At 46.1% G+C, this 143,694-nt stretch overlaps 7 protein-coding genes and 1 pseudogene across 7 annotated transcripts in view; 5 read left to right on the forward strand and 3 right to left on the reverse strand.

Moving 5' to 3' along the window:
* The first annotated feature begins 10,041 nt into the window (after positions 1-10,041).
* LOC8027381 lies at positions 10,042-17,463 on the forward strand. The gene is made up of 6 exons (XM_029969216.4): positions 10,042-10,244; positions 11,279-11,328; positions 11,426-11,467; positions 12,193-12,222; positions 15,472-15,534; positions 16,913-17,463. The coding sequence occupies exons 1-6, from the start codon at positions 10,133-10,135 to the stop codon at positions 16,958-16,960; spliced, it is 345 nt and encodes a 114-aa protein (XP_029825076.1). The 5' UTR covers positions 10,042-10,132; the 3' UTR covers positions 16,961-17,463.
* A 15,559-nt stretch (positions 17,464-33,022) lies between these two features.
* Positions 33,023-45,012, forward strand: LOC8027382. The gene is made up of 6 exons (XM_002407963.5): positions 33,023-33,205; positions 36,859-36,908; positions 37,022-37,069; positions 39,713-39,742; positions 41,938-42,000; positions 44,925-45,012. Exons 1-6 carry the CDS (start codon positions 33,094-33,096, stop codon positions 44,964-44,966), a joined length of 345 nt encoding a protein of 114 aa, XP_002408007.3. The 5' UTR covers positions 33,023-33,093; the 3' UTR covers positions 44,967-45,012.
* An 18,258-nt stretch (positions 45,013-63,270) lies between these two features.
* Positions 63,271-63,905, reverse strand: LOC120847039. Its single transcript, XM_040218977.3, has one exon. It carries the CDS (start codon positions 63,903-63,905, stop codon positions 63,369-63,371), a length of 537 nt encoding a protein of 178 aa, XP_040074911.2. The 3' UTR covers positions 63,271-63,368.
* An 11,238-nt stretch (positions 63,906-75,143) lies between these two features.
* LOC115310733 lies at positions 75,144-79,772 on the forward strand. The gene is made up of 6 exons (XM_029969215.4): positions 75,144-75,401; positions 76,559-76,608; positions 76,695-76,739; positions 77,323-77,352; positions 78,435-78,497; positions 79,636-79,772. The coding sequence occupies exons 1-6, from the start codon at positions 75,290-75,292 to the stop codon at positions 79,687-79,689; spliced, it is 354 nt and encodes a 117-aa protein (XP_029825075.1). The 5' UTR covers positions 75,144-75,289; the 3' UTR covers positions 79,690-79,772.
* Positions 79,773-87,373: 7,601 nt separating this feature from the next.
* On the forward strand, positions 87,374-93,537 carry LOC115310734. Its single transcript, XM_040220585.3, has 6 exons — positions 87,374-87,584; positions 88,745-88,794; positions 88,880-88,924; positions 90,552-90,581; positions 91,658-91,720; positions 93,401-93,537. The coding sequence occupies exons 1-6, from the start codon at positions 87,473-87,475 to the stop codon at positions 93,452-93,454; spliced, it is 354 nt and encodes a 117-aa protein (XP_040076519.2). The 5' UTR covers positions 87,374-87,472; the 3' UTR covers positions 93,455-93,537.
* Positions 93,538-121,995: 28,458 nt separating this feature from the next.
* Positions 121,996-124,579, forward strand: LOC120850415 (annotated as a pseudogene).
* A 2,345-nt stretch (positions 124,580-126,924) lies between these two features.
* On the reverse strand, positions 126,925-128,267 carry LOC121835856 (putative nuclease HARBI1). The gene is made up of 3 exons (XM_042290389.1): positions 127,853-128,267; positions 127,071-127,340; positions 126,925-126,929 (listed from the first exon to the last, which is right to left on the reverse strand). Exons 1-3 carry the CDS (start codon positions 128,265-128,267, stop codon positions 126,925-126,927), a joined length of 690 nt encoding a protein of 229 aa, XP_042146323.1.
* Positions 128,268-133,590: 5,323 nt separating this feature from the next.
* LOC8034847 overlaps positions 133,591-143,694 on the reverse strand; it is an 11,773-nt gene continuing 1,669 nt past the window's right edge. The window contains exons 4-6 of the mRNA XM_029994905.3: positions 142,564-142,593; positions 134,714-134,770; positions 133,591-133,726 (exon numbers count right to left, since the gene is read on the reverse strand). Of these exons, the coding sequence (XP_029850765.1) occupies positions 133,679-133,726; positions 134,714-134,770; positions 142,564-142,593 (135 nt within the window). The 3' untranslated portion in view covers positions 133,591-133,678. The remainder of the gene's footprint in view (positions 133,727-134,713; positions 134,771-142,563; positions 142,594-143,694) is intronic.

Genomic DNA, 143,694 nt, shown 5'->3' on the forward strand with positions numbered 1-143,694 from the left:
CGAGCGCTGACTAACAACTGAAATTTTTATTATCAGGAAACCACGAAGAAAAAAGTGAAAGCCGTTTACAACTCCCTGTAATGCCGAATTAGAGCGCAGCTCTTGAGGAGGAGCAGGGAAGGGCACTGGGGGGGTCAAGTGACCTTGAGTGGGGGTCACGTGATCTAGGGGGGTCACGTGACGATGCCGATGACGTCATCAGTAACGATGACGATGCGGATACCGATGACTTCATCAGTGACGTCACTGATGACGTCATCAGTGATGATGACGATGCGGATGCCGGTGACGTCATCAGTGATGATGACGATGACGATGCGGATGCCGGTGACGTCATCAGTGACGTCACTGATGACGTCATCAGGGATGATGACGATGACGATGCGGATGCCGGTGACGTCATCAGTGACGTCACCGATGACGTCATCGGGGGTCACGTGACCCCCGGGGTCACGTGACCTGGGGAGCCACGTGACTGGGTGTGACGTGACCTTGGGGGTCACGTGACCCAGGGGGAGGGGTCACGTGACCTTGGGGAGTCACGTGACCTCTGGGGGCCACGTGACTCTGGGGTAACCTTGGGGTCACGTGACCTTGGGATGACCTTGGGGGTCAAGTGACCTTGGGATGACCTTGGTTACGCCGACGGCGACGGCGACGCCGACGGCGACGCCGCTCAAGCCGGGAACGGGCCCCTAAGAGCTGCGCTCTAAAAATACAACACGACTCTCTAATCACGATGGAAATGTGCATGCGCCTCATAAAATTAGGTGCTATCTGTTACACAATTCTATATCCCTCATCCCCGATCTAAAAATTCGGCCTCACTGTCCAGCAAATTCAAGGAAGCCTGACTCACGCAGGCTGGCCCCTCCTTCCTTATTCTATTAGCTTCAACAATCTCACGAGCTTTTTGGTTCCTGTGTTTATACAACACAATGACCTTGTCTCGTAACGGTGTACAGGCGCAGTCCCTGCAGTGTAACGCCAAGTGGGAGCTTGCTGTTCCTGTTAAAGAACTACGGTGTTCCCGCAGACGAATGTTAAGGCACCGCCCCGTCTGTCCGATGTAAACCTTCCCGCACGTGAAGGGTGTCTGGTATACTACACCCAAGGTGCAAGGCACGAACTCAATGCGGTGTTTTATGCCGCACGGCCTCTCCCACTGTTTTTCTTTCTTGTTCACGCGCTTTTCTACTACAGAGCAAATACCGCTTAACTTGTTGCGTGCCGAGAACACCACGTCTACCCCGTACTTCGAGGCGGCTCTTTTAAAGCTGTGTGACATGAGGTGCACATAAGAGATGACTGTGACCTGCTTTTTTACTTTTTTTTTGTTACTTTTTCCCGCGCCTCACCCTTAATGCTTTTCACTATTGCTTCTGCGGCCGGGGCGATTACCGATCCGGGAAACCGGCGTCTTTTAGTCTCCCGACCTGGGCGGCAAGGCTTTTTCCCACTCTGTGGTAGCAGGACTTTGTTACCGCCGAACGAATCGATAATTCAGCAATGCCTCTTGACGAGTTTAGAATGCCCCGATCTAAAATCAAGAAGTCTTGGTAATTCTGGGATGATGCAACCATCAAACGTGGCTCTGGCTCACATCCACGCTGAGATCCAAAAACTGGATTGTCTGGTCTTTTGAGGTTTCAAAGGTGACCCTCAGGCCCAAACCTTGCTCTTTGAACGTTTTTAGCACGAAATCGAGGGTCCGAATAAAGTTACCTTTGTCGACGAAAGCCAAATAATCGTCTACATACCTAAAAAATTTTTTTGGCGGGGGCCTTCAACAGACTGTCAACTGTCCTGTCAACCTTTGCAAAGAAGATACTACTCAGTACAGGTGCAACCCTGGACCCTATGCACACCCCAGACTTTTGCACATACACGTTGTCATGCCACCCGATAAAGGTAGACCTCAAATAAAGTGACAACACTTCTAGAGACCCTTCGACGAAAAACTTGGCTACTTCCACAGCGGTTCCCGATGGAAGCTTTTTTATATCAGCGTACCTTGTGAGCTAATAGGTCGCGACGATGGTCTACCGTTTTTCTTGCGTCAATCGGGGGAACGGTCCAAGCATGTTCATTCCGATCTGCTGGAACGGCGTAGTCAAGGGAGTGATCGGCTGAGGAGTCCTGCCAGCTTCGTCAGTGATTTCTTGCGTCGTTGGCATTCGAGGCACGATCAGACGTAGACGTGGATAGTCTTCGGCAGCTTGAGCCAGTAGTATTTTTCTCAAATCCGTGCAAGTGTTCTACTGTAGCCCAGGTGACCAGTAATGCCGCGTGCATGATCGAGAAGATACGCTTCTCCGCTCATTTAGAAGATCCGCGTACACTCTTACCCCGAGCGTAAATGATAAGGAGGCCAGAAGGACCTTGTGTAGTCAGCCTCGCCCTAGCTCTTTCCTGAATATTCTAGGTCTAATGTGACGAGCATACTAGACAAATAGCCCAACGTCGTTTCACCGATTCATTCACTTACTCTTTCTCGCGATAGCCCACTGTTACGCCGACAGACCATCGTTTGCTGCTGCCGCCACCGACGCTCGCTACTGCTTTCTCGACGTGTGTTCTCCTTTTTTTCATTTCTGGCACAAGTTCGCCAGCTTTAGTTCATTCCGTCTTCCTCTGCCTCATCGTCTCATTTGTGACAATATGTAAAGCAGTATATGTATAAATTTACTTCACCAAAGAATCTCACAAAAGATGTAAAGGAACCCATTTGTGCATATCATAGTGATCACAAAGCAATCATCACTACCGTTTAAAAATGATGTATATATACTTTAAATAAACCTGGGGTGAAGTGATTTTGTATGTCTCTTGGTCAATCATTTGTGGTGGTGTTCTACAGCTTTCCAGGCCAACCGTCTTCACAGAGTGAAATGGCTCACAACTTTTTCTTTTTTATGAAATGCTGCGCTTAGCCCATCCGGTCCCGGCGACTTGCCGTTGGCGAGTTCATCTATCTCTCTCTTGATCGCAGTCACTCTGATTGGCTCTTACGAAAACTTCGCGGGTGTCGCTGTCTAGCTTTGGTAAAGTCTACAAAAAATTCTTCATCAAAGCCTTTTTCTTTTGGTGTTCTTTTTTGTTTTTATGAACAAGGTGTTTTAATATTTAACAAATGCTTGCTGTATAAGATCGCGATTACGAGTCACCGTGCCTCGGTGATCTATTTCCGCGATTTGGTTACAACTAGCGTCTTTATTTTCTATCACGAAGGTCCGCTTCGTGGGCGTTTCTCCGACCAGCAACCTCTCGGCCCGTGCTCGGACAATCGCCCCTTTATATTTCTCTTCATCTATTCTTTCAAGATTGGCCTTAAGAGTCCTGATGTCATCTCTAAGGACTCCCGGTATCTTTCCTTCTTCGGTGAGAACCCTTTGCACATCAAGGCGTAGTCCGTTTTCTACTTTTCGCTCTTCCCGCTTTATTTTACATGCCCTTTCTATGGCGTCTATTTTTATTTATTTTTTAAACCATTCCCACTCCCTACGAATTTTTTCTCCTGCATTTTTTCATTTTTTTCTGTTCTACATTCCACCTTGTCAACCAATTCTGTATCGTCCAGCAGCTTCGCGTTGACCTTCCATAACTATCAGGAAAAACTGCCACTCTTCTGGCGCTGACCCACGGCAAACGTCACCTAACTATGGTCACTGAACGATGCAAAATGAACGGCATAATCTCTACAATAGGGAACGATTTCTCCTGCGACATAGGCCCCATCAAGCCTCGCATGGCTGCTCATGCTTTTTTGATAATGAGTGAAGACTACACGGAGCCAAATGAACAAGCATTCTGCTACTTTTCGGGCTCATTATCTTTAATTAATTGGTTTAGTAATTTTCCTGTTTCAACCATAGTTCGCGTTTGACCTGAGCGATCTTCATTTGTACAAACACAATTAAACTCCCCGAGTAGTGTAAGTAGTCAGCCCGTCTCGAGGTGCTTCGAAAAAAATTTCAAAGAACATTCGCCGCTCACTTTTCACATTCGGTGCGTAAATACATAATAACCTTCACTTTAAATTGAAAAAGAAAAGTCGAAGAGGTCGAGTCGTCCTGATTCGCACGACCATAACGCGTTCCTCGCTGACTTCGATTGCCTGCATCAATATCAACAACACCTCCCCCCCCCCCCCCCCCCCTCCGACAGAATGGCTCACGCACACGTTGTGCCGCGAAGAGGTTTCACCACCAGGTCGGTTTGACTATCACTTTCCACTTTGATCTCCTCAACTGCTAGAACATCTAAATCGCTCTCTGTAAGAATGCGCTAAAGCGGACACTGTCTGCGACGCGCCGCGAGACCGCGAACGTTCAGAGTTCCTTTGCGAAGGCCAGGCGCTAGCAATACTATGGAGTTGGTGTCGTCAGTGCCGCCTGTCGGGGCTTACCTGTCATTCTTTCATGCGGAAGCACTAATCACGGGCAGGGGCTCACTGTGGTTGGCACCCATCGCGGGTCAGCCACGAGGACCGCAGCTGGCCGGCTTAGCGCCCCTTTTTCCGGGCAGCTGCCATTGCAGACTTCGGTCTTGTAGCCCCTGTTCCTTAGAAGCTTCTGCATCCTCACCTAATTTTCTTTTCACAATTGCAGGATATTGTTCCGTGGTCGACACGTCTTCGTTGACCTGGACACCGGCGTCGGGGCCTCTAACAGTCTCCGCCGAGGTTGCCGGCGTGGGTGCGTCCGTTGACATTCCCTGTTCGTCCTTTTCGGTTCCCACAGAAATTGCTGCAGGAGTCAAAGGTCCTTCGCAGCCGCATCCGCTGCCCTAGTGCCCTCCGCTTAAGCGAAGGGCACTAGTGCAGCGCCATCGACGGTTTGGACGACTGGGTGGCGGTCTCCTCCGCTTCTGCCTCGTCCATAATAAGGTCTTGACCTTCGTCGCTGGCTCGGCTGATTACTGCGCTGGCATACGACCCCACACAATCCTGAGCGACATGGCCAAAACCACGGAACTACGTGCAGTCTCGCCAAATGTGCCCTACCCGATGGCCCCGCAGATGTAGCGGTGCACGTCCGGGTATGACGTCGAGGATAATGCCCCCATTGATTCTAAGCTGGTGAGGTAGGTCTTTGAGCGTCAGTCGGGCTATTCGCGTGGTTGACTCGATGCCCTCGAAGCCGTCTACTCGCCATTTTTATCTGGTCACCTCGCCGAGAGACCCAAACTCTTCCAAGGCTTTGCAGAGCACATCGTTGGGCACTTCAAAAGGCACCCTGTGGAGCTCCACCCGAACTTCTTGCCCGTTGAGGTCCACAAAAATGCACAGCTTGCCTTCTACAGACAGCCAGCCCAATTTGAGCAAACGTTGTTTTGCGGCCACGCTCTTCAGGCTGCGCAGGCACACGTGACCCATCTGACAAACGCCGAGCCCTGCGATCTCCTTGAGTAAGTCAACCATTTCCAAAGGCTCCCTGAAGTCTGCAATCTTCAATAGCCTGGCGTTTATATCGCCGTGCAGGTAAGTACACCTGGTTTTTCGCTTTATCGCCAGCCGACAGCGTCGGGAGCAGAATCCGACAGTCCGCGGGTACGTAAAATGCCCGGTCACCACGGCCGACAACGGCCGTTATCAAAGCTCGATCGAAGCTCGCCATCCTTGCGTCCGCACAGCTTGGCAGCCGAGCAAGGAATCGGCTGAGCTATCCAGGGTCGGGAGCCCGACCACGAAAAGGCGAATTCATTGGCACGGATAAAAAAGGCATCTGCGCGTTAGCGCAGATGCCTTTTTCTTTCCATCTAAACGGCCTATTACACATTTTGTGCTCACCAGTCTTCGTCACCAGTCACAAGCTTCTCTTTTTTACTTTAAATAGAACAGAAATCTATCAGCCGAGTAAACAAACAAATGGTACTAATATTTTTGTCAAGTAAAAGCACCGAGCATTTTGTAAACCAGACGTTCACTCACCGTCATCACCAGAGATTACTTTCGAGAGTACCTTGCCCAGGCCAGATTTTCGGCGCTTCGATTCTGTCAGAGCAACAGCTAGGGCCAAAAGGATGAGGATACTTAAAGTTATTTTCATTTTCTAGCGTCTGGATAAGTAGAGTTTTTCGAAACAGCTGTATAACTCAGATGGCCACGCCTGGTAGAAGCACTGAGATGGAGGCTTTTTTATAATCGCTTAAATGCACCCCTCTTTAGATATCTTAATTCCCTCAGCCTGAAATAGAAAACAGGATTGGCGGAAAAACAGTACTTATCTTTTTGCTTCAGGCGTCTTTGGACAGGATGGTAACGGCCACCACTTCGATGCCAATTAGAGGCCGGAAAAATTGCTATATTTAAGAGATTCAATATCTCACGTCGGTCGCACACCACGGTATCAAGATCCCGTTTTTTTGTTTTTTTTTCTTTTGACAGTGTTCTTGAGTTTAAAAAAAAATATCCAGAGAGGAAGTTTTTAATGGTTCGTTAAACATAACAGCGCACAAAGGACGAATACAAAGGAAAGGAGAGCATGACACACAAGCGTTGTTGTGTGTTCCTTTCTTTTGTCCTCTATGTACGCGTGTATTCCTTCGTACTTTGTATTTCTCTGTATGTGTGTGTTTCCTCCTTTGTCCTCGTCCTTTGTGCGTTGTTATTGTCCACATATCTTCATACCAACTAGCACAGATTTCAGAAACGTCCTTTTCGGGGCGTTGCGGCGTTATCGCTCATTCACATTGGAAGCGGATCCGCGTTCGCAAAGCGGTTGCAAACGCGGTTCTTTAAAGATCCAGTACAGTTGCACGCGCACTTGATGTCATCGAGTGCGCGTGCAATTGTACTGGATCTTTATAAAATCGCGTTCGCAACCGCTTTGCCAACGCGAATCCGCTTCCAGTGTGAATGAGCGGTTACCGCTCATTCACACTGGAAGCGGATCTGCGTTCGCAAAGCGGTTGCGAACGCGGTTGTATAAGGATTCGGTACAATTGCACGCGCTCTTGATGTCATCGAGTGCGCGTGCAATTGTACTGGATCTTTATACAACCGCATTCGCAACCGCTTTGCGAACGCGGATCCGCTTCCAGTGTGAATGAGCGGTTAGAGTGGGAGTGCTCCGACGATCTTGGAGGATCTTGGCATCGTACGTCTTCGGCAACACCACCTCCCGGCATTGCCGCGCCTAGTTATCCATACGGGAAGCGATGGGTGACAGGCTGTCTCGGCGAGACCGGCGGAAGGGCAATGGCGAGCGTCGTGAGGACGGTGAACGGAATCCTCGGCGGGGAGTTGACTCAGGAGATGAAGAGTGGCGGAGGTAGTCCTCGATGTCCCGAGGTCGCTCTCCGAGACGTGGTCGAGGGTCGTTGGGTTCAAACCCTCGTAAGCCTAGCTGGCGGTAGGGGCATCGTCGGTAGATGTGGTCCGCTTCACCGCAGTGGTAACACAGCGGGCGTCGGTAGGCCGTCCTCCAGACGTCGGTCTTTCTCGGCGCAACTTGTTCTGGACGAACGTGCGCCCGATCTTCCTGGCGTCGGGAATGCTGCGGCTCTGGAAGTACACTTCAGGGGGGGAGGTGCGGCATGTACGGACGCGGGACTGGGGGGGGTGTCGCCGTGTTGATGGGAACTTTAGGATGGACCGCCCGTAGTACTTCCTCGCGCACGGCCTCGGTGATGGAGAGTGTCGCTGGACGGCTTGCGGCTGGCAGCAACTGGCGGATTCCCTTCCGGACGACCTCCCGGATAATTTCTCGGATGTCCGTACCAGGAGCGTTTTCGCCGAGGGGTATTCACACGAGGGAGAAATCCCGAGGATTTCTCCCCGGCACGCGCGCATCACGAGATGAAAACGCGAGGCTTTTGCACATCGCAAAGCCTGACGTTTTCGTCGTGGGATGCGCTTGCCGGGGAGAAATCCCCGGGATTTCGCCCTCGTGTGAATACCCCGCAGAGCGGTTGCAGTGACGCTTGGACGCCGCTGGTAGTGGGAAGCGCGCGCTTGGAAAGCGCGCTCGATGTTTGTTGCCTCGGTGACGAAGGCGTCGACGGTTGCCGGCGGGTTGCGGACGAGGCCTCCAAAGATGTCGTCTCTCACCCCTCGCATGAGGATTCGTAGCTTCTTCTTTTCTGTAGCCCGAGGGTCGGCGCGGGCGCTCAGGCGCAGAACGTAATCTACGAAGCCGGTGACGCTCTCGTTGGGGCCCCGGGTCCTGGTTCGCAGTAGGTCCTTGGCTCTCTCTCGGCGGTGGTGGCTGATGAATGTAGCCTTCAGATCGGTCCTGAAAATGTCCCACGACGTCAAAAAGGACTCACGGTTCTCGTACCAGGGCTTGGCGATCCCCTCAAGCGAAAAAATATACGTTGTGCAGGCGCTGCTCGTCGGTCCAGCCATTTTGGCGGGCAACGCGTTCATACTGGTCAATCCAGTCCTCGACGTCTTCGTATTGCTCGCCGTAGAACGGAGCAGCCGTCCGCGGTACGACGGGCAGGTAAACGACGGCTGAAGCGGCCGAGGTCTGCGGCTCGTTGGCCATCGTCGCCTTCTTCGGCTTGAGCTTGGCCGGCAGCAAACCCAATTCAGCAGCCTGTCCCTGGATGCGGCGGCTGGCCCGAGTTTCACGTTCCTCGTAGAGCGGTCTTCTCGACGGGCTTGGAATCGGACTTGCGCTGCAGGCCCTCGTAGGGGTACGCTTGAAGGACATGCACTACCCAGCACCTCCGCCAAAATGTCACTAATGACAATTGATGAGGCGATGATAACTGAAGAAACTAAACGCTTAATGGGGCGAACTTGTGCCCAAAACAAACAAAACAAAAAGGGAACAGAAGGGGCGTCGATGTCGGCGAAACCGCAGGATCGCGCGCTGGGGCGAGACCGAGTCCGGCTGGCGACGCGGAGCCCCTTTTGTACACGCGTGGGCTTCTGGAACAATCGGCATGAAAATTTTGGCGTGTAGAACATTCTAACCTCGAATCAGCCCCCCAACACGGTTCCCGAATTTACCAGAACACTACATTAGAGTCAACAAAAATGCGTACCCGCGGCCAGGAATCGAACCCTGGCTTTCGGCGTGGAAGGCACGCGCAATAATCGTTAGGCCACGAGCGCGCTGCCTACTTAGGCAGCTGCGCTCGCGGCATATGACGCTCGGATGCGTTGTTAATACGAGATCGAGTATGTTTGATGAAAGGTTTATAACCCTAGTGGGCTTTGAGACAAGTTGAGAAAAGGTAAAATCAAAACAGAGCTCAATAAATTAGTTAGCTTCAGATGGGAAGGGGGTTCAAACAGAACATACATCAGACCAGATAATGTTGGGGTAATTAAAATCGCCCATTAATATGATCGGCACTCCTGGATATTGGACGGTGATTTCGTTAATGCAATTATGTAACAAATTCACAAATGAACAACTACTAGTGGGTGGTCGATAACATACACCCATTATCGTTTGTTTATGTTTAAAGGAAACGCAAACCCAAACATTCTCTAGTTCACAGGCTACAATGACAGGGCGAGAAACCAATGAGTCAGCAACCCCCAATAAAACACCACCGCCACTTCTGACGCACCTATCGCAGCGAAATGTAATGAAACGTTTTTTTTTTTTTTTTTTTACAATGAATCAGCTCGCTATCAGACACTTTGTTAGAAAACCATGTCTCTCTGAGAGCAATGACGTCGGCGTCGCATGAGTCAGCAACTGAGCACAATTAATCTCGTTAACGATCAAATTGTTTTCTTAATTATTTGGAAAATTTACTTGCTGCTCTGGGCACAGCTTCTTTTGCTTTTTCAAAAAAAATATATGTTGAGTTGAAAACGTTCAAATTGACGCCGGCTGGCAGGGACTCTACAAAATACGCGCAACCTAAAGCTTCACCAAATGCACTTAGAGATACGAACCACTTTCAAGGACACAGCCACCACTGCCAATTTTATCGAGCTGTCCTAATTGGCAGCGAGCGAATCGATACAGTACCAACTTGTTGACATCCCGTCGAGGCACCCTTGTGCTCGCAAAGATAAGAATGCACACGACTCCATTCTAATTACATTGGCTATATAAAATGTCGCTGCTTCTCACTCCTGGCCACTCTCCGCATTTCGTACTGGAAGGCTAGGCACTCGTGTATCTCATATTGCTGTTTTTTGCCAGGTTGGACGGAAACAATGAATACCGCTCTCATTTTACTTCCATTGGCCGCTCTGCTCGCGATTGCAGAGTCGTCGGTTCTCAGGCGTCGGGAGTTATCTGAAGAGGAGCAGTTTGTGAACTTAATTCGTGAGTTTTCATGACTCTTTTTTTTATTTGTAACTTTATTTCAGAAAAGAATAATAATTATATGAACGCTCGATGCTGCCCATCTCTCGAAATTACGAAGCAAGAAGCGTGAACATAGTAATAAGTTAATACCTGCTCCTTTGACGTTCACCTGTATGCAACGTCCCATTCAGTGCCCTTGAATAAGTTTCTATTTGCGGGCCAGACCTTTATCTTAGCATCGTCTTTGTATATATTCAACTTTCTTTTATATAGATATACTTTTAGGCGTCTATGTTGCGTGCGTAGAGAATATGTACAGCGGTGAGCACATGTCGCGAATGTTTTTTAGTCATACTAGCCAGGAAAAAGTGCAAGCGGTAACCCTCCGCTCCAATTGTCATGCAAACTCAGTGGCAACAAAGCTGCCTGACAATGTTAACACAAGAACTGAAGCCCTACTCGAGGGTTATGACCTCATTAAAACTATCACGAGTGCACCGCTACTTGCCAGGCGATGTGCAGTCGTTTCTGGAGGTCGTTTTCAAAGCTAGTTTGTTTTCAACAACTTCAAAACCCGACTTAGAAACAAAAAAGGGGACAAACACGCACAGGTTAATTGAGACTTGTGTGTGTTTTCCCCTTTCTCGTTTATAAGTTTCGGATTTCTAAGTTGCTCAAAGTTCACCAGCTCGCCTGCATGTTCTTTGTTATTTTTATTTTTGTGTTTAAGTTGAGCATGCAGCACAGTGCACAAAAGAGCGTGCGCAAATTGTTCATTGGGCATATCATAGACGTTCCGTAACGCACCACTCGTCGTGTTATGCCGGGCCCTCAAGATATAATAAATAAGAATGAATGTAAAGAAAAACAAGCAAACGCTAAAACATATAATGGAACCTTGCAATGGCATTCATACGCCGAATGTCAAATCTTGATGTAAAATAAGGTCACTGTAGAGTGTAGTTCTTCACTTAGCTGTATGGGCTGTTCAGATGGCTTAGTCTGGAAAATAAGAATTTTAGATTGCTATGATTTGTTTTAATTGTTTTCAGAAACCACCTGCATTGACCCCCTGAACCTAACGGAAGAAGAATCGGCTGCAGTAAGTAAATTGCGCACGTCATGGCGAATAAGCATAATCCCCAATCTCAATCAGAAAAGTGCCACCGTAACAAAAGAAAACTTAAAACATGTTTTAGGTTGAAAAGCTTATGGACATGGACGACGACGACATGACTATGGTAAGTCGGCCTGGTACAGGTGTTTAAGCATTACTGTATCATTAAGCTAACGTAGACTCCCGTCTAAGCCTTTCTCGCTATATCTATGGACGATTACAAGCAAGGCGCAGGCTGCACGTGTTTGCACTCATAGGGCACAACTCGAAGCGCCATGCTTGCAATCGTCTATATGTGGCCATGACAACCACACTTTCCGCCGCTCGGCGAACTTTTTAATGATCGAGAGCAACCCTTTTCAGTTTCAAAAAGCTGCATTGTAAAATTAAAACACAGTGCGTGCCTACTAAGAAAATTATTAAAACATTTAAAAAATGGAATCAAAGAAGGACGTCATGATGGCAAAAATTTGAGTTGGACTTGCAGACTTTTACAAAGAGCATGACGGCCGATTGTCAGCCACGCCACTGCTCTATCCTTATTGCCTTTCTTCCAGGCACATGGTGTGTGAATTACGCCTTTTATACAAAACTTCCGCCTGTTTATCATCATAACTATTTGCTGTCTGAGTTACCTGTGGAACAGTAGGCACGTTTTCCCTGCTTGTTCAGTCGCTTCACTCAACCATGTTCTCCTTGGGCACATCTTGAAAGTAGGGCGATGTTGAACCTTGTAAGGGCATGAGCGACTACCCGTTTCTCTCCGTTCTGAGAAGGCATGACTAGATAAAACCTACATTTGTCATGTTGTGTTATTAATAATTTTTATATATTTTATTTTTTTTTCAGGAAAGCGCGGAAGACCTCGAGAGATTGATCGTAAGTCCAAAAAAAAGATTGTTTAATAGATGTCCATTAATCTGTGGTCGCACTGCTAATTTTCGGTGTCTGAAATGACAAGGCCCGATCTAAAATGGGCCGTAAATTCGGCGCCCGCACGTAGCAATCATCTAAACTTTTATTCAGGTGTATTTCGCAGGTCGGTTTTAATCGGCAAAAATACGAAGTTTCTGTAAAAGATAGGAGCGAAGAACTTGCCAGGGTCATGGGCGGACGGCGACGCAGACGACCGAGTCGAGTAACGGGGCGCGTTTTGCGCACGTATTAATAGATGGCGCTCGCGACGACAATGGTCTATTAAAATGAACATAATCTTGATGCCGACGTATTTCGTCTGCATGCCGTCTGCTTTCTTTCGATGGTCGGCCACACCTCCCGACGCTGTTCCCGGCGCCATCTATCAATATGTGCATCAAACGCGCCCAGCCACTCGACTCGGCCGTCTGCGTCGCCCGTCCGCCGTTGACCCTAACAACATTCTTGGCCCCCGTCTTTTTTTTTTTTTACAGAAAGGCAGTTTTTTTGTTTTTTTTTACAAGATAAAACCGACCTGTGAAATACACCTGTGACGAAAAGTGTAGATTGCTACGAGCAGGCGCCGATTTTTGCGGCCCATTTTAGATCGTGTCTCGTTACTTGAAACACCCTTACGATTCCATCACACAAAAGGCAGTCTGCAGACACTACCTGAGGCACGCTTCTTCCTTGTGTAATATTATCCCGTCACATTGGTTATAAAAAAGACTGTCCGCATATATGTTGGAAGCACGGTATACACATGTACGAAGCAAATATACTTCGAACATCCTTGAAGAGTGTTCGCTGATAATGCTATCATCGTGTCTACAGCGAACACCCTGTCTTTTGTACGACGTATGATCAGTATTATTGCGGCTTAAAAATTCATTATTCTCGGCAAATTATTATTTTTTATGCATGCGCCGTAAAAGTGGTATTGATTCAGTAAAAGTACGAAATAACTATAGTCACTGACCAACACCTCCTACAGATAAGAAAGTCTCGGTGGTTTCCTGCGTCACTAAACAACTAGGCCATCGTAGGCCTGAGAATAGACTCGAGCGCTGCGTCAGTGTTCGGCCGGAACACGTGTCCAATCACTGAGAGCCCGAGTCCCAGCCGAACGCCGACGCCGTAGTCGTGTCCAATCTGTGGCCAACAGTGGCCTTCTTTCGTGACGGAGGGAAGCACTTAGACTTTCTCTTATCTAGAAGGTGTTGCACTGACTAGCTTAAGAAATGTACGGTGCGGCGTATTCCCATAAACCTTAGTATCGTCACGCAGCCAAGGAGATTGAGGCATGAGCCAATAAGAAGGCCGAAAGACGACTCGCGAAGAAAGAAGAGCGAACATAAGAAGCTACAAGCTTTGATTTTTTTGAAGGTCTTAGTGACTATATCTGTACAGGGTGTCCCAAAAGTAATAGCGCAGTGTTTTCTTGTTCTTGTTGTTGTCGTTGTTTTTTCCCGCAAAAATAACCTAGTCATCGCCCAACGCTCATTCTCCGTTCAAAGGTAGCACTAGCGGGCTGAAGCAGATGCCAACGTTTCAGAACTAACTCTTATCTCATTCGAAAGTTACGAGGGATTTTCTGAAAAAATTTTAATGGTAAAATGGAAACGGCCGAAAACGGGACTTCGCTCGTTTTCGGTCGCTGGCTCCATTGAGCTCTATGTATTGGAGAGCGCTCCGTCGGTTCGCCTTCTGTTGTTTGATTCATGTGGCAACGTTGCGCAGTATTTGTATGTACTTTTTCTTCCGGTGACTTTATCCCACAGTAAAAAATCCGAGGCGAAAGCGGTCTAATGTGAAATTGCAAGCCCTGATCTGTATTGTGTTGTGCGGGTAGTCAGTCAGGCCTCAGTGGGCGGCTGTTGTCTCTGTTGTAGACTAGATATTTTGGCAGTGCAGTAACCCTGCTAGCCTGGGGTCTTTAAAGGGGTCACGAAACGATATCGGGTTGGAACGTTCATCACTTTGCAGAGGCGTACTGGCCCTTCTGGCCCAAGCATACTCGCACAAACCGTCCCTGATTCAGAAGCTTCTTTGTCGCGGTAAAATTGCGAGGATAAGAGGCAACTATTTCTTTCAGTCTTGCCTTCGCAAAGCTTGATGACGTAATTGTGGGACCGAAACCACCCGCCTAACAATTGTCGAGCGCGGCTCATGGATTGGACGCGCGACTTGCGTGGGCACTCGAGTTCAAGCTGGTAACAATGAATGTCTCGGCGAACACTCGGGTAGTTGCTCGTGTCTCCCAACCACTGCGGTGATGAGGATAGCCGAACTCTAACAATGCCCGAAGCTCAGCGCGCGTTTTCTAGGTTGCCAACCCCAGCGCATCGCTATGATTGACGTTGGCGGCATAGGAGAGGCACCGGGCCACGTGGCCGCTTTTTCTGGCTCCGAGTTGAGGGGATGAACGACGCCACAGTCCTTCCCTAAAAGATAAATTAAGGCAAGTTTATTCGGTAAATAACGTTAGAGAGTGATTTTGAGTTGTGCTTAACGAATGTAAAAAAATTTGTTTCATGGCCCCTTTAGTGCACACCACGCATTAGTGATACGCGGCCGCACGCCGGCACGCACGCTCTTTCCGATTAAAGGCAGAGGTGAGAGTTTGAGCCCAGGAGGTCTCGGTTATACTGCGCGAGCTTTTGCTCCACGTGCCCCGAGCTGCGCTGTGTTAACGCTCTCGATCGCGGCAAAGGCCACGATTATATATCTAAAGCCGGGGTCACCCTACTCATGCATCATACAAAAAACTCGGAGGTCAGTGAAAACATGATGAAAATAATTATCTGCCGACAGGACCCTAGAATGTTTAAAGCATACACATGCTTCATTCATGTGTATGCTTCGCAAATATCTGCAGACAGTCTTTGTATGCCCACTGTGACCCGAATACATAGAAGACAACTCGCCTCGTACAGTGTATGCAGACTGTCTTTATATATATATATATATATATATATGATGTATTAGCAGTGTGAGCGTCGCCTAATGAGCTTCTTGGCGTCACTGGCTGGGTTGCACAACCACCGGTACTTCGCGTACTCTGTAGGATAAAAGTGGGCACAGTGGCATTATGTCGAATGTGTGAAGAGAAGCGTGTCCTTTACCCGGAAGGGAACAAATAAATGACGCGCAAAAATGGTCGTTTGTTTTTACGGCATCTGAATCGCGGCTAACCTGTCCTTCTCGCCACAGGAGCAAGTGGCACCCAACGAAGCCGTGGCGAATTCCCTCAAACCGAAAGTCGCCACAGTCATTGTAAGTGCATTTTACTGAGCTTAGGCAACTTAAATAGTAGTGATAATATTTAATAATGCTTAATATTCAAAATGTTATATTGATATGGTAATACTTAACATTATTTATTATTTAAAAAATAGTATTATAATGATAATATTGAATAATATTTAATATTGAAAATTTAATATAAATAATATTTATTAGTATCGAATGATATTTAAATATTATTGAGAAATAACCATTGTTGCATCGACTACTATAATAACGCAACTTTAAATTTAAGGGGTTTGCATTTGGATTCAACGCAGAGATTGTTGGATGCGTGAGCGTATGTGTCACGAATATTTTAGGTAACCCTGGGACCTTAATATGAAACCAAACCTTCAATTACATGACATCTGCACAATAATAATTTTTCGCCATTGGCCTTTTTTAGGTTGAAAATATAGCTTTAACTGTATAAGTGTCAGATTGCCGCATTTTTCATTGTCCCCGCACTCCCCCAGCAGATTGTATGCCTATTTACTATGGGTGCTCCATGAACTCTGTTCATCCTACACGCAACCCGAAATTTTATTCCATCTCGTCTAACTCTTCACTAATATAACGGATTATTTTTTTCGCTTATGTGCACAATAAATTTCAATCAATATATAACACCACGCAAAGCAAAAAGAAAAAAAAAACCTTTTGTTTGTGTGCAGAAATTATCAAGTGTCACTTGTACGAAACGCTCGCAGTCTCACATAGTATTCCTTGGTATATTATGTAGACTTCAAGGTACCTTGGCCAAGTTATTTCTGCAAAAAGTAGGCATCGCTGAAACAAAAAAATGTCGCATTGATATTTATCAACTGAGATATTCAGGAAATTTAATAACGTTTGGTAAAATTAGTTTATTCGTTACTTTTTAGTTATTAGTTTTTATTAGTAGGTATGATTTTAATTACAAACGTTCTTGATATCACTATGAACCGCTATGAGATGCGTACTCTTTGCAGCAACGACTTGACCGGCATACTGAGAAACACTGTATGAACAATACCACCCGAGACCAGGGAACATAGAAATAAGACAAAATGCACAGGGTTCTAACTCAAACCATTTGCTTGTTTCGCTCATTTTTTTTTCAATTCTCTATTCGTGTTTTACTTTATTGTCAATTCACCACCTCCCCCGTCACTTCACTCTCATTTATTTCAGTCTAAGTTTATCGTATACACCGTCAAGTAAAAACAGCTCCTAACTCTATCGCGATAGCCTCCTCCTCTTGTAAACGTCACCCCCTCTCAGTCGATAACAATATATGTCATCTCCTTTATGATTAGGCCATTATTTCGCCGAGAGAAAAATTGTGAAATTGAAAGGACCGTGATGCCACTTTTCACTCTTACAGGCATGCGTGGCAGGGGAACTCCTGAAGATTCTCGGACTTCAGCGTTAGGGGTGGCCACCGCTACCATACGCTGGTTCGCAGGACACAAGGTTTCTGCAGCCTGGGGAAAATAAGGAACAAATAAACCGGATAGTTATATTAGTGCCATAGTATACTCGAAAGAGATTTGTATGTCGTTTGGGCAACGTATAAAGTTGTCATTTTGCTTTCATATTAATGAGTTTGAGGATAGAAGTAAGCTGGTTACGTATTAGTGTTTGTTGTTGTATGTGTTCAACACAGGTGCAACGCGTCCGCGATATCTAAACGGGTTTTTGGTAGAGGACTCCCCGAATGTGACGTATCCTCACACAAAGTTAAGGTACCTATATAGTATATTCATTCCTTGGTAGGCCGTGTTACCATCCCGCCATGCAGGTCTCGACTAGCTAAGAATGAGTGGTTTCGCCCCCAGCGTGAGAGCCCCAACGAATGAGGCATTAAAGAGGGTATCCATGGCTTTGGTCTTTACGCAGTTTCATCAAATAAATATTTATACATTTGTATATTCATTTGACTGGCTGCTTTTTTTTTTTTTTTAATCTTTGGTTGGTTGTCTGGTTGCATGAATGCTTTTTTTTTCTTTTTAGGACGGAAATTTTTTGAGGGTATTTATTGAATGAAACAGATATATTCCAGGTATATTTATTTGTTTGTATATTTTTGTCGTTGTTAAAGGAATACTGAACCGAAATTTCGAGCTCAAAAAACAAGCTGCACGAATAGGCGAGACGCTGCAAAATACACAAAAACACCACTCATACAGCGATATCTTAAACGGATCGCCGTACTTTTAGAAAGAAATGCGGGATTGAAAACTGCCGACGAGGCCGACGAGACAAGTCACGTTACGATTCTCATTCCTTCTCCTCTTCGCTTCGTCCCGTCGAACTGGTGAGCCGAAGCGAGGAAGAAAGAATCGAGGCCGCTTCTCCTCGTTCTCGAATGTTCCAGGAGGACAATGACGTCACAGCCCTCGCTTGTTCGCGCCCTTCCTTTCCAAAAGTAAGGCCATCTGTTTAATATATAGATGTATGAGTGATGTTTTTGGAGTTCGTAGCGTCCCGTTCAATGCTTCTGCGGCCTTATTCTGCGAAATCCAGATCTCGGTTCAGTATCTTAAAGGCTCTACGGCTATTGCATTGTATAACAGCGGCTAAATGTTTTAAACGTTGATTCGATTGGTTCTCGCATCTTGAACGAGTGGCTCGTGCCAACCTCGTATATTTGCACCACGGTAAACATTTCGCGCTGCTGTCTTTCTTTGGAAAGCTAGGGAACGCATTCTGCGCATGCGCACTAGCTCTCTTCAGCGGAATATCTAACAGCGTGCATCCGTCCAAGTGACTCGGCACTTTTCGAGTGGGCGATAATCAATGGAAACGTGTCTGTAAGGTTAAGAAAGCGTTGTACCTCGTAAAAATGTAAAAGTATCTCACGAATGTTTGTCATGACCAGGATAAGAGCCTACGTTAATTCACATAAAATTTGTTTGTAGCACCTTTGCTTCGCCACGGTAAACAAGCTATGATCTGGAAAAACATTTTTTTTTTAATTTTTATATAAATAAATCGGCTTTGGTTTATAAGCACTAATTATTTTTTTAGTCGGATTTATTTACCTTGCAAGAAGATACGTCGATTCACGCTTTGATACTTGGACACTATTTACATATATTTACCTAATATACAAACGTTGTGTGTATGAGTGAGAGTGCACTCATTTACTCACTCACTTACAGAGGCACGCGGAGAGAGAGAGGAAGAGAGAACCGGAAATGGTTGATTTGAAGTTGTCATAGGCGTGCGTCATACAGCATCGCTCGTGGAGAGCTAAAGCAAAAAAACTGCTGCGGTTAATGGGTCATATATACCCGCTCTCAGAAAAAAAGGAAGCTGCTCTTTGGCGGTTACAGTCGCCCATGAAGAAGAAACCGAGTTAATTCTAAAACGTTGCCTGCCCCCCCCCCCCCCCCCCCACACACACACACATACACACACAAAGACATGCATTTGAAGCAGCCACGAAGCCCTGCCTCATCAGAAAAGCCCGGCAATAAAAGTCGTGTTTTTTCAGAACGAGAAGAAAAGTTCCAGCTTTTGGACTAGTTTTCCTGTGTGTGTGTCAACAAGAGAATTCAATTTCACACTAGCCCTTAGTCATATCAATTTATTAAATCATTACTACATTTAAACTATACCTTTTCCCTCCCTTCACCACGAACGGGGTTCTCCATCATCTCCGACGATCCACGAGGGGTCCGCGAAACATCGATGGTTGAGAACCACTGATTTAGAGTAGAAGAACCTGAACTTATAATTGGGCTAGTGTGTGAACGTTATCAAGCACAAAGCAAGGCGCACAAAACAACGTTGTTCTTTGAGCCTTGCACCAAGGTTCATACATACTTAGAGGTTCATTGGTACCCATGTACCGCAGCTGTTTTAACCAAAGTTGTTTTGTCTGGCTTTTTAGCGCCTTTTTACCTCGTGTAAAAAGGCGCTAAAAATCGCCCACAAAAACAACTTTTTTGTGGCCGATAAAACGCGCGGTACTTAGCGCCACCTAGCTTAGGATTTTGCAATTAGTCTGCCTGTGCATACCATGTGGTGGCTAGCGATATAACCTTTCACACTTCGCGAAATTCTTTGGAACGTGCAATGATTCAAGTGCTGCTTTGAATTCGCTCTTTCGGTAACGACTTTGGTTTCGCGAACGGTTTACCACTCTTTTGGCGTGCGGTGCTAACGAAGGAAATGTGCCGCGGGGTATTGCAAAAGTGATGTGTGGGCAGTGGCCGGGTTTGGTTTGTTTCCGTCTAACGTTAAATTGTTGAAAACGAGGGTACATATCACATGAGCGAATGACGCTCTAGCGAACAGCGCCATTTGAGCGGATCGACGTATTAGCGAATAACGGGGGCGCGTAATAACCCCCCCCCCCCTCTCTCTGCGCTGCGCTTACGCCGCATCGCGGTGGCAGTCTGCGGCGGCTTATTATAACAATTTTAAACCACTTGGCCCTCCCGTAAATGCTGCTTCGTGGCGGCCTACTATTTGCTAAAGGGTCTTTTCATGAAAAGTCGGCGTTCGGTAAACTGCCCTTCGACCAACTGGGTGCCACCCTTGTAAACGAGAACACTCAGTGACAGCGTTCAAAGCGCATTTTTTTTACCGGCGCGGGGAGCCGGCTTCGGCAATATAGTTGATGAAAAGCTCGTGTTACGTTTCCATTATTAGAGCCCTTGCTCCAATAATTGACTTGTTTAGATGGGAAAAAAATTGAGGTGTGGGTATCTTTGTACAGCCTGCACTTAGTCTGCCTCAACGGACGACCTGTCTCAGCCGTTGATGAGAAACATAGCCAGTGCAGTACAACCGCTAGCTTGGAGTCTTTAACGTACATCACACAGAAGTAATACACGTTCGCGAACCGGTATACAATGCTCATCCACATTGAAACAGGCAGGAATGGAGACTAAACCCTAGATCCAACATGAGCTCTCGATCCACGTTTTCCGAGCTGGTGTGCGCTAGCCCACTCGTCCACTGATCCCCCCCTTTTTTTTTCTTTTTTTTTTTATGTGTGCGAAGCGGTTGACTGTGTTTCTCGCAATAGCTGTTTAGCAAGCCTGGTGGGCCGCCACTGGTGCGAGGTAATTGCCAGTCCGAAAACTAAGCTATTTTCGGTTAAATTGCGGCAGCGTTCCGCATAAAAAAAGACGCTATGCGTAGCGTCCTGGCGTCCTTATTAAGCCCTACTGAGCTCGATTCACTCGATTTGGAGCCTCCATATCGCTACGGAGACGAGGGAGGAGCTCTGCTCCCCCGTTTGTAGAGACGTACGTTGCTTCGTTTCTAAAGGAACATAAAGGACAAGATTATTCCTCCCTTTATGGAGTATATACTATACACCCTCTTCTTAAGAATGATATGGTTCAACGGCAGGAAGGCACTGAGCAAATCACCCCGTACGAAAGTCGGACACAGTCTAAGGCGGAGGGCAGCTACTCAACGACAGAAAGAGAGTGTTTTGCTGTCGTCTAGGCTATAACGAAGTTCCGTCCCTGTCTGTATGAAAGCCCCTTCCGCGTGGTCACAGACCACCACTCGCTCTGCTGGCTCGCAAACTTAAAGGACCCCTCAGGACGCCTAGCAACGCTGGAGTCTCCGACTGCAGGAACTGGACATGACCGTCGTTTACAAGTCCGACCTCATGGCACATTGACGCCGATTGTCTCTTGAGAGCAACCGTCGAGTCAGACTCTACGTCTACCAAGGACAATGAAGACGATGTATTTATCGGCGCACTCAATGTCCAGGACATGGCAACACTTCAGCGGAACAACGTGGAATTTCTTGCAGTGATTGAGCACATGGAAGGTAATGGCAATGCACTCCCTTGTGTCCTTGCTTGCCCGCGTGCGACTTCGGGGCCAGAATCAGCACTGCCTATGGTTCTTTTAAAAAATCTCAGTGGAAAGGTCTTTCAAGCATGCCTCAATGACCCGACAGCTGGACACCTCGGCAACAGTAGGACGCTGGCCAGAATTCGCCAAAAATAACTACTGGCCTATGCTCTCTAAGACTATCCACAATTCCGCGAGGCCGTGCCATGAGTGCCAACGACGCAAGAAACCGCAGACGAAACCGGCAGGACTCCTGCAGCCGAACACCTCCCCAAAGCTTGCTATTTCACACCATCGGCACAACATTGACATCAAACTATCGACACAACGAAACCGGTGGATCATCGTTGCGACCAACTACCTCACACGGTAGGCCGAGACCAAATCCCTGTCGGGAACTGCAGTGGAAGACGCAAAGTTCTTCGTTGAATTGATCGTTCACAGGCACAGTGCCCCCGAAGTACTGATCACAGGCCGATTGTCGTCGTTTTTGGCACCGCTAACTCAATAGATCCACCGGCTCAGTCACACCAGGCATCGTCGAACGACGGCGTACCATCCGCAGACGAACGGGCTGACAAAACAGCTAAGCAAACCCATCACCGACATTATCTCCGTATGTACGTCGACGTGGAGCACAAGACGTGGGATGAGGACCGTACGTCACGCTTGCCTACAACACGGCGGTTCAAGAGACCCCTGAAGTTGCACCTTTTCAGCTGGTACATGATCGGAAGGTAACGACCATGCTCGACGCGATGCTACCTCACGTGCAAGCTGACGATGGAAACAACGACGCTCATGGTGGTTGCTCAACGGGCCGAAGAAGTCTGTCAGGTCGTCTGACTCCGGATTCAAGACCAGCAACGCATCAACGCAGGCCGCACCTTCGTCGTAGAGACGTTCACTTCCAGCCCGGAGACAAGGTGCGGGTTTGGACACCCATTCGTCGCCTTGGCCTCAGCGAGGAACTGTTGAAACGGTACTTCGAACAGTACAAGGTATTTCGTCGCCTCAGGGAACTCGACTACGAAGTGCTGCCCGGCGGAATGCAAATATCATGACGCTGACCATGACCCGAGGTGGTTAACGTCGTTCGACACAAATGGAGTAATCCCTCAATAGTGACAGATGGGCCAGTTGGTACACGATTTCTTTTGAAAAAATGCGCCGCAAGACAAAGACGTGTTGTCGCCCTTACTCTGTCCATGTCTTGCGGCGCATTTCGTCAAAAAAGGAGTAATGCCGCATGCGCAGCTAGCCAAGTAGGCAGCGCACATGACTCCCACAGTGATGGCCGGAATTCGAATCCCGCCACCTTGTCGTTTTTTTTTTCTATTCTTTTTTATGCAAGTAGAAGATTCTAGAACGCTGGGGAGTCGTTTAGCTTCCTCTTGCATACTTACGGAACGAACGAGGTAGGAACGGAGTCAATCTCGCCCCAGCGCTCGATCCCTGCTTTTTCGCCGACATCGATGCCTGCGACGCTAGCCTTCTTCTATTTTGTTTAGGACACATGTTCGTGCCATTAAACGTTTAGTTTTCTTCAGTCATTCGTCGCCTCATCAATTGTCATTCGTGACAATATCGCATTGTTATTAAGCCCTTCGTGAAATTTTGGGCCGTCAGTTCAACGTCAGTACGCTGTATACGTCGAACTGAAGTTTTGGGGTGTATTAAATATAACAAAAAGTGTTATATCCTATTTACACTAGCGCCCTTAACTGTCATCAAGCCAACTACACTTGATTTAATTGCGATCGGTCGGAGCTTCACGGCGGCGCCAACTGTCCCGCTAACGATCATCGAGTTTAACTGAGCCGGCCTACCTCAGTTAACTGATGGGGGTTCGCCCCAATGGAGCTAAAGCTGTTGGCGTCCGCCGCATCGCCACCAATGAGCAGCGCCAGCGAAGCCCTTACTGTTGTGGAAGATTGGGGCAGGTATTTAGCACAGTTTGTCATACACGGTCTGCCCACTGTGGTAATCGCAAACTACGTGATCAAGGGCCTCGTGTCAATAAAAATACATTGTACAACTAAACTCATAATGTATTATTCACACAATGTAAATTATATTGAACAACCAAACAATTTAAAGAGCCAGAGTTTCTCAAATAATTACTTACACTCCTAAAAGCGCCCTCTCACAACGGATGGAGTAACTAACCACTTTTTTATGTTTTGTTTTTGTTGTTTCGTTTTTAAAGATGACGGCTTCAGTGGTATTTTGTTTATTGGCTTCTCGCGTCTGCTTGCATTGCGCCTTCGTTTAACATAGGGTGCCTAGATGTCTGTCTGTCTCAGGGTGAAGACATCCATTGTTGTCCGGAATGTGCCAGCGCGTGACGCTCTCGCGCACTCGGTGCGTGGCTTGGGCGGTAAGATGGCGTCTATGCATAAGCCAAAGCTACGCGCTCGAGCTGAGTGACACCGGATTGCGCGCACTTCAAAATGCATAAAAAAAAACGATTGGGCGGAAAAATGGCTGAGATGTCACCACTCAAGCAAACGCGCGCATGTGTATGAAGGCACTCTAGTTTAACAGTGAAGTGCGCGCCACTAGACGGCGATCGCAGTTAGTTTAATCAAACAAGAGTTATTTCAAGCAGTCAACTGTTTGTTATAACTCTACAGTTCAATTGATACGAAAAAGTTACAAACAGCACATGTAATGATGCGGTTGTTGAGGGGTATCAGTGAACAGATACGGTAGTACAAACAGTTTGTATGTTAGCCTTCAAATTATGTACATAAAGAGATAAACCGACGATCAATCATCACAGTCTAAACAGGTAAAGGTGAAGTCGTAGTAAAGGTAAAGTCAATGTAACGGCATTTCAAGACAGCTATTCGAAAAACCATTTTTCTTTTTACGATCGCTTTATATAATGAGGGTTGTTAGAAACCAGTTGATTTAACAGTAGTTACAGGCAGATGTGGTTAAAAATAAATTTGTGTTTGGAGGAGTATCAGACCTACCTGTCATTTTTCCTTGTATAAACGTTCAAAATACCTGGTCAGAAAAAACAAAAGCACTGCTCTTTATTGGTCATCGCAACACTCACCCCAGGAAACCTAGGTCAGTCATTTACATGTTCGTTTTAAAAGGTCACGAAAGTGACGCATTGGCGTCTGATTGGTGGAGGCCCCAGGAGAGCAGAGTAGACAGCGAAACGTAGGGTTCCCAATTAAGGCTTGGTCTTCCAATTTTAATTATTCCACCCAACCAGACTCACCTCAGTCAAATTTTCCCGTTCAAGTCTTTACACCTTGACTTCGGAGAGGAGACAGCACAACTTGCAAAACGGTATGTGAACGTCGTTCGCAGCATTCCTACGTTTAAAAATCATGTACTGGGTGATTCAAGGAGCGGCCAGGCTTTTTAAATCGACCGCAAAATTCGGTTTCTTAACCTATCGCGTTACGATTTTGTGCACCGTTGCCCACAGATGGTGCTTTTTTTTTTTTGGTAAAGTTTGCAAAGAGCAAATTTACTCGAGGAAAATGTAAAGAAAGAAAAAGGCTTAGCTTCTCTGGAAATGCAGCGAAGCCACCGGCCTTCAAACAATACGGCGCCGTTTCGCACGGGAAACAAGAGCTGGCGCAAGCGGTCGCGATGCCAACTGCCGCCAACGAACGAGCATAAGTCGCCGAGAGCCGGCGTCTTTAGCAGACAATCGTTCCGACTCAAAAGCGGCGCGCGTTCACTAGGCGGTGACAATCGCAGAAACAAAAACAGGCGCGATAACAACAAGGAACTGCAAAGCAGACGACATCAGTTCCCCGAAAAAAACAGTCAAAATATCCTGACAAAACATTTTTTAATCGATTATCTCTCCATTCACTATGTTTAATTAGTAAAGATGGTAAAATTATGCATTGGAAAGTGATACCAGAAAAGCTCGCGCCGCTATTGAGTCGGAACGATCGTCCGCTAAAGAGGCCGGCTCTCGGCGCCCTATGTTCGTTCGTTGGCGGCTGCACCTCCCGTGCGAAGCGGCGCAGTATTGTTTGAAGACCGGTGGCGTCGCTGCGTTTCCGTAGGAGCTAAGCTTTTTTCTCTCTTTACTTTGTCCTCAGGTAAACTCGCTCTTTGCAAATTTTACAAAAAGAAAATGCACCATCTGGGACAGCGCTGCACAAAATCGTAGCGCGATAGGTTAAGAAACATAATTTTGAGCTCGATTTAAAAAGTCTAGCCACTCCTTGAATCACCCAGTAGGGTTTACAAAGGCCTGCGGGGACACGCACGTGGTTCACCGAAGACATTTTCTGAAACGTCTTGTTCATACACCAGAGGGACACAAAAATATCGAACAAGCAGAACACGTTTGGTTGAATCCTGAATTCACGGGTGCCAAGACCACTATAAAGAAAAAAGAACTGGGACATTAAGAACATTTGCATTCTCGACGTTGAAACCAACTACTGATAGCGACTTTTCTTGGAGTCGTCGCACATACAAAGTACGCCAGAAAACAGAAATATATATTTCTGCACTTTACCGTCTGCGTATGTCCACGGGCTTTGAGACATGGCTCACCCAAAAAAAAAAATGCACCGCCGTAGGAGAAGCCAAAAAAGAAAGCACTGGTCCTTAACAGTCATCGCCACGGTCCCCCCTGAAGAAGAGCCGAGTAGGCATCGAAACGTAGAGTTCCCAATTAAGGCTTGGTTGGACGTCCCCCATTGGTAATTATTCCACCCAACCAGACTGATCTCAGTCAAATGTTGACGTTCAAGTTATCTAAAAGATACGTTAGACCTAACGATTTGATTTTTTTTTAACACAACGTTTAGATGCTTGTCGGATATGTTTGGTCAATTACCTCAGAGAAAGCCTTTGGCCGGACAATACAAACTGTAACACACGGCCTTTTGTTACTTCTGTAGTCCCGGAAGCTCAATTCTGTATAGATATTCATCAGAGTTCAGAGGCTGGGACCTAAACGTTGTGCTCCAGCCGTGCTCTTGCCCAGAGTTTCATCGATAGCTGGCTGGTATCTCAAAAAATCGTTGGGAACTTTTTATAGACCGTCGGAAGTATAGCGTGTGGCATTATGAGCTGGCCCAGCAAACGTTGAGGCCGAGGTGGCACAAAAACATTAACGTTCGTTAAGCTGTTCAAAGATAAATTGGAAAAGATTGTCACATGTCCTATTGTTGCAGTGTGGCAGTCATTTTTACAGCTTAGCATGCCGGAGGCGCCACAGTCAGCATGCCTCTTTTGGCCAGTACTATACTGGTCCAGCCCATATTGCCGCAAATTGTGCCTGCTCAGTTTTACTTTTAAAAGAAGTACTGACCCAACATAGCTTGACCAATACGTAGGAGCCAGTAAGGTAAGGAATATAAATACAGTGACGTCTCGTTTATATGGACGTCATTAATATCAATACTCCGCTGTACAGACACCATTGTCGCAAACGAATTGGATAAATACATAACTACTGCATGGTATCGTTATTACAGACAACTCATATTACGGACAATTTTTGGCAGGAACGAAGTGTCCATATTAACAAGACATGACTGTATAAGCACTTAAGAATATACTCTACAAGAATATAATTTTCCATATACTTCTGCTAGGGGCTCTTTTTGCAATTTAGCTCGAACTGGTAACACTCTATTATTATATAGGGTGTTCAATTAGCTCCGTTATGCATCCCACTGCGTGCCAAGGGGGCTTTGAGAAGACGAAAAATAAAGAACAGTTTGTCCAAGCTCAGGAGAGGGATAGTTGTTCTTTTTCACTGGCTAACAAAACCTGACGGCGGCTGGCAGCAGCTGGTTATCGTTATTATCTTTCAGGGGAGTTCAGAACGAGGTTCTACTGGCACAGAACGAGGTTACTGGCAACAACTTCAATATTCAGGAGCCTAAAGTTTTAATTGTCATAACAGCTCCACGCTTTGCATCCCACATGCTGAGAGACCACTTGTACAAAGCAGAACTTGATCTAAGTCCTCCTCACAGTTTGCCACCTCGTTCAAGCATAAGGTTGTCCTTATCGAGTGTCTCATAGATGCCGGAAATTACTATGGGTCAAAGGTATCCTAGAAATTCCCCTTCTGACTTAGGACATTAAAGGAATTTTCAAGACAGCCCTGTCTGAGACATATGCCCATAAGAAAGGAGAGCCCTCCAAGCCATTGTTTTTCCCAGATAGGCAACACTGCCGCTACTGCGCTTACACAACCATTTATACAGTTTGTTATATGACGAGTAGCGGATTATTGTGAAGTAATCACTTATGGCTGCGACATTCTTAAATGCATAAGAAATAAAAGGATAGATGCCAGAACGCTCATGAGGAATGTTATGCTTCAATCTCAATTTTAGTGGCCACACTACAGCTGCACTCTCTTTCAGCGTAACTTGAAAAAGAGAAAACGCTGCGGCCCCTTCGAGCTAATCAGAGCAACCTCTCCGCAGGATGATCGTGCCCCGACAATATAAATTTTCACACCCCTTACCCAAATGTTTTTATTGGCTTTTGCTGTTTGGCAAGTTATGGTGAAATGCAGTATAATTATGGTGAAATCCAATATAGTACTTTTTTTAATGCCCTGTAAGGTGCAGAGCTCCAAGGGTATAGAATGAGCCGACCTAGTTCCAGTAAAAGTTCACCTCATGTACAAATATGACCAGAAAATGCTCGTGCCACCCAAGGATGAAGCTGTGTGACGACAAATTTCCCAGCAAACAGTCTCCGATTTTCCTCTTGTGGCCCAGATGATAAGCACCTCTTGAGTTTTCTCACCTTACCCCCTGGTTACTGATGGTCTTTGCCTTAAACGTTGGGCCCCTGCGGCTTGCCTCTATGCTTCCGTCGCCCTTGAAGTATTATGTTTCATACTCCGAGAAACCGCCATAATGGAACAATAAAGTAACAGCATATAGTGAATGAACGAAGTCAGACACACTTTATACTTCTAAATTATAGTAATGTGAATCTTACTGCTTGAAGTGTCCAGCAGAGATAAATGACGTCTGGAGCTTGACGACGGAGGGGCTCGATGCATGTTAAACCACAGCTGCGAGATTCTGCCATACCCACAAGGTACGCGAGTCACAGAAACTATCATGTTCGAGCAACGCTGCTTTTAGAGGCACCTTTCCGTTAATTCCCCTCGAGGTACACCCGTCCGACTAGTCAGTTCAGAGGTGCGTTTAATGTACCCAGTCAACTTGCTTAGCCTGTTTGTAGACATACCAAATATTAAATTCACTTTTTTAGAGTGGTGCAAAATTTTTAAAATTTATCTTTTTCTTAAAATATGTTTATACTTTGATGCCAACTTTTTTTTGATGATTTCACAGGTTGGCAAACCCGAGGCTCGTTTTTGATTAGCATCATTTCGCACGATACTTTTGATTTTCTCAGTAAAGTGGTGTGAAACCTTCGATGCGTGAAAGTTGCACAGAAATCATTAAGCGTGAACAAGCAATTATTTGCGTTCGGCCGTTTTACAAGTCACGTTCGACGTTTATACACGTAAGAAAGTAGCCGGGTTACGTACACTGCGTTCGAAAAAAGACGATCGTGTTCTGGCTGATGCGGAAAAAAGCACGAACACATCAAGAAATGTTTGCACACACCTGGAACAAATTTGAAGTGGAACCCCGAACGGCCAAGCGAGTCCCCGGCTTCTTGGCTTCTTGCCTGAGGAGGCCCATTTAAAACGCATCCATAGCGTGATTTGGTAACTCACATGACATTAAAACTCCAAGCTAGGATACAACCGAAAAGGGAAATATACTTAGAAAGAGACTTTCACAGAACAGCAACGCCGGCAACGAGACCAACGAAGTTTAAAACCATGGCTTGGCTTAAGGGCAATGATCTTGTGGAGCTTATTCTGTTTCCTAAAGTAATAATAAACTCAATTTATTTTATTACGATTTTTACCTTGTTTTTGATTTTCCTTTGTTTTAAACGTCCAGTTGTCGCCATCTGACTTGAGGGACGCTGTCTATGTGCAATTCCTGGAAATGTCCTTGAGTGGGATTACTGGATATGATTTCACTGTGGCATCTGGAAAGTATCGTTGCAGCAAATATTGCCGGAAGAGGGTATAACTTGGGGACAGAGCTGCCGCTAGATCGATCACAGCACGCTGCGGCAGCCAAAGTATGGTGCCTGAAGCGAGCCTCCTCCCACACATCAAAACTCAAAAGTGGTCCCCAGGTGGCAACAAATGACGTCACAGAAACCGGAGTGTCACGCTGTTGCACGTCGCGATCCTGGCGGTTGGTGGTATAAATGATGGCGAAAGGTGCAAGCGAACACGAATGTCGCCGTCGTCACGGCGTCCCAACTTCTGGCCGCCGAAGCTTTCGCGGTCTGTCACATTGGAGAGCGACCTGCAGCGGTACAGGCGTCTGTTACATTCATCACCGCTGCTGGAACACGCAAGGATCGCGACCGGCGACAGCATGAAACTTCTATGACGTCATCAGGCGGAAATCGACGCACAAATTTTTTTGGACGCGGTAAACACACCAGTCGGAGACGCGTTCCAGGCACCATATATATGGTGCCTGGAGCGCCTCCTCGACTGGTGTGTTTAGCGTCCTACATGCTACCCATACATCAAAATTGGTCCCGAAGTGGCCACAAATGATGTTGAAGTGTCATGCTTTTGCATGTCGCCATCCTATCGGTTGGACGTAGAAATGATAACGAGAAGCTGCAAGAACCAGAACCGAACGCGAGTGCCGCTGTCGTCACGGCGTCCCAACATCTGGCTGCCAGAGATTCCGTGGACTGCCACACGGCACTGCGACCTGCAGCAAAACAGGCGTCTGCCACATACGCCACAGCTGTTGGGACACCGCCAGGGTCCCGACTGGCGACAGATGACACTTCTATGACGTCATCAGGTGGAAATCGAGGGGGTCCACTTTTTTGGACGCGGCAAATACACCAGTCGGAGAGGTGGTGCACGAAAGCACCTGATGTCAAAAGCCCCGTGTCAAATGAACCGCGGCAAACGCCCCGTCCTTTTTGCCCCGCTTTCAAAAGCCCCAGTTTCAGAAGCCCATGACGCGAAAATCCCGTGTCAGGTGGCCAAGTCCTCAACGTAACAACGAAGCATTCCGCTTGTAACTAAGACACAGTAAGTGTTCACGCGAGCTTGTGTAACGTAATCATGCTGTAGCCGGGACTCAAGTAAGGAGTAACTGGATAAAACTTGCCGCTCTTCGGGCAAAAATATTTACGTCTTGCGACGTCAGAGGTAAAAATAAGCAAAAAAAAAATACTGGCAAAACATTTGAAGTTACAGCTATTGTCAATAAGCATTGAACCGAAGTTTTCGTTAACATTGAAGCACGCGCGGATTCCCAGTTCCGTCGAAGTGGGTAATCATCGGCGGGAAGCAATGGCGATGAGCAGCACAGCGGACAGTGGTCCCGGAGTGATTACGACGGGGTTTAAGGCGGTTACGAATCCAGAAAGCTTCTTCTGTGGTACCAATATGAAGAAGGGAAAACTCCTTCGTGAATCTGGCCGCGTGTACGACGTGAAGGAGGTCCGTTTCGACGGACAAGTGGATGTCACGGAGCGCCGTACTCCGCTAACAAAATTAAGCGTGCCCGCAAAAAATGTAGTTGGCGTTGAGTGGGCTGCGGTAATTATGTACGTTTATTTCTGAATCAGCTTGACAATAACTGGGCGAATATTTTCGCGCCGTTCCGCGATTCCCACTACAATCTTCCTGTAGGCTGATCGAAACATCCAAGGGTAGGCTTAGGTGGGCGACCGCATTCCGCTTCTCGATTGCGGTGAAGTATTTGCTGCATACTTTAGAGTTTGCCGTCGGTGTCGATGCTATTCCATCGGCGCTAGAATAGAAAAAGAAGTTAATTGTATTATTCGTCACCAGCTTAAACAAAGCGTGAACTGGAGGGTAAGAAACGCCAATAATCTGTATGGGCGCACAAGTCGCACCCAGGTCGCGCAGTACTCCGCCTCGTACGGCTTCGAAGGGACGATGTAGTACTTCGTGCCGTGCGCGAACTTCGACTTACTGTTGCAGCCGACCACGCAGCAATTGTTGCGGCTTTCTTGGTGCGGAATAGCCATCTCAGAAATTACAGCGCTAACACACTACAACGCACAACCAACGCAGCGACTAGCAGAGGCTCCCCGATGCAATGGACCCGTTTGCCGCTAGGGGCGCCCTGGTCGGGGCTCGAATTAGATCCGCACGGTTCCTATGCCTCTATGACAGAGGAGCGCATCGCTGGTGATGCAGATTTATCTAATTGGTCGCTTGTATATCATCCTAAGTTTTTTGGCAGTCCAAGTCAACCTTGTTTTGTTGTTTTTCACTTAAAAAACATTTAGTAGACCTTGACATGAAGCATAGAACAATGCTGGTTGAAGCGCGAAGAGGGTGGGACGGGGCTTTTGGGACGTGGGGAATACGGGACGGGGTAATTGAACGCGGAATTTTTAAACTTGGGGCTAATGACGTGGGGCTTTTGCGACAGGGATTCTGCACGCGGGGCCCCAATCGTGCTACACCCAGTCGGAGACGCGTTTCAGCCGCCCCTAGCATTGCCAAAGCTCGGCGATGGCGGCCATTGTGATGTCGGTGCTGATAATACTTTCCTTATTTTCTCTTGCTTGAATTGGTGTGGAACGTTTTAATCGTTTTTGAGACTTTTTTTGGAGACGTCGTCCTGTCTATTTTCTGTCCCTTCTACGTTTTGATGTTTTTTCTCTACCCCAGTCTCAGGTTAATTGAACATGGTTAATATTCACCAGCTCGCCTGCACCCTTACGATTTTTTTCTACGATTGTTTTAATCGTGTTTTTTTAACTGTAAAACAAATGATAAGTTAAATTTATTTCATTTTAAACACTCATATTGAATGAAAATTGTGTATATATTTCATTTGCATCCCTTCAAAAAAAAAAGGTAATGCGACATCAGTTTTGGTTTCGTTTCGGATTCAACTGTGCCCCTTGACGCGCATTTCAACTGGGGTTGTTAGGCGTATGCGCAGTGTAACACCGGACGACTTAGTTACGCTCAATGACCGTTAAGATTTGTCAACGATGGTTAGCTTAATGACAGTTGTGAGCGATAATGTAATTAGTGTAAAAAACTATACTTTGTTTTTTCTGAAACTGTATGTTCATATGTATTATGTTTGTTCAGACTATAGCATGCAGTCAAACATCGGAACAAGACGAAAATTTTTTTATGCAGAAAAAAAAAACTTACGAATAATAATACCGAACATATTTATGTGAATCAAATGTGCGGAGTAGGTTTAGGATTTGCTCCGATATTGTTTAATTTAAAAAAAAAAAATTTATATGCCCCTTCTAATCTTAGCACATAATCAGGAAAAAACAACAGGGGATACGATGGCCTTCAGCACACCATCAAGCGCATCAATTAGCTTGAAAAAAAAAGAGTGACAGGAAGCTATGTACCCTATCGTATCTCGACATTCAAGGGAAAACTCGCCGCGGCCAAAGTCGAGAAGGTTCCTAATTGGCAGTGAACGTATCGATATATGCCCTATTTGATGGCATCCCACTGGGGCTCCATGTGCCGGGCAAAGATAAGCATGCTTACATTTCAGTAGCATGATATAAAGGGGCGCTGTCTTTCATGCCCAGACACTTCTTGCCCTCTACGACCAAAGGCCAGCTCTGTTTTAGACTCTTCGTTATTTACTACGTATAAAGTTCAACGATAGTAAAGATGAAGGTCACTTTTGTTGTAATTGCCCTGGTGGCCATGCTGGCCATTACTGAATCACTGACTTTCAGACGTCGGTCGCTCTCTGAAGAAGATGAGATGGAAGAGGTCATTCGTGAGTTTTTACAATTCCCTATTTTTCGGGTGTTTGTAAGTGGAGAAAAAGACCACGCAACAATAATATTATTTCTCATGGCTTAAACCTTAGGAAAAATATGGAGCCCAATATTTATTGTTTAATGCTAAAATACCCGTATAGGAATCCACAATCTTTTCACGTCAATGTTCCCTCATTGAGAGCCTTTCCTCGCGCTGAAGATGTCTAAGAATGTATACTTTTCTGCGAAGCAGCCAGAGAAAGTGTTGCAAAGGTCGAAGGTGGCGTTTACATTCATTCCTTGTCGCTGTCTCCTGTGGCCTCCATCTGTTGTTCACCCTCTGTCCTTTCTCCCTCGACGGCCCCATTTTCAGCCCATTTTATTTTCCATTGAAACAATTGACGTGACTTAGAAGATTTTTCATTTCATGTATGAAAAATTTGTCTCAAATCCCCCGGAGGTATTACATGAGGGGGAGTTCCAAATGTAAGATCACACTTAAAGTATAACCTAAAAAAACACTTCGTAAAAAAAAGTAAGAAAAAAAGAAAGACGCAAAAAAGATATCAATATTCCCCGATACTTTTTTACAGACTGCCCTAATTAACGCACACCCCGGCAGCTTTGAACAACAACAAAGCGCTCTACACAAATAAAGCCATCTGTATTAGGAAAAAAGTTCGAGTATATTTTATTTTTACTAATTTGTAAATTTAGGCGAATTCACCAGCCTTTTAAATACTGACTGAAGTACCGATGTCTCAACCAGAAAGTTATATTGCACGTTCAGGAACCCCCGATCGATGTGTTTGCAGTACGGTACGCCCAGCGTGCTTCTCTTTCCCGACCAAGAGAGAGCCCAAGAATTATTAAAACAAGATGACATGAAATCGCGCATGAGCCCCACACTATCATCTGGGATTTAACCAATGACCACTGAAAAAAAAAAAATTGCTTTTTTTTTTTACACTGGCGTTTGGTTGTGACCGAGTAACGTGTAATCGCTTACCACGATATAACACACTGGTACGCTGGCGCCATCTATCTATGTCCCGGAATTGCATTTGACTAGAATGAAGGTTTCACAGTATTTGTAAGATGAGAAGTGCATACTATTTATAAGAATTAATTGTTTGTAAAATTGTAAAAAAATTTTAAAAAAAAAATAATTTTTAATTCCACGGTGAAAGTATGATACGCAAAAAAAAGAAGAAAAGAAATATACGCAAATTGCGAGTGTTCCAAGGGCCCTGTGTGTTTTCTAGTCCTAACCGACCACATGAAAGTACGACAGACTCAGTCGCAACACGGGCAAAAAAGAATTACACTTTTTAGGGGAAACGTTAAATCAATCAAATTTATTTCGTCTAAACGAGATATAGTTTATTTAAATTGAATTATTTTATTTAAATAATACTGTAGTTTGAAAAGAGGGTTTCTTTACCACTAAACGTATTTATAAACAAGGCAGATTGCTTTATCAATTCGCTCGATCGCGGATAACAATGTGGACAAAAAAAATACTGTAAATTTAAAGTACAGTTGAATTAACAACTTTTTGTTGTTCTAATTTCGCCGTACTATAAGAAACAGCGTGACTTTTTTATACTTAAAACATTTATTGATTTTCTTTTTTAGTTTGGCTTAATATTGATTAACCGCGTGAGTGTGGCGTCACTGCTTCGAAGAAGCCGTTGCTTGTTGCGTAGCTATTGACAAATATATGGGACTCGATTTCGCTCCGAAAAAAAAAAAACGTTCAAGAATCTGATGTAGAATTAAAACGTTTAAAAAAATAGATTTAGGAAGTTTAGATTCCGCACTTCCCACGACAGAGGATTTTGAGCATCGGCTGTTTCTGAAATAGTTGCGACGACAACTTTCGGTCCTCCAAACGTCTCGAGATATGCCTGCTTCAGACGACGAACGCACTCGGAATGACTGAGATATACCATCTGTATCAGTTTGAATAGTTTGCATAATGATGCAATTTCATCTTATATCTTGGAACTGCGCATGGCAGTTCCAAGAAACCTCAGCCGGTTTATAAAAAGAAAATTGTATTTGACTGTGATAGGGGATACTTTCTTACAAAAATCTTCGCACTTGTGGAGATCTGCAAAAATACATCGAGAGAAGCATCTCCGAAGTAAATGATATCAAAGCAGCGTAAGGCCCTCTTTTTCATTTTGCCGGAGAAATTACTTCTAATCTAACAGATTATTTCAAGACACCAAAGTGTATTTTTCAGGGTCGCAACATGTGTTTGTGTTTGGTACCTGCTTGTAAACATTAAGCGCTGTTCACACTCTTGCAACCGAGTACGACCGAGAGAGACCAGACCGGTTTTTAAGCCTTTTGCGACTTCTTAGGACCGGATGAACTGCAGCGGAGCTGGTCCTAAGAGATCGCAAGAGGCTTAAAAACCGGCCTGGTCTCTCTCGGTCTTACTCGGTCGAAAGAGTGTGAACGGGCCTATACACTGATAAAACATTCTGTTGATTCTACTGTTCAGTAGGACCTGATATAGCAATAGAGAAGGAGAAAAAACATCACGTAAAGGTTATGTCTGCTACGGATCAATCGTTTGATCACGCAAATGTGCAGTGAAGTAGCTTCTGTGCCGTGAAAGCTCCTTGATCGCGTGCGCCGGTCTGCTTCACCATACCTGCAGTTAGAGGTTGATACACTTCACGTGTTAGCAGAGTTTTCACCCTTCTAATATACTGCGGAAGCCTCCACGGGCGGACGCACGTTCGCAAACCCCAAGCGTTGATCAAAGATCAACGCTTGATCAAAGATGCACAGGCACTCTTGGCTTAAAACATTCCACAAAAAGTTGACCACGGGAATAGAAGTTTCATTACTAGTGACTAACTTAATTTCACGAGTCGCGTACTCCCTCAGAAAGGACCACTGGACACGCGAGGCCATCGTGTCGTCTGCAACCAAGGCAAAAGCAATTGCGAAATTTTATTGCGGGTTTCCATTATCGCTTTATGGCATTGAGTTCATTTTTCAAATATTCATGATTAGAGATTAAGAATACACAACGTTTACAAAAAAATTGCTCACTTTTGTACCAGACAAGTTCTAACCTCACGTCGAGCCTCCCTGTATTTGTCTATAGCAATGGCCCTAGCAATTAATTATTTGCAGCACAGCGCCACGTCGTGACGTAATCCCTTACGGGGTTCAATTGGAGATTACTTTTATAATTTTTTTTTGCGTTTGAATTTTGTGGCAATGGGCCCCATTGCCACAAAATTCAAACGCAAAAAAAAAGCTGACAAACGAAGTGGAAGGCAGCGATCAAACTCAATGTTCCGAATTGCTCAAAAGCGAACTTCTTTTTGCTCGTGTTTGCCTTATATAAACATATTTGCTTGATGATTCTTTGATATAGATACAGCACAAATACACAAAGAAATCGTCAATTGATAAACAAAGGGTAAATTAAAAAAATATTTTTCGTGCTTATTTTAGCGTGAATGTATGATATAAATCACCATATTAAAACTAGTCTGATTTAATTCACGATTTTAACCATGATTTGAGCCACGATTAGTATCATCTTGATTTTTATTCTCCCACCCTGGTAACCACCAAACGCAAGTACGTGAATCAGATTTTAGTGTATACCCCTGAATAATGTATCGCCACATTTCAGGAGCCACTTGCCTTGTTCCTCTAAACCTTTCGCCCGAGGAATCGGCCGCGGTAAGTCGGTTTTGGTTTTCTCTTCTTTTTTTTTTAATTTTGACTTCGTAATAAGAACAAAAACAAAAAATTACCTGTTGGAAGAATAAAATAACGGCGAAAATATTTTCCAGATGGAGAAAATTTTGGAAATGCAAGATACCGAAGACATGCCTTCAGCTGTAAGTTCATTTGCAACCTTATCTGTTCGCAGCATAAAGGCTTTTCTTTAAGAGATGGTCCGGGGATATGCGACATTTAGTAAGTTTTTGCGCTGGTCCCGTAAAGAGGGTCTATATAATGTTAGATGTAATATTTATTGTATTAAAAAGCGCCCCTATATTTGTTAAATCAAATATGAGCATCAATACGAAACTTCACGCCAAAGTTCCCAAGTATGCTTGGCTGATCGTGTCATGACGTCGTCGAAGGATTGAGCTTCCCTCAATGCCGTAAATCTTGTCTTTCCTAGAACGAAGGTATATTACTGAGAAAGCAGCTGATTGCACTCTTCGTCTGATGTTACGTCAGAGCTTCCGGTGTTGCCGAAGAAAAGTGTGTGTTTTGCAGTTGCAATCTTAGCAATTGTGTCCTGCTTAAAATTGAATTGCCTGTGCGGCGGATTACAAATTTGGATATTGCGCGCATGATATTCCTAAAAGTAATGAAATATAATTTCATTGTTTTCTGAACGACAAAGTTTTATCGGACAATCCGTTCAATGATGAACTCCATGGAACGAATGTGCGGCGAAAAACTGACGAACTTAGCAGGGTGGCGCGTTCGCTTTGCATGCGACGCAACAGCCACTCTTCTGACGCCAAGGGCCGAACGCCGCCGGGCGAAATTCGCCTCTTTTTTTCGCTCCATGGAGTCCATCCTTCAGATAGCGACATATTTCCGAACAAATCCGAGTGCGATGCCACAAACGTGTTATCGTCATCCCATCCATTCCCAACGTCAATTATGACGAAGCCACTGCGGATTTTATACATGCTAAGGGCGCTGGAAAGGAAATCGTGCGCTAGAAAGCAGGGATAGATAAAGGGCTCATTGTTTTTCTCTGTCGCGGACTGTTTTAACATTTCTGAAGGATGGAAAAGCGTTTCCCGAAATTTCAGATAATTGATAACTGACCGCAACAATAGACCAATCTCAACAGCCAGTTTGACTACGCCACCGCTGCTGCAGTGCATCGAGGGAAGTTTAGTCTTACTGCACGTGCGACAACTCTGCTGGAGCTCTGCGTCAGAGCTGTGTATAGAGAGAGTTTGGCCATTCATTGGGAAGTATAGGACGTGAATGAGGAGACGCCATTGGCCGAAAGCGTGCTGAGCGTGTTACAGGGTGTCTTCATAAATTTGAATGTGGCCAACCAGAAGCCGGAAAGAATGCAATGGCGATGGTCGCGAGAAACACACTTGATAAATGCGTCGGAGTAACTCTCGGTGATTGAAAATAAGGTGCACGGGATGTTTCAATAAGGGTCATCCAAAATCATGGTAGAAAAGTGCGACTAGCGGATGCGCCGAGGGCCGGGAATCTGCCGTCCAAGCGGTCACACTCTTTCCGAAAAAAAAAACTGGGTTGAGCAGCACATTTGTTTTTTACATCTTTCTGGATGATCATAGTCGAAACATCACGTGCACCTTATTTTTAACCATGAAGGGTTACTACATTAGACACCCTTACGCGCCTATTAGAACCATAAACCTATGATTAAAAGTGTTCCTTACTACCACCTTTAGGGGATACTTTTCGGCGTCTGGTTGGCCATGTCAAGCCCTCATTCTGCCTCTGGTGCACGCCCTGGCACTGCCCGCGCCTCCGATTGACCAAACTTTCCTAAACACGGCTCTGCTCTGCGTGTGTGGAGCACGTGACGGCACGAGCCCTCGCAGGGACGTCTTTCTGCATCTTGTGAACTAAAGCTATGACGACGACACGCATGCGCCAAACGCTTAGCAGAATCGGTCTATTAAATAAAGTAACGAATTGCATTGATGTACATGAAGGTAAACCATGAGACTCTCAGTCAATCATGCTCAATATATTTTGTGTTTACCGTCATCGTAAATATAAATTAGCTCACCTGCACTCTAAGTATTTTTTTGTTGTTAATGGATTTAATGTCGTTAGTCTGAAGCGTAACCTATACTAGGGTTCCCTGTTTTCGGATAGATCTTGAAAAAAATCTGAAAAACTATCGCCAGTTATTTTTCCGTCAAATCGGATTTATCTGAAAAACTCCGAATTTCGAGGTCACAGCGACAAAATAAACAGCAAAAAAAGACGGAGTTCTACAACTAATCTTTATAAGAGCACAAGGTCAGTGGTCCTGAAGAGATTTAACTTTAGTTTCCTTTGAGATCTAAAACTACTAACGAAAGAGGTTTGCCTTTTAGCACGTCGAGGTTCCCGGGCCTTATTTATTTTGTTTTTAATCTTTTTTTTTATTTTACGCAGATAAATAAGTGCCGAATTTCAAAGAATTGGGAATCTAACAAAGATAAATACCGATAGACCCCGAATCCCCAGCAAAAAATAAACTCCGAAAAACACCCCCCGAATTTCACGAGAAATGAACTCCAAAAATATGGAATCCTACGTTATACGCGTGATCCTCAAAAAGGGATAGGTACACGACCTTGCGATTCTCCGCTCAACAATGCTTTCTCTGGTTGCCTGTCGCAAAAGTGAGGGGTGTAAGGTACTCTAAGGTCGTGGGGGTCTTTTCGGCTCAGTTTGAAATCAGATGGACTAAGCGAACAAAAACTTTGTATGCCGCGTATTCTGAACATAACTTTTTTTCATTTTCTTTCCAGGACAGCGAAGAGGAGCTCGACAAATTTCTTGCAAGTGGACTGATATTTCATACGTTTTTTAGCGGTATATGTAAAACTTGCGGCCCGTTTAATCACGCTTAAAGATAGAAAACTCAAAAGGTATAGAAGAAAATCATTCTTAAACGTAAAATAACTAGGCGTGTTATTAATTGGCCAACGATCTACACGCAACCATGTTAGAGTATAATAAGTATCGATCAAATAAATCTAAATTTCTTCGAAAAAAAAAAAAGAAACAGGCCTGACAAGGAACGTGGAGGAGAAAAAGGCACCCATTTTAATCTTCATATTTTACCTCATTTCTATGCCGAGTGGAAGTTCGTCTGGTTATTCTACAGTGCAGCTGGAGGCGTCGAAACGCCAAGATTTGATTGCCTCTGATTGAAGGATACTGGCTAGACTTCTAAGCAAGGTGCCTAGAAGTCTACCCACTATCCATCAATCAGAGTCATTCAGATCTCGGTGTTCTGATGTCTCCACAACCCCTGCAATACAAGCAGACGAACTTGCGCTCTTAAGAAACGCAGTTCGTGGCGTGTACCAAACATCTTATTATCGCTTAGTAGCTAATACAATTGCGTCATCAGCCGATAAGAACACAAACAGAAGAATCACAAAGAGCGTGATCATATCTTAAGTAGTAAGTAACTATATATGTCGTGTGGTAACACCTCGTGTTGGTCCGATTGCGAAAAAAATAATAATACGAGGTTTAGCAAGTCAAAGTAAACTTGTTCCAGAAATGCATGATCTAGGCCAGCTTAATTGCGCCATGTGAAAAGTTCACTCATTGGCGATTTACGGCGCGGTTTTCCGACCCCAATTTTACGGCTTCGTGCGTTGATCACCAGGTGCAGACTTTATGTCGATCTGGCGCTTGCTTCATAGCTCTGAAGTCAAGTCATTAGGTGCTGTCGGTTTGGACATCGCTGACGCCACCAATAGTGGTAAATAACATGAAACTTCGAGTATTATTATAATACCAATAGTCTTAGTTGCTGTATTTCTTAAGTCACTATACATTTACAGGAAATGTCAAAGACATTTCAAGAGAACTAACTATGACAAGCTGAGTCAAGCAGATAACAAAAGTAATCTTGCTTACGCTCTTCCCAGTTTCGGGTTTATCCGGAACGAAAGAAAAAAATGCAAACGTATACTCCCATTTCGGCGACATCTCGCCCTTTATATATGTCTTGCTGCACACCATAAAAACTTTAAGATCTAGTTCAAGCTCCAGTATTCAAAACACCGGGGCTTGAGCTTGAGTTTGCGCCGGCGTGCTCATTGGTCTTGAAGCCACGTCAAGGACGGCGCAAGGTTGTTTTACACTTCACGAGTCAGACACCTGTCGTAGTGCTTTGACTTCCTACTCGTCCCTCAATCAACTTCACGAAACATTGGCTGCAAGTTTACAATAGACTGTACGGGACTATGGGGAAAGTGTCCCACTTTTATTCAGCAAACTATGTAACAAGAACGAACTTACTGACTGCGATGGGTTCGCTGCGATACTCATGGGTAGGTATACCGTACAAAACGTTGAAACCGAAGACCATCTCACGCCAATCTCTGCAAACGTCATGGCGTCAATTTCAGTAGAAAACCGCGTTATTTCTGTAACTATTCTCCGAGTTTCTCAGCTGGTCATTGACTGATGGGGTCTAGATGCTGGCAAGTTTGCGAAAGCTGTTTTCGCCGACAGACGTAAACAATTTTGTTTTTATGACCAAGGACATTTTCAAAATCACATCTCGTATTAAAATTGCTTTAGTCGCTTTGTAGGCGCTTATTATAGCGAAAGAAAACATGACAGGTGTATCTTCCACGCCAGCGATGTACAATTCTTCAGTGCTCACCTAGTGTGACTGTATAGATTTAGCATTACAGCAGGCAAAGTCATAGGTTCCATGAGTTGACTAAATCAAGCAAAGGTAAAGAGAGCCCTTTATATTTAACATTTGAGCCCATACCTACTAAAGCAATAAAGAGCATCTCTAGAGATATAATCACAGAGTTTCACCAGAGGCTGCTAGTTTCTTTACATGCTCTTCTGGGAAGGAGCGTGTGGGAATTCTCGAGAGACTTAAGACATCGCGCCTAATTGTTTCTCAAGGGTGATTAGAATGTCAATTACAATAAAATACATGGCTGCTTTTATTTGTGTAAAATTGTCTGTGTGAGCCTTGACCTTGTCCCTACAGGAGCAAGTGACGCCCAATAAGGCCGTGGCGGATTCCCTCAAGCCGAAAATTGTCGCCTTCGTTGTAAGTGCATTTTTCAGTGTTTCATCAACATATTGTCGACTGTTGTCGCTTATTCAAAAGTAAAGATTTTTACCCTGAATGTTAAAAAAATCGTTGAGCAACGTATTGAAGAAAAAAAAAGGTTTAGTTCCCTATGCACTTCAACTAATTCCAACACAACAGAGGCTTCGCGCGCATTTTCCAGCTTAGCTGCATTCTCTTTCCCATAAATATGAATACTGCGTCGTTTTCGTTTCGTTAGAGTGGTTGCAATAACTGAGCTTCGCTTTTGTAAAATGGAATTCGTTGATTTTTATTCATGTTTATCTTCAGCATTTGGGTTACGAAATTGATTGCAGGGATTACACAAGCTTGCGAGCAACAGGATTTTTTTTTTCGTAAGATGTTCAGAAAACTGATATTTGAGTATTCACAGAAACTTCTCGCGAGCCCTTCACTCCATTAAAAATTAGATTGTACGTACACTGACCAGATTACAGTATGCTGACACATTTATTAAGCACATGGACGATATTTGACAGACTTGGAGCGGGGAATGTAAGCACTGAGTACAGGAAGGCAATATTTTTGAATCTTGCATGATACTCTGCTAGGCACTATAGATGTTTCTCTTTGTTATTCCCTTAACAAGTTGTGTCCCAGAATATATCTCTCGTGCTTACTGATACACCCTTCGTTCTCTTTAAGCCTCGTTTTCTGTTTCACCCTTTACGTAAATCTTGCGAATCCTTCCTTGTAGATGTTAGAACAATACAGCAAGAAAGCAAGCTCTCAACTTTCTGCCATACGCTGTTCTTGTCTCCTTTCTCAATGGTAGACCCCAGAAACTATAGACTGAATTAACACGCATAGATGAGTGTTACTTTATGTGGGGTATTCTTTTTTTTCTTAAGTTTAAAGGGCAACTTTGGCCAAAACTCAAAATGAAATAAATTACTGGTATCGCTGTAGTGACACAAAATACGACTCCGGCCAAAATATTACGTCCTTAGCACGCCGCATTCTCAACTAATGCCGATAACAAAAATGCGACCCGCCGCGAGCCGCCGCTCCTTAGCGGGCGGCTAGCGGGTTGCCGATCGCTAAAGCAACATTGGGCCGTGATGTCCGTATCGTTCTCTTTTTTTCCTCCGGTGCGGGCGTTGCGCGGAGTGCGCTTCTTTGAGCCGCTACAACCGCTACTTCGGCTTGTGATTGGCGTGTTTAGCCGTTGCTTTTATCTCTAGCCCGTGTAGCTTCGGTATAGCCTTTTGTTTATTTGCTTGTGAGGACTTTTAAGACTCGTTTTAGCGAGCAACTCGGTGCGCCCAAGACTGCCCAGCTGTTCCTCGAAAGATACCGAGTGCAGCTTGTAGCGCTGTGGGCTGCTCAAACAACCCTCTGCGCAACATGCAGGTGCTTTTTCACAAGTGTCCGAAGGTGTGGGTGAACGCTGTTGGACGAGTGGACTTTGGACTTCGGCTTTTACGCACCCGAAGAAAAAAGAACGAAAAGCAGTCGTATTCAGCCCAGCACACGTGTGTTCGGGCGCCGCGGCCCGCGCCGGGGCCTAAAACCTTCGTGTCTGGGACTGACCCGCAGCGCGAAAGCGAGAGGGCCCCCAGTACTGTACGTCACTGGCAGCGCGGCGTAAAGCAACACCACTCCATCCACGCAGCCCAGATGACAATTTAAGCCTAGCGACGAGTACGGAAGACCACACACACGGCGACAGCCGCCGAGTACGGCACCGAACGAGTTCACTCGTTTTTCAGTCGCTAGCTTTTGGGTATACAAGCGACGAGTACGGCATAGCGCACGCACGGCGGTGGCCGCCGAGTACGGCACCGTACGAGTTCACGGGTTTTCCAGTCGCTAGCTTTTGCTTATACGCACTAACTTTTGCCACATATGGTCGATAACTACCACGTATACAGAATTAAAACAAAATCAGCTTACCTCCTATCTTTAGACGGCTAGCGCAACAGAGCTAGGTGGCGCTCGGCCTGCGTACTCGTTGAACGAGAACGATCGTGACGTCACGTTCACATAGCGGCTGATTTCCAGTGTTGCCGGGGCCTCGAGCGGCTGGTTTCGCTTTTGTTGGCCGCGCCCCAAACAAAACTTTGAGGCGTCCATATCGTTAAAACTACGCACAATAACGAGAAAAACATTACACCTTGCAATTCAGGGACGCTGACTGCACTAAAACAGTCATAATCCCAAAATCGAAAGTATGGACCGGAGTTGCCCTTTAACAGATTAAAGAAAGCCATGAAAGACACACTTATGCGGCTTGGGCAGGTAAGTTATACGGCCAAGGGGAGATAGTATAGGGGGCTAATCGTAACAATCAGTCGGCTAATTAAATAAAATTTGTTGCTTAACTTTTCAATTACTGGAAATAGACAGACCGTTCCCAGTAGAAATTTGCTGAGCGTCATCTAATACCGCTGAATCAATAACTTTTAGAAATACTTTGAGCGTGTGCGAAACGTAGTAGTGCGTTAAAGGTATATTGCTCGTGCAAGAGGCTGTGACTATGAGAGGAGACAGAAAAATCGCGCGGGCGCGTTATCGCACCGGTAAGCTTGCTTTTGCTGCACGAGCTGTACCTTAGCGCACTACTGCGCTTCTCACGTGTTCAACGTCCTTCCAAAACTACTGATTTAGTGTGGCTTTTTGACGCTCAACAAGTTTCTAATTGGAACATGTGTTCATTAATTAAAAAGTTAATTACCACATTTTACCTAATTCGCCAACTGATTGTTGCGATTAGCCCCCTATATTTTGTCCCCATGGCCGTATAACTCATTTGCATAAACCGCATAAGTGTAGCGTTCACGGCTTTTTTTAAACAAAGTTAAGCTTAAAAAAAATACCCTGTATATGAAGGAAGCTTTAAAATGAAACTGACTATGGCGTATTTTTTTCTCCTTCTGCAGATGTGCGTTACAAGTGAATTCCTCAAGGCTCTCGGGAATTAGAGAGAAAAGCTTCTCCGGATCAGGATCTAACCTTGTGAAAATTAAAGAAAAAAAAAAAAGCATATAAATATTTTTTTATCTCACAATTTCATCGAACTGCGTATATCTAGAGTGGTGTCTTATTAATCAACCAACGGCTTTTTTTATACCACGAAGAGCAGTAATGTACATATAGTACGCGTGTGACGGATACCCATGTGATCATTATGAAAACAATTTTCAAACTGTAACAATAGTAACTATATGCAAACTATCTAAGATTTATTCAGTAAAACTATAAGAGTTGCAAATGTGTATTTATATTTAGTCTCAGACGTCTACAAATATCAAGAAACAATATTTGATAGACTAAAAACAAAATGATTTGTGTCATTCACTGATATTTGGCTATAAATACGATTTTGCATTTGTTGGTTTAGGCGAAATATTGATAGTCACCCATTTTTTTTTTCAAATGTTTTACTGTGCACAATATACTGATTCCTGTATTTTTCTACAAGAAATATTATAAAAAAACATTTTAATAATTTTGAATTTTATTTGTGCAGCCCCAATCAGTTGTAGTAGTCGTAATACTCGCCCGCCACGCCAGCAAAACAGAAAAAGAGGGAAGGTTGCTGCGTCAATGGCTACGAGACCTGGACATCCTGCAACATCACTGTCTGCTGCTCTACTTGCAACGCTGAAGAATTTTAATTCGGTGGAACTGAAGAAGTTTATAACAATCATGGTTAATTAGGGCACAGTGGTTCAAGCAGTCTGGGAAAAAGTGACCGGAACAGGGCTGTCGGTGACTTCGATTGGAGCACAGCATCCGTTCAGAGTGGTCAACTCTATTGCCACACTGAATAATTACAGTGGCGAAGTGGGCGAGTTGGTTCATAAACTATAACATTAAAGGCGCTAAGAGAGACACGGACCAAAAAGGAGGCAAACAGGACCAGCACTTACTTTCAACTGTACATTTATTTAAAGAACTGTTAAAGCTAACAACCTCCGGTAAAAAGAAATACACTGAATCACACAGTGACGTCACTCATCACCACGTGTCAATGAAATCACTACATTTGTGATGTAGAAAAATTGACGACTGGCTGACGGAGCCTTTAGTGCCCTCTTTCTTTATAGCATGGGCCTTCAAGCATTTCCCTCGCAGCTTTTTTACGTACCCTACCCACGATCATGGTATTTTGAAAGTTGGGCTGGCACAGACAATTTCTGCAATGAAGAGGCAGGTGTCCTCTAGTAGTTGACAGGACGCACCGTCCTGTCTGGCTAACGTAGTACACCTTGTCGCATGTCAGCGGCATTCTGTACACCCCACCTACGTTACATTCGACACATTTGTTGGCATGATTGAATGATTACAACATGCATCCTGGGCTGTAAAACTTAGAAAGCAGCCAGTGACACAACATGATTCTAGTTTTGCCTGCAATCACTTCTAGCCATTGCCGATGGGGTCTGCATACTTACAGTGCAAATAAAACGCCTTTAGTGTTCTCAGGACATCAGGTGGGGATTAACCTTGGAATCAGTCTACCGCGTTTACAATGTGGCACGAAACGCATGAAAGCACTCGTGCATTACAAATTACGTAGATACCAGACACGTGGACATATAGACATTGTATGGAAATAAATGTTGGCTGGTTGATGACATGTGGAGGAGAATAACACCACGAAGAAATGCAGCAGGGTTATTCCATGCCAAAGGAGACGCGGCAATTTTGCTCATGTCTGGGATAGGTATGAAAAACTTAATTTTAATAAAGAAGCCTCTAAACTTAAAAAAAAATACAACTTTTTTTTGTGTATGAAAACGTATTATCTTTTGTTGATATTGCGATCTCATTTTCTGGAATTTGCATAAAACCCGCATAGTTAAGAAAAACATCGTGAAAAACAGTTGGGTAACACAAATTTAGGGGGCCGTCTAATTACGAACTAGCATGCCCTATCTTACAATAAAATACAAACATTGAAACACCCCAAAAATTAAAAAAAAAACTTTTTTGAATTTTTGAATTTTTTTTTTAGTCAACTTGGAGTTGGGTGTTAGCTACAATACTTTCTTCGTTTGTACTCGTAGATATAATAATTTAATTTCACGTGTTAAACTTTGAAAGCCTCATTTTGTTGCGTTTTAATTTAGTGACAAATTTCATAGTCTTTTTTTCAGAAACGGCCTTAGTCTTTTTTTCAGAAACGGCCAGAAAAAGCAATGTTGCCATCAGTGCCCTATGGCAACATTGCTTCCAAATTCCAAAAGTCCAATCAACCTCATATTTTTGACATATGTAAAAACTAGAAAAGTAGGTTTTGTTTTTGCTGAAAACTATTTTCTTAAAGATGAGCCTTTCCGACACGCTTACAGGCGCCCAACTCGTATGCGACGCACACCGACGTTCGCCAACGAGGCGTCAATGGAGACGCCACCGCAAGGTGTTCAACGCTCTCCTAAAAGAATTATTTATTCAGTTGAAGGGAACGTTACCCTGACCTCCACGCATCCGTATCCTATTTGCCTTACGTAATGATACTGACGTCTTACGTATTTTTAAATGTTTTTCCGTCATTAAGCTGCTTTTGGTAGCCCTACATGTTTTTTCAAAATACATTTAAGTTCAATAGAGAAGCGACATCACCGTTATCATGACGCATCGGTGAAGAGCTCTCCGGTCTGACTTGTTTTTATATCGGGGTATACAACAGACAAGGCTGACGCGAGGTATGCATTCTCAAACTCGAGAAGCAAGCGATGCACGCCTGCGCTCTTCGGCAGTTAGCTGGGCACAAGTAGAGTAAGCTTGAGACGCCATAGAAGAGGATACATATGCATGGAAGTCGGGTTAACCTCCACTTCAACTGAATAAAACGTGTCTTCAGGTGAGCGTTGAAGACATTCGGCGGCCTCTCACACCATTGGCGTTTCGCTGGCTCACGCCGGCCTGCGTCGCCTACGTGGCGGGCGCCTTGAGGCATGGTCGGAAAGGCTCATCTTTAAAACATAATTTCTCAGCAACAACAGAAAGTACTTTTCTAATTTTATTGATATCTTCAAGAGATCCTGTGGTGGATTAAACTTTTCGTTATTTCGAAGGTTGAAGGCACCGATGCCCACATTGCTTTTTTGGCCTTCAATAAGGCCGTTTCTCGATAAACTGGAGAATTTGTTATTAAATTAAAACGCAACAACACGAGACTGTACAAATATAGCACGTGGATTGTAATTACTGGTTTTATGAGAACAAAGAAAAACGTATCGTAGCTAACACCCAACTCCAAATTGACTAAAATAAATAAAGAAATTCATGAAGTCTCTTCTTTTTGGAGCTCTTATTTGGACTCAAAATGGTGTATTTTAATGCTTGTAATTACTGTAAGCGTCCACCTAAATTTTTAGGCCTTCACCTGAATTTTTTTGGTACCGAAACTTTTTTTCAAACTTTTTTTTAATTACGCTAGTTTTATGTAAATTCCAGAAATTTACTGCGTGATATCAGCAAAAATACAATTTATAATTTTAAACAAAAAAATACTTTTCTTTAATTTCCTACATTTCTTTATCCAACTTCACGTTTTCGTACATATTCCAGACATAAAAAAAAAATGGCCGAACCTCCTTCGGCATGGAATGTCCCAGGAGAAGGACATCTTATTGGTTTCGGACCGAGAAGTATCTGCGAAGAAGAAATCGGTCCGAGCAGTTCGACGAAAACACTGGCTCCTAGCGTTCGTGTCGTGCTAGAAAACCGCTCGCACCTTGCAAGCAAGTAAAACATTTCACGCCATTCTGCTTCGAAGCGGCACCCGGGTCCACATGTCGGCGGATCGCGAATGCTGCCCCCACGGGAGGTCCCCTCGGAGGAGATGCCGGCGTGTCGAATGCGAACGGCGAATCGTTCGAAATCTCGTGGTCAAAAGCTTAAAACATTCCTTGGTCATACCGTGACTATGACGAGCCTGATGAATCGTAGTCCATTATTTCCCACGGACGATCGCGACGTACTTTTGACGGCTTCGTACGCTAGGCAAAACAGGCTCAAGCTGACCATGTGCTGATATGTATACAACATCTGACGTCTCAACAACATGGCGGACCAGTATAGTTGCAGGTTAGTTTCGATTTCGATCATTTCGTATTTCTACGATTTCAATTTAAAACCTTTTTGGCAAATTTACTCGCTGCTCTAGACTCAGTTTCTTGTGCTTTTCCAGAAAATATGTTAAGTTAAAACGTTCAAATTCAAGCCTTTCAGCTGTTCGTGACCTTACAAAATACACGCAACCTAAAGCTACGCCAAGCGCACCTCGAGATTGGAACTAGTTTCAGGGACACATCCACCGCTATCATTTCTATCGATCTCTCCTAATTGCCAGCAAACGAATCGATGCAGTACCAGCTTGTTGACATCCTGTTAGGGCGCCCTTGTGCTCGCAAAGATAAGCCTCCCCTCGGCTCTACGTTTTAAAGGCATTGGCTATATAAAACGTCGCTGCTTCTCATTCCTGGACACCAGCGTTTCAGATAGGGCCCCCCATTACATACGAATTTTATTCCGGGGAACTAGAGATTCTTATAATTAGATTCCTTTTAACTCCTCGGAAGGAAAACACCGGGCCCAATCCCATTCCTGGATTTGGCTAAACTCCACCACTTCATTCCTTTACTTCCTAAACGTGCAAGAAATGGCAGTTGACAGCCACATTGTGTTAGCGAAAAAAGGCAACCTAAAACATCTAACGTTATCAAACACTGCGAAGACTGCAAAAGTATGCAAATGCTTCCTTAAAGCATGCGTTTTACTAAGCCATACGGTGGTCGTACAAAGTGTTTAGTGGCACTTGGTGTCACTGCGGACATTGATCGCACGATGAAGCGTAAAAGGCCCGCGAGTCGCAACCCGCGCCAAAAATTAAAATCACCAATTTTCTTCGCGAACTCGTCTCCTTCAACACCTACATGGTTAGCGTGGTGTTTGTTTGAAAAGGCCTTAAAAATGTGTATTTTGTGCTTGCAGTGATGTGATTGGCCTAAGCCGTTTTGAAGCACCTTTCGGAGCAGCCAAAACAGTGTTTTGGAGCAGCAAAAGTGGCCTTTGGAGCAGATACTCCTAGAAAAATAAAAATATTCGTTTCAAGGGCTGGACAAACAAAGGACACTTTCTTCGCCGCAGTAAACATATTATAGTCAAGTTAGACCACCTGGGATTCTTTCAACATATAACTGAAATGGCAATGATACGAAATATATTGCAACGTTTCAGTAAAATGATGCATATATATGTACCTGCTATAGATAAATAAGAACCAAACTGCATCTATTAAAATTTATTTTAAAGTGACCAGCTTAGTATTAAATATCACAGCATTAGGTTGACTAGTTATATAATAAATAGAAGCAGTCTCTAACTGTTGATACGCGTGACCACTGCAGTGCAATGCGAAATTGTCGCGCGAGCGGGAATAGCTGTTTGATCGAAACCATGCCACTCCGCTCCGTCGCCAACTGGTTGCCAAAATTGTACACAAAATGTAACTGTCCACCATACGACAAAAAACAGCCCAGCCGCACGTGCTTACCAGAGCGGCTGGCGAAATATAAGCTAAACACACAGAAGAAAAAAAAAAAACTTGAGCACATCGATGCAAGACATTACGAGCCAGGGACAAAAAGTTCTTGGAGCGCTTTGTGCAGCGACTGAACTCGAGACAAACAAGCGCGCTGTGCGAGTTCAGCGTAACAGATATTGCCTTCTTTGCTTTAGCTCATTTCTCTTCACCAACCCTTTCGCGGCAGATTTTTCACGTACCGGGGTCCCCCTCGAAAGAAAGCTTACCAAGAGAAACCCAGGTAAACTGTACTTCGACACAGCAGTCTTTGATTTAGAGGGATTTTTGTAGTAGCGTATTAAACAAGAATAGGAATGTTGATGAAGATTAGGGCGATCCTTACACTCTCAAGAAAAAAGGGTGTCAAAAGGTGTATTCTTACACCCTTTGTCCCATATAATACATCCACAAACTTCAATTTGACATGCAGCGCCCTACAGTCGAACGGACGGCCCGAACTTTTTTCGAGGGGCTTGATAGCCGTGTGGTACAACTTATTAAAATAGCTACTGTACGTTTTACTCGCTACAAAAAAAAATAATCCAGGTTTTCTTGGCCCTACTGTAAAAACTCGGTGTTTTCTTTAGGTGGTCTTTGATACGTACTTTAGCTATTTAAAATGTTGTACCACACGGCTATCAAGCCCCTCGTAAAGTTTCGGGCCCTCTGTTCGACTGTAGGGCACTGTACGTCGAATTGAAATTCTGGGGTGCATTATATGGGACAAAGGGTGTAAGAATACACCTTTTGACACCCTTTTTTCGTGAGAGTGTACGCGTTTCAGCTTAGAAAGCGCCATATCTGCAGCGACGTGGCGACGGCAACACTCGACGTCGCGCGACCACGGCGACTGGCAGGCAGGGACCAAATATAGTTTTCCCACGGCCATTGCTTTCAGGAGCAAGTGCTTCAACTCACAAAGTAACTCCCGCCGCGCAAAAACGTGGTTTCGTTTCCCAGCATGATGACATGGCTGGTACCCAGCACGCTAGCGTCGGAGCGTCAGCAGACACCCGCGTCTTTCGTTGAAAAAGTTTTGAGAAGACGCGAGACAACGAGAGGACGAGAGCATGAAACGAGAGACGGCGGGAAAAACCATGCAAGACCGGGTGAACGATTGATGCAGGGTACTTTGTGTCGGGTGGCTCCTTGCGCCACCCAGCTCACGTGTGCTCATTACAGTACTCAGTTTATATTCGGTTTTGAAAGGCGATCAAAATTGGTTCTTTGGCGCAGGCTTGGCGCAGATTACCCATATGTTGGCAAAATGTAGGAGGATGTAGCAGGGTTAGCACCTTGGCGCAGTTTGGCGCAATTGACAGGAAGAACGTACACCTTGCTTTCTGCATGGAATACGTGCACAAAGCACTGATAGTGCGCTGTTAGGTGCAACCCCGCGTATACCTGCGCCGAATCTCCATGCACCGTGGCAACAACAAAACACCGCTGACAAGGTGCAATCGGTGCACGGTGCTAGCACAAGGGGGTGTGCCACCATACTATGAAACCTGCCTTAAAACGTAAATTTTTACGGTTGCTTTACGATTTAATTTCGATTCCTTAACATGTTCTATCCAATTCTTAAATTCTGTTGCACGCAAACACTAAAAGAACGGCTGGGTTAAAAGCAGGGAGTCGAACCGGTCATACCTCTGAGGCCAGATTCACGAAGAGCTTCTTAGTTTACGACAACTTAGCTAAGAAGTTCGTAAGTTAAGAACATCGTAAGAAGAGGAGAAATCGGTATTCACGAACGCGTTCTTAAGTGAGAGGAGGAAAGCGACGTTGTCGTACGGAGAAACTAAAACTTACCGGTGCTGTTGCTATGGCGACGGCGTCTTCGGCAGCACGAACAACCAATCGGAGAGCTCGGCATTTGTTCGGAGCCGTTCGGAGCCGTTCGGAGCACGTGGATTTTTCATAACAAACACAGGCGGCCTTTCTGCCACCGCTGGTCTCGGGTTCGTATCTGTGCAGTGATATGTCGACGCTAACCCGATTTAAACTCGCCGGAATGCCGAGGCCGGGATGCGTAACCATCCCCATTGACTGCTACGAACTCGATCGCTACCAAGTCAACACAACTGTCATCGTTGGTAAAAGACGGCCCGCAGTCGTTTGCAGAGCGACGTAGATGGGAACAAATTGCCGCGACGTGTTTTGCGGCCTCGGAGATGCAGGAGCGAGCCGACGTTAAAAAAGATACGTTTGAACTATGACAGTGTAAGCAAGAGCCACGTAAATGCCTGTTCACACTACGGAACGGACGCGCGCGTTTGATCGAAGTGCTGGATTTGCGCTGTTGGACCGCGAATTGATAAGCGCTTGGGGACCGATCCTTTACAATTGCAACTCGATGCTGACGTGACACCCGGCGAAGAAAGGTTGGACCGGCATTGCGACCCACGAACTGTTACAGCGATCGACTGTGAGGTGCAGTCGTGTCAGAATAAAATGGAATACTAATAACAAAATGTACATACCATGTTGCGAAGGTAATCCATACGGCGTTTATTTGAGCTTGATATCACACAAAACAGAGATAGAAGCGATGAGAGCCCCTTTTCGACGACAGCGTTCGTCACCGTTGCCTCGGAAAACAAGGAGATGACAAGAGGAAGAGATTGACCTCTTAATCTAGAATTGAGGTCAGCGATCAAACTATATACGGGAAGGGTTCACAAGGGTCGCGCGGGCATATTCCATTCAGCGCGCCAGCCGGTCGTGGGCAGACGGTCTTCGCCAAGGACCGTCAGATCATCGCTGCGCCGAGTCGGAGTGCCTGCTAGGCCTATCTGCCGATCGGTCGGAGTCCGTACTCGTGGCCCTTGGAGTTTTTCGCGGGTGTCTGTGGATCCAGCGTTCTTGTTCGTTCGTCGTGGTCTGTTTCAAGTAGTTTTTACTTGTTTCTTGCTGCTTGAAGTCGGGACGCGTGAGAAGCGCACGTAGAAAAATAAACATCCGTTGGTTGTCGCGACCAAATGAGCGACGCTGTCGGCCATGCTGATTTGATCGTAAGAAGTGCGTAAGACAGCTTCGGAGCTGTCGTAGGATTTCGTCGTAACCTGCGCAAAACTTACGAAAATTTCGTTTCGTGAATACGGATTTGTTCTTAAGTTTTGTCTTACGCACATTTTTGGCGTAAGATCGTTTCGTGAATCTGGCCTCTGGTTCGGTTCGGGTTCAGTAACATTGCATTTTGTTCCGGTTCGGTTCTGCTTTGGTGATGCTTTCGAATTATTGGTTCGGTACCAGTTCCTCCAAACTCTAACCAAATAAAAATGATTACTAAATAAAAAACGTTTACAGCTTTTAGTTGTTTCGAAGAAAAAGTGAGTACAGCACGGCCTCATTTGCATCAAAAATTCAGTCATCAGAAGCCGCGCAGCGGAAACGAGGAGAGCGAAACAAATAAATGCTTAATTTCGTTTTGTGATCTTGAATTTTTTGCGTAAACAACCTTGTACAAAAATTACGTGCTCATACAGGCGCTTGTAAACAGTGTCAGTGTACAGTACTCACATGTGAAGCCAATCAAAGTCAACCCTCCAGCACACAGTGACACCGTGACAGTAGCACGCATCATACTCTCAAGCCCACAAAAAAAAAAAAAAAATCTAGTCGTTAGTTGTTTAGACAGCAGGAGTTTAGACTTCCAGAGGATGGCGTCGTTGTTACCCATTTTAGATAAGAAATTTACCCAGTGAAGCACGACTGCTAGCGTGAGGTATTTAACAGATATCACGAAACACTGATACAGACCGCGCCGGTAACTTTTTTTTTTTTTTTTTTTTTAAGTCACCGTTTGCCGATAACTTAAACAACTTGTTTAGTAAATTTGCCATGACACCGCTTCTTCCACTCCTCCCCCCCCCCCCCTCTTCAACCCTCTCCCGTCCCACCGGACCTCATCCCGTGTAACTTTTTTTCTGTTCGCTCGTGTGAAAAAAGTATTGGAAGGAAAACATTTTGTGAATGTGGAAGGCACTTCAAATAAGACATTGTTAAAAGAACGTGGAATGATTTTGAAGCGCTTGGGGAAAAAGTAACAAGCTTCTAAAACTTTCGCATGCAGCGCCGGTCGCCGAACTGAATCCGAGGGAGCAGACTGAGGAAGTACCACTAAGCGCTCCTAGCGGCGGAAGCTGGTACTAGGAGCGGCCATCCCTCCATAAATACATCATCCCGGCTACTTTTGGGTCCCCCTCGTACGTCCCCTCGATCATTACTTTGTGATTAGACCATTATTTTGTCAAGAAAACAACTGTGCAATTGAAAGGACCGTGATGTCATTTTTCACTCATACAGGCTTGCGTCGCAAGTGAGCTCCTGAAGGTTCTCGGACGTCAGCGCTAGGGGTGGCCACCGCTACGGAACACAGGGCCCTAGGACAGATGGTACGTGCAGCCTGGGAAGAAGTTAATTAAAAATGAAATTAAAATTTATATTAGTGCCATGGCCTACTAATAAAAATTGTGTATGTTGTTTGGGCAACTTATGAAAGCTTTTTTTTTTAATAAACTTGCGGATAGATGCGATAGCTGGTTCCGCATCAATATGTGTTGCCACGTTTTCAACACAGTTGCAACGCGGTCCGCTAAATCTAGACGGGTTTTACGTAGAGGATTCCCCAAATATGACGGATGCTCACAAAAAGTTGAGGTACCTATACAGTACATTCTTTCATTGATAGGCCGTGTTACCATCCCGCAAAGCAGGTCTTGACTAGCTAAGAATCAGGAATTCCCCTCACACAGTGAGAACGAGTGAGGCGCTAAAGTAAGGATCGAGCGTTTTGGTCCTTCACGCAGTTTCATAAAATAAAATAGTTATATATCTGTTTGACTGGGTGATTAATTTTTTCATTGATTGTTTAACTGCTTGGCCGTTGTTGTTTTTTGTTTGTTTGTTTTTTTACGAAAAGAAAATATTTTATGCATATTTATTTATATATTTGTTTCGCCCTTAAAGCCTTTACGGTTGTTGCATTGCAAAACAGCGGCTAAATAATTTAAATGTTTATCAGATTGGTACTTGCGACTTGACCGAGTGGTTCGTGCCAACCTCGTATTTGCACCACGGTACAATGAGCGTTGCTGTCTTTCTCTGGAGGGCTAGGGAACGCATTGTGAGCATGCGCATTAGCGCTCTTCTGCGGAATATTTTATGCCGTGCATCGGTCCATCTGACTCGGCATTTTTAGACTGGGCAAAATGAATAAGAAGGTGTATACAAAATGAAAAAAAAGTCCTTGTGCTGTTTAAAAGTGTAGAAACACCTCATCAATGCTTTTTACGCCCAGTATGATAGCTACGTAATTCTAACGTAGATTAATATTTTTGTAGTATTCTGATTTTGCCACGGTAAAAAATTGATACTCTAGAGTCTATGTGAACAATATATATATATATATATATATATGGGTGGTTTCATCTCAAATCGTGCAGGCAAAAAGGGTCGAAATTTTAATTTCGATGAAAAAAATATATGTTATGGCGCCGTATCTGAAAACGCAGTCGCCACAAACCGCAAGTTCGTCGAATTTTTGTTCTCGACTTATAAATTTTTAAAGGGGCCGCGGCGAAAAGCAGTGTTTTTCACACCCGTCGTGGATCGGATGTTTCGCTTGCTCTCCCGCCGTGGATTTTCAGTTCACATTATATTATCTTTTTTCAAGCACTCTGTGGACACATTTAAAAGACTCCAATACCATAAAATATTTTTAGGCGTTTTTGTTTTTTTCTGCAAAAATGTCAAAAACGCCCCCTCAGTCAATCGTTGACGAACTTTGACTATTAATTACTGGCGATCTACTTAGATTACATTGATATTTTTTATGTCCACGGAGAGCCCAAAATACGCTTTTTATATGTATTATAAAATGACTCGGTTGTACAAAATATCCTTTGCGGTACATTTACGTTAATATTATGCGAAAACCAAAAAGTACCATTCTTGAAATTGATTTTCTCAAAAAACCCATTTTTTATTTTTTTTTTATTTTTTGTTCAAATGTAGATATGATAGTTGTCTACACGAAAATCAAGTCGAGAAAGTGTATATTTTGTTCGTATGTTTTATATTTAGGCCTCAATATCGGAAAAGGACGTCTTTGTTTTGCAAGACCTAAGTCACACATAGCGACCCATGCGTCTCTATGAATTGTGAAACAGTTTTCTTGAATTTTCTTCTGCATTTTGTTATCAATTATAAACGGATTTTGTGGTATTGAATATTTATTTATGTTTTGGTAAGAGCGGGAACTACGAGATACATATCTAACTAAATCAGCAGGCCTAGTAGACTTTCAATAAACAAAAGGCACAGACGTTGTATTATTTCGATTTATAAACCTTTCACAGTAAACTAGCACGACTAGCTATTAGCTGTCATATTACTAAGACAAAGAAAGTCACCACATCGTCGATATATTATACACAATTTTTTCCAAAACCAAACACTGGGGTTTGTTCACCGCACGTCGCACAGGTCACCAGAAAATGTCCTTTCACTTCCGTAATACACAAAAGTGATGACGCAGAAACGGTCCGAAACACACAGAGTGTGTGTCACGGAGAGGGGTAGGAAATAAAAATAAATAAATAGGAATTAAATTGCCCAACTCCAATCTTAACGAAAATTACGTTAAAAAAATAAAGTATTTAGGTTCGAGCGGTGGCAAGGCGTTAGGTCCACGCCTGGTGGAGAGTCAGACAAAGGAGTCGACGACACGTAAAGGCAAAACAAAAAAAAATAATTTAATAAAGACGGGAAAACTCAGCCGCACATGGCAAGAACAAAAACCAACACCTCCGGGCATTCCCTAAGCGGGACGCAACCAAATGCGTGCGAACACGCTCTCTACATCACCGCCAGGCCGCTACGCCATGACGAAATAAACTCAACAACTGAACAGTGCTAAAAAACAGTTAGTAAGAAAACATTGAAAAAAAAACATTCAGAAAAAACCGCACCCGAGAAACAAAGTTCAGCGGGGCGAAGAAACACACACGAGACGGTCCCACGACACTGAAGCCTGGCAGGATGACGGTGTCCAGATGATGCTCAAATCTGTTCTTCACTCTATTACGCACATCCACGACGGCTGTGCGGAATAGTGGCTGTGCGAAACAAAGTGAAGAATAGATTCGAGCAGCGATGCGCGAGAAGGTAACCGAGACTATGCCTCAAGCTTCATATTGGGAGAGGAGCTTTCGAGGTAGTTTCTGCAGTTAGTCAAACTTTCTCTTTCCTCTTCCCTTTTTCAAAAGAACACGTCAGCCGGCGCTAACGCTTCATCTCGGGAGAAGCCCACTCTTCACAAACGGTTATAGTTGACAACGAGGCTGACTTCGACCCAACTAGTCTCCGGGCAGAATACAAACACAAGTATATTTACCAACACGCTCGTTTTAATGTCAGTCTCCGGGCTTTGCTGTTTCCAAAAGAGATAACCCTTTATAAGGACAGAACGAGCGGGTTGGTGGGGATAATTAAACTTAAACAGTCCCTTCTCGTTTTCTTCCTCAAGTTTAATAGATAACCCTTCGGTGCTATCGGATCTCCCCGGAGAGAGATAGAGCACGGCCGTTTCAAGGTAAGGATAGGGCGCTCGAAGCCAGGGCAAACAAGCGGTATCGTTTCACGCATGCACGGATGGCTGGTTTCGAACTTCCTCACATCCCTAACGAAACCGGCCCATCTTCGTGTTTGCGTCTGCGGGATTTGTGTCCCGCGCCGCCGGTTTTAGCGCGCACGCGGCGTTGTTTTGGCTAACAGAACAGAGGCCAGATTCACGAAGAGCTTATTAGTTTACGACAACTTAGCTAAGAAGTTCGTAAGTTAAGAACATCGTAAGAAGAGGAGAAATCGGTATTCACGAACGCGTTCTTAAGTGAGAGGAGGAAAGCGACGTTGTCGTATGGTGAAACTAAAACTTACCGGTGCTGTTGCTATGGCGACGGCGTCTTTGGCAGCACGAACAACCAATCGGAGAGCTCGGCATTTGTTCGGAGCCGTTCGGAGCACGTGGATTTTTCATAACAAACACAGGCGGCCTTTCTGCCACCGCTGGTCTGGGGTTCGTATCCGTGCAGTGATATGTCGACGCTAACACGATTTAAACTCGCCGGAATGCCGAGGCCGGGATGCGTAACCATCCCCATTGACTGCTACGAACTCGATCGCAAGTCAACACAACTATCATCGTTGGTAAAAGACGGCCCGCAGTCGTTTGCAGAGCGACGTAGCTGGGAACAAATTGCCGCGGCGTTTTTTGCGGACTCGGAGATGCAGGAGCGAGCCGACGTTAAAAAAGATACGTTTGAACTATGACAGTGTAAGCAAGAGCCACGTAAATGCCTGTTCACACTACGGAACGGACGCGCGCGTTTGATCGAAGTGCTGGATTTGCGCTGTTGGACCGCGAATTGATAAGCGCTTCAGGACCGATCCATTACAATTGCAACTCGATGCTGACGTGACACCCGGCGAAGAAAGGTTGGACCGGCATTGCGACCCACGAACTGTTACAGCGATCGACTGTGAGGTGCAGTCGTGTCAGAATAAAATGGAATACTAATAACAAAGTGTACATACCATGTTGCGAAGGTAATCCATACGGCGTTTATTTGAGCTTGATATCACACAAAACAGAGGTAGAATCGATGAGAGCCCCTTTTCGACGACAGTGTTCGTCACCGTTGCCTCGGAAAACAAGGAGATGACAAGAGGAAGAGATTGACCTCTTAATCTAGAATTGAGGTCAGCGCAACTATATACGGGAAGGGTTCACAAGGGTCGCGCGGGCATATTCCATTCAGCACGCCAGCCGGTCGTGGGCAGACGGTCTTCGCCAAGGACCGTCAGATCATCGCTGCGCCGAGTCGGAGTGCCTGCTAGGCCTATCTGCCGATCGGTCGGTGTCCGTACTCGTGGCCCTTGGAGTTTTTCCCCGGTGTCTGTGGATCCAGCGTTCTTGTTCGTTCGTCGTGGTCTGTTTCAAGTACTTTTTACTTCTTTCTTGCTGCTTGAAGTCGGGACACGTGAGAAGCGCACGTAGAAAAATAAACATCCGTTGGTTGCCGCGACCAACTGAGCGACGCTGTCGGCCATGCTGATTTGATCGTAAGAAGTGCGTAAGACAGCTTCGGAGCTGTCGTAGGATTTCGTCGTAACCTGCGCAAAACTTACGAAAATTTCGTTTCGTGAATACGGATTTGTTCTTAAGTTTTGTCTTACGCACATTTTTGGCGTAAGATCGTTTCGTGAATCTGGCCTCAGTTGTTGACCGTCGATATTGTAAGGCCGTGGTGTCCTCATCCTTTCAGGCAACGATTCCTTTGCTTTCCCTTGTGCAATACTTGGACTGACTCTTCCTGGGTGGCTGTCACTGTTCGCCACGTCAACGACACATTCGTACCATTTATTTCACTCCTCGTGACACAGGGTGCGCTGCTCGCTTTTTTGTCACGGGCCGTCCTATCTAACACAACGAGCGCGAAAGGTCATCTGGTGGCTCCGAAAGGGCGGGACGTTCATGCAGGCCAACGAGGGCCCCAAATCAATACGACGTCTGCCGACTCCTACACGTTAAAAATTTACGACACCTGCTGGTCTGTTAAGAAGTGTTGCTTTTTCTTTTGAACTCCTCCGATGTAGCTTGCCGCCTATAATAAAATTTAAATAATCAATACATATAACAGAGTGGAACTACTTTATTTGATTGTTATGTGGGAAGGTTGGAAAAGGCAAAAATATTTCCAAGTTTGTGAAGACGCGCAATTCGCAAGTCCATTTCGAGCCGTAAAAACACGATTTTTTACGATATTGATGCTTAAATATAGAACATACAAACAAAATATACACTTTCTCGACTTGATTTTCGTGTAGAAAACTATCACATCTACATTTTAACAAAAAATTAAAAAAAATAAAAAATGGGCTTTTTGAGAAAAACAATTTCAAAATTGGTACTTTTTGGTTTTCACATAACATTAACGTAAACGTACCGCAAAGGATATTTTATACAACCGAGTCATTTTATTATACATATAAAGAGCGTGTTTTGGGCTCTCCGTGGACATAAAAAATATTGATATAACCCAAGTAGATCGCCAGTAATTAATTGTCAAAGTTCGCCAACAATTGATCGAGGGGGCGTTTTTGACCTTTCTACAGAAAAAAAGAAAAACGCCTAAAATTATTTTATGGTATTGGAGCCTCTTAAATGTATCCAGAGAGTGCTTGAAAAAAAGATAATATAATGTGGACTAAAAATCTACGGCGGGAGATTAAGCGAAACATCCGACCCACGACGGGTGTGAAAAACACTGCTTTTCGCCGCGGCCTCTTTAAAAATTCATAAGTCGAGAACAAAACCTCCGACGAACTTGCGGTTTGTGGCGACTGCGTTTTTAGAAACGTCGCCATAACATATATTTTTTTCATCGAAATTAAAAATTCGACCCTTTTTGCCTGCACGATTTGAGATGAAACCACCAATATATATATATATATATATATATATATATATATATATATATATATATATATATATATATATATATATATATATATATCATTAAAATAATTATGACTTATACATATATATATATATATATATATATAAGTCATAATTATTTGCCTTAACTCGAATTAATTTAACTTGTTTGGACTAACGTTGATGCACACCTAATACTCTTTACACTACCGTAAAATGAAGTTACTTTGTGACTGCAGGGATTACTTTGTGACACGCGCTCGGTTTTCTGCATTTTAATACTCGCGACACGACCAGGCGCCGCTGAAAAGCTATGAGCAACTAAACAAGCTTGCCCTCTGAGCTCGCCTGACATGCCGTGCCACCTAGCAGCAGCCGGCCAAAGTTCCCGCACTCCGGTCCCACTCTAGAGTCCGACAGGTTAAATGGTGTTTTAGCGCGCATTTTTGAAGCACCTTAAACTTTGTGTGCTCGACCCGTCCGCACGAGAAAACAGTGAAAACAGGTATGTACTTCTAATGAAGCAATGGTGAGGGTGCAGGCTAGCTGGTGTAACTTGAGCATAGTTGTAAACCCAAGATGGGGATACGAACAAGGGACAAACACAGAACTACATGGTCCGTATCCCCAGTCTCGGGTTTACAACTATGCTCAACGTACTTCTGATTGTTAAAGGAGCTGTGCAACGATATTCAGTTGAAATGTTTTTTACTATACACGAGCTTACTGACACTAGTGGGAGTCAAGGATACTCGCACGCAACTCCGCTGGCCAAGAAACTCCTTTGTTGCGGTGTAATTTCAAGGAAAAAAGCGATCATTTTCATTCAATCTCTCCTTTGCAAAATTTCATGACGTAACATGGGTATCGCAGTACACCCATATGACGATATTTGAATGCAGTTCATAGATTGGACACGAGCATTGCGTGGGCACTCGATTTGGGCTCGTGATAATTACTAGCCCGAGAAGCATCCGGGCATCTGATAATTACTAGCCCGTGTCCAATCGCTGCAACGACGACAGTAGCCGAGCCATAACAATATCTGGAACTCAGCGCGTGCCCTGTGCTTTGCCGACCCCAGCGCGCGTGGCTATGATCTACATTGGCGTCATATAATCGGCTCCACATCACGTGGCCGCTTGTTCTGGCTGCGAGTTGAGGCTGTGAACGCTGCTCGTTTTTCTTTAATTTTTTTTCTGGGCTCGCGCAGGGGCTCGCGCCGCTGCCAGCTGTGCTCAGCTGGCAGCGGTAGGAACGGCCTTTTATCGTTTATCGGCTCCGGCCAACTGCAGTTTATTTGTTACGAAAGTGTGCGGTACGGTACGAGGAACCAGCCGATACCAACATCGCGCAAGTGGTATGTGAATTTTCGCCTCTTTTGGGACTTCGAAAATTCGAGGCGAGCAAGCGTTGCTAGGCCTTAGGCTTAGCGCACGAGTACGGCCAGTACGGCCACCGGGGCGATCGCCCCCGGTGTTAGGCCTACCCGACGAGTACGAATAAGATGGCGTCGCCACCGACGATGGAGGTGTGCGAGAGCCCGGCAACCAAAGGCCTGCAGGCAACGATAGTCGGCAACGATGAAGGGAAGATGTACGTTCAAGTAGGAAGCCGCGACGCGACACCCGGCGAGTCGAGCGGATGGACCACGACGAGTAGAAGAATGCGCAAGGCCAAGGAGCTGCAAGGTGAGAGACCATCTTTAACCGCGGAACGGCAGTCGAGACCCAAGGAGAGAGTTAACTTTGTCAAGCGAGTTACCGAGAATATCAAGAAAGCAGCCCGTATGCCGGCGGCTATCCCCAGAGACGACCATAAGATCGTGATTAGGCCCAGGGGCGGCCTGAACGTAGCTCGAATCGAGACGCCGGTCGTCACGGACGCCATTATGGCGGCCGCGGGGACAGCGAAAGAATACCAGGGCGAAGACATGGTGTGCATCAATGCGGCGCAGAACATCTTAGTCGTGAGCACGCCGAGCGAGCAGAGAGCCCAAATTTACACTAAGATCAGGACCGTCGAATTCGGCAACATGGAATTTGAGGTTTCCGCCTACCGAACCGCGCCCGAAGGGACGGCGAAGGGAATCATCAGAGGTATCGCAATTGACGACTCGCCCGAAGACATAAATGAGGCGGTCGTGACAAAGTATAACCCTACGGCGCTAGAGGCGCACAGGATTGGAAATTCTACAGCGGTCATCGTCCTCTTTGAAGGACAGAGAGTGCCCCGGTACGTAATATACCGAGCGGCACTGCTCAAGTGCGGGCTTTACAGGAAACATCATGAAGTGTGTAGATGTTGCGGAAAAGTCGGACACCGCATCGACGTATGTCCAACCCCGGAGACCAGAGTATGCTTCGCGTGCGGGGAGGCCAACCCCGACGCGGACCACGAGAAGGCATGCAAGCCAAGTTGCAAGCTATGTGGAGGAGCGCATCCGACGGCAGATAGAATTTGCAAGAACAAGTTCAAGGTCCCCTTCGTCGTCACGAAAAGACAATGGGAGCGCCGAGAGGAACGCGAACAGCAACAGCTCCAGAAGACAAGACCACCAATGACGTCATCGGACTTTCCACAGCTGCCGAGCAGGGAGAAAAACGAGTGCAGCGAAAGCCAACGGCGCACCGGCAGCCGCGAAAGACACAAGAGCCAGCAAAAACACCTGCCGCCGTCGCAGCAGGAAGACGGGAAGCTTAAGTGGTTGGTTGCAGTTAAGGGAAGCAAGTCGAAAGAAACGCCCCGCAGCAAGCAGCAGCCACCATGCCAACACCATAACACCGGAGAACCGCCCGTGACAAGGCGAGAAATATACGACATGATTAGCGAAAACAACGAAAGGCTACTACAGAAGATGGAAGAGAAGATGGACGCAAGGATCGACAAACTACTAGAAGCAATAAGGGCGAGTCAAGCGCCACTGTCACTGCCGACCCCGCAACAGGAGCAAGAGATGGAGCAGATACCCCGCCCATCCTCGAAGAAGAAAACCCCAGCAAAGCCACCTAAGAGGAAGGAGGAACCAGCCATCGCCGAAGAGGAGGCTACCAAAAGCAGCATCGAAAGCGACGAGGAACAGCCAAAGGAGCCCAGCAACAAAAAGAGGATTATCGAAAATACCAAAGAGAGAAAGCTCATGGCCAGGCTCGACCGCATGGACAAAGAGCGGGAACAAATTGCACATTCGATGAAGGAAAAATTCAACAAGGTAGAGATGACGCTGGGAGAAATACAAAGCGGAATGCTACAACTACAAACGCAGATGCAAACGTTCCTGCAGAGTATGGAAGCCAAGATGCAGACATTCGTGCAGAACGCCCAAACCCAGATCACCACCCAAATACAGCAATTATGAACCCAACAGCGAAATCGAACGCCAAGCCAGACAAAAGGGCAGTAACAGACCAGCAGCCGGTCAGGGACCTTCTGATTTGGCAGTGGAATTGTAACGGCTATCACAATAAGAGGGCAACGCTAACACGGCACCTACAGGGAATGGAGAGGAAACCGGACGTCATTATGATTCAGGAAACACTATGCACTGACACACCCCAACTTCAAGGATACAGAGCACACGCCAAGGCGGCCAAGCCCCTAAACAAAAACAAGAAAAAGTTTGGAATACGCAAACCAACAGGCGGGGTGTGCACATTCGTCCGCAAGGGCATCGTATTCCTCGAGCACGAGCTGACCACCGGCGGCTGAACCGATAGCAGCGCGGTGGAGGTGATCGTTGGGAAGAAGAAGAGGAAAACCAGCGTGCTCGCGGTCAACGTGTACAGCAGCCCCAGACATAGAAAGCAAAAGTTCCGCACGCTCATGCAAAGGGCACTGCGTGCGACGAAGAAAGGCACGATCGTAATAGGGGGTGACTTTAACGCACCACACTACGACTGGGGATACGATAAGACAACCGAAAAGGGGAGAGACCTATTGCAAGACGCCACGGACGCGGGGCTAACGCTAATCACGAACCCGGAGACCCCCACAAGAACGGGTACTTCGGTCGCCAGGGACACCACCCCGGACCTGACGTTCGTCGAAATAAATGGGAACGACACCGCAACGTGGAAAAACACCAAACACGACTTCGGCAGCGACCACATGGTCATAGAGATCCGGGTCCCGCTGGGGAACGGTGCAAGCCAAGAGAAACGAACACACAGATACACGAACTGGGAGGAGTTTCGGCGTCAGCTCCCAAGCCAGCATGGTAACATTGAAGATATAGAAGCGTGGTCGAAGGCGATAGTAGAAACGACCGAGGAGGTGACGACAGAAATAGAAACGGACGAAGACATACACGAAATGGACAGCAGATTGGCCCACCTCATCGAGGCGAAGACTGCCCTCAAGAGAAGGTGGAACCAACAACGAACAAACAGAAGGCTCCGCAAAAAGATCGCGGAAATCAACAGGGAAATAGAGAAACACAGCAAGGAGCTCGGCCGGCAGCAGTGGGAGCAAACGTGCAGAGAGGCGGACGGCCAACTCCATCTGGGCAAGACGTGGCGACTGCTCCGGCACCTCCTCGACGACACCCAGACCAAGGGAGAACAACAGTACAAGCTCAGCAGAATTATACACAAGGCGGTAGCGGAGCACGGGGAAGCGGAGGTGAAGAGGAGACTCGACGCCAAATACCTCCCGGTTTCCCCAAAGGAAAAGCACCCAGAATACCAGGGGGCAGAGAACATCGAGGTTGACCAAGACATCGAGGAATGGGAGGTCCGAAATGCGATGCAAGACCTGAACAGGCGTTCGGCGTCGGGCCCGGACCGCGTCAGCAACAAAGCGCTCAGAAACTTGAACGACGCGGCCGTGACGGCACTGACGGCGTACTTCAATAAATGCTGGAGGGCTGGCAAGCTACCACGCCAGTGGAAGGAAGCCAAAACCATCCTCATTCCGAAACCAGGCAAGTCGCCCGACATCGAGAATCTACGCCCAATATCCTTAACATCGTGCGTGGGTAAACTGCTAGAGCACATCTTAATGACCAGATGGCAACAGTACCTCGAAGAGGCAGGGCTCTACCCGGATTCTCTCGTCGGCTTTCGAAGCAAGCTTGGAACGCAAGACGCCATGCTCCAACTCAAGAAGGAGATAGTAGACTACGAAACTCACACCAGCGACAACAGAACAATACTGGGCCTGGACCTGCAGAGCGCCTTCGACAAAGTCCGGCACTCTGCGATCCTCGCCCAAGTGTCGCACCTGAACATGGGACAGAGATCTTACAATTACATTCGGGATTTCCTGACCGACCGCACGACTCACATCTGCGCCGGGGATCTCCAACTACCAGAGAAAACGCTCGGCAGCGAGGGGACACCACAAGGCGCGGTAATCTCTCCGCTGCTCTTCAACTTGGTCATGATCGAAGTCGCCAACCGGCTGCGGAGCGTCGATGGGGTACGCCACACGGTTTATGCCGACGATGTGACACTGTGGGTCACCGGCGGCAGCGACGGCCACATAGAGAATACACTACAAGAAGCAGTAAAAACGATAGAGGACCAACTGAAGGGATCGGGGCTGGTGTGTTCTTCCGCAAAGTCGGAGCTGATGGTGATTTCACCCAGGGGAGCGAGCCGCAAGAAGCAAACTATCCGAGACTGCGATAAAATCCGCATACGAACGCAAGGGGGGCACATCATCCCCGAGGTAGCCAAGATTAGAGTGCTGGGCATGATCATCGAACGCAGCAAAGTCAACGGGGCAACGGTCTCCAAGCTCGAAGCTAAGACCGGCACGGCACTGCGTCTCATACGCCGCGTCGCCAATAGAAGAAGCGGGATGAAGGAAGGAAGGCTCGTCAGACTGATTCAAGCCTTCGTGATGAGCCATATCACCTACGTCGCCGCCTTCCATAATTGGCGGCAGTGCGAGCGGAAGAAGATCGACGCGATGATCCGCAAAGCTTACAAATCAGCATTAGGACTCCTAGGATGCACGAGCACGCAGAAGCTCGAAGCCCTGGGACTCCACAATAGCCTGGAAGAGATCGCCGAGGCACAGCAGACGGCGCAGCTCACCAGACTGTCGGGAACCAGGACCGGCAGATCTATCCTCAAACAACTAGGCATCGGAGCCGAGGAAGACGACCACCGGATGCAGGAGCAGATACCGCGGGAGCTGGGCAAGCACATCGTCGTGAGCCCAATCCCGCGGAACATGACTCCCACATTCCATCAAGAAAGAAGAGAGGCGAGAGCCAAGGCGCTGATCGCGCTACACGCCGGCGATGAGGGAGCCGTGTTCGTGGACGCGGCCAGTTACAAGAACATCGGCGACGCCTTCAGCGTCAGCGTGATCGGAGCCAAAACGGGTGAGATCAGGATGGCGGCCAGCGTGCGGACCACTGTGCCCAGCCAGGCAGAAGAAGTGGCGGTAGCCCTCGCCATCGCGGACCCCAGAACGAAGACGGTGTTGTGCGACTCGCGAACGGCAGTGCGCAACTTTGCGAAACAGCGAGTGTGCAGTGCGGCAGCGCGCATCCTGCGAAAGGCCGAAGTCAACGGAGTCATCACCAGTGCGGTGATAAAGTGGTTTCCCGCCCACGCGGGCGCGGAAGTGGCGGGCTCGCTGGGGCTCACCAACCACAACGAGACGGCCAACTCCGTGGCGCGTGGACTCGCCGGCCGCGCCCCGGTAACGGCCGCCGCCGACGTGGTGGATCGCCCCGAGAAGGACACCATGGACGCTTACAACGAGGTAACCCTGTGGTACCGGTTAGCCAGAAGAACGATGGCCCTGCCCCACCCCCGTCTGACGCGGGAGGAGGCGGTGGTATTCCGCCAGTTACAGACTAACTCCGTGATAACCCCAGTGTTAGCAAAGCACCTGTGGCCGGAGGTATACGTAACAGACTTATGCAGACTGTGCGGGAAGGAAAGGGCCACGTTGGCCCACATCCTGGAAGACTGCGAATGCGCGAACGCGGACAACAGTGCAGACGTTCTCCCGCCCCTCATGGAGGAGGCGAAGAGATCCGAAGACTACGACGTTCAACACACGGCCGTCCAGCAGATCCTAGCGGCACTCGAGAAGCAGCGACCGGACGGGATGGAAGCAGAAAGGGTTAACCCGAGTACGCTGAAGCCCGCCGCGAGCGGCTCTCCCCGCTAAGAAGACGTCCGGCCACGTCGCCCCAAGAACCCACCTGAGAGGGTGGGATGATAGGGGTTACTGCAGGAGACCCATTAAAGTTGCTCTCTCTCTCTCTCTCTCTGGGACTTCTATTGCGTGGGGTGAAAAAAGTGAAAGCCGTTTACAACTCCCTGTAACGCCTAATTAGAGCGCAGCTCTTGAGGAGGAGGAGGGAAGGGTACCGGGGGGGGGGGGTCACGTGACGATGACAATACCGATGATGTCATCACTGACGTCACTGATGACGTCATCAGTGACGATGACGATGCGGATACCGATGACGTCATTAGTGACGTCACTGATGACGTCACCAGTGATGATGACGATGACGATGAGGATGTCGGTGACGTCATGAGTGACGTCACTGATGCGTCATCAGTGATGATGACGATGACGATGCGGATGCCGGTGACATCGGTGACGTCACTGACGACGTCATCAGTGATGATGACGATGTCGATGTCAGAAACGTCATCAGTGACGTCACTGATGACGTCATCAGTGATGATGACGATGACGATGCGGATGCCGGTGACGTCATCAGTGATGATGACGATGACGATGCGGATGCCGGTGTCGTCATCAGTGACGTCACTGATGACGTCATCAGTGATGATGACGATGCGGATGCCGGTGTCATCAGTGTCGATGACGTCATCAGGGGGTCACGTGACCTCGGCGGGAGTCACGTGACTTCGGGGGTCACGTGACCTCGGGGGGGAGGGGGTCACGTGACCCCGGGGGGGGGCTCGCGCGGTGCATTATGGGACATTTCCCATGATGCACCGCGCGGTTACGCCGACGCCGACGCCGACGCCGACGGCGACGCCGCTCAAGCCGGAAACGGGCGCCTAAGAGCTGCGCTGTCAGGGATCCGTTCTAAGCGGTATTTGCGCAAAGTACAAAAATTGTTGCAACGCCCCTTTAATATGTAGGCTAAAATAAACTGTAATATAAATTTAATTAAGTCATGTTTGTTTAAGGTTATAGAAAAAAAACTGGATTGTTGATACTTCGCGGGGTAACTTTGTGTCACGCCAACTGTCACAAAGTTATCCCACTCTGTTTTAGAGCGCAGCTCTTAGGCGCCCGTTTCCGGCTTGAGCGGCGTCGCCGTCGCCGTCGGCGTAACCGCGCGGTGCATTATGGGTAAATTTTATCAAAGGAACCCGAGGTCCTCCCGAGGTCCTCCCGAAGGAACCCGAGGTCCTTCGGAAGCACCTCGGGTTTCTTCGGGAGGACCTCGGAAGGACCTCGTGTTCCTTCGGGAGGGCCTCGGGAGGACCTCGGGCTCCTTTGGGGGGACCTCGGGAGGACCTCGGGTTCCTTCGGGAGGACCTAGGGGGGGGGATCCCGTGACGATGACGTCATCAGTGATGATGACGATGACAATGCGGATGCCGATGACGTCATCAGTGACGATGACGATGGCGATGCGGATGCCAATGACTTCATCGGCATCCGCATCGTCATCGGCATCATCACTGATGACGTCATCGTCACGTGACCCCCCCCCAGGACCTCGGGTTCCTTCGGGAGGACCTCGGAAGCACCTCGGGTTTCTTCGGGAGGACCTCGGAAGGACCTCGGGTTCCTTCGGGAGGGCCTCGGGAGGACCTCGGGCTCCTTCGGGAGGACCTCGGGAGGACCTCGGGTTCCTTCGGGAGGACCTAGGGGGGGGGTCACGTGACGATGACGTCATCAGTGACGTCACTGATGACGTCATCGTCACGTGACCCCCCCAGGACCTCGGGTTCCTTCGGGAGGACCTCGGAAGCACCTCGAGTTTCATCGGGAGGACCTTGGAAGGGCCTGGGTTCCTTCGGGAGGACCTCGGAAGGACCTCGGGTTCCTTCGGGAGGACCTCGGGAGGACCTCGGGCTCCTTCGGGAGGACCTCGGGAGGACCTCGGGCTCCTTCGGGAGGACCTCGGGAGAACCTCGGGTTCCTTCGGGAGGACCTAGGGGGGGGTCACGTGATGATGACGTCATCAATGATGATGACGATGACAATGACGTCATCAGTGACGTCACTGATGACGTCATCAGTCATGATGACGATGGCGATGCGGATGTCAATGACGTAATCGGCATCCGCATCGTCATCGTCATCATCACTGATGACGTCATCGTCACGTGAACCCCAGGTCACGTGACCCCCCCCTTCCGAGGTCAACTGATCCCCCCCAGTACCCTTCCCTGCTCCTCCTCAAGAGCTGCGCTCAAATTCGGCGTTACAGGGAGTTGTAAACGGCTTTCATTTTTAGAGCGCAGCTCTTAGGGGCCCGTTTCCGGCTTGAGCGGCGTCGCCGTCGGCGTCGCCGTCGGCGTCGCCGTCGCCGTCGCCGTCGCCGTCGGCGTCGGCGTCGGCGTCGGCGTAACCGCGCGGTGCATTATGGGTAAATTTCCCCGCCAAATCTAGCGGAAAAATTTCCCCGCTAGATTTAGCGGAAAAATTTCCCCGCTAAATGTAGCGGAAAAAATTTCCCCGCTAAATCTAGCGGGGAAATTTTTCCGCTAGATTTGGCGGGGAAATTTACCCATAATGCACCGCGCGGTTACGCCGACGCCGACGCAGACGCCGACGGCGACGCCGACGGCGACGCCGCTCAAGCCGGAAACGGGCCCCTAAGAGCGCCGTCGGCGACGCCGCTCAAGCCGGAAACGGGCCCCTAAGAGCTGCGCTCTCCCCGTGCGTCCCCGTGCGTCCCCGTGTGTCCGTCCCCGTGCGGGTCCCTATCATTTCGTCGAAACTCGTTTCGTGGAATTACGTTTCGTGGACAACTTTTCGTCGACACACGTTTCATGGACACACGTTTCGTCGACAATGTGACGTTTCGTCGACAATCGTTTCGTCGACAGCACCACCGTAAAACGTTTCGTCGACAATTTTTTTAATTTAAATTATATGTTGTTTTGTGATTTTGCGGCGTTTAAGAGAGATGAGGACTTATAAAAGGAAGCTTGGTGCACGGCCGGATCGAGATTAAATTCAAGAAACGTTGAATAGCGCCTTTCAGTTGGTCCATTCAAAGAAATTGTCATTAAGGGCAGCATCTCAAAGGTTCGTGAGTACTATTAAAACATCTTTCTTTTTCTTGTTTTTAGGTCCTTCTACGCATTATCGCTACCTATGTCTTTTGTGTTTTGTTTTTTTTTTTGTTTTTTTTCCTCTTAGGTTTAATATTTATCGGAACACCTTGTGGTTGAAGACCAAACAGGCTCGGGGTTTAGTCGATTGAACGGCTCAAAACGTTGGTCGTCAACCTGTTTTTTACAGAAGAGAAGGAGAAGAGGTTGATTGCTCACGCAATCGCAATGTCTTCATTTGACTTCCCAATGACAAAGCTTGACTTGCGTTGTGTGTTGAAGGCGTATCTCGACCGAACGGGAAGAAAAGTGTCTGCTTTCATAGATGGCAACTTTCCCGGTATGGAGTGGGCAAACTCTTTCATGAAACGTCACAAGGATATCCTCTCTGAACGCGTGTTAAAAAAACATCACATATGCAAGGGCTTCAACGGATGCAGAAGTGATTGACACGTTTTTTGGCCATCTGGAAAAAGAGCTAGATGGTATTCGGGACGAAAACATTTGGAACTACGACGAAACAAATGTACAGGATGATCCAGGGAGCAAAAAAAGTGATAACTAGAAGAGGAGCTACGTAACCAGAAAAAATTCAAAACGCATAAAAATCTCGTACTTCGATTATGGTTTGTGGAAGTGCTGCGGGAGAGTTGGCTCCGCTTTACGTCAATTACGAAGCAGAAAAGCCTTGGGCAACATGGACAGAACATGAACCAGAGGGGGCCCGTGTAATCGAACGAAATCAGGTTGGTTTGATCACCAAGTTTTCGAAGACCGGTTCATGTCACTTATGCTCCCCATATTAAAAAAACAAGATGGTCCAAAAGCTCTCATCGGGGACGATTTGAGTTCCCACATTAGCCTCGAACTGCTTCGTCTGTGCGAAGACAATAATGTAAAGTTCATCGCGCTCCCACCGAATGCGACTCATCTACTGCATCCTCACGAATTTGCCGTTCTTTGTAGCCTGAAAATAATTTGGCGTTCACTTTTGGCGGAATGGAAAGAGTCAACCTCTGCAAACCGCTGCACATCTGTGCCAAATGACGAATTGCCCGGTCTGCTAAAAAAAAATGACGATCAAATTGGAGGAAAGTATCAAAACAAGCCTGAAGTTTGGATTCCGGAAGACCGGGATTTTCCCCCTGGACAAGACCGAGGTTCTCCAAAGGCTTCCTAAACCAGTCCTTGACGAAAGCTTGAAATCCACGACAGACGTCGTAGGGGATGGCTTCTTGGAGGAATTAAATAAAAAAATAAAAAAGAGGTGACTGGAAAGCGGGCCACCAAGAGGAGGAAGATGTTCAACGTCCCAGCGGGTAAAAGCATATCGGTTGCCGAAGTAGAAGAAGCCAGCAGGACGGGAAAACTGACAACCGGAAAGAAAGGCAGCTCTTCCTCCAGTATCAGAGCTAGACGACCTAAGAAGAGGCATTCTCTTGAGGACGACATCGCAGAAGAAAGCAGTGACAGCGAATCGTCTTCAGATGGTCAGCACGGTGACAACAAAAGGTGGTCGGAAGAAGCTACAAGTGACTCCAAGGTAATCTCTGGAAGTCTTGACAACCTATCGGAAACGCACACCTCCTACCACTTCTGTGATTCCAAATACTAGCAACGTCCCGAAGGTCCGCGGTACAGGTTCCGGAGAAGGCACCTTCAAGGGGATTGTAGTAAACTTCGAAGGACAACTTTTCCCGGGAAGAGTGAGGGATGTCAAACCTGAGGGGTACATCGTCAGAACTATGGAGGGGACCAAAAAGAATTGGAGATGGCTGGACCGCGAAGACGCTATTTTGTACTCAAAAGAAGAAATATTGTACACAATTGAATCCCCTTAGCCGGTAGGCAAGCGAGGCATCTTTGAGGTAAAAGATCTTGATTGAGGAGGTACTTGTATGAATAATTTGTGGTACAATTGTAACATTCCCAGAGCCTAAACCAATTGTAGTTAACGCAAATAAACTTTTGATGGGGTAACTTTATGCCAGCCCTTTTTTTCCCAATCATATTCAGCCAAAAACAACGTTTTCACAAAGTTGCCCCACACGACGGGGAAAAATTTGTGACAGCTTTTAACCTAAATATAGCCGTTTGTATTAAAGATGTTGATTTGTAAAACATACCGTCGTGTGAGGGAAGGTTTTAGCAACGTTAGGCCACTATTCATTTGCGTTTCTGTTGATAATTGTTCAGCGAGAGAATGAAAACGTACGAAATCTGTCACAAAGTAACCCCATTTACGGTATTTACAAATATGTATTTAATATACAAGCGTTGTTTGTGTGAGTATGTGTGTGCAATCATTTACCCACTCACATACACAAGCACCCAGAGAAAGAAAGAGAAAGAGAGAGAGATCCGGAAAGTGCTGATGTTAGGTCGTCGTACGCCAGTGTCATACCGCATCGCTCGTGTAGAGCTAGGGCAAAGAGACTGTTGGAGTTCATCGGTCATACCCGCTCTCAGAAGAGGAGAAAGCTGCTCCTCAAGGTTCATTCATAGTGGCCACTGAAGGAGAAGCCGAGTTGGTCCTAAAACGTTGCCTCCCCCCCACCCCCCACCCCCACGCACACAGACACACACATTTAGGGGTTCGTTGGTACCCAAGCAGCGCATTTTTTCTGGTTCCAATTTTTGTCGTCCGGCTGTTTGAGGGCCGTGAATGCCCCCCTCAAAAAAAAAGGTATAACAAAAAGTAAGGGCGCAAACGAGCTGGTGTACATTGCACATGGTTGAAAAAAACCCGAGACTGCGGGTAAACGACACAACACTAAAAAGTCTCCAAGAGACTTTTTAGTGTTGTTTCGTTTACCCGCAATCTCGGGGTTTTTTCAATCATGTATAACAAAGCTTTATATTCTTTAACAAAGTCTGGATAATTTAGCGCTAAATTGCCAAGCAAATGCCAAAATTAGGCTTACCTGCCCGAGTGTTTGGTTATCCCATGGCTGCTTTGGGCCTGAGTTCCCGAAGAAATGCCACAATTAGGATTCACTTCTGGTTGTTTGGTTTTCACTCGGTAACTTTGGGCTTAAATTGCCAAACAATTGTAAGAACTAGGCTTCACTGCTAGTTTCCAAATCCTACCCCTAAAAAACTGATTTTATTTAAAAAAAATAACAATACCTTCGTCGCAGTACTTTTAAATTTAAACTCTCAACAATATCATTAAAAACGAAAATTTGCTTGAATGGTGTAATCGCATCGCCCCCATGCTGTATTTTTCTAAACTAATCTTTTCGGTCTGTCTAGAGTTATTTTTCTTTTCATTTGTGTTCATGGCAGCCACCTGCAATCAGAACTTTTGTACAAGACGCCACGCCTGTTCTCGCGACGCCCTGAACTTCTAAGAACTTTACACCTAATGCCCCCGAAAGCTAACATAACTTTGACACAATAAGTGGTAAAAATGTCAACGGGGAGGGGGGGCACGACAAGAATTTTGTAAAAAGCAGAGCTCGACTCTTGTTTTGAGCCTAACTTCCGTTCTCGCCAGATCAACTGTCTTTTTAGTGCGTCTAATCTAGCGAGGATATTTCTGTCCCTTATCGAAATGAACACGCCAAGGTCACATATTCTCGATTTCATGCGGAGGACGACTATCGGTACAACCACAAGGCGTTCAATTAGCGTAGAGAGGAAAACAACTGACGGGAAGTTCGCCAGCTTTATCTTGTACTGCAAAAAATAAACTGTCTAAGGACCTATTCTCCTTCTGCACCCGTAATCGAATTGCTTCTAACTGGCACAACGGAGCCAAAGGCTCTTATTGACATCCCTTTAGAAGAAAACGTCGTCTGCCACCGAAGCTAACCACCCTCGCAACTCCCTCTCCACGCGGGACGGCTATAAAATTTAACAGAGCATTTCTTTTCAAGTCGCTCGATCTCTGCCCTCTGCGAAGTTCTAATTAACGCTGTTTATTTGTGTTGTGAAGACTTGGTTCATTTTATCGTCACGATGAGGATCGCTTGCGTTTTGATGGGACTCGCGGTCCTGGTTGCCCTTGTCGAATCTTCACCTCTCAAACGTCGATCGTTGTCACAAGAGGCCCAGTTTCGTAATGCAATCGGTAAGGTTCTTCAAACATTCCGTGCCCCGCAAACTTCTACAAGCTTGAACAGAAATATACCGGATGGCCTAGGGTTCAGGACCGAGGCTCGAGTCTAGCCGGTCATTATCTTTCTTTGTTAATCCTTCCTGCTTCTGGAAAGTACTATATTTTGTTTAACCTTACAATGAACCGCAGCAGACGTTACGAGCCATTATAGGGCCAATCCAATGCCGCACGAGTGTCACGTGACATTCGAATGGAGAGCATCAACGCGCAAGGAGCGTAGTCACGTGATGTTTCATAGCGCTGAATTGGCTGGGGTGGCTCGTAGCGTCTGCGTTCAATGGAGGCTCAGCAACGTTCTCCCTACTGAATGTCACAAAACTCAGAGTACCATTGAAACCCTCGAGTCCATCTTTGAAGTATGGCGGCAAAAAGGTAGTCCATATCATAAAAAATGACGCGCTATGAACGCTGCGTTGAAGGCTGATTAGACTCACTCAAAGAGTAAAATATAAATGTGAACAGAAGGAAAAAAGGAACTGTGGTGGACTCAAAAACAATTAGCGTGCGCGCACACTTGATTGGGACGCTTTATGAACATCAATGTTTGAATATCAGCGTGTGTTTTTTTCCACCTTTCTTAACTCAAACCTTTGAGTTTTTGCGGGTAAGTCATTTGTCTCAAAACAAGCGGACGTTCCTTTGTCACATGAGGGCATTGAGTGTAATATGCTACTGAAGTTAAATCATTCCAGCATTTCTCGATTAAAAAAAAAAAAAAAAAATTGCCGAAACGTCTGGATGATCATTTCGGGCTGTTCGGGAAAAGTTGAAAATATTTTCATTGAGTTTTACGTTTATCAATGTTTGGGGGCTACTATCTTCCTAGAGAACTGTGCACAGGCTTCGTATAGTATTCTTTGCGTTTATTTTAATCACTATTAAATTAGCATACTTCTGGAATACGTACCTTGTCGTTTCAGCAAAATGTCTTTTTGTCTTTTAAATTAGGGTGAACACATATGATTTTATTTTAGGTGAATGCATGACTCAGACGTTTCACTCTGGAAAACAAATTAGCTTCACATGATCCCCAAAGACAAAAGGAATCTTTATACTCATTGATATATGTGTCTGTATATGTAATTGTTGAGATCTCTATGCTTTCACAGAACAAACCTGCGCTCAGGGCCTCAACCTTTCGGCCGAAGAAACTGCCACGGTAATGTTTTAGTAACTCGTTGAATCAATTTCGACTTAAGAGTAAATTCCTAACAAAATGCCCTAATAACCAAATTTGCATTTCAGATGGAAAGAGTTCAGGAACTGCAGAAGAGCGGCCAGATTCGTATCGTAAGTTGAACTCCCGACTAATAGAGTCGAGTTGAGTGTAGCAGGATACATTCTGATGCGAACTTATTTCATTTCTGTAGATTTTTTACATGAATTTTTGTACTTTCCAATAGATACAAAAACCGCTCTACAAGACGCGAAAAAACGTGTATCTTGTATACAATTATCTTGTCTGCCTCTAGATTATTTCTATAGAGTGAAACCGTTTAAGAGAAACTCGTGACTATTTTAATGTTGTAAGTACAAACTACCGAAGAAAGTGTGGTCACAACTGAAGTTTCGAACAAGCTAAATTTAAATCAAACAGTATATATATATAGATTACATAGAAGAATTGTACGTTTTCTTGGATGCGGTCGAGCATTGTCAAGGAAGACTCCCATAATACAAAGCTCAGCATACACTGAGAGGCTGATTGCTCTAAATATGCTGGACAATTCAGCATCCGGACACTTCGTTCGCGCTACTGACTTATCTAAACCTATGAATTCTCGGGAAAAAACAAGCATAAAGACAGAGAACTACGCGGAACAGGAATAGTGTCTTAAAGTTATGATGCTTACTTTTTATATTCTTATTTCAGGACAGCCAAGATGACGTTGACCGAATTATCGTAAGTCGCGCATATTTTTCATATATCCTCCTTTGGTCTCGGAAGCTTCATCTTGAAATTCTAATTAACGCAGCACGCGTTCCCGTAGAACTTGAAGTAGTAAATTTAGGACTCTCAAATTTATGTAGAACTTCTCAAAATATGAGAGAGCACATTAGAAAGGTTGTTTTAGACAACGCGCAATAGATCTATGGCACTTGCCTGTTACGAAACTAAAGGAACCACTTCTTGCTATAGACTCGCTGTAAGCAGTAAAGTGTACCGTAGCAATAGGATAAAATTCTAATGCAATTCGTGGGTAAGTGATGCTCAAGGTATACCTTAATTCCTACTTCTTCTTTTTTTTCCGCAAAATAGTTCCAATATAAAGGCTGCGAAAATTACAAGAAGCTTTAATTGATTTCAGAAAATCACTCAAATAACTTTTCTTTTTAAGTTGGTTGTTGTTTTATTTTTTTCGGTGACTCTATAAGTTAATGTATGTGCATTTGCCCGAATATGTGAAAAACAAGCATCAGAGAGTAGCTTTTTTTATTAGTTCAAGGGACGGAGATATATTACCTAAATAAATCACCACCGGAAACGTTATCTCAAAGAAATCGACATGGTTGACTCAAGTTCTTGTATCAACTAATTAATAAGCTTGAAAAGTATACACCTCTGAAATATTTGCTTTTTCTTCAAGATGTACCACTATATTATAGAAGCATGAACTAAGACTAATTCCTTTTCGCTCTCGCAATAACTGTTTTAAGTATTCTTTTCTTCCGAAAACATCAAGAGACTGCAATGACCTTACTATTTGTAACCATCATTGTCAGTATTCCCATTCTATCTTGATTAATTAATCACTTTTGGTAGAGATTTTTGTATTGTTTTATTCTACAACTTATTTGCAAATTCTTCTTATAATTTTGTGTGTCATCGTAATAACTGTAACCCGCTCTTGTTAAAATCGCACCTAGAAACTGCAGTATTTATTAAATATTTCATTTATAGCCAATTAATTTATTATAAAAGGCACGCTATTCATTCTTTTTTTTTTTCTAAGATCGTGTCCTCTTTGATTTGTGAACGTGCAGGATCAGGAAGCTCCCAGCCGAGCCGTCGCCAACTCCCTCAAGCCGAAATTTGCAGCCTTGGTTGTAAGTTGCGCATAGTCTTGCACAGCGTTGTAGGCGTTACCGGAAAAAGTAACCAAATACGTCACATGTTATTTAAAAATAAATGGAACGCGATACCAACCTACGATACTTAAAAATAGAGGCAACGCGTCACCGACTAAAGTGACGCACGTTGCTTTTAGGTTACCCTTTCAATTATTAAATTAAAACATCTTACTCTCTCGACGTTACAAATATGCATAATCGCCATATTTCAAAAAAAAACTTTGTTGTGTTTCTTAAAAGAGAGGTAAAATTTTCAAGGTATGTTGGGATGAGCGCAAGAACTCGTACAACTTGGCGTTATAAAAACACGAAAAAGGTTAGTGTCATTTTTGAAGTCTTGGGAAGAAGATGCAAGGATTTAAGTACGTCACCCGTTACACAAAATAAGTAACGTAAGTACGTTATTCGTTACTAGTGCAAACAATGTAACCCGTTACCGGTAACGCCGTTACTTGTAACACGTTCCCGCCAAAACTGCTCTTGTACGTGCTTTCATCTTCCATGATCGCTGTGTGTTGCAACATCAGATTTCTTAAAGATCGCATGCCGCTTTTCACTGAAAAAAATCAATTGAAACTTAATGTCCCAACATCGTACACCAAACAATCTCTCTCCCGCTATCCGCTTTCAGCATTCCAAATACTTGACACAGTAAGTTAATGTGTACAGCGCGAACAAGGGTATACGTACATACACATTTTTCCTGTTCTCTCGCGTTGACTTCAACCTGATGTCTGTGGGACCGACTGGCACATGCATCCTTGGTGTTTTAAACCACGCGCTTGATATTAGTTCAAGTTTAAACTTCCCTAAATTACCAACAATGTTTGTCGTTTCCCCCTCAAGAAGCTGTTAGAGCAGCTTGAGGAGGACAGAGATTCATATTGCAAGGTGACAACGACAATGGAAAGAACGCAAAGCAACATGAACATTATTCGCTCTGTCGCATTAAAGGGTTTAATTATATTTTGAAGTATCAAATAACTACTAAAACTTAAGTTATTATGAGATGTTGACTCTAATATACTAAAACTTCAAGGATTGTCATAAACTCCATTTATTAAAAAGTGTAAGATGTGTCTCCCATTTTTTTTTTCTGTTTTTACCTTTTCAGGAGTGCATAGTAAATGAATTCAAGAAGATGCTTGGACTCCGCCGCCGTCGTTAACGATCACCACCATCCTGCTACGAGTCGACGACGGCCTTATCACTTCGCAGTTTCACTAGAAATAAACTTTCTGATTTGGCGTACTCGCGCCATTTTGACCCCTTCTTTAATCGTGTGCAAAATATTAAAGCGCTTTTGAAAGCACACTATTTAAAAAAAAAAAAGTACAAACAACATCAAAAATATTTCTTTTGCTCATACCCATGCAAGGAGACATTAATCAATAATAAAAAAATAGAAGTTCGCGAACATTGCACGTGCTTTATTTTTTATATAGGACCCTTTCATTACTATAGTTGGTTACAAGTCAAGAAGATAGCGGCAAATGCCCCTCAAAGGGAATCTTGTATTCCTCCGCGACCAATCGCGTATTGTTGTTTCTGTGACGCCACGACCTGCCCGAACCAATCTTGTTCTGGCGAATTAATATTTTCAACATGGCTGCAGGGCAGGTTTCCTATGACTCCAGTATCTTGCAGCAATTATTCTGTTTTTTAATGCGATTGTTCACTTACCCGAGCATACGTCGCTAAGTCGTAACCGCGTTCACTTTTATTCGCAATAGGTTCTGCGCGACAGCGTGAGAATCCAGCGATAGCATTGCCATCGAAAAGTTGGATCCGGGAGTAAGGCCTAGCATCATACGTCGAACGCTGTCTGATTCTCTGCCTCAGCTTGCGCCTGAACATCGTGACGGCATCGGATTTTCTTCGCAGTGGTTTCCGTGGAGCGACGTTAAAATGCAGCGGTCACCAAACTCTTCTTTATAAGTGTAATGGGATGTGCGGGAGGGGCATAAGCGAACCGCGATCACAGTAAATGTCTTCACTTGATTTCGACCGTATCTCTGCTGGCGTTAATAAATAGTCTGTCTACTGAAATGACGCCTTCGAAGCAGTATGTATTCATCTGTGAAACGTGGCGTCCTTGTCAAGTTTTCGCGTCGAAATCAGCTGCACAGTAATCTATGACTGCGATTATACAAGCGGGTGCACCCTCGTTCGCAATAATGAGCTGTTACATACATGTGGCATACAAATGATAAAGCCAGTGATGCGTATGTTACAAACATTTAATTGATATTGTCTCGGACGTTAAGAGGCTGATGTCTTCTTTTGGAAAAATATCAGAGAATTTGAGGGAAGCAGATTTGGTTCTCTCAAATGCTTCCGAACATTCTGCTTGTTCTCAGAGGCCCTGTCAGTCGTATGTTTATGCTTCGAAACCCGGGTACGTGACGCGTGTACCCCCACTCGCGTCGCGTCGCGGCCTAAGATGTTACCGGTAAACACGCACAAAATTTTCCAATTTACTTTAGAAGGAAAATTTGTCCACAATATTAGATCGCAGCATTGGCTTAATAATTTGTAAAAGATGAAAAGTACGTCAATAAAAATTGATTGCAAGGGCAGCTTCCCACTTCATGAATTGTGACTTCCTTACATTCGAAATTATTATTTAATTCAAAAATTAAAAACATACCGAAACCTCAGATGTCCTGATCTTGGTGCGAATGCAAGTGGCAGAATGATTTGTCTTTATAACAATAAAATCAACAATGTTTGAATCAAGCAACAGCTCAAGCCGCCTAATTACATTTCTGATGTATGTTTATCTCTCCATTATACCAGGCTGTAGCTGCGAACAAGCTCTTCAGAGTCTGCCATCATCTTTCTGGTCTACTTTGGCAAAGACAGACTTGTGTAAAAAACATATTGAACTTCTTGGAGGGAACTTCGCAGTCCTCATTGTCAGAGCTTCCACGGAACCATCGGAAAGAAGGGCCCCTGTCGTTTCATCGACAGATGTTTCATCAACTTTTACGACTCTCGTTTCATCGACACTGATTGTTTCATCGATACTACCACACCATGCTGTGAAGTTTCATCGACACACAAATTGCACGCTGTAGGAACATTTTGTTGTGCGTTTATCACTGGGGCACATGTTAAACTATCCGACCCACCCAGTTCACGACGCTTTGCGGTGACAATCTCCAGCAGTTCATTACAAAAATGTGGACCCACCAAACCCACCTGTGCATGCCGCTTCGCGGCAGCGTGTAAGAGTGGTCCTGCCCCCGTGCATGTACCCGTACCCTTGCTCACCAACAAACGAGCGCACCTCTAACCAAACAAAAATGTTGTCGACGAAACATAGCAAGATATGTCGATGAGCGAGTTTGAGTGTTGATGAAACAATCTGTTGATGAAACGTCGCAGCGTTGATGAAACAAACTGTCCGGGAAAATTCATTTGATGAAATGAGTGGCACCGCACAAAAAGCTTGTTTCCGAGCCGCGTTACTTAAACACTATCGCAGGCATCATTTTTAGATACCCATTGTAGGAATTCGCGTACCGCAGCCGATTCGCCATTTCCCACGTGGTCCGTCAACAACCCGAGTCTAGCCTGGTTCTTTCACGGGAGCGGCATTCCGCTCCCCGTTCATTTGGTTCATAAAACACAACGCTACAAAACAATCAATCTAAACTACGAATACCCGCGACATTACAGAAATATTTACAAACGCAGGTTAAGTTCAAAGCTAAACTCAAAGAGGACCCTCAGGCCTCGTGTCCCGCGATTACCCTAGATCCGGTCGACCCACACTTGCCTGGGCTCGGTAGCGTCCGAAGTTCTAAGAGACTCTTCGCCCCCTGTCTACCGAAACTATCTCGATCGATGGGCGAGGAGGTTTTTCCTCGCCCGCCATGGGGCGCCTGCAACGCCATCCAGTGGCTAGGAGAGTAAGCGGCCAGTCGGGAGCCGAATTCGAGATCCCGATCGACCCCGCGGCGACACGACCATGTGATCATGTCTGAGGCGAGTCAACGGCATAGCTGCCTCGCGGCCGAGATGGCAGAGGGGTTTGATGGGCGCCCTCGTGAATGCACGCTGCGCCATACCATTTCCAGACAAAATGCACTCTAAACAAAAAAGAAAATAAATTTAACGTCCCTCTGCTGCTAAAGTTCACGACCTGGAATTAGATAAGGAGCAGCTGGTTCGTCTCCATCAGGCAAATTTGAAATGGTTCTGGACTGGACAAGATGGACTCGCTATCGGCGTTATTGGTGCAAAATTATGACGTGTACAGCGGGCTCGGGCCTGAGAGCTAAGGGTTAACGTGGCGCTCCCCAAGCCGAGGGGTATGGCGAGTGCACACCGACAGTGGGAAGCAACTACCTACCACCTACCTATCTGATCTCATTGCAAGCCTTAGACCTCAGCCTTCAAATGGCTCTGCATGATTCGTCGTATGGGATAACTTCTTAGCAGTCCATTAGACTGATCCTGCAATTCCGCTCCCACATTACATCCCCAGACCTTCCAGGAGGCGACCCACTTGGTCCGGGTGCAAGAAGGAACCCCAAATCGTGACCTGCACTATATATTTGACATCTGGGTCAGCTGATGGGGGCACTACAGCAGCACCAACGGAAAAGGGGATTACGCCTGTTACAGAACATAGCATCACAAAACCCAGAAATACCTCCATTCATTCTAACCCAATTTCAGAAGCCACCCAAGTACTCAAAAACGACCCTTCAGTACTTCGTAACTCTGTCCTCGGCAACAAGTCTGGCTGCAATCTGTGCATTGGACGATATCAAGCTTGAGTCGAACTGAACTACGCTCCGTTACTGGCATTGGCATTCCCCAGATCTCCGTCCTCTCACCAACCCTCCATCAATGTTGTAGCCGACTTTTCTTCACGTTAAGCAATCGGTGCTGTTTTTACGATATATATCAAGCGAGTACAATTGCACCTGTGAAATTCAGGAAATCTACGCCACACCCCTTCAGACCGCACCTCGGTGCACTGGGCAGCCTGCTCCTCATCCACCACGAGTTGTTAGCCAACCCGCCGATCTGCGACCCTAGAGTCATAATGGCCGTCGACTTCAAGGGAACTTTTGACGTCCCTATTAGGCTTCGAAACGGAGCACTAGCACTGGGATTTTGCTCTCCCCTGTGCTAGCACAAGGTATTGTTATTCCCAGGGTGGCCTCAGTCGCGTGAATGGCCATAGACGTCCCGTTTATGTTTCGAAACAGATCATTAGCAAATAGAGTTAGCTGCGCACAGTGCTGACGCACGTTATTGTTTTTCTCAGAGTGGCCTCGGTCGTGTGAATGGCCACCGACGTCCAGTTTACGCATTGAAACAGATCATTGGCAGCTAGAGTTAGCTGCCCGCAGTGCTGACGCACGTCATTGTTATTATCACAGTGGCCTCGGTCATGAGAATGACCACCGACGTCCAGTTTATGCTTAGAAACAGATCATTGGCCGTTAGAGTTAGCTGCTCACAGTGCTGACACACGTTATTGTTATTCTCAGAGTGGCCTATGTCATGTGAATGGCCACCGACGTCCAGTTTATGCTTCGAAAAAGATCACTGGCAGTAAGAATTAGCTCCTTACACCGCTGACACACGTTATTGTTATTCTCAGAGTGACCTCGGTCATGTGAATGACCACCGACGTCCAGTTTATGCTTCGAAACAAATCATTGGCCGTTAGAGTTAGCTGGTCACAGTGCTGACACACGTTATTGTTATTCTCAGAGTGGCCTCGGTCATGTGATTGGCCACCGACGTCCAGTTTATGCTTCGAAAAAGATCACTGGCAGTAAGAGTTAGCTCCCCACACCACTGACACACGTTATTGTTATTCTCAGAGTGACCTCGGTCATGTGAATGACCACCGACGTCCAGTTTATGCTTCGAAACAAATCATTGGCCGTTAGAGTTAGCTGCTCACAGTGCTGACACACGTTATTGCTATTCTCAGAGTGGCCTCGGTCATGTGATTGGCCACCGACGTCCAGTTTATGCTTCGAAACAAATCATTGGCCGTTAGAGTTAGCTGGTCACAGTGCTGACACGCGTTATTGTTATTCTCAGAGTGGCCTCGGTCATGTGAATGGCCACCGACGTCCAGTTTATGCTTCGAAAAAGATCACTGGCAGTAAGAGTTAGCTCCCCACACCGCTGACACATGTTATTGTTATTCTCACAGTGACCTCGGTCATGAGAATGACCACCGACGTCCAGTTTATGCTTCGAAACAAATCATTGGCCGTTAGAGTTAGCTGGTCACAGTGCTGACACACGTTATTGTTATTCTCAGAGTGGCCTCGGTCATGTGAATGGCCACCGACGTCCAGTTTATGCTTCGAAAAAGATCACTGGCAGTAAGAGTTAGCTCCCCACACCGCTGACACACGTTATTGTTATTCTCAGAGTGACCTCGGTCATGTGAATGACCACCGACGTCCAGTTTATGCTTCGGAACAAATCATTGGCCGTTAGAGTTAGCTGCTCACAGTGCTGACACACGTTATTGTTATTCTCAGAATGGCCTCGGTCGTGTGAATGGCCACCGACGTCCAGTTTACGCATCGAAACAGATCATTGGCAGCTAGAGTTAGCTGCCCGCAGTGCTTACGAACGTTATTGCTATTCTCAGAGCGGCCTCGGTCGTGTGAATGGCCATCGACGTCCAGCTTAGGCTTTGAAACAAATCATTGGCCGTTAGAGTTAGCTGCCCGCAGTGCTGACGCACATTACTGTTATTCTCAGAGTGGCCTCCGTTATGTGAATGGCCACTGACGTCCAGTTTATCCTTCGAAACAGATCATTGGCAGTTAGAGTTAGCTGCCCGCAGTGCTGACGCACGTCATTGTTATTATCACAGTGGCCTCGGTCATGTGAATGACCACCGACGTCCAGTTTATGCTTCGAAACAAATCATTGACCGTTAGAGTTAGCTGGTCACAGTGCTGACACACGTTATTGTTATTCTCAGAGTGGCCTCGGTCATGTGAATGGCCACCGACGTCCAGTTTATGCTTCGAAAAAGATCACTGGCAGTAAGAGTTAGCTCCCCACACCGCTGACACACGTTATTGTTATTCTCAGAGTGACCTCGGTCATGTGAATGACCACCGACGTCCAGTTTATGCTTCGAAACAAATCATTGGCCGTTAGAGTTAGCTGCTCACAGTGCTGACACACGTTATTGTTATTCTCAGAGTGGCCTCGGTCATGTGAATGGACACCGACGTCCAGCTTAGGCTTTGAAACAAATCATTGGCCGTTAGAGTTAGCTGCCCGCAGTGCTCACGCACATTACTGTTATTCTCAGAGTGGCCTCGGTCGTGGCAATGGCCACTGATGTCCAGTTTATGCTTCGAAACAGATCATTGGCAGTTAGAGTTAGCTGCCCGATTCACACCCCTTAATACTCTTTAAACATTTTACAAATATTTATTTAATATAAAAGCGTTGCTTGTGTGAGTGTGTGTGTGCAATCATTTACTAACTCACATACACAAGCAAGCAGAAAAAGAAAGAGATAGAGAGAGAGAGATCTGGAATATGTTGATGTTAGGTCGCCGTAGGCAAGTGTCATACGGCATCACTCGTGTAGAGCTAAGGCAAAAAAAACGTTAGAGTTCATGGGTCGTACCTGCTCTCAGGAGAGAAGAAAGCTGCTCCTCAAGGATCACAGTCGCCACTAAAGGAGAAGCCGAGTTGGTCCTAAAAAGTTGTCTCCCCCCCCCCCTCCCCCCCACCCCCTCTGCACCCCCCCCCCCCCGCCCCCTCTCACGCACACAGACACATATTTAGGGGTTCGTTGGTACCCAAGCAGCACATTTTTTCTGGTTCCAAATTTTTTCGCCCGGCTGTTTCAGGGCCCTGAAGCGAGGAAAAAAAGAAGAGGTATAACAAAGCTTTATATTCTTTGGCCTAAGTCTGGATATTTTAGCGCTAAATGGCCAAACAATTGCCAGTTAGGCTTACCTGCACGAGTGTTTGGTTATCCTCTGGCTTTGGGCCTAAAATGCCAAGCAAGTGTCAGAACTAGGCTTCACTGCTACTTTCCAACTCCTACCCTTAAAAAACTTATTTTTAAAAAATTAAAAATATCTTCATCGCACATACATTTTGAATTTAAACTCTCAAAAATATCATTGAGAACGAAAATTTGCTCTAATGGTGTAATTTCATCGCCCCCGTACTGTATTTTTCTAGACTAATTTTTTTCGGTCTGTCTAAAATTATTTTTCTTTTCATTTCTGTTCATGGCAGCCACCTGAAATGAGAACCTTAGTACAAGAAGCCAGGTCTGTTCTCGCGACGGCATGAAGTTCTAAGAACTTCACACCTAATGCCCCCGAAAGCTAACATAACTTCGACACAATAAGCGGTAAGCATTGCAAAGGGGGAGGGGGGGGGGGAGGCACGACAAGCCTTTTGTAAAAGGTAGAGCTCGATTCTTGTTTTGAGCCTAACATCCGGCCTGGCCAGATCAACTTTCCCTTTAGTGCGTCTAATCTAGCGAGGATATTGCTGTCCCTTATCGAAATGAACACGCCAAGGTCACATATGCTCGGTTTCATGCGGATGACGACTATCGGTACAACCACAAGCCGTTCAATTAGCGTAGAGAGCAAAACAACTGACGGGAAGTTCGCCAACTTTATCTTGTACAGCAAAAAATAAACTGCCTAAAGACCCATTCTTCCTCTGTACCCGTAATCGAATTGCTTCTAATTGGCACAACGGAGTCAAAGGCTCTTGTTGACATCCCTTTAGAAGAAAACGTCGTCTGCCACCGAAGATAGCCGCCCTCGCAACTCCCTCTCCACATGGGACGGCTATAAAATTCCACCGAGCATTTCCTTTCAAGTTATTCGATCTGTGTCCTCTGAGAAGTTCCTGTTAACACTGTTTATTTGTGTTGTGAAGAGTTAGTTCATTTTGTCGTCACGATGAGGATCGCTTGCGTTTTGATGGGACTCGCGGTCCTGGTTGCCCTTGTCGAATCTTCACCTCTCAAACGTCGATCGTTGTCACGAGAGGCCCAGTTTCGTAATGCAATCGGTAAGTTTCTTCAAACATTCCGTGCTCCGCAAACTTCTGCAAGTTTGAACAGAAATATACCGGATGGCCTAGGGTTCAAGACCGAGGCTCGAGTCTAGCCGGTCATTAGCTTTCTTTGTTAATCCTTCCTGCTTCTGGAAAGTACTATATTTCGTTTCACCTTACAATGAACCGCAGCGGACGTTACGAGCCATTATAGAGCCAATCCAATGCCGCACGAGTGTCACGCGACATTCGAATGGAGAGCATCAACGCGCAAGACGCGTAGTCACGTGATGCCTTCATAGCGCTGAATTGGCTGGGGTGGCTCGTAGCGTCCGCGTTCAATGGAGGCTCAGCAACGTTCTCCCTATTGAATGTCACAAAACTCCGAGTACCATTGAAACCCTCGAGTCCATCTTTTAAGTATGGCGTTAAAAAGGTAGTCCTATATCATAAAAAAATGACGCACTATGAAGGCTGACCTGAAGGCTGATTAGACCCACTCAAAAAATAAAATAAAAATGTGAACAGAAGGAACAAAGGAACTGTGGTGGACTCAAAAACAATTAGCGTGTACGCATACTTCAATTGGACGCTTTATGAGACACCAGTGTTTGAATATCAGCGTGTCTTTGTTTCAACTTTTGTTAACTCAAACGTTTGAAATTTTGCGGGTTAATCATTTGCCTCAAAACAAGCGGACGTTCCTTTGTCACATAAAGGCGTTGAGTGTAATATGCTACTGAAGTTAAATCATGCCATCATTTCTCAATTAATATATATATATTACCGAAACGTCTGGATGATTATTTTGGGCTGTTCGGGAAGGTGAACTTGAAAATATTTTCATTGATTTTTACCTTTATCAATGTTTGGGGGCTACTATCTTCCTGGAGAACTGTGCACAGGCTTCGTATAGTATTTTTTTAAGTTTATTATTATCATTATTATATTAGCATGCTTCTGGAATCCGCACTTTGTCATTTCAGCAAAATGTATTTTTGTCTTTTAAATGAGGGTGAACATATATAATTTTATTTTAGGTGAATGCACGACTCAAAAGTTTCACTCTGGAAAACAAATTAGCTTCCCATGACCCCCTAGGGAGGATAGTAATCTTTATACTCATTGATTATGTTTCTGTATATGTAATTGCTGGAATCTCTATGCCTTCACAGAACAAACCTGCGTTGAGGGCCTTAACCTTTCGGCCGAAGAAACTGCCACGGTAAAGTTTTGGTGACTTGTTAAAACAATTTCGGTTGAGAGTGAATTCCTAGCAAAATGCCCTAATAACCAAATTTGCATTTCAGATGGAAAGAGTTCAGCAACTGCAGATGAGCGGCCGGAATCGTATCGTAAGTTAAACTTCCGAATATTAGAGTCGAGTTGAGTGTAGCAGGATACATTCTGGTCATAACTTACCTAATTTCTGTCAACGATATCTGACGAAGTTCAGCAAGCTGTGCTGTCTGACCTAATCAACACATTTTTATGATCTTGACATCACCGTAAAGCTTCAATTAAGCTCTTTTCTTTGAGTATAAATTCAGTATTGTGCTTTAAATGCTACATGTGCCAGAAAAACGGATATTTCGAATAACTAGCAAGTTTGGAGTCGATTTCCTAAAAAAAAACTCCACCTTTTATTTATTTCACTTTTTATTCAGAGTTAAGTAATATAGTAGTCTATCAGGAACTACCAAGAGAAATTGTAATATATTGTTTGTATGGCCGCTATTAAGACTCGAATCTTGTGCTATAGGCGTTTTGAACGGGACTTCGCACAGGAGCTCTGCTGAGCAGAATGTTGGCCTATGTAAGGTTTTTTATTTATCGTTAGCAGTTACTTCAATATCCAACCATAAACATGAATTAAATTTTGAGTAGTGTACTTAAAAAGTTACTTAGAAGTCCGTATTCAAAAGCGCGGGCACCAGCGCCTACTTCCTCTCAATACGGGGGAATGCAGATCGTTAAAGAATTTCTCTAGGGCCTTATGCTTATGGCTTTGAGTTTGAAATACCGAACCTGATATGTAATTGTAATATTTTATTATGTTAAACAGATATGTAGTGCATATACATATGTATGATTCTGTATCTGACGCTTAGGAAGTACGGTTTATTTTGTGCACGTAGGGACTCCTTCAAAAAATAACGAGCATTTCGCAGCGTGTAAGGCTTCAAATGTGTTAATCATCTGTTTAGGTTTTATTTCTATTTTCAGTGATTCATGCCGGGTTACTTAGACGTTTTCTTCTTGACTTAAGTTTGTCAGGGAGTCTAGATGTTACGTATCTTCTCCGTCAGTACATAGAGCCAAGCTCACACACCTTGCAAATCAGGCCAGCGCCAAGTAAACAAATATGGTTAGGATACATATGGATGATTCACTGGATTTTACGCACCGATATTGAGGTAAGTACTAACGTTAAATAGAAAACCTTACATAGGACAAAATTCTGCTCAGCTGAGCGTCTCTGTGAAGTCCCATTCAAAGCTCTCATAGCACGAGATTCGAGTCCTAATAGTGACCATACAAACAATATATTACAATTTCTGTTGGTAGTTCCTGACAGACTACTACATTACCTAACTGTAAATAAAAAATGGAAGAAATGAAAGGTTTTTTTTTTTTTTTTTTTTTTTGGAAATCGACTTCAAACATGCAAGTCTTTCTAAATATTCGTTTTTCAGGCAGATGTTCTGCGTTATATGTTTAGCGCAAAATATCCAAATTATATTTAAAAGAAAGAGCTTAATTGAAGATTTACGGTGATTTAAAGATCATAAAATATATTTATTAGGTCACACAGCACAGCTGGCTGAACTTCGTCCAATATTGTTGCAGAGATTCGGCTTGAACATAAAAAAAAGAATTAAACATATTATGACCTAGACGCGTTCCTAGCTGAACTCGCCGTTTGAATCTTCATGGGTGTCTTGAAGTTATGATGATTACTTTTTATCTTCTTATTTTCAGCGAAGCCAAGAGGACGTTGACCGACTTATCGTAAGTCGCGGAATATTTTTATATATCTTCATTAAGTCTCCAAAGTTTCATTTTCAGATTCCAAATGAAGCAGCACGCGTTCCCGTAAAATTCAAAGTAGTAAATTTATGACTCTCAAATTTATGTAGAACTTCTCAAAATATGAGAGAGCACATTAGAAAGATTGTTTTAGACAACGCGCAATAGATCTATGGCACTTGCCTGTTACAAAACTAAAGGAACCACTTCTTGCTATAGACTCGCTGTGAGCAGTAAAGTGTGACGTGGACATATGATAAAATTCGATTACAATTGGTCAGTAAGTGATGCTCAAGCTAGACCTTAATTTTTACATTTTTGTAACAAAATCTCAATATAAAGGTGGAAAAATTATAAGACGCTTTAATCAATTTGAGAAAATCGCTCTCATAACTTTTCTTTTCAAGTTGGTTGTTGTTTTATTTTTTTCGGTGGCTCTATGAGTTCATGTATGTGCATATGCCCGAATATGCAAAAAACAAGCATCAGAGAGTCGCTTTTTTTATTATTTTAACGAACGAAGATTGAGTACCTAAATAAATCACCACCGCAAACGTTATCCCAAAAAAATCGCCATGGTTCACTCAAGTTCTTGTATCAACTAAATAATAAGCATTAAAAGTATACACCTCTGAAATATTTGCTTTTTCTTCAAGATCTACCACTATATTATAGAGGCATGAACTAAGACTAATTCTTTTTCGCTCTCGCAAAAACTGTTTTAAGCATCCTTTTCTTCCGAGAACATTAAGAGACAGCAATAATCTTACTAATAGTGTCGTTTTGTAACGATCATTGTCAATATTCCCATTCTATTTCGATTAATTAATCACTTATGGAAAAGATTTTTGTACTGTTTTATTCTACAACATATTAGCAAATTGTTTTTATTTTTTGTTTGTCATCAACATAACTGTAAGCCGCTCTTGTTAAAATCGCACCTAGGAACTGTAGTATTAATTGAATATTTCATTTATAGTTAATTAATTTACTATAAAAAGCACGTTATTCATTCTTTTTTCCTAAGATTGTGTCGTCTTTGATTTGTGAACGTGCAGGATCAGGAAGCTCCCAGCCGAGCCGTCGCCACCTCCCTCAAGCCGAAAGTTGCAGCCTTGGTTGTAAGTTGCGCATAGTCTTGCACAGCGTTGTAGGCGTTACAGGAAGAAGTAACCAAATACGTTACATGTTACTTGAAAATAAATGAGACGCGTTCTGGACTTACGATACTTCAAAATAAAGGGAACGCGTCACCGATAAAAAGTAACGCACGTTGCTTTTCCGTTACCTTTTCTATGTATAAATTAAAACACCTTACTACCTCGACGTTACAAATATGCATAAGCGCCATATTTCAAGAAACATTGTTGTGTTTCTTGAAAAAGAGGCAAAATTTTCAAAATACGTTGGGATGAGTGCAAGAACTCGTACAACTTGGCGCTATAAAAACACGAAAAAAAGTTAGTGCCATTTTTCGAAGTATTGGGAAGAAGATGCAAGGATTTAAGTACGTCACCCGTTACACAAAATAAGTAACGTAAGTACGTTATTCGTTACTAGGGAATAGACCTTTTCCGAGAAGCGTTCTGCGCACGCGCGAGCGCCCGATGCCAAGCAGCGGAAGTCGGAACGAAAAATCGAGACAATTCGGAAGGAGGCTGTATATCAGCGAGTAGAACACGTAACTGCAGCATATATATAATTGTGTTACACAAAAAAAGAACGTCGACAGAAAGGAAAACACGGCGTTTGGGTGGACGCCACGGATGCCCCTCTTTAAAGTCGCGTTGGGCAGGCGCCGCTGCTCAGAGAGCGAACAAACTGGTAGCGTAGCTCCCATTATCGATTGGTAGCGCAGGTAGGTCACTTCCTCGATTTTTAGTTCGTGCACCCACCGCCTGGTGCCGTCGGTATGTGGAAAAGGTCCATTGTAGTAGACCGTTTTTCTCCTCCGCTACGGTATCCCTGAAGAAAACGCCATAGCTGCGCATGCGCGCTGCCAGCCTTATCTGCACAGTTCAAGGTCTTGTGGCAGATTACGGAGCGCTATCCGGGTGCTTAGCGGGCTGCGGAAACGGTCTACTACAATTCCCCATTAGTGCAAAAAAATGTAACGGATTACCGGTAACGCCGTTACTTCAAACGCGTTCCCGCCAAAACTGCTCTAGTACGTGCTTTCATCTCCCATGATCGCTGTTTGTTGCAACATCAGATTTCTTAAAGATCGCATGCCGCTTTTCACTGAAATTATCAATTGAAACTTAATGTCCCAACATCGTACAACAAACAATCTCTCTCCTGCTAGCCGCTTTCAGCATTCCTAATACTTGACACAGTAAGTTAATGTTTACAGCGCGAATAAGGGTATACGTACATACACATTTTTCCTGTTCTCTCGCGTTGACTCCAACTTGATGTCTGTGGGACCGACTGGCACATGCATCCTTCGTGTTTTAAACCACGCGCTTGATATTAGTTCAAGTTTAAACTTCCCTAAATTACCAACAATGTTTGTCGTTTCCCCCTCAAGAAGCTGTTAGAGCAGCTTGAGGAGGACAGAGATTCATATTGCAAGGTGACAACGACAATGGAAAGAAAGCATAAACGCAAAACAACATTAACATTATTTGCTCTGTTGCATTAAAGAGTCTAATTTTATTTTGAAGTATCAAATAAGTACAAAAATGTAAGTTATTATGAGACGTTGACTCTAATGTACTAAAACTTCAGGGATTATTATAAATTCCATTTATTAAAAAGTGTAAGATGTGTCTCCTATTTATACGTTTTTACCTTTTCAGGAGTGCATAGCAAATGAATTCAAGAAGATGCTCGGACTCCGCCGCCGTCGTTGACGATGATCACCATCCCGCAACGACCCGACGACTGCCTTATCACTTCGCAGTTTCACTAGAAATAAACTTTCTGATTTGGCTTACTCGTGCCATTTTGACCCCTTCTTTAATCGTGTGCAAAATATTAAAGCGCTTTTGAAAGCACACTATTAACAAAAACACAAACAACACAAAAAAATATGCCTCTTGCTCATACCCATGCAAGAAGACATTTATCAATAATTAAAAAAAAAAAATTAAAAGTTCGCGAACATTGCACGTGCTTCATTTTTTTTTTTTTTTTTTTTGGGGGGGGGGATTTTTATTACAAGTCGGAAATTATTGAGAAATTTAACATGCATAAGTTTGAAAACTTTGAGAACTCTGGTGGATTTGAAATAAACTTCGGACCAACGGCTGCGTAAAGTTTATCTCAAATCCAAATGTAATCGGCGCTAACGAGAGCTATATCGCGTATCTGCAGTAGGATCTGTTCATATAAGATCATGCACGCGTGTCTGGTTGACATTTTTGTTTTTATTCATATTTTTTTTTATGTTACTCCCCAATGTATCGAGAGAACAGAACCACAAATACCTAAAAAATGCATTTGTTCCTCAAGAAAGAAAAACAGACTTCATCAGAGCAACAACCCCCTTTTGGCGTTTTGTCATTTTTTGCCAAGTTTGACGGCACAAACGATCGAATTACAAACGATAAAAAACTAACATTTTTTTTATTGTGGTTGAAGTGCTAATATTCAAAACTATTTGTAAAATTCCTTAATTTACATATCGCGCGTGAAACATTTACAAACATGAATACACTGACATTTTTCCTTTATGTTTGGGCAATTTCATTCCCAATCGTGCAGCAGAAGAGGTTCATCTCCTAAAAACGTTGCAGTAAAATATATATGCTGGTCAAATGCTTTCCTATGGCGAAAAATTCGCTTTTGTGTGTTACTTTTAAATCCCGAGTTTTTGTTTGTTTTTTGTTTTTTCTGAAGGATTAAAGAAGGATTTGGGGATTTGGGCTATCGTCAGAGGTCGGAGGGCATATTTCGGGGCTCCGACAGACTCAGATACTTTCCGCACAACGAATATATTTGACATGGCGTTTTCAACTGCATTAAAAGCAAAAGGCGTTCATAAAAATGTGTTGCTTTTTTCTATGTATGGACAAATCCAGAATTGGGTCCCTTTGACGGTAATTTAACAGTTTTGGATGAGGATAACGTTTGTAGCATTTAATTTTGTTTAAATAAATTGTGTATCAAATGAAAGCTTAACCCAGATACATATTCATCAAATACAATGTAGTTATAGACAAAATGTTTTTTAGCGAAAACTGTCTTTGAATACAAGTTTAAACTCTAAAAGCTTAAATTTTAACATTAGCTTTTAAAAAATGCTGTCTTTTTAATATTTTCGTAATTTTCGTATAAAAGAACCCTCGAAATATTCTACAATATCCAATAAAATTAGGTGTAATATAGAAAGGTGCAGCGCGTGTTAAAGACTGACGTGGCTATTCCGAGCTTCGTCGCTTTCGCATCTTTGAAAAGAAAATAGGCTTCAACCGACGTCGAAACTACCGTTCCGGGACTCCGACGACCCAAAGCGAAGAAAGGAAGCACAGGGAGCCCCAGGCCGGGAGTGATCTCGACACACGGGCCCACCGATTCAAATGACACCCGGGCGAGGCTTAGCTCACCCGAGCTATGCCTAGGCATGATGTCCGCCTCGGCTCCGATCGCACCTGAGGTGAGTACCCCGCCTTCAACGCCGCTGTTACAAATCGATTCAATGGAAACGAATGAAGTGGTTCCGCAAACGGCCGGACCTAGTTTATCGGCAACGTGCTCGACTCCCCAAACTAGGAACACAGCGTCGGCCCAAAAGAAACCTACCGAAATGTACAAGGTAAACATCCGGCCTCGGGAGCAAATGGACTTTTATCAAGTGACGACGCGGGAGATTGAAACAGCAATCTTTGCAGTCATCTCCGCCACTGCTTACCAAGGGCTTAATCGTCACAAGCCATCGAATTCTGCCACGGCATACGTCTCCACGCTAGAGGACGCCTTCCAGCTAACAAAATTATTGACTATCCAACACCAGGGTAATCGAGCCGTGCAGGTGCAAGCGTATCTAGCTTCAGGTCCGAACGTCCATCGGTTTGTAGTGATAGGCGTTGTACCCGACCACCCTGATCAAAATATTCTACCTGATCTCCGTACACCGTCTCACAGAATTCTGGCGGCTCGCCGACTAGGCAAGGGAGACACATACCTCCTAACCGTTCAAGGTGAGCAGCAAATACCTGAAATCATCTATCACCTCGGGGCGATCCTGCGCCCACGAGAATACAAGCCATTTACGGTTATCTGCTACCGTTGCTGCCAACCAGGACACATGAAGGCCTTCTGCCCTGTACAAACTGTGAACCCTGAATTGGTCAACGCTGACGCCAGCGCGCGCTACCAGTGTGACTTATGCCGCACTAACGATCACTCAATTGCTTCACTAAAGTGTCCAAGAAAGAAGAAGCTGGGGGATGTTAAATCCCGTAAGACTGACAAGCACGCTCCTCATACCGGCAAAGCATTGATTTTGATGAAAAAACGATTCCAAGCCCTAGCCGAAGAAGGAGAAGAGGAGGAAAGTGATCACCCGGTATCATCAAACGACGGCCTTGAGGCACCACAACCCTCATACGCAGCGATTGTCAAGGCCACCAGGAAACTTCAGCGACCGCCCACGAAAGACAGCCACATCTCAACATTCGTCTCAAGACCTACATGGAGCTTCGCAAGAATCCAGCAGCTGTCATCAACCCAGGGGTGCAAATAACTTGCCGTCTCGTACCCCGCGGCGTGATCAGGAGGCCCGGTCACCCTCAGCGGCAGAAAATGTCAACATTGATGACGTAACCGCTCACTTGCTGTAGCCGTAACCGCTCACAGGCCAAAGCACTGGACACACTTACAAGTCAAATCGCTGCAATACAATCCTCCCTAGATGCCGTCCTTATGATCCTGCAGCGATGGATGAGTCGACAGTAGAGTGTCGTCCAGCCCCTCCGCTCCACATATAACAGTGGAATTGTCATAGTAGCCGTCAAACGTTTGGGGGACTGCGCACTAGAATCTTGTATCATCTGCTCAATCCATGGCTCATCCTTGTACAAGAACATTTGGAACTCATTCGTATGCCCACGTACTGCGGCTACCATTCACCGTCCATTACTGATGCCCGGCATTTAACGACCTCAGACTCCGAGCCCTCTAGGCCCGGTAAAGCTGCTATCTATGTCAAAGATCATCTTCAGCACGCCCCAATAGACCTATCAAAATGGTGCACCTCCCGCCAGGAGGTAGTGGCTGTCCTCGTCCGGACACGCTACAATTGTGTTGTGACAGTCTCTTTTTACGGAAAACCTGGAAACGTTCGTCATAATCTCGGGTGGCTTGAACACATTCTCTTGCTTCACCGATCGCTTCACCGATCGAGGATTCCATCTTCTCAACTTGCCGGGTCCCACTCGCCAGGGGAACCCGTCCAACGCTCCGGACCTCACCTGGTGGCGTGGGACTGGCAATTCGGCATGGAGGACTGAAGACGACACTTGGGGAGGTGACCAATTTCCAATCATTATCAAACGGTTCCCAACGGCATATAACCGCCTCCGGAAGCAAGTTCAGGTAACCGATTGGGATAAACTTCGATCATCTCTTAACATCACGGCGCAGAACCCAGAAACAGTTCACAGAGCCATCAAAGAAGCCATGTTAGAGTGCTCCACGACTACCACGGTGCACTGTGATCAACCACCACCTGATCCCCACCTCCTCCGCCTGTGGCAACAGCGACTTGAAGCGGTCACATTGGCAGCCTTACACTCCGACGACCACCAACTTCAGGATGAGGCTTCCCACGTGGCAGCTAAGGCACGCCGCCACGAGAAACGACTTACACGCCAACACTGGCTTGACTGGTGTGCCTCGTTGAGTAACCCGAAGCACCCTGAGGCTCTTTGGCGGACTTTTCACGCTATGGAACGACCTCGCCAAGCTGAAGGCCGGATTGGCAACATTCAGTTGCGTCTGGGGCTCACCGACGATGAGTTTGCGGCGCGCGCGGCGGATACCTTTTTCCCTCGACATGCCAGCCCGTCGGTCCCGCGCCCTGTCACGGCTATGCCAGACACTACTGGCATCACTACGCCCTTCACTCTGGCTGAGCTCCAAGACGCCATCGAGAGTGCTAGTCGCCGCTCCGCTCCAGGCATGACGGTCTCCCGTACGAGGTGTACAAGAACCTCGAGGGAGAGGCAGTCACAGACCTGCTAGCTATCATCAATAAGATCTGGGAAGCCGGCGAGCTCCCCACATCATGGAAAGACTCGCTTGTAGTGCCGATTCCCAAACCGGGCAAGGCACCGACCGGCCTCACATCTCTGCGGCCTATATCACTGAGTCCCACCATCTGCAAAATCTATGAGCGTATGATGGCTAAACGTATCTCTTGGTGGCTGGAGGCCCACTGTCTCTATACTTCGTTTCACCTTATGTGCGAGCGAAGGCAAAGGTGGAAGCGCGAGCACGAAAGCTCCATGCGTTCAGGCTTTGCTCGAGCGCGCGAGCTGGGGAGAAGCGCAAAAGGCGCTGGTCTCGTGCTTCTATCTTTGGCTTCGCTCCCAGATAAAGTGAAACGAAGTATATCACCCCAACCAAATTGGATTCTGGCAACATCTCGGAACGGAAGATGGCCTCGACCGCCTTGCAAAGGAAGTCCTACATCTGTCACCCTATAGCCACTTGGTTCGCACACTTGTAGCTACTGACATATCAAAGGCCTATGACAATACCGCTCACGCCCCACTGTTGGAGGCAATGGTGGTCCTCGGCCTCCCACCTCGTGTCATAAATGCTGTCCATGCCTTCATTCCCGACAGAACTTTCGCCGTCCGCCTATCATATGGCGAGTCGTCAAATTTCCTATCAAACTGTGGCGTGCCCCAAGGCTCAGTACTTGCACCACTCCTATTTAACATTGCATTCCTTCCCCTGGCCTGGGCTCTCGCTGATATACAACACCTTCGTTTTTTTTTTTTTTTTTTTTTTTTAATTTACGCTGATGATGTCACAACGTGGTCAGTTCACCCATCCCTAGAGGTGCAACAAAATGCATTACAGGCCGGGCTGAATAAACTAGACTGCCATACAAAGACCTTTGGCCTGACGGTGTCTCCCGAGAAATCGCAATTCCTTCATGTGTGCAACAACGCTGCCCGGAAGAAACTGCCATTGACTCCCGTGCCCCTCAGAAGAGTGTCTACACAGCTTCCGATGGTTACATAAACCAAGAACTTGGGACTCCTCATCCACCAGTCCGGCTCAGCCAAGCACACTGTTAGCAAGTCCCGTGTATTTGGTGAATATTTGGGGTGAAAAACACGCTATTTACACACATTACCATAAATTTACACGATGAGTAACGGATAATACGTTCAGAAATCATGCGAGGCTGTAAAAAACGTGTTTTGGTTCCGTCATACACGCATAACCGTGTAGCCGACCTCGATAACACGCACCGCCCCCGGCGACGACCGCGGCATTGCAGGCTATCGAAGCACCGGAATGCTTGGGGACACACTTAGAAAGGACCGTCGAGACAAATGCCGCGGAAAGAAACATGTCTCGGAGACAGATATGCACCAAAAGCAATTACGCCATGTCACGGGACGTTGGCGAAACCCGCGCTTACCGCGCTCGCCGCCATTTTCTGGTCGATGGCAATGCGGCTTCCCTCATGTCGCCCATGTTTGCATTTAGTTTAGGAGTCTTGATAATAGTTTCTTACACACCACAAATAAAGGCATGGGTCTAAATATTCGTTACAAACAGTTAAAATGGATATAATAGGCGCGTCTTCGATGTGAACACGTGACATTGAGTTGGTTTCGTTTTTGCTTTAACCTTCAACTGCAAGCGACCTGGCCACGACGCAAGCGCAACGCCGTTGTATGGTGGAAGCAAGAGCCGGTTTGCTTTCGTTCTTTTTGTTTGACCGGAGAAAATCTGGCAACTACGCACGGCGCCGCTATTGTTTTGGTTTGACGGGACGCGAGAAGCTTCGCGTAGAGCTGGTAGAGCTTCGCAGTTTGCGAGCACATAGTGAAGACTTGACGTGAGAAGTGCCCCTGTGATGTTCCCGGAAGACGGAAAGTACCATTCGTCGTGTGTGCTTTGAAAGCGAAGGGTGTCACAGGTTTCACGAGTGCGCAACCACAAGCCAAGGTTCACGACAGCGCTGCGTTGACTTCGGCGATCTCGTTCTGTTTGGGACAACACGGCAATGCGAGAAAGAGCCGAAACGTTCGTGGTGTGTGGTGCGGTGCTTGGAGGTAGAAACCCGCACTAACACGGAGCTCATATTGGTTTTTGTGGGGTTGTGTTTGACGGGTTCAGCCCCGTCGTCGTCAGCTGATCCGGTCCAGCTGGTCCGGGACGACGCAGCGAGCGTTTTTAAAAGTAAATCTTCCTTCGTTCCGTTTCAAAATGTGGAAGATTCCCGACGCATACCGTGAGTAAAATGCTGCGGGCGTTTTCAACAAAATTACGTCGTTTTAATTCAACAAGAGACTTCGGATAGTTGTCCTAACTCTGCCGTTTTTATGCTTCGTGTCGTTGGACTGCATTTGCACAGCGACGTGTTCGCACAGCGACGCACACCGCTCGAGTAGATGATTCGGTCCCGCAAACGACCGGTTATAACGAATTTCAGGGAAACTTAAGTCACCACCGATGTTTTCCTGTAAATCTCTTGTGACTCGTGTGAGTTTGTTGCGCTCATCATGCGGTGTGAATAAATTAGGGCAATATTTTCTACCTGCCCACAGATGCATGAACTGAGGCCAATTTTTTACGTAGTGAACATAGTGCTTTTTCTTTACTTTGGAAAGAGGCCCGAATTTGTCTCTTTTCCTTCTCGCACTGCCCCAAGTTTCAAGTTGCAGTTTCAGTAGACATACATGCTAACAGGTACAAACTGCTCTAAAGCAGGTAAAAGACTGGGAAGTCAGGACGGTGCGGACACCGTGTTTTGCGCTTCTCGCAAGGTGTCTGATGCTTTTGCGAGGTATGCGGAATATGCAAACGATTTTGTTATGCCCGTCGTTTGCGTCTCCAGAAAAACGAATAAGATTATCTACAAATTTAGCCGCAATCACGAGCCAAGATATACGATAACAGTGCGTTCGCTTCGGTGGTCCGTGTAGTGGTATTATACGCTGCTTTCTGCAACACCGCGTCATGACGAAGAGCTGGAACGGTCACGGTCTGTGCTGGGCTAGCGGTTGACAGAAACCCGCATCGCCCGCATCGGCACCGAGTGCACTTGGGCTGTTGATGCTCGAGCCTTTCATACGCGGCTTGTCGCCGGCTGATCCTGCTGCTCGACGGTGAGGAAGCGGCGAGAGTGACCTCTGAAGTAAATGTAAATCCTCGTTCATTCAGTTATCCAGTGTCAAAGTGTGGAAGATGTCCAACGTGTACTGAGGGCGGGAACTACGAGCGTTTTGCCTTGCCTTTATTACCGAAACCAGAGCAGCGAAATAGTTGCCTTGCGTACTCCAAAATGACGGAAGCAATAAGTTTCAACAGGTCGAGTACGTCACCGCGGATGTAGGCGAGACGGTGCACACTGTTTAAACGCTTGCAGTATCCACGAGTGCTACCAGAAAAACGACGTTAACAGAGAAGGAGCTCGCGATTCAGCATAATGCAGTGCCACGAGCCCGTGAATTTTCAATGTCGCTATAAAGAAATAAAAAAAAACGCATCAGCGCCACATTAGTGATCATGAATAGCACCGGTCACAAAGTCCCAAGCCTCACCGCTCCACTCGACACCAACACGACATACGACAACAATCTGCATCAAAACGCCCCAAAAGTGAAGGCGTCTGCTCCCGTACCCGTACTGCGCGTATACAACTAGCGGAAGTGAAGTGTTGGGCGGATGTCCTTCACAATAATATATATAAAAAATGCCTTGCGTAAGTGTAATTTCCATTGATTATTGAATACGTACTGATAAACTCCCAATCATTTGTTTTTCTATTTGATTCAAGCTAGCCGGACTGCTCATAACACTGGTCGAGCATGAAAATAACAAAAATTTGAACTTTTCCATGGCCGGTTTAAGATTTATTGTTAGTACATGGTTGTTTTTCGCAGCGAACTAACTTTATAGATTTTGCCTCCATACTTTTTAAATGCAAACAGTTCTTACATACGGCTGTCCATTGTGCCGTGTTTTGTGTCTCCTATAAATTTGTAACGGTCAGCGACCAAAGAGCTCACCCGCACATGTCAAGATTATATACGCCGCGGGGAGAGTCCGTTGTTAGTAGGAAGTGTCGGGCGTAGTGTCGGTGTTGTGTTTGTGTATGTGTCGCTGCAGTGTCCTAAGTGGTGCTCGTGTTGTCTGTGATGTATGTTGAGTTGCAGTTTACTCGTGATAGTTTCCAGCGTATTAACGGAATACTGCTTTTTTTTCATTGGTTGCTAGAAATCTCACTAGGTGGCGCAAGTTACCTCCAGATTCCAAGTAGTTTGCTTGAGCTATTTATCCATGTAAGTTCAATATTCGTTTTTTTGTTTTGTTTTGTTTTGTTTAGCGGTTTTGTTGTAGCTGCCGACGCCACCGACCGCCGACGACGCACGTACGTACCTCTGCACGTAGCTACGTCCGCCGCTTGGAGACTGTTTACTCTGCATAAAAGACATCGAACGAGAACGAACGCCTCCTGTGTGTTCGGCTGAAAGGCGCGGCTCGCTGGGCTCGTCCCTCGCCTGTTCTCGGCTGCTGGCCGCCATGTTTCATAAGGAACACGTTGAACCGTGCTTCTCGGAAGGCAGACACGGTGTAGCGTGTTAAGTTTACACAGCACCTCATGTGTAGACGAAAAACACAGATGGCTCCGTGTAAAACGAACACGTTTCGACGTGTCCGCTATGGACAATGGTTTACACGTCTGGGCGTGTTATTTTTGCTAACAGTGCAGTGGCTTCAGGCGGCACGCAAGACGGCGGCGTCTACAACACACCTCATCCGACGCATCTCGAAACGATGTGGCGGAGCGGGGACTGAGGTAGCCCAACGTCTGGATAAATGCGTCCTTCAACCTCGATTGATATACCAAGCTCAGTTCCAGCGTCTCACTGCATCTCAGTGGAAGAGTATTGAAATCATCAATAGGAACGCAATTCGCGGCATAACTGGTCTCCCTCGGCATACCCCAACCTGGCACCTGTACGAGCATGCGCAACTAAACACTATTGAACAACTTGTCAATCAACGAAGAGAAGCTCGCAATCTGAAACATACCATCACTCCTTTACACGAGGAACCTCGCCGCTGCTCTCCGTACGTTGGGGCTCCAGCGCCACCATGGTACTACACTACAATTACTACTAACAAGCCTGCTACCGTCCGCACGTATCCGTCCGGCTCCGCGCCACCACGAGTAGAGCAGGTCGCGGCCCCGAGCTCGGATGAGTTAGCGATAGATGTCTACACCAACGGAGCAACGTGCCGACATGGCATCGCTACCGCAGTGCATTGTCCATCTAATCCTTCCATTGACACATCGGCGTTCTACGCCACACAGTTGGACGATCCGCTTATCGCAGAGTTATACGCAATTCGAGACGCCATACAAGCACTAAAGGGCGGTTCAAACAGACTCAGAATACGGAACCCGGGAGCCGGAACCCGTACTGACGTAATCACTTCCGGCTCCCGTTTACGGGCGCTGACGTCACGGTTTGGTTTGAACGGCGCGCGACACGGGTCTCCGCATGCGGTAGCTGACGTCACGGCGGCTCCCCAGGCAACCAATCAGCGGCTGTCGTCAAGCCGGGTCGTCGCCCGGGCAGCCCGGGCAGCCCGGGTATGGTGCCTGTAGCCCGGGCACGCGACGCGCTCCGTCTAGAGCGGCACCGGCGGTACCGCGGCACTCGCTTTGTTTCGTGATGGCGTCGTCTCGGCAGGATCCCGGCAACGAAGCTCGAATTGCCTCACTTATGAACCTTTGTGTAGTGAGTTGCGTCACAAATGCAAGAACTATCATTTGGCGTCGGCTGACTACTTTCGCGGCTGCGTGTGAGCAGTACCTACGGAGCGTGAAGAAAAAGAAGCGATAGGCCGTCCGCGAGCTCCTGAAGCCTCGAAAAATGCTCGACGAGTATGCCACCATCGTGAGACTACAGTCCTACAGTGTTGTGAGACAGATGTTCGAAGACCCCGACGGCCGGGAATTCTTTGAGTGCTTCCGAATGTCACGAGCAAGGTAGGGTGTGCTGCTTTTTATTTTGGATTATTTTCATGTTATATATCAAGTGGCGTTCCACATGGGCTCGCGCGTCGCTCGCAGGAATACTCACCTGGAGCGTGCGCTCCCGCAGTGAAAGCACGTTTATATCATTTTTAACGCGGCAGGATCACGAGAGCAGCTTTCGTAACAGTCACATGCTTGTCAAATTTTACTGCGTCTGTGCTATAAAAAAATAGCAATGGCATGCACATGTGCAGCTCGTACAACACGCTCTTTCGGTCCACTAAATCTGGTCACGGTGTTGGGCTCCTTTGAGTGCATGTATGAGGGAAGCCCGTTGTGCTTTCTTGTCCTTTGTGCTAGCTAGGATGTGTGCTTACAAGCTTTCTGCACGAAAGCTCGCGCTGCAGAACCCAGGGATCTTGGGTTCAATCCCCACCCCTGCCCGTTTCGATCTGGATGAGCATCGTACCAGCAGACCTTCGTGTTTCACTACTGCGTGACGGGTGTTAAAGACCCTAGGCTAGCGGTCGTACAGTACTGCCTAAAAACTGGTCTACAGCGCGCACCAGTGTCGTTGACCTTTTTAACATTTTAAGTGTCAGATGTAGCTCGCACGCACAATGGTTGCAGCTAGGCACGTAGCCAGGAGTTTGTTTCGGGGGGAGGAGATTTTGTCGGTCGCAGAGTGCCCGAGGCTGGTAAAACATTGTGTATAAAAAAAATGAACAAATGAGTTGCTTCATAACAATTGTAGTGACCAAGCATGCCCTCAAAGCTGGAAGCTTAGCACATTTGCTTATTAATAACATCCCACTGCCTTTCCGGTCTCTTTGCAGCCAGCAAGCCAACCACTGCCTGCCTCTGCAAACGGCCTTTCTAAACGCTACTGATATTTGCATTGAAGATGCCGTTTCATCGGGTTGCAACCACCTCCCGTGTCTCCGAAACCGTGTCAATGAATTATTAAAAGCAGTATCGAGTTCTTTCACTTGTCCCGGTCCTTGTGGTCGCTACGATGCCTGTCGTAGATCCAGGGGTACCGCTGAACTAGCTAACTAGTCCATAGGCTTTCTCGGGTACGTCAAACGCAGCGGCACTCTTCTTTGCAGCCTTAGCTGCTTTCCTCACGTCGGAGACGGGCGGGAAGTTCATCGCCGGAGCTTGTCTTGCAAGCAAGCACGGAGCGACTGAAGCATTCGCACGCGGAACCACGTGAACGCCGGTGGCAAGGAGGGCGGAGGAGGGAAGCGCGCCGCGCTGATTGGCAGCGGAGAAAATACGGAAACCTACGTCACGACCCGGGCAGGAGAAAGTTGAAAAAATTTCAACTCTTCAATCCGGGTGCCGGAAGCCGTATTTACGTCACCGCCCGTACGGAGGGAGCGCTGAAGTCACTACGGGTTCCGGCGCCCGGGTTTGCAGTCCGGGTCTGTTTGAGCCGGGCTTAACGCGGATGCCCGATGTCACTCGAGTACGCGTTCACACGGATTGTGCCTCTACCATCCGACATCTCAAGTCAACGCGATCTTTACTACATATTTGCCATGAGATTCATGCCCTAAATCGTACATCTTCTAAAGAAGTCCGGATTCTCTGGACTCCTGGGCACCAGCACGGTACTCACCAGGACAAAGCCCACCAAATCGCTCGAGCCCTGATTGAACATCCCCCCCCCCTGATCCCACCCCCATTCCGGATGAGCCGGAGGCCTCACTCGTCGTGGGCAAGGCCCGCATAAAGGTTGCTACGCGTGCACTCATTCCTGCGTGCCCACATCCCCTCTCGGCGGGAGGAGCTCCTCCTCGCAAGGATCCGGACGGACTCCGCAGTCACCCCAGCAGTCTTGGCCTCCTGGGGCCGAGGCCCCGATGATGCCAGCCCGGCGTGCCCCTACTGCTCTGCCAGGGCGTCCGCAGTTGGCCTCCGACACATTCTCTGGAATTTCCCAAATCTTCAGCACCGCCTCCTTCCCCTGACTAAGGCACGAGACCTCAACCTAGCCTCCCCTGAGGACTACTACAAATGGACCAGAGTGAACGCGCATGCCGGAGCCCTTTTGGGCTTTATACGGGATGCGCAAATAGCGCACCTAATCTAAACAATCAAGCTATGCTTGTTGCACGAATAAAAAAAAAAAGGTGTAATATATGATTTTGACTTATAAATTCGTACATTCGAAAGGAAGATATATTCTAAGTCATATATTAACATGCAAAGCTAGGTTGTAGTCACTTGTTTCTGCCAGATTGTAAATTATTTGCAGGCACCTGTTGCGCCGCAGATGTTGTGGGACTTGACGGTAAAAGGGCTTGAGTCTCGCCATGTGGACGATATCGGTTGATTTAGAGTGGTGGTGGTGCAGCGGATGTACAGGTGTGACTTCGTAGTTCGTAGAGGACAGCTTACGAGAGATTCGAAATGGGCCCTTGAACCATTTCTCAGGTTTTTCGCACCTTCCAGTCCGACGAGTAGGTGTCCAGACAAAAACCTCGTCACCAGCATTGTAAGAGACGGGAGGGTGGCGCTCGCCGTGACGAATGATCTGTTGTTGTTGAGATTGCTAGGCGCGAATGCGTGAGAGCTATCGAACTTCTTCAGCATGGGAAAGGTCATCTTGGAGGTATGTGTTGAGATAAGTGTCATCAATGCACGATAACCGCGTGTCAATAGTGGACATCGGTTCCCGAGCATATGAAAGATAGTAGGGCAAAACTTCTGTAGTGGCCTGCCGGCTGGTGTTATAGGCATATGTTACGTATGGCAAAATATCGTCCCAATTATCCTGGTCATCTGTACGATACATCAATATCATGTCGACTAGGGTGTGATTGAATCGTTCTGTCAATCCATTCGTTTGTGGATGGTAGGCATTGGATGGGCTCGGTGGCTGTGCTGCGACACAGTCAACTAATCCACTCGCTTTCGCTATGTAGGTGTTTTCCTCCGTCATCACCCGTGTGCTACTTCCTGCTCTACTGATTGCCTTCCCCAGCGTCACCTCGGAATGTGTGCCTACGTACTGTGCACGCGATACCGGTGATCGCCATCTCTCCTCCCTCTGCGTGACGGCACGTGAGGCAACGCCTTCGATCGGAAACTACACCCTCGACCCAGCACAAGGAGCACCATCATCATCATCAACGGACCCAGCCATGTCAACTATAAAGCTACGACAGCTTCCCGCGCGGCTCTGTGGGTTCGGTGGCTGTGCTGCGACACAGTCAACTAATCCACTCGCTTTCGCTATGCAGGTTAGTAAACCGTATGCTATTTATTCTAAAAAATCAAGTGATTACTTTCTCGTACAGCTGCCGAGCCCGCAGTGTTGTGTGTCTCTTGCCATTGAGTGTGTTGAAGTCATGCATTCCTTGTTAGTGGTGTTGCTGTCTGGCGACGTAGAGACCAACCCGGGACCTCCCGAAGCTATACTTGCTGAATTAAAAAAACTGTCTGTCGGGCAGGCTCAGACAATTTCCCAGGTACAAGACCTCAAAGCCCAACTGCAAACTACGGACAGAAATATAGCCAACCTGAATGAGCGAATGGCTGAACTGGAGGTTCATTACAAAAAAATTGATACCTTGCAATCTGACCTCGAGACGGCACGCGCTGATACTGCTCAAACATCCCATATGGTTTTAGAGATGAACGCCCGAATGGACGATGCTGAAAACCGCTCACGAAGAAACAATTTAATATTTTACGGCGTTCCTGATCCCGTCCCACATGAGACTTCTGTCCAGTCCGAAGAAAGAATAATTAAGTTATGCTCTGATCATCTCCACGTGACGCTTGAACCTACAGATATCGAGCGAGCTCACCGTCTCGGCCATCACACAAACGGACGCTGACGCCCATTAATCGTAAAACTAACTTTTTTTTTAAAACCAAGGAGGCCATTATTTCGAACGGCCATAAGTTAAAGGGCACCGTCTTTAGCATTTGCGAAGATTTCTCGCGCCCCGTCTAAAACGCCCGGAAGCAGTTAGTTACATTTGCTAAAAACAAGGCAGTCCCATTCCCGCTACGCTACAAAACATTATTCATTGGCAAAAAACGTTATATGTTTGACGAGTTGTCACAAACTGTAAAAGAAATTGCATAACAATCACCAATCTATCAACGACCAATAAACCGCCCTCAATCCACCGCTCGTGTAAATACCTCCTTATCTGTTATCTTTACCAACATGCGGAGCTTCCTTTCAAAGCGGGATCTTGTATCTAATCTCGTGTCGTCATCCAGCAGCAATATATTACTACTAACTGAAACATGGTTAACCGCCGACGTCACTGACGCAGAAGTCCTTGCTGACTTGCCAAATTTTCAAATCTTTCGAAATGATCGGAAAGGCGCACGAGGTGGAGGTGTACTCATCGCCGTTAGCCAACAGTTGTCCTGTTCTCTCATTACCATTCCCTCTGATATTGAAGCATTGTGGCTCATCTGTCGGGCTTCTCCGCAAACAGTTGTACTGGGCATCTGCTACAGACCACCAAATTATAGTACCGAATTTTCCCGTAAACTAAACGACCTACTATGTCAACTTCCTGCAGAATACCCAAATGCACGAATTCTCCTTTTTGGTGACTTTAATTTCCCAAATATTAATTGGATTGACCCATCACCCTTAACTGTAAGCAACTCAGAAGAAGAAAAATTTATTGAGGTTTGTCTCAATTTTAATCTCACCCTGGTAACAGAACCGACGCGCGTCGCTCGCGAATCTGCAAATATTTTAGATCTCACATTAATCAATCAACCTGACAGTCTATCATCCATAAACTACCTTCGAGAGATTAGTGACCACAAAGTTATTCATGCTGTCTTTGAATTTACTCCTGCAAAACGTCATACCGAAAAGAAAACAATTCGTCTGTACGATAAAGGAAATTATGAAACTATAAATAACGAGCTGAACACCTTTTTTCCAGTTTTTGAAGCAACATTTCACAACCAGTCAATTCATGAAAATTGGTTGATTTTTAAAAACAAGTTAAACGAACTAGCAAATAATTTCATCCCCTTGTTCAGTTTCCACGCAGATCAAAATAAACCGTGGTTCACTAAATGCCTCAAAAGATTAAAAAACAGAAAAAAAGACGTCTTTTCCGCTCAGCCAAGCTGTCGGCTGGCCCTAGTGCATGGGAAAAATATTACGCGGCTGAGGATGCATATTTAACCGCAATCCGAAACGCCAAGTACTCTTTTTTCCACGTGGACCTACCAAATATGTTGATTAAAAACGCCCGAAAATTCTGGCAAGTGATAAACCCTCAGCAAAAGCATAGTGTTTCTATTATCAATGAATTGGGCGAACCTGTAAATGATGCTGAATGTGCGAACGTTTTCAACACCGCGTTTTCATCGGTTTTCACTGCAGAATCTGATGTGTCATTTACAATGCTCCCTGTAAACACCGAGTATCCAATGTCTCCCGTCACTTTTTTTGCTGACGATATTGCGTCAGTAATCGATAACATTAAACTGTCATCATCAGCCGCCGTAGACGAAATTTATCCTTTCTTTCTTTTCTTTAATAACTGATCAAAATAAATGAAAAGGAGACATTGGCTGCTGCTATAGCAGCGCCGGCTACTCCTTTGAACTTGAGTGTTTAGTGTCCATTTCCTTGAGAGTTCACAGTTGTCACTTAAACTAAACACTGCACAGAACACCCTGCAATACACTCCAAGTTATAAAAGTACACTATTTACATCAGGGTGCAATGATTTGTCATGCTATTTATATATATTCCTACAGTCAAACGCACGTGGTGCACTGTACAATATATATACACTAAAAAGGGCGGTATGCACATTAAATTATTCAAACAGTTTTTACATTAAAAGCTCGATTTAGCTCGATAGTATAGAATCAAGGTGTATTATATACAGAATTTCACAGTTGAAGGATGTATGTAACGTAAATTTATCATATAATGATGTTTCCACTTTGGTGTTGCGTTTCTGTTCTTGTTGAAGATGTATAACTCTCAATAACTGTCCGCTATTTTAGTTTCCAAGATGAAATCGCGTAAGGCAAACAGAGCCCTTTTTTGTAGAACTGGCATAGGCCAAGGTCCTAGCATCTTTTTTAGTGACAAGGGGCGGTCGTCAAGTACCATGAGCCGTAAATTGAGCTCCTTTCGACACTTTACGAATCTCGAGCATTCTAGTAAGAGATGAGTTTCATCTTCGACTGACTCTCCACATGCACATTCTGGAGATTCTGCGCGATGGATGCGGTATAAAAAACTAGCGGTATAAGCAACATTGAGACGAAGTCTATGTAGTAATGTGTCTATGCTGCGTGGGAGAGATATGGGTACGCGGAATTTTATCTGAGGGTCGATTTCAAAAAGAATGGAGCGTTTAGAGTGTTCGTCAAACCACGTGGAACTACACTTTGTGCGTACCATTGTCCTTAATATTTTCCGAGTGTCTCCACGGGAAAGGGGAACTCGTTGATATTGCCCATCCCAGTGTGCCTTTTTGGCGAGGCAGTCTGCCGCTTCATTGCCCGTGAGGCCACAGTGTCCTGGGACCCACTGAAGTGCAATATCGTGGCCTGCCTTCATTGCCGCCGTGATTTCAATCAGAATTTTGTAAATGTATCCGCCGTTGTTACTCTTATAGTTCATTGATTGTATGGATGTGAGAGCCACTTGCGAGTCACTGCATATGACCCATTTCTTTATCATGCTTTCATGCCGAATATATTGTAATGCTGACAGTATGGCATGTAACTCAGCTGCAGTAGAGGATGATCGATGTGATAGCCGGAATGAACGATGTGTGTCTGAAGATGGTATAACAAATGCAGAAGCTGATCCTTGATCGTCGGTAGATCCGTCTGTGTACACTTGAGTGAAACTGGGGTACTGATTGTATACTTGGAAGAGAGCCAGTTGTGCCGCCACCATACTGCTCACTGAGCTTTTCTTCTCCATTCCATTTATTGTGGTCTGAACTTTAGGCATCGTCAACGTCCAGGGAGCAGGTGAGGCCGGTACTTCCCATTGTGCGTAACTTGGTAGGTGGCGCTGATGTTCTAAAAGAACGTTATGTACTCGTGCGCCTGATCTGCTCATAATGTTATAAAAAATAGGATGGTCGATATGTTGTGTCTTTAACCGAAAAAAAATGCCTGCAGGTTTCTTGTATGCGAAGGACCGAGACTGGCGGCTCCCGTGCCTCTGCAAAAAACTAGAGTACCGGATGTTGCGCGAGGCACTCCCAGGCAAACTCTTAGACTACGAGCCAATAAGTAATGTAGACGAGTCTCGGCAGTGCGCGAGAGTCCATGGAGCACTAGTATAGAATAGGCTAGTGTTTGACGTACTAGCGCTACGTGCAGGTAGAGGAGGGATGATGTTGAGCCTCCCCATTTGGTTCCCGCAATGCAGCGTAAGGCATTGATTATCCTATTAACTTTTTGTTGCATCGCAGTCACGTGCGTGTTCCACGTAAGGGTTCGGTCTATAACTATACCCAAAAATCGGTGGGTCTTGACAATTTCTAGTTGTTCTCCGTCTACAGAGAGTCCGAAGTCTTTTAGTCGTTTCAAGGTGAAAGGGAGAACTGCCTATTTGGTCGCAGAGAGGTCCATTCTATGCTCTTTTAAGAATGACACAATAATGTCTAGACCGTTCTGCAATGATGCTTTAACAGTATCAATAGAAAGTGCTGACGCCCAGATGCATATGTCATCTGCGTAGATGGAATACTCTAGCTCTGATGGAAGGAGACGTGACAGCTGATTCATAACCACGTTGAAGAGAGTGGGGCTCAATACGCTGCCCTGAGGAACCCCATTGCGAAGAGTATGTTCCTGGCTTTTGCCTTTGTTTGTGTCTACAAAAATCTTGCGTTCATTGAGGAAGTCTGCTATCCAACGTAGGGTGCGACCGCGAACACCGAGTTCAAGAAGTCCATGTAAAACATGACTATAATTAACTGTGTCAAAAGCCCGTTTGATGTCAAGAAATACGGCTACGGTAATGTTACCTCGGCTTCTTTCGTGTTCTACATGCGTTACTAGGTTCAGTATACAATCCATTGTGCATCGTCGTCTTCTAAAGCCAGCTAGGTGCGGTGAAAGTGCGTTGTTTTCTTCAACCGACCAATGCAATCGCTCGTTAATTAATTTCTCCATAACTTTGCCAATACAGCTTGTTAGACTCACGGGGCGGAATGACTCAAGTGACATGGGCGATTTTCCTGGTTTCAGAAGAGGGACAACTTTCGCTAGTTTCCAGTCCTCTGGTAGACGTTCTTGTTGCCATATGTTATTAAATAGTGGAAGAAGAAGCGTGGTTACTTTAGGTCCCAAGTTCGAAAGGGCTCCGTATGTTATGCCATCTGGTCCTGGCGCTGTTTTTCTACCGGAAATTGTTTGTAAGGCAGCCTCCAGTTCGGGCATTGTGAATGGGAGATCCAACTCTGAATGAGTTGACCAAAATTGTGCATCTATTTTTTTGTTTTACTGCGTTGCATGATGTTGTGAATTCTTTAGTACATGTCGCATCGCCCGGCCGCGTGAGCAGTTGGCAAAACTCGTCCGCAACGAGGGCAACAGAAATATCCCGATGTAATGCCAAAGCCCGGAATGGGTGAATCTGAGTGACAGGAGTTCTAAGTGCTCGGAGTATATTCCAGATTTTGGATATTGGCGTAAAAGGCGAAAGAGAATCGCAGTTACTGCGCCAGCGTTTTTTGGCAAGCTTTTTTAGTTGTCGACGCATGAGGGCATGCGTCCGTTGAGCCTCTAAGTAGTGCTCACCTTGCCCTGATCGATTGTATTTCCGTTCAGCCCTTCGTCGTATAGCCCGTAGCCTCTCATATTCGGCATCTACTCCAATACATCCCTGAGGAACTGATATTACCCGCGTGGAGCGTTCCATATTTGTGCGAATGCTTGTAACAAGATTTTCAAGTGTGCAGTCAGTTGTATTTATGGTTTTAGTATTTAAGTGTCGGTAAACTTTCCAATTTGTTAGTTGAGTTCTACGTTTCTGAGGAGACTGCAAAAGTTTAGGTTGACACACGAGGATAGGAAAATGATCACTTCCCCTTGTCTCGACATCTGTGCGCCAATCCATTCCAGAAGATAAGTTGTGGGAGCAGAGTGTTAGGTCTAAACAACTAGAATAAGTAGGACCGCGCAAAAATGTTGCGGATCCATCATTCAATACCGTTAGGTCAAGATTTTCAGCTGCGTTGGAGATCATATCCCCACGAATATCGCATCGATCACTTCCCCAGAGAGGATTGTGGGCGTTAAAGTCACCAGCAACTACGAATGTTTTCCCAAGCTTCCGGATCATACGGGAAAACTGCGTAAGAGTGATGGGTGTAAGGGGTTCAAAGTACACACTTGCAATGACTATGCATATCTTACCGATGTTCACTTTGCACGCCACATATTCCGGTGCATCCTCTTTTGATGTAGATACGACAGTCTATGGCAGGTCCTTTCGCACACACAACATTGCCCGACTAGGGCCAGAAGGTCGTGTCGTTTGATAGGTCACATAGTTGGGCAGTCGGAATTGGGCTGACTCGTGCTTCGGAGATGGCGAGAATTGGGAACTGATGGAGGGCAACAAACTGCCGAAAGTCGCCGCTCTTTGATCGCAAACCATTGGCGTTCCATTGGAACAAAAAGGCCTGTCGGTACCGATCATTCATTTGTAGAATTTCAGTTGATCGGAGCACTCGAACGTGCAAGGATATGCTCCATTGAAAGTAGCATTTGCACTTCAGGAAGGTCTCTAGCCTCCGGTAGTGTTGTAACAATTGCCTTCAATGCAGCAAACAAAATCGGGAGCAGCAGCTTTTCCAGCTTTTCGGACCGGGCAGTTGTGTTTTGTCGGAGAGACGTTGAATATGGGTTGGTGTCGGCTGTCTGTGCCTCAACTGTTCTTGCGGTCAGAGGCGTTGGCGTCTGCGTCGAGTCACGTATTGCTGGCTTGCGTGGAGGAACCCGTGGAGGAAGTCGAGGTGGTATCGGGGGTGGAGGCGGTGCCGGCGGTGCCTCTGGTGGCGGTGCCCTAGGTCCGGCAGCTCCGATGGCTTCAGCGTAGGTATATCTTGATCTTTTCTGTATTGGGTTTGGAGGCGCAGGAGACACAGATCTCACTGCCTCTGGATTCGGTGGTGGCGAATGACGCTTAGTCGTCTTGCCGTGAATCAGTTCGTGTTTACGTAATGCTCCTATTTCTTTGTTTCGCACACAACCCGCGAATGACGCCGCATGCGGTCCACCACAGTTTGCGCACTTGGGGTGGTTTCTGGAGCTGCACTCTTTATAGTTATGTGGGCCTGCGCACACCTTACATCGCTGTGGTCCGCGACACGTATTAGCCACGTGTCCATGCCTTTGGCAGCGGAAACAGCGTACCGCCTGTCCAAAGTATTCCTCCACCGGATGACTGGTGAATCCCAGGAAAATGCGTGTGGGCATTGGGCAGTCTTCTCTAAATTGTAGGATGACGCTGTCCCGTGGCTGCTTGACGACACTTCCGTCGCCTTGAGGTACGTAGGCAATTTGCCGTTTGACAGACGTAACCCCTTTGTCAGTGAGATACTCCAGGAGTTGTTCCTCTGTGTACTCGTTTGGGACATTTTTTATCTTGCCCAGATTCCTTGAGTAAGACTGCGGCACATTGGCCGCGACATCAATTCCAGCAACTGTTTTCAAGGCTAGAAGCTTATTTGCTGATGACAAAGAGGCAACACTTACCACAAGGCTTCCATCTTTGGTGATTTTATGTGAGCTCACTTTCTCTTGTGCTGTGGTGACAATTTCGTTGGCGATTCGGTTAGGGTTCACTTTCCAGAAGGACTGCGCCTTCGTTGACTTGAAGACGATGGGGATGCCTTTCGAGCGCTTTTTGCGGTATGTCACTGTTGTGAAAGGTGTCTCATCAAGATCAACGTCAATTTGGTCTCCTATTGAGTAGTCGGAAGTGCTTGCTCCGTCCGACGGAAGGCATAGTTTCTTCTCTGGTGTTTCTCCAGAGTCCTCCATTGCTTGACGTGTAGGGGCTGAACAACCAGCTGGAAGAATCAATTGAGGTTATCGTAGTAAATGTGGTTGGCAAACGCCATGGAAGGGGAGACGAGCCTCCACCGCCTTGTTTTGCCCGTTGGTGTTGGGACACGATTGTATCTGCGGAGCAGATCTCTTGCTCGCGGTCGCGGATTGGTGAGACAGTTCTCAAATTACCTTTCACGGCGAGGTTTTCCAGTGGTGTTGTTTAAGCAGCAAATAGAAAAGAGCGGAGGAAAAATGGACGTTTCTCGTCCAGACACTTCTTCTTTTTTCAAATTTATCCCAAATTTAAAAAAAAAAAATACTAAACACATTTCTGCAGCATATTTGTCCTTGTTATTCTCTCAGTCACTTTCTACAGGTAACATTCCGGAAGACAGGAAGGTGGGGAAGGTCGTTTCCGTCTACAAATCAGGTAATAAAGAATCCCCATTAAACTACCGCCCTATCTCTCTAACGAGCGTGCCTTGTAAAATCATGGAACACGTCATTTTTTCTCAAGTCATGCATTTTCTAGACTCGATCGACTTCTTCCATTCTTCGCAGCATGGCTTTCGTAAAGGATTCTCCTGCGAAACTCAGTTAGCCCTCTTTCTTCATGATCTGCACATTAACCTCGACTCTAACATACAAACTGACGCCATATTTTTAGATTTTTCAAAAGAATTTGGCAAAGTACCTCATCAGCGCTTGCTACTAACACTTGCTCAGTTGAACTTAGACCATAATATCTTACGATGGATCAAAGAATTTCTTAACAACCGCTCCCAATCTGTCCTAGTTAACAACCAGTCTTCTAATCTCATCCCAGTCACATCGGCCGTCCCCCAAGGGTCTGTTCTTGGTCCACTTTTATTTTTAATATATATTATTGATTTACCGCAACATTTATCCTGTAATATTCGCATGTTTGCAGATGACTGCGTAATCTACCATTCCATCACTAACGTATCGGACCAATCTGCCCTCCAAAACGACCTTAACCCCGTGCTGCAATGGTGCGACCGTTGGTTAATGTCACTTAACTCTACTAAATGTAAAGTTATGTCCTTTCACCGCCGCCACAATCCCTTTTTCTTTCCGTATACCATCACTACCACCCCCGTAGAATTAACCGAATCATATAAATACCTTGGTGTCACCCTTTGCAGCGATTTATCTTGGCGTACGCATATTACTAACATTACCTCATCTGCTAACAAAACCCTGGGATTCCTTAAACGTCAACTACGCCACGCGCCTCAGGAAGTAAGACTACTCGCCTACAAATCACTAATAAGATCAAAGCTTGAATATGCATCCGCCGTCTGGGACACTCACCAAGTATCCCTCATCAACGCACTCGAAGCAGTCCAAAATCGCGCTACTAGATTCATTCATTCTTCATACTCGTACCATACCAGCGTATCACCCCTGAAAGCTGAATCAGGTCTACTTAGTCTCGCTTGTCGTCGCAGCATCGCCACCCTCTGTTTGTTTCACAAGTTATTTAATTCCCCCCTCTGTATCTCACCTTACATCGTACCTCCCACACGCATATCTCACCGCACCAGTCATCCTCTCCAGGTTGCTCGCCCACGCGCTCGCACTGTCACTTTTTCCGCGTCATTTTTCCCCCGAGCAGCTCCAGACTGGAACGGCCTTCTCCACCAGATTGCTGCCATCACCTGCCCATCAATCTTCTTCGAAAATGTTACCAATCATCTCTCATCCTGAAGACTAGCGCCTATGTTTGATTACTTTTGTAACCCCACCCCTTATGTAATACCCCCTTAAAGAGGGTCTTTAAGGTAATAAAATGAAATAAAATGAAATGAAATGAAATATGATGAATCGTGCATGCGAGGCGGCAGACTTCTTGAAGAAGGGTCGCCATGAAGGGTGTTCCTCGGTTCGTGATAATGGACTGAGGAGCGCCGTGTTTTAGAAGAATGTGGTATAGAAAGAAATCTGCTGCCATGAAGGGCTGCGACTGCCGGGAGCGCCTTTGTTTCGGCGTATCGTGTTAGGTAGTCAACTGCTACAATTATCCTCCGATTTCTTGTTTTTGTTTGAGGAAAAGGGCCAAGGAAGTCAATTGCGATATGTTGAAACGGTTGGCGGGGTGGAGAAATTGACCGGAAACGTCCGGGAGGTGGTTGCGTAGATCGTTTTTTGGTTTGGCATCGTGTTCGGCATTATTTCCACTTCTAGCCACTTAGAAAAGGCGTCGGTGACAACTAGAAACATTTCCCCTAGGAGCGGGCCAGCAAAATCAATATGCAGTCTTTCCCAGGGTTGTTCGGGTGTCGGCCAGTGAAAGTATTCTCGAGCTGGTTAGTTCCGAAACTTCTGACACAGAGAACACTCTTCTAGTGTTCTGACAATGTCATTGTCTATGTTAGGCCACCAAGCATGCAGTCTTGTAAGACTCTTCATGCGCACAATGCCGTTATGTACCGCATGAAGCTCGTGCAGTCCTCTCTAAGTGCATTGTATCGTCCACTGCGGTTACCAAAACGTCGTCCAGGAACACGCAGACACCTGGAATCCCTCCCAATAGTATCTCCATTTGTTTCTGGAAGATAGCAGGTGCGGAGGCGATCCCATAAGGTAGACGCTTGTATCTGTAGAGTCCCTTATGCGTGTGTATGGTGACATACTGGCGAGACTTCTCATTAAACACCAGTTGCTCGTAGGCGTGTCTTAAATCCAACTTAGTGAACTTCTGCCCACCGTTCAAAGTCGTGAACAAGTCATTGGCTGTTGGCAGAGTGTACTGGTCCACTTCAAGTTGTGGATTTACCGTGAGCTTGTAGTCGCCACAGATCCGGACCTCTTTTTCTCCTTTTGGAATGTTGACTGTAGGCGTTGCCCATTCACTGTAGTTTATTGGCTCGACGACGCCTATTTTTACCATGTCATCTAACTGTGCTTCGATCAGATGCTGGAGTGCATAGGGAACTTTCCGGCTTTTCATGAACTTTGGTTGGGCGTCTGACTTCAGCTGCAGATTGACTTCAACTCCTTTGAAGCACCCTAGTTTTTCTTTGAAAAGTTCGTGACACTCAGCCAGGATGCCTTCTAAGCAATGTGCATCTTTCACAGTATTCACCTGGAGTGCTGGCATCCATGTCTCGTCCAGGACTTGTATCCGATTTCTTCCCAACAGTGGTGGCACCTCTGCATTCATCCCGACTAGTGGCAGCGTCCAGGTCTTCTGGTTTCTTGTGACCTGGGCATCAGCAGTACCACAGACATTCAAGCTTTGTCCTGAGCAAGTGCGAAGCTTGGCTCTGAAAGGCTGCAGCGTGCAAATCTTCAGTTTTCCTTGCAGCCGCTTTGGAATCACTGTCACGGGAGCTCCGGTGTCCACCTCCATCTCCAGAGTCACTTCATTAATAAAGACGCTTTTCTTGAGGGATGGTACAGTCAGTATTTCCGCGTTTGTCCGCAGGAATAAATATTCTTCCGCTCTCTCTTCCTCTTTCTGCTGCTGCACCGCTCCTTTTCCTTTCTTGGCTGGTCCCTTGCGTTTGCCTTTTTTATGCAGATTTGACGTTTTCCCTCTTCTTTGTTGCACGCTGTTGTTTTTGCAGGCTTTCCGCAGGTGACCCTTTTGTCCACATGCGTCACAGTCGTAGCCCTTGTAGCGGCAATCTTGAGGAGTGTGGTTGGTTTTGAGACAACGCCAGCAAGCAGCGCTTATGCTTGCTAGTTGTTTCCCTTCGTCTTCAGCGGTGGCGCGTGCATCCTTGAGAATTTTCATTTGGTCCTCAGCCGCTTCCCATCCCGCTACTAATTCCACAGCTCGTGCCAGAGTCAGACTTTCAATTGTTAGGCACTGCTTCTGGGTCATCGTGTGACTGAGACCACAAACAAATCGGTCGCGCAGTTACTCCTCGAGTTTGTCTCCAAATCGACAGGTCTCCGCCAGCCGTCTTAGTTCTGCCAAATACGTGGTTGAGGGTTCACCTGATCTTTCATCCCACATTCCAAATTTGAAGCGCTCGGCTATCACTAACCGCTTAGGCGATTAGAATCGACTTAGGAGTTGTACGAGCTCATCATAAGTCCTCTTGCTCGGTTGCTCAGGAGACGACAGATCCCGAAGTCTGGAGTAAGTTTTCTGTCCGATGGCAGTAATCAAAACAGAAACTTTCATCCGATCGGTCTTGATTTTTTCTTTTTGCAACTCAAAATACTCTTGAAGGCGTGCCTCGTACTCTTCCCAGCTTGTTCCTTCCTCATAAGGTCAAATCGAACGCGATAGGTCGTCCATGATGCACAGTACCTGGTTTGGTCGATTCTTGCCCTGGTAGATCAGGTCTAGGTTGACTCCTCGTCGCCACTTTGTTGTATTTCTAAGGCCATGAAGTAATCTTAGTTGTTACGAATAAACCTTTAGTACACATAGAACAACTATTTACAATCCGGGTGATTCCGGTATCGGCAGACGGCAGCGTTCGGCTGGCTCGCTGGCTCGCGTCGGTCAGCTCGAGCTCGCTTCTTCCTCGTCGTTCCGCGTGTCTACTCTCGGACACAACAGCCATCATACGTTATAAAAGCGGTCTTAGGTTTATCAGCAGGGCAAGATGAACTTTCCAGTAACCATTTCGAAGGTTCATTGATGAAAAGTAAAACGAGCCTTGTAGCGTGTCGAGTGTATCGTCAATTCTTGGCAGGGGGTAGACGCCTTTTCCGTGACTTTGTTGAGGCAGCGATAGTCCACACAGAAGCGCCAGGTGCCATCTTTCTTTCGAACAAGGACGACAGGGGACGACCAAGGAATGGACGAAGGCTCGGTCACTCCTTTTTTTAGCATGTCATTAATTTGTTGTTTAAGTATTCGACGCTCCACGGCAAAGGTTCAGTACGGTCGGCTTCGAATTGGGTGTGAGTTACCGGTATCAATGTTATGTTCGACAAGCATCGTTCGGGCTAACGTTTGGGTGGTGAAGTCGAAAATGTCCTCGTAAGAGTGGAGTAGGGTCAAATTTCTAAAGTTGGTCTGGGAGGGGAGCTGTGTCTATCATCTTCTGTCTGTGTTCGGTGAAGTTATTGTCGGTGAGGGGCTCCGTATTTGCAGCAATAGGGACAAGTGTAGCGAAACTCTCCTCAATATGCATCTGGAGTGTGGTGATTCGAGCATGCGACTAGCTCGAGGAAGTACCTGCGAATGGAATAAAGTGTTGGTGATCCAGATGTTACATCTATCTCCTGCGATGGAGGCAAGAGAATAACGTATGACGATTCCTTTCTTTCTGAATGTAGCATGAGTAGGTTCGATGAGCCCGAAGGTTTCATTGACTGAGTTCGGAACAATGAGAGTGGCAGCAACGGCCGAGTGAAGTGGTAGCAACAGGTCATGGTCTATATGAAGGACAGTAAGTGGGGTCTCAGTACGTTCCCGGATGTCGACTGAAGAATTCAGATGAATTTCACGATTTACACAGTCGATGAAGGCGGCGGTTGAAGAAAGAAAATCCCAACCAAGAATGACGTCAGCGATGCAGGTGTTAAGTACAGTAAGCATGACAATGTATCGGTTGTCACCAAGGCTTAAGTGCGCTGTAGAGTACACGAGAGGGCGCTCCAAATCACCATTGCCCATGCGGAGCAAATGGCCCTGAGATGGGGTCGTGAGCACTTTTCGCAAGCGTCGACGGACGTTCTCGGAAATGCACGACTTTGCTGCTCCAGTGTCGCCTAGAGCAAGAAAGTTTGATGTTCTATTTCCACACTCAAATTCGTTGATCCCGCAGAAGGAGGGTTTTTTGGATATTGTTGAGATCATGCGCTGTTGGGTTGCAGGGGGAAGGGGGAGCGGTTGGCAGGGCGACAAAGTCGGCCAAACACGCAGAAGAAATGGAAGCCAGTTGAGTGAAAGAGGAATTTTGTCTGAAACTTTGTCAAACAGGGGACGAAGAAGGAAAAAGCCCAGAGCCATAAAGAGAAAAGTAAAATGCCAAGTAGGGACCGCCGCCCCCTGGAGCACCTTGAACGGAAGCAGGCGCTCCAGCGAGCGAAGGACACGAGGAATGGCTCGGAGCCGTTCTGGCGAGTGCGAAATGGTGTCATCGGCTGTGTCGAGGCTGAACCCAAGAAAACCTATGCGTCGCGTGGGCTCTGCTCGTGTCGCTTAGGTTTAAGCGAAATTCCGACCGCAGCAAGTCCTCTACGAGGAGGCGCACCATAGACGCTAACTTGTCTGGGTCGGGATGGACGCACAAGAAGTTGTCTATGTGAGATTAAAGCCCAGAGTCCACGCGCGCGCATCCCCCTGGCAATGATTGTTGCCAAGAGCTGCATGTAAAGCGGCACCGGGCGTATCACGAAGGGCATACGGCAAAAATGGTAGTAACGGCGGCCTACTCTAAATGTGGTCAGGTTACGGGACAAGGGATGAAGCGTAATATGGTGAAAGGTCTCGGCAAGGTCGAGCTTCACCATATACGCTTCGGGCGTGAAGAGGTTTGCTTTGATGGCCTGGGTTAAGTGGAGTAAGGCGGAACTGAGGTGCCGGGAGGTAAGGAGTAAGTGCGGCGCAGTCTAAAACTAACCGGGACTCCGTGGCTAACTTGGATACGAGGAAGACGGGGTTGAGGTACGGACCGCGTGAGGAGCGTTCGATGATGCTTTAACATGTTGGCTACGGCTGCATCAATCGTCGGGACCTGGTCAGGGAGAGGAGGGCGGGCCGTGAAGCAAGAAGCCTTCGCGCAGCGAATGGAAAGTGCGCCGAAGTCGGGCGGCCCGTGAAAACTACATGCATCACTAACAATTGCCCAGTCGACTTGAGGTACCTGCTGGGTTGGGTGGAGTGGCGGTGGAGGTCCCGTCGGTTTCGACTTGTAGTCAGTGCTATCCAGGTCCGACTCAGAGGCCGGATTCTCAAAAAACATCTTATCTTACGAAATCTTAGCCAAGAAGTTCGTAACTTAAGAAGTTCGTAAGATCAGCCGAAATCGGTATGCTCGAAAGGCTTCTTAGCGTGTTCTTAGCTGCGAACTAGGGAACGACCAGGGAACGACAGAAGGCGCGAGAGGAGCGAGAGAAAGAGAAGCTTCCGGTGTCTCGTAACCGACGAGAACAAGCGAGAGGGGTGTGTTGCTATGGCGATTCTGACGACAATAACACTTTTGGTTTGATAGTACCACGTGTAGTTGAGATCTGATGGCGTCTCCACCACCTGTCAAAAAGAGCCGAAAGGCCAATTTTTCGGAGAACGAGCTGTCGGCTCTGGTAGACGGATACGAGCAGTGCAAAGTGGCGATTGAGGGAAAAGGGAACAGCGCGCATGGCTCGATTGCCAAGCAGCGGGCTTGGGAACAAATTACTCGCGATGTGGTCGCAGTTTCCGGCATCCGAAGGGAAGTGGCCGACATAAAAAAGAAATGGGCCGATGTCAAGAGCATCAACAAGAAGCGGGGTAAGTCAATTCTCAAGTTTTGGAGTTCGCGAACTTAAATGATACGATATGCTTTGTACTAATGTAAGAGGCAAAATGTTCGGCGCTAGCGCTGAGTCAACGCACGAGCACATTTTACTCCTTCACAATAGTGCTTTTAATAATGTTGTTGACATTAGACGCGCTAGCGGAGATGACTTAGCTAGATGCATTCTTTTGCGAACATTTATTTTATGCTGTCATACACTGTGGAAGGTTCCCGCCTTCTGTTAGCTACGAGGGAGGTTTTAGCAAGCGTGTAGTGACAACTAACAGTGTTAAACCAGTTCAATTTTGCTCGAGATATTAGCTGGTGTCCGACACAGAAAAATGTCGCGAAGTTTGAGGTCATCCTTATGCACGTTCGAAAGGCATACCTGTTGCCCAAAAGCCTTGGCTAGGCAATGAAAACCGGTGATCGAGCAGTCGCGCTTACAGCAGCCTCCTTTGTCTGCTACGTTATTTAATACTGACACAATACGCAGGTGCAGCCGTGAAAAAAAGTCAGTGTGCCACTTGAGGCGGCGTAGGCGACGAGCCCCTCAACGAGATGGAGGAGAGAATCGTGGGGCTGCTCAACGTGGAGTCGGTGGAGGGCATTCCAGGCGCCTTTGACATTGGCGTTGCCCCGATTCAAGAGGTGTTTGTGGGTGTGCCCTTCTCCCTGCCACTCTCGGGTAGGTTTGCACAAGCCTGGATTAAACACTACCTTTCTTCATCAATGTTTTGCCTAGAATTATGCGGTCAAAACATTATTAGCAGCCTACCATGTGCGTGTCGTGTTTGTTGCTTTTCTTGGTCAAACTAATTTTTAAATACAAATTTTCAAGGTACTTCTGCCAGGCCGAGCTCAGCAAAGCCAGTTCCCTCAGTTGGGGAGTTAGCAAGGGTTCTACTTCCATTGCAAAATATAAAATAATAGTGCCGTCCAAGCAAACTACCAGTTAATTTGTATGTACCCGCCTAGTATGTACCTGTCACGTTTGTTGCTTTTCTTGGTCAAACTAATCTTTAAATACAAATTTTTAAGGTACTCCTGCTAGGCCGAGCTCAGCAAGGCCAGTTCCCTCACTTGGTGAGTTAATAATGTGGGCTGATTAGTTGCATGGTTAATGTTCCTCTTCATTACTGCTCTTCAAACAATCCCCGTAGCCTCCAGTTTTGAATTATCAATCGGGTAGCTGATTAGCCAAGTGATTTGGACTGGGACCCACATTGTATGGACAAGCAGTACGTTACTGTCTTCCCAAACACTGTTTGCTGGATCCGTACAGTGCATTTCTGGATCTTGTTTAAGGCACCACCATAACGGCAGGCAGGTCCACGGTTTTTACCATAGCAATCATAACATTACTTATAATGGTTATAATTACATTACCTAATCACAACCTTTTCGGTCATTCAACCTGGTTGGTAGTCAACGAATACGGTGGCCGCCAGCTGCAGGTGTTGCTGGTTGAGCAATCAAGCTTAGTTGGTTCAACTTCCTGCAATCTCTCAGTCCTGTGTTAGCATTTTTTCCACGCAGAGCCTGTATTTCCTAACAGCAAATATTTCGGTACTCAAGGCTGTTGGCTTTTCTATTTAGATAGCCAAGAAGCGAGCACAAGTGGCCAACCAGAAGTGGGTGATATGTTGGCCCACTCTTCGGGAAATCCGAAGTCACGCCAAGAAAGTGAGTAGCAATCCTAAATGCTGCTAGATGCAGACCACACCATGCAGCAATACAAACATAACACTTAATGCAGAACCAAAATAGATATGTTGCAGCATCTGATCAAAACAAGTGTTCAAGTCCATAAAAAAAAAAAAAATCTCCACTGTCAAAAGGAACAGAGTAGAAATTTGTGCTGCTTATAACTATTAAGGTGCAAGTTCTCTCATTAGCAACTTGTGATGATCATTCGTACATGCTTCCTGTACTTAGATATGGCCTGCATAGTTAATGCAATAAATGCAGGGGTGCAGGCAAGCTGGATAATAAGAACCAATAAATATTCCCTGAAGGGGACAAAGGACAAACACAAATCTCCAACAGCAGCTATGCGATTTGTGCGTGGCGCTGGTTTCATAGCTATATAATGGAAATGTGACAATGGAGTGGTGTGATCGCTTTGAACCGTGCAAACATCTTTTCCGTCGTCTGCAGGGATCAAGGAAGACCCCACACAAAAGATCATCGAGGGACAACAGGCTATCACAGCCCGCTTGGATAGGCTTGTGGAGCTGCACGAACAGATGGTGGCTCTAAAAGCTTACCAACTTAATGTATGCTTTAAGAACGGAGAAATTGTTCCAAAATATGAATAAAAAGGCACTTGTATAGAACAGCAATACATTGTTTCTTTATTACACAAAGTTTCTGGTGTCACCGCTGATCTCTACAATGATTTTCTGGATCGCTTCTTCCTCCTTGTAGTGCAGGTGAATCCACCGGAAGTTCTCAATCGGCCGTCTTATGCCATGAAAAAGTCAGCCGGGCGTAGTGCCGTGAAGACTAGTACATCCATGGAAAAACCCATTTTGAGCTTCATCACCGTCATGATTGAAAAGTTTCATGATGTTCTTGGAAACTAGCCACTGCATTTCCAGTGGCTAGTTTCCAAGAATTGCTAATAAATTATAGGCTTCACAAACATGCTTTCTCGATGAGCCTCCACAACTGCGCGCATGTCCCGGCAGCAGCCGTTGCAGCCATCTGCCATCTCGCCCATCTGCCGGGTTGAACGTTGTTGGCAGTGTACCGTATCTGCGGCAGCCTAAAGGCATTGCGACAGGTAAACTTATTTGAATATGCTATTCGTCGTAATTTACCTTCACGTATTGCAGTGTCACCGAATCCAATTATTTTGCACCGCAACCGTGGCAGGTTCGACAAAGCGTTGGTGCAGCAGACGACAGAGCCAGCACAAAGGGGAGGGACAAGAATGGGGAAGCCGTTGGTTCGTCGCTCACCCGACTCAACTGCTCAAAAGTTGTTGCCGTGGTAACCTGCGCCTGCTCGCGTATGCCACATGGTCACGTGGTAGCGGGAGGAGTGGCATACCAAAAACTCCCATTATTTCTCGCACGCGCGGGCTTTTGGGATTTTTGAAAAGGGTCTATTGAGAACTTCCAGTGGCTTCACCCCCGAAGTGGTGATGCGTGATCCAGAAAATCGTCGGAGATCAGTGGGTGTCATCTACACCCAGTGACCGCTTTTGTGCTTTCATAAGCTTTCACTTGAATACTTCGTTAACAAGGTTTCTCCTTACAACAATGCCAGCAGGCGTGTCCCTGGCGGTGCTCGGCCTGTCTTCGTCTTCTTCTTCCTCCTCCTCCTCCTCATCGGATTCCACAACTGTAAAAAAAAGTGAATTTGATGTTAATGCTTATACGGCGTAAGTTTGATCTGCCATTGAAGGGCAACACTGGCTTACGCTATAGGTCCAGCAATTTAGTCAGTTTAGTAAAACTGCTTGCATGGCATCTTCAGCGTGCACCACGCAGTAGTGATACACGACCACACGCCAGTACGAGCCGCAACCACAACGAAAGGGGTGGGTATTTGAGCCAAGATTTCTGTGTTCTGCTGCACAAGCTTTCGCTCCACATGCTACGAGCTGGTGTGCACTTAGCCCACTCGGCCCCCAATCATTCACCACCCGCTACTGTTCAGAAAGTCGTAATTTGCACAGCAGCAAAAGGACATCATAAGATTTGCAAGCATGATTATAATACAACAGTAACTGAATAATAACTGCAGAAAACACATTCTGAGAACAGTCCTAACAAATTATAGGCTTCACAAATTTGTCCAAAGGCTCGAATTAGAGTACACGTGCTGCATTAGCTACTGTTGCTTAATGTGCTGGCTGAGCTCCCCTGGCAGACATTCCGTCAACATGTCATGAATGGTATTCTATATTCTGCTTCACCCGATCCTCTTATGAGAGGAACTCACAATCTCATTCTATAGATGCTTCAATTTCAGAAGCAAGGCAGGCGACTAAAACAGCCGCTTCCACTTGCCAGCTTCAATGGCTCAACCACAACATTGTACCCACCAACAGAAAGGGCAGGTTTACCTCATGAACCAACTCATGTTTACAAACAAACCGGAGCACCCCTAGCAGACGCCACCGACGTAACACTTGCGCGATGGAGTGTGGCCAAGAAGCTCACCGTCACCCATAAACAAACCATTGAAATGCAATGTTGTCGGCGTCGGTGTGAGTCCCCCAGCCCTTTTTCGCGTTAGAAGTGTTGATTCTATGTCCTCCTGGCGATGTCTGACTGCTTGAGCGGCCTCAGAGAAATCACCGAGGCTCGTTACACCGTAAAACGTTGCGTGAATAATTCGACATGAACGGGCATTCTGTTTGCGTGGATTTGTAGATCACTACTACGAGGGGCACCCTACAACTTCCAGGACGGCAGAACTGCAGCGCTCGCCCGAAATTCCCCACTACAGCTGTAGTACATTTCCAGACTTGAACAGATGGAAGCTCACTACAGTAGATAACGAGAAGAGATTCATGGAAGAAAGCTGCATCGGTTTAAGCTTAATTCCTTCCTAACTTGTTAGTGGACACGCAAGTAGCACAAATGAAATGACTGGCTCGCTTTGTCCTGGTTTAACTTATTATATATTTAACTAAGTACCTATCTAGGAGTTACTCTGAAATGTGCAAGCTGGCTCAAACCTTTGCCAAGATCGAAATGCAAAAAAGGCTGGATACCAAGAGGCTACGAAGCATATGGTCGTTCAGCCTGTCAACTATTAAATAATCATATGAAATCCAAATTAAAATATACCTACCCAGCAACCAGCCATCGGGCATGCCCCCAGCCTCGAACTTCTCCGACAAGTCGCAGTTGCGCCACATAAAACTGTCATGCGTGCTCCCCGGCCACTTCACTGTGAGCTGTGTGACTTCGTTCGACGCATTGCAGACCGCTTGCACATTCAGGGAGTCGTATCCTTTCCTGTTTCGGTAGATGTTCTGGTCCTTCTTCGCAATCTTGAGGGCGATGTGCGTGCCGTCGATGCACCCCAGCACCTTGGGGAATCCATTGATTTCCGCAAAGCCTACAGATTAAAACAACGAAGTGTTCAACATTCTGTGAAGCAGTGGACATCTTGGGTATTTTATTTACCACATTACAATATATACAAAAATTGGTCTATCAAAGAGATGACCTCTAAATACTCATACCTCAATTAAAGCACTATCGCACCCATTTAAACACTATTACCAAAAAAAAGAAGGGTTTTGGGGGGGGGGGGGGGGGGGGGGGGCAAAGAGTGCTTTTGTTAGTTGTCATGGGCATTGCATGAACAATGCATTGCTGACTGAGAGTCTCGGCGACCATTCCACACAATGCCGTTGCTCACGTCAATCTATACAACTTCGTTCGCGTCAATGAAAGTTACACTCATTAGGGTCATGCGGGAGGCACTCACTTGATCGAATGACGTTTTAGCGAACGCCCACGTTCCCCCCGATTAAAGCTGATCAGGCTGAGTAAACGCGCTAACCATTCGCACTGAAATAAAATAACAGGAGTAACTAACGAGCACGTCATTGGGAAAACACTTACCGCGTGCAGTACGCATTGCTGCCTGCGGAGTCACGGGGAACTTGATCCCTTTTTCAGCAAAGTTGCAGAGCGCGCTGCTGACCGAGTTTATAATGCGCGAAGCACTCGTCTGGCTCATATTCCCCACGTCGCCCACGACCGACTGAAAACTGCCGCTTGCATAGAAGCGAAGCGCCAGTAGTACTTGGGCGTCCACGGGGAGCGCACAGTTCCGAGCCGTCGGACGGCGGAGCGCAGGTGCGAGCGCCTCGCAGAGTGTCTCCATGGCAGGCCTCGGGAGACGGTAGTACCTCGCCAGATGGTTATCGGCGATGGTGTCGAGTGTCCGAGGAGTACGGAACACACGTTGCTGCCGTAGATTCCGCTCCGCGTCGCGCTGCTGCTGAAGCAGGTAGACGACGTACGCGGCAGCCATTTTGGTTGAAAGTCGCCAAAATGTTCGTAAGATCGATCGGACCCCTGTCGTAGGATTTCGTCTTAACTTACGCAAAACTTACGAACATTTTGCTTCGGGAATACTCAAAAGTTCGTAACTTTGTCGTAAGATAAATTTACGAACTTTTTTGTCGTAAGAAAGTTTCGGGAATCTGGCCTCAGAGTCTTCGACGTCGCTTTGTTTCTCTGTGGTGTGTTCCTTTGTGTTGGTGTGGTTTTCCTCCTCGCCATCGTACGTGTCGAAGGAGTCGTCATCAGCGTGAGGCTCGATGAAACTGTCGGTCCTACTGAGCCACTCCAGGATTCGCTCGGCGGCGGTGGCCGTCAAGTCCAAATTTAATGGGTCGTTTTCTTAGGTCTAAGATCACGCACGGGTAAGGTCGGCCGAGACGCTAGCCTCGCAAAATGCATGGGCGAGAACGTCCTCGACCGGGAAAAAGCCCAGGAGCTAGGAGGAGGCCCCCAATTTATCGATGACGGCACTGGTGGGTCTCAAAGACCCAGGGTAGTTGCTGGACTGACTTAGGATTAGGGGGCCTTCTGGACTTAGCGCCTGGGCCGTAGCTGGTGTTCGCGGGAGCGCGAGACGTGCGGCGTCCGCGTCGAGGCTGGTTGGGCAGCTGGTCGGGAAACTCTCTGAAAACCTCGTACTCGAGCCTGGACGTTTGGGACATGATAGCCGTCCTCCGACTCCCCCTCGCGATGGCGTGGAAGAGTTCCAGTCTATCAAAAATGAGGTGCCGATGTTCGAGGAGCATGGCATCCCAGTAAAACCGATACGGATGGAGATGCCGGATCTCGTGGACATCTCTCGTGGGCAAACTTCTGGTGATCTGGGTGAGGTCGCGCAGAATGTCGTATAGGCCTGACGGACCCTCGCTCCGGGATTGGAAAGTGGGGGCTCCACCAGAGCTAGTCAGATTGCGTTGGTGGCTCTGGTAGAAATGATTCCCGTAGAAGCCATACCTCTGGCGGCAGCAGGAAAAGGGCTCCGGCGATGCTGGAAGTGATCTCTTGGCACGTCTGTGGATGTTCAAACTCACCGTGCCGACGTTCGAATAGCTCGCGTTCAGAGTTCTGCGACAGGGACTGCCGTGACTGCTGGCCGTGTGTGGCGAGACCGGCCAGGGCATCAACGATTGGAAGCAGGGCAGCTCCTAAGGTTAAGGCGAAGGAGGCAGAAATGAGATCCCCTGTCTGTTGGACGAGGACGGCTCCGTCATAGGTGGCCAAGTGCGTTGGCGCGTTCGGCGACGAGGCATCTTTCTTGGCCTTTCTCTCGTCATGCTGAGATGCGTGGCAGTGCCGGCGGCTGCCACTCGGTTTGAAAAAGGGTCTCGGCACGAGAAGGAACAGAAGAAACTCGGAAACCCTTCGGGCGTTTCCTCGTTCTTTCCGCCGCTCTCAGCCCGAGGATATGTATCTATATACTATATATCAAACAAAACGCCATTGTGAAACATCTAAATTTTTTTCTTTTCTTTCTGTGTTGTTTCAAAATCGTCGTTCGTGACACGTTTCAGACTAAATAAATACCAGGTTTTCTTTTCCGCCAGCTCTGCATGATGGTCAATTTACCTCGTTTCTTCATACTGGCATGTCAGGGGGATCGGTGGTTTTGATAGAACCGAGTTGGATGGACATCTGAGAATTCTAACTTATTATTTAATGCCCTGAAGGCGACACGCACTGAATACATGTGGCGATGTAGGAGTGTGGCATATATAGAAGTGGAGACTTTTTTATTATAAGCTTGACCACTGATTCCAACTAAGTATTCTTAATTCTAAAGTTAAATTGAACGAAAATGTATTACCAGATACACCACTCGCTGACAGTAACTTTGTGAAATGGCCACGACATTTCAAGATCCCTCCTCCAGGTCATACTTGAGAAAAACTAATATTTTGTTTTTTCGGTTAATATCGGTTAAAACCGGTTACCGGTAAATAATTTACGGTTACGGTTTTTATAAATTTCAAATTACAGTTTTGTTCTGGTTACGGTTACTGGAAAAATTTCGTTCCTAGACGGTTTTCGGTTTCGGTTACGGTTTGAGTCCCCGCTCCAGAGAGGAGAGGAACTTTGCTACTTCGAACATTACCCAAAGACACCAACTGTGAACGAGATCGTAAGTAATCTTGCAGCAGAGCGAAGAAAGGACCTCTGAATCCTACACGGTACAATTTATAAAATTGTATGATTAACGGAATCAAATGCTTTTTTTTTTTTTTTTAACATCGAGGAAGAGAGCGCATACACAAGAGTTGTTATCAAAGGACGAATGAAGGAAGTCAGAGAACAACGTCTAGTAAGCATGACGCGCCACGCCCCGTGACAAAGCCGTGCTGTGAAGATGGTTGCAACCCTGTTGTGTAGTGAAGCCATGGCTTCACTACTCAACAGGGTTGTGCTGAGCGCCTACACTCTTAGAAATAGTAATGTAGTTTAGGGGTGTTACATTAGGGACAAGGGGTGTACCGTTATACACCCCGTATAACGGTACACCCCTTGTCCCTAATGTAACACCCCAAAACTACATTTGGACGTTCAGTCCACTGAAGTTGAGCTGGCGCAGTGTTGGGAAGTACTTTAAGCACATTGTACTTAAAGTACTACTTCAAGTAGGTTTAGGAAACTTGTGTTTTACTTGAAGTACATTCTCTGAGTATGTACTTGTAATTTGCTTAAAATATTTTTTTCTGGTACTTTCCAATGAAAGTACAATTCCCGACTTCAAAGTACATTCCACAAATTTAGTTCTGTTAAATTTGTATCACTAAATAATGCTTTGTCAACTCCGAAGGAAATCTGGGAGGGATATTCTACTATTGCCAGAAACGTGAACAGACGGCACATCGCTCCATTTGTTCTGGTAGCGGCTTCCTTGTAACTTTTTGAACGCTCGCTACTTCTCATTTGGTCAGCGCAAGCGAGGAGGTTTAAAATATTAGTTGAGCCAAATTAATCATGATGCACCAGAGACTGTGGTGCGGAAAAATTAAATTTTCAAGTCGAAGTAAAAGACAACAGAGGAGAACGTCGCTATGTTTTCAGACATTCACTTTTGTCTTTTCCTTCGACTTGAAAGTTCCTTAATTTTTTCACACCCCAATCTCAGGTGCCACATTATGATTAATTAGCACCAGCGCGCTCGTACACTCACTGTTTTTTGCATTAAGGAGAGGACACTCCTTTATGAGAGGATTGCTTGTGGAAGCTACGGGGCTGACGTCATGCTCTCTCCTAGTGCATTTAGCCCCCTTGAGTGCAACAATCCAGTGCAAGCGGCGCCAAATTTAGAAGAGGGACTTCTGAATTCGGCTCCATTCCTTAAAATAGCTAGACTGTGGCCACTTGACTTTATCAAATATTTGCCGTTGTTTTTGAAAATAGGCCACGCACCCCTGATTACCACTGGGCCGTGGGCAATGCATACCAGTTAAAAAATCACTGTATAAGGGAATGAAAGGGCATCATGAACATGAAAGATTGTGTCAAAATACTTGTACTTTACTTTAAAAGCACATTGTATTTATAGCGCTTTACTTCAAGTATGTTGCACCCAGTGTACTTAATACTTTACTTAAAGCACATCACGTCTCATTTACTTTGTACTTTACTTGAAGTACCGTTTAGATGTACTTTACCCAACACTGAGCCGGTGATACCAACTTGTACAAGCGGTTTGATAGCTCTTGGATATAGCGTACTAAATAGCTAATGTCCGCACCAAAGACTAGAAAAAAAACCCGGAGGTTTTGCGGCAGGGCCAGTAAAAATCTTGATTGTCTTACTGTAGCCTTTAATGCGAACATTAGCTATTTTATTAAGTTGTATCGGTCGACTATAAAGCCTCTCTTGAAAGTTGGTATCGTCGGTTCGACGTCTGTGAACTGAACGTCGCATTGTTTTGGTGTGTTACAAATGGGACAAGAGGTGTACCCCCATACTATGGTGCCTGGATCGCGTCTCCGACTGGCGTGTTTAGCGTCCTATCCCGCCCATACATCAAAAGTGGTCCCAATGTGGCAACAAATGACGCGAGTGTCATGCTGTTGCCTGTCGCGATCCTGGCGGTTGGCCGCAGAAATCCTGGCGAAAAGCACGAGCGAACGCGAGTGTCACTTTCGTCACGGCGTCCCTTTAGGCGTCCCAACTTCCGGCTGCTGCAGCTTCCGTGAACTGTCACAGTGGAAAGCGACCTGCAGCAGAACAGGCGTCTGCCACTTATACCACAACTGTTGGGGCGCCGCCAGCGTCGCAACAGGCGACAGCATGACACTTCTATGACGTCATCAGGCGGAAATCGAGGGACCACTTTTTTGAACCCGGTAAACACACCAGTCGGAGACGCGTTCCAGGCACCATACCCATACACCTCATATTTCTTAGAGTGTAGGTGGCTCCACCGCACGGCAGCCAGACGTACTATTTGCCATCTCCCTTCCGCTTGTCACCGCTCGGAGACGACAGGCATTGTGTGACTGTATAGGAAACGTTGGACGCAAACATAATCACGACCGCGCGGAGAGGATCAAGCGGCCGAGACATAATTCTCGTGACTGCGTCAACACTTGCGGTCCTTGTAACTACATCATCAAGATTTGCAACACAGAGACTAAAAGGAAAAGTCCGCTCATGTCCTCGAAAATAGACCGCGACAAAAAAGATCTTGGATCAGTGGCTGGCGTTGCGTGCGAGGATATATATACTTGGGTCATGTGCCTGTAAGCTTGTGTAAAGTGAGAAACATTCCAACCCAACATAGTTGCGCTGCCCCTTTCAGCACAATATCCCGAGAAGCAAAGATGCATCCCCTCTTCAAAGCTAGAGTACAGGGCGTCATGAGTTAGTTTGTTTTTCATTTCTGTTTCATTACAGTCATCATCATCATCATCATCATTTATTATCCTTGAAGGCCCTTACGGGCATTACACAAGGGAGTGGTACATTTGTTATTATTTTTCTTAATCGAACACTTCCGCACGCAATTTTAACACAATAGAAGAGGGAACTAGTCGGATAATGAAGAGATGAAAGTGGTTACAGAGGCGGCAAATTTATGTGTGTCAGTTATGGTAACAATGTCATTTGGTAGTATGTTCCAATCGTTTATTGCCAAAGGTAAAGTTGAATTACTGTATGAAGTCCATACAAAGAGCACTGAAATTAAACAAACTCACCCTCTAGCTTCGGCAGGTCCACATATCGCCTTAATTCAAACGTGGCAAAACGTTTGCGTCAACACGAAACTGTGCGAAATTTATGCACAGAATTAAAAACACACAAAATACCATCTCTTTTGGTTTCTTTTGGTCTGTTTTATTGCGTAGAAGTACGCGCTTTGAGTTTCAGCCAAGGACATCAAAATGCCGGCGATGTCACACATCAAGACGCTGGCCTCAGCAACTTTTCAGCTTCTCTGCTAGTACACACCTGAAGAAAAAAAAAAAGAAATAAACACGGGAGTGTTTTTAGTTGTATCTTCATTTTACCGCTCTTCAAAAAACACAACTTCTCCGAAAAAAAAAAAAAAACTAAGCTTGACGCACACGTGCACACCCTCGTCAAACGACGCGTTCCTTGACAAGGCGATAAACCTTCCGTCTATCGGTGGTGTGGCAATTATGCGGAGGGCAAGTTCGTCTGCTTCTTTTTGCGGGGGTTACGGTAACGTCAGAACGCCGAGCTTTGATATTGCCTATGATTGAAGGATAGTGGGTAAACCTCGAGGCAGCATGCTTTGAGGTCTACCCACTATCTTTCAATCAGAGCCAATCAGAGCTCGGCGTTCTGACGTATCCACAACCCCTGCAAAAGAAGTAGACGAACTTGCGCTCCGCATAGTGTTTTTCTTTTTCTTGGAGTTGTTTTGCTTATCTTTTTATATCAATGCTTCAGTATTACGTATACCTTTTTTCTGCTTCTGAGGTTTTCCGTACATTCGAACAAATAAACGATGATGATGGTTCCCTATCTTACATTGTTTTATGACCTCAACGCCGCTGTCACACTATACCACAGAAAGGAAACGGAGTTTCTCTGCAGACATAATGGCAGAATTATCTGCGGAGACGCCTCAGGCATGTTCGAATTAAGCGGGCTTGATTTTAACAGATGAATGAACATGTCTGCAGGGAGATTTTCTACGACCAATGTGACGTCATAGAAGGAACAAACACGCCTCAGATACTTCCTGCAGACTGTCTTTTGTATGATGGTATTAGCAGCGCGAACGCGGCTTTAGGGGCCACCCTTCTCGGGTTTCGCAAATAGCATACCGCTGGTGTACACTCATTTTGTATATGCTGCGTTAAAAGATAGTGGCTTGTACCTTCTATACGTTTTTTTTTTTTAATGATTCACCAATTAGAGTCACCAACCGAAGTAAAGTGAGTATATATGTAAGCAGATACTACTCACATTAAACGCGTCCCACTTGGACCTAATACTTGTGGCGAGGTTGGGTGCCTTCTGGTCCTGGATAGAGAACAAAGCAAGCAGGAGAAAACCTAATTAGAAAATGACGCCACTGGCCGCTATATCTGCCACAATATAGCACACTATATAACTCGCAGAAAAGTTAAAAGACGGCTTCTGTCAGTTAAGTTTAATCAGCTCCCAAAATAAAACGACAATGTGTTTCTGTTTGTTTGTTTCTTGTTTTTTTTTTTCAAAGGCGAAAGCTTTACTTGCTTTATGACGCGAAATGGAGTGGGCGCTCTGCCCGAAAGATGGACGTAAAAATACGTCATCAAGCACGCGCCACTCAAGGTCAAAGCGGACGCGCCTCACAAATAAAACAAAGAAAAGCACAGCAACGCAGATGCTCCGTCACGGAAGCCGGCGGGGCCGCACGAGGTCAAAGTGGACGTGCCTCCGAAATAAAACACAAAGAAAAGCGCAGCAAGGCAGATGCGTCGTCACGGAAGCCGTGGAGCCGGCGGGGGCGCCGCGCCTGCGCAGTAGGGGAGCGTGATGTCCCCGTAGGAGCGTAGTGTGAAAAAGGAAGACGTGGCGCGCTACTTGTAGGAATCCGCTGCGTGTAGGAATGCTTTCACATTCCTACTCGTAAGCAGTCTTAAGTGTCTTCGGCGTGTGTTAAGCTATGTTTTGATATTGCACCAAAAGGAACCCTACGATACATCATAAACTGTTGAAACCGATTGACGCATTATGATGTGGTGTCACGAAATCATCATTTAATTCTTCCCAAAGACAAAGAATATCCTTTTGAGCTATAAAAGAAACCTCCAACCGCGAGCACGCAGAGCCTCCTCAGGGTATATACCATTCGCAAATCGTCTCAGAATAGTTCTGAACACAGTTTAAAAGATAGGCTGTTGTATACGCCCTGCTAGAACTAGATTTTTCTCAGCTTCTTTCAAGATGAAGCTTTCTAAGTCTATACATTGCCGTACGCATGATATCTCTATGCGCGAATTATCTCAATTCATGAAATGCGGCAAGTTGCTCACATTGTCAAGAGATAGGTCATATGAAACGTGCATTCCCTTTGGATAAAGTCAACAAAGGCAATTTTAGCCCCCCCTTACGGTACCAGCAATTTTGTTATGGTTTTCTAATTCACGTCCCAAAGTGCACGTACAGCTAGCTATAGAGTTAAAACGAACAGGCGATCGCCGGAATTCATCACTTTGCTTGTTTGTTTATTAATAGCTTTCAATAAAACTATTTGTGTGTATAATATGTGCTCGCCAGGGGCGCAAGCCAGGCAGTAAAATTTAGTTCGTCGCTCTCTTCTGTTAGTTGTTAGTAGACCAAAAAAAATGAATCAACGTCATGTTCATTTTAAAGGAAGCGTCCAAAGGCGTTATATTACAGTGTGATTGTGTGTTGGTTGAGTTTCTAACGTTATTTGTTTGTGGGAATTTCAATTACATATCGGGCCCGTAGAATGGTGGGCTCCTTCCTCAGTTGTTCCCATTACACTTGATTTAAAGTAACAAACATCTAATTATTTGCGAATTCCTACAATTTTGAGAAAAAGCAACAAGGTTAGTTTTTTTTTTTTATAAGTAGTTTGTAAAGTAATTCAATCAAAAGGTAATACCGGTTTAGCCATCTTTGTGAGAAAAGTGCATGGTAAAAACTGCCGGGAGAATTATAAAAATACTGGAATAAGATATGTTGTCAATGGACTGTTTCTGGAAAGTAGCGCGCTCCCTCAAGTGCCGAGCGTGAGGCATTATGGGAACAGTGAGGGTCGCTGCTCTGTCGTCTGCTGCTACCACTGTTCTACCTGCGAGATCCACGTTACCAACGTTCCAGTCGGGTCCCTGTGTACGGCAGACGGCAATCTTTGCAGCGTCCTGTGCTGCGCTGCGTTGCCCACATGAGATGAGAAACCTTCAGTCACAGCACGACTGTCCACACTGCCCTTTTTAGAGCGCAGCTCTTAGGGGCCCGTTTCCGGCTTGAGCGGCGTCGCCGTCGCCGTCGGCGTAACCTCGCGGTGCAGCATGGGAAATGTCCCATAATGCACCGCGCGAGCTCCCCACCGGGATCACGTGACCTCGTGGGGGCACGTGACCCCCCCGAGGTCACGTGACCCCCCGAAGTCACGTGACCCCCTCCTTGAGGTCACGTGACCCCCCGATAACGTCATCGTCACTGATGACGTCACCGGCATCCACATCGTCATCGTCATCATCACTGATGATGTCACCGGCATCCACATCGTCATCACCACTGATGACGTCACCGGCATCCACATCGTCATCGTCATCATAACTGATGACGTCACCGGCATCCACATCGTCATCGTCATCATCACTGATGACGTCACCGGCATCCACATCGTCATCGTCATCATCACTGATGACGTCACCGGCATCCACATCGTCATCGTCATCATCACTGATGACGTCACCGGCATCCGCATCGTCATCGACATCATCACTGATGACGTTACCGACATCCACATCGTCATCGTCATCATCACTGATGACGTCATCAGCGACGTCACTGATGTCGTCATCGGCATCCGCATCGTCATCATCACTGATGACGTCATCAGTGACGTCACTGATAACGTCACCGACATTCGCATCGTCATCGTCATCATCACTGGTGAAGTCATCAGTGACTTCACTAATGAGTCATCGGTACCCGCATCGTCATCGTCACTGATGACGTCATCACTGACGTCAGTGATGACATCATCGGCATTGGGGGTCACGTGACCCCCCAAGGTCACGTGACCCCCCCTGGTTAGTTTAACCCCCCAGTGCCCTTCCCTCCTCCTCCTCAAGAGCTGCGCTCTAATTCGGCGTTACAGGGAGTTGTAAGCGGCTTTCACTTTTTTGACGGACCATCGTTCTGTATGGGCCACCATTTTTATTTTTTTTTTAATGGGCCATCGCGCGTGGGCCACGCGTCAAAAGATCGAGGTATATCACCCACGTATCTAACATGTTTTTTTTTTTTTTTTGCTACGTTAATTAGCTGAGCCAGTTCGTACATTTTATTATCCTTCTCCAATTAAAAACAACGCAACTTGGTCTAACAACATTTGAAGACAGTTAGCTTGCCTGGATGCATCAATGGATTAAAAATTGTGCTGCAGTTCACGCGCTAGTTTGCACCACCTAGCAAGCAAAAGCTCGACTAGGCTAGACTCGCTTGGCTAAAGAGCGCGAAACCTTCGCAGTTTCAATAATGCCTCTGAGCGCTCACTGGTTACGCTGGCATTTCCAAAAAGGTCCATTATTGTATACCTCAAATATTAGAGGTAATCAAAACGCAGGGAAAAAAACCCACTGACTGTGCTATACTGCGACATGGAGCTTGCTAGAAACTGCAGAAATCTCGAGTTAGTCTACATTTTTATGTGTTGCTCACTGTAAAGAAACGCTCGTGTGTCTACTTTCCCCGCAGAACACTCACAGAGCCAATCACTGAATCAGTTACGCCGGGATGTGGCGAATGCTAAGACCGGAGATATCTATATGGATCGCAAGTTTGTCTGCTTCTTGCACAGGGGTTGCGATGCTCTCAGAGCGCCGAGCTCTTATTGACTGATGGCAAAAAATAGTGGGCAGACCTCAAGGCATCCAGCATTGAGGTCTACCCACTGGCTCTACCACACTTCATCCCAAGTCGCTTCATCCCAGGACAGTTCATCCCAGACACATCATACCAAAGTCATTTCATCCCAGGATGTTTCACCCCAAGACAGTTCATCCCATGGACAATTCATACCACGACATTTGATACCAGAATAGTCCACACGGTTCAGCCGATTCAAGGGCTACTCACTTCATCCCAAGTCAGTTCATCCCAGGACTGTTTATCCCGGACACTTCATACCGGAAACGTTCTATCCCGAGACGTCTCATCCCAAGACTCTTCATACCAAGGACATTTCATACCTGGATATTTTATACCACAAAGTGTTCTGCCTAAAAGAAGAAGTTATAAAATCGGTTTCGCACGCGCGGAGCCGACACATGCACTTCGTCTTTCTTCTATTGTCACCCGTGCCACGTAAGACCGTCCTGCACTTGGCATCGAGCTTCCATCAGTCGAACAGTCCACCCGGCCCGACTCATTAATTGTCATCGAGTTTGTTTATAGAACATGGCCACCTTTGTGGCTTTTCGTCGAGGATCGCCGAAGCTCTGCTTCGAAGGTTACATGTACACCAAGCACAGGACCAATGACGAGAAGACGGCATGGAGATGCGAGAAATTCTAGGAGGGTTGCCGGGGACGAGCTGTTACTGCAGGTGAGACGACCACTGTTACACAAGGCCATACTTGCCATCTACCGAGTCCGAAAAATGTCGCTGCGGCGCGTTTACAAAATGAGATCAAAACTGCAGCCAAGCGTTCCCACGACACCCCTCGGAACGTCGTCACCGCGTGCCTACAAGGGGCAAGACCGGCGACTATCGCGAAGCTCCCAAAGCTGTCATCACTGGAAAGGAAGGTGAACAGAGTTCGACGCGAAGCCCATGGCGCAGCTCAAATTCCCCACCGAATCGACGACATAATTGTACCTGAACACCTGCGCATGACAAGAACAGCGTCAGCTGAAGTATTTCTCGCAGGGGACACAGGCTGTAGTGACTCGGAAAGAATAATAATTTTCGCCTGTAACACGGACCTGTGCCGTTTAAACACCTGCGAAACCTGGTTGTGTGACGGCACAATTAAAGTAGCACCAGAGATGTTTTACCAGCTTTGGGTTGTTCATGGACTCTACAATGGCAGGGTGCTTCCCCTTGTATACTGTCTCTTGCCGAACAAGCGCGAAGCGACGTACAAAGAGCAACGCTCATGCTACTTGAGGCTATTGACGATGCCACTTTAACCCCACGACAGGTGCACACAATAGTGATGGACTTCGAAAAGGCTGAAGAGACTGCTTTTCGGGAATGCATTCCTGACGTCGATGTGCATGGATGCTTATTTCATTTCGCGCAAACCATCTGGCACCGAATTCAGGAGCTGGGCATGCACACGCGATTCATTGATGATTCCAGCTACCACCTCATCGTGAAGAAATTCATCGCACTGTGCTTCTGCGATGTTTTCGACGTCTGCGACAGATATCGCATGCTCGCAAGACAGCTGCTGGACTTGTTTGGACGCACGGAACAGCACCAAGAGTTCCTAGACTACTTTGAGAATACCTGGGTCGGTTGACCCCACAAGGACCCAAGGTTCCCAATATCTATGTGGAATTGCAAGCGCGTGACAGAGGTCAGCCTTCCCAGAACCAACAATAGCGTTGAAAGCTGGCACCGGGTATTCCAAAATTCTATCGGTGCATCCCATCCTACAGTATTCAAGTTGCTGGATGCGCTTCTCTCTGAACAAGTCCGTGTGAACGCGATAGCCATCCAGCTGGACGTGGGTCATAAGCCACCGCTGTACACGAAGAAGGAGTACGAGCAGTCTAACAAGCGTCTATGCCGGATCCTGGATGACTATAACAACAGAAACGCAGACAGCTTTCTCAATGCGTGCTCGTGCTATGTACTTAGCGATTCTTGAGTTTATTAGCCAGAATTGTTTGCTCTGAAGAGCGTATTAGCCCGAACTTTGTCCTCTTGTTAAGGTTTTGCTCTTATGGGTGGGTCATTGCAAAATAAACGTATTGATTTTTCATATTTCTGGTGAATGCTGTCTTGGAACGATACCTTTCGGCCGGTTTTCAAGTGACATCAATCCCCAGTATTGCGGTTTGTTGCAGTATACAGCTTTCTTTAGTAAATCTGACCATTGCAGCAGCACTGCAAATAGGGATTGAAGTAAGTGAATGAATGAGAGGGAAGAATACAAAAAGAGAAGAAAGGGCTCTAAGTGGGAATGGCCCGATTTTTGCTGAAGTCCAGTACCGAGTTGTCTGTGGGCACTCCTATGCACGCCCCAAAGTGACGTTCATTTAAGTGCTGCAGCCGGTGAAATGCGACCTTGAGATTTCTTCTTGCTCGAGCTCAGCAACTCGTGGGTGCCCCGAATCATTCTGGTATGAAATGCCTTGGTATTTAATGCCACTGGCATGGAACGTCTTGGAATGAAACATCTTGGGATGAAATGACTTTGGTATGAAGTGAACGGGATGAACATTCCTGGGATGACGTATCCGGGGATGAATTGTGGCAGAGCCACTCTAAAGTATGAAATATCCTGGCATGTAATGTTCATGGGATGAAACATCTTGGGATCAAACGTCTTGGGATGAAACACCTTTGGTATAAAATGTCTGGGATGAAGTGTCCTGGGATGAAGTATCTTGGGATGAACTGAGTGGACCCCCTACCCACTATCCTTCCAACCAAGGCCAATCAGAACTCGGCGTCGTTCTGACGTCACCACAACCTCTGCGCAGGAAGCAGACGATTGCGGCACTGAGCAAGACGCAACAAGCCTGGGAAACGTCGTGCTTAATGTCATATGAGAGACCTAATTTTTAGGTATGGTAATTTGCCAAGCTCCTTTAGATCGCGGTGATTGGTAGATAACCGGTTCGACTAATTCTTCTGCCTTATTAACATTTATACGGCAATGTTTACAGTAGGGACTTTAACAAACCGCTACCGTGTTCCGAGTATATATCACACTAGCGGAGCCTTTGAAGCATACTTTTAAAGAGCGATGCAACAATTTTTGCACTTTGCGCAAATACCGCTTAGAACGGGTCCCTGGCGTTAATGACCTGTAAAATACCTGTTCGTTTTTCACCACACGCAATAGAAGTTCCAGAAAAAAATAAAGAAAAACGAGCAGCGTTCACCCCCTCAACTCGCAGCCAGAACAAGTGGCCACGTGACCTGGGGCCCGATGTTGCGCTTTTTGGACTCCCACGGCGACTAGGGAGAAGGAAGTGACGTCAACAACGCAGCAAACGCAGGTTGGATGTTGAGAGAGTCGCCGATGACCAATTTCCGCAGAAGAAAACAAAAAAAGGTGCTTTGTTTCCTTCTGCGGAAATTCGTCATCAGTGTCTCTCACCAATCAACATCCAATCTGTGTTTGCTCCGCTGTTGACGCCACTTCCTTCGCTCTAGTCGCCGTGGGAGTCTAAAAAGCGCAACATAGGACCCCAACAGCAGTTTATATGCCGCCAATAGACCAATTGCTGAATTACCCAAGCATCAAGGAGAATGCAGGGATTGGTGTTCCACGCGCCACACGTGCTGGCCTCAGCAGTAGTGGCATCTTGCACACGCGTTCGTCAACGCTTTATTGTGGTTATTTACTTTGAATATTTTATACTGGGATGGCGTGCACGTGTGGCGCGTGGAACCCCAATCCCTGCATTCTCCTTGATGCTTGGGTAATATAGCAATGCGGGGCGCAAGTCTTTGTGACTTCTTACGAAGTCACAAAGAAGCCGAGCTCCGATTGACTCCGATGGAAACATAGTGGGTGGACCTCGAGACAGCCTGCTCGGAGGTCTACCCACTATCCTCCAATTAAAGCCAATCAAAGCTCTGCGTTGTTCTGACGTCACCACAACCTCTGCAAAGGAAGTAGACGAACTTGCGCTCTATCGTTGCACAGTCCCTAAAAGCGCGCGCACGGGGTGATACAGTGACCGCGGGGCGCGCGGAACACGGTAATGGTTTGCTAAATGTCCCCGTTAAAATAAAAGGATGTATAGTTATTTCGTTTCTCAACTTAAAATTATCTGTTTTATGGCGATGAAGAGCAAATCAATTTTTACTATACAAATTTTAATAAAAAGACAGATTTCCGCATTCGATCCTGTTCATAAAAAAACAAACAAAAGAAACTTACAATGACTTCCAAGAAATCCACAACTCGGTTCTGAAAGAGAAAAATGCTTATCAGTGAAGCTCAGCTAAAACCATGTTTCGCGAAGAAATATTTGAACGATTGATCAGCTGAAAGGAGTTATAACTACTCCAAATTTTCAGATTTCAGAGGGTGCATTGCCGAGGTAGGAAAAATGTTGATATCTAAATCATTTATTAATATTATTAAGAGTCACTGGACCGCCCCAAAAACAATTTTTCTATGTTCGGATAGGGCACGTACGTCTTAAAATAAACTTTCCCCGAATTAAAAAAAAAAGTACAATATTTACGTTGCGAGTCGCATTTAAAGTCGTACTTAGCGCGCTACATGTTCTTTGTTTTTTAAGGGAAGTTTGTTTTGCGACATACGTCTCTTATACAGGCACTTAAAAAAATTTTGGTGTGGAGATCAGGCAGTGACAAAAGCGCAATGTCACGGTGTTCGCCGTACCTTTCTACGCGTGTGATGTCAGCGACTAAATTAATCAACCACCGTGAATGCACCCTGCCCTTACGCCTGGAATATGTGTCTCTGTATTTCATGTTTGGTTACATATAGTCACCGAGAGTTTAAGACATGCGGAGCGTGGCCCAGTATGTTCGCGCTTTCTGATTGGTTCTTTGGTCCTTCTTATCGGCTAATACCCCGATCCCATTGGCTGCGGATAGAATGCTCGGAACCCGCCTTGCCCCGCGTTTCTCAAGATGTCGGTGTCTGTAACCAGTTGGCAAGGCGATTACAATGTATCTACGAGGTGAAACCATAAACGCGCACAGTGATATGCTTGGGCGCCACTCCTCTTCCGAAGCATACCGGCATACGTATACGACTGTTTGTTTGCCAACCGCTTGCCGCGAGATATAAGCGCCGACAGACGATAAGCTCTCTTCGCCTTTCGCAACCGCAATCCAACCCCAACGTATTACAGAAATCTACTAGCACTTCTCGGCGACGGCGGCACGCTTACGAGAAGAGTTCTGCTTATTCACAGGCGCCCGCCTCACGCAGCGGCGAAACCTCGAACTGCGATTGGCTTGTGGTGTTGCGGTGTATACCTTTCTTGCCTCTTGCGCGATTGATCAGTTCTTACTCTGCCTGAAATAGGCAGGC

Source organism: Ixodes scapularis, unplaced genomic scaffold (genome assembly GCF_016920785.2).
Source record: "Ixodes scapularis isolate PalLabHiFi unplaced genomic scaffold, ASM1692078v2 PGA_scaffold1__304_contigs__length_218370807, whole genome shotgun sequence".
NCBI classification, from domain to species: Eukaryota; Metazoa; Arthropoda; class Arachnida; order Ixodida; family Ixodidae; genus Ixodes; species Ixodes scapularis.

Excerpts from the sequence above, each read along its gene's own strand:
- LOC8027381 (XM_029969216.4), top strand. The coding sequence starts at position 10,133 with ATGAATACCGCTCTCATTTTACTTCCATTGGCCGCTCTGCTCGCGATT. Across the intron at positions 10,245-11,278 it reads GCAGTTTGTGAACTTAATTC|AAACCACCTGCATTGACCCC; the intron begins GTGAGTTTTCAT and ends AATTGTTTTCAG. Across the intron at positions 15,535-16,912 it reads CGAAAGTCGCCACAGTCATT|GCATGCGTGGCAGGGGAACT; the intron begins GTAAGTGCATTT and ends TCACTCTTACAG.
- LOC8027382 (XM_002407963.5), top strand. The coding sequence starts at position 33,094 with ATGAAGGTCACTTTTGTTGTAATTGCCCTGGTGGCCATGCTGGCCATT. Across the intron at positions 33,206-36,858 it reads TGAGATGGAAGAGGTCATTC|GAGCCACTTGCCTTGTTCCT; the intron begins GTGAGTTTTTAC and ends GCCACATTTCAG. Across the intron at positions 36,909-37,021 it reads CGCCCGAGGAATCGGCCGCG|ATGGAGAAAATTTTGGAAAT; the intron begins GTAAGTCGGTTT and ends AATATTTTCCAG.
- LOC120847039 (XM_040218977.3), bottom strand. The coding sequence starts at position 63,905 with ATGTCGTATATTTCTCGCCTTGTCACGGGCGGTTCTCCGGTGTTATGG.
- LOC115310733 (XM_029969215.4), top strand. The coding sequence starts at position 75,290 with ATGAGGATCGCTTGCGTTTTGATGGGACTCGCGGTCCTGGTTGCCCTT. Across the intron at positions 75,402-76,558 it reads CCAGTTTCGTAATGCAATCG|AACAAACCTGCGCTCAGGGC; the intron begins GTAAGGTTCTTC and ends ATGCTTTCACAG. Across the intron at positions 78,498-79,635 it reads CGAAATTTGCAGCCTTGGTT|GAGTGCATAGTAAATGAATT; the intron begins GTAAGTTGCGCA and ends TTACCTTTTCAG.
- LOC115310734 (XM_040220585.3), top strand. The coding sequence starts at position 87,473 with ATGAGGATCGCTTGCGTTTTGATGGGACTCGCGGTCCTGGTTGCCCTT. Across the intron at positions 88,795-88,879 it reads CGGCCGAAGAAACTGCCACG|ATGGAAAGAGTTCAGCAACT; the intron begins GTAAAGTTTTGG and ends TTTGCATTTCAG. Across the intron at positions 90,582-91,657 it reads AGGACGTTGACCGACTTATC|GATCAGGAAGCTCCCAGCCG; the intron begins GTAAGTCGCGGA and ends GTGAACGTGCAG.
- LOC121835856 (XM_042290389.1), bottom strand. The coding sequence starts at position 128,267 with ATGGCTGCCGCGTACGTCGTCTACCTGCTTCAGCAGCAGCGCGACGCG. Across the intron at positions 127,341-127,852 it reads AGCAATGCGTACTGCACGCG|GCTTTGCGGAAATCAATGGA; the intron begins GTAAGTGTTTTC and ends TTTAATCTGTAG.